General features: G+C 41.0%; 2 protein-coding genes and 2 long non-coding RNA genes across 6 annotated transcripts; 2 read left to right on the forward strand and 2 right to left on the reverse strand.

Annotated features, from left to right (window-relative positions):
• Nucleotides 1-472: 472 nt before the first annotated feature.
• On the forward strand, nucleotides 473-78,821 carry clasrp (CLK4-associating serine/arginine rich protein). 3 transcript variants are annotated; one of them, XM_034168337.1, is made up of 21 exons: nucleotides 473-601; nucleotides 16,390-16,529; nucleotides 26,855-26,952; nucleotides 27,038-27,139; nucleotides 30,624-30,703; nucleotides 44,715-44,799; nucleotides 44,900-45,036; nucleotides 48,129-48,225; nucleotides 48,583-48,661; nucleotides 48,745-48,818; nucleotides 50,742-50,783; nucleotides 50,896-51,084; nucleotides 53,031-53,315; nucleotides 55,928-56,119; nucleotides 56,784-56,823; nucleotides 68,493-68,553; nucleotides 68,659-68,717; nucleotides 68,818-68,864; nucleotides 68,944-69,029; nucleotides 70,762-70,789; nucleotides 78,086-78,821. In XM_034168337.1, exons 2-21 carry the CDS (start codon nucleotides 16,431-16,433, stop codon nucleotides 78,126-78,128), a joined length of 1,923 nt encoding a protein of 640 aa, XP_034024228.1. In that variant the 5' UTR covers nucleotides 473-601; nucleotides 16,390-16,430; the 3' UTR covers nucleotides 78,129-78,821. The 3 variants fall into 3 exon arrangements, 2 of the variants coding, with proteins under 2 accessions (XP_034024228.1, XP_034024229.1); XM_034168338.1 differs by having other exon boundaries at nucleotides 55,931-56,119; XR_004560124.1 differs by lacking the exons at nucleotides 70,762-70,789; nucleotides 78,086-78,821 and having other exon boundaries at nucleotides 56,784-56,827.
• LOC117508555 lies at nucleotides 37,672-52,966 on the reverse strand. Its single transcript, XR_004560125.1, has 3 exons — nucleotides 52,828-52,966; nucleotides 39,680-39,688; nucleotides 37,672-37,683 (listed from the first exon to the last, which is right to left on the reverse strand). It is a non-coding gene; the product is annotated as an uncharacterized LOC117508555 (long non-coding RNA).
• A 1,701-nt stretch (nucleotides 78,822-80,522) lies between the features above and the next one.
• On the forward strand, nucleotides 80,523-99,529 carry znf296 (zinc finger protein 296). The gene is made up of 3 exons (XM_034168339.1): nucleotides 80,523-80,766; nucleotides 84,976-85,323; nucleotides 97,570-99,529. Exons 1-3 carry the CDS (start codon nucleotides 80,715-80,717, stop codon nucleotides 99,303-99,305), a joined length of 2,136 nt encoding a protein of 711 aa, XP_034024230.1. The 5' UTR covers nucleotides 80,523-80,714; the 3' UTR covers nucleotides 99,306-99,529.
• On the reverse strand, nucleotides 87,794-90,505 carry LOC117508558. The gene is made up of 3 exons (XR_004560126.1): nucleotides 90,423-90,505; nucleotides 89,904-89,909; nucleotides 87,794-87,911 (listed from the first exon to the last, which is right to left on the reverse strand). It is a non-coding gene; the product is annotated as an uncharacterized LOC117508558 (long non-coding RNA).
• Nucleotides 99,530-144,179: the final 44,650 nt, after the last annotated feature.

The raw sequence follows: 144,179 nt of genomic DNA on the forward strand, positions 1-144,179 counted from the left end.
TGGCATCTGCCCTCAGTGCCAAAACTACTAGTAACTGGTTTGCCAACCACAATAGTGCTGTACTTGATTGGCCAGCCAACTGGCCTGAGCCCCAACACAAACTTTGTGAGGTATTGTCAAGAGGAACATGGGAGACACTAGACCCAACAATACAGAGGAGCTGAAGGCTAATATATAAGCAACCTGGGTTTCCAGAAACACTTCATCAGTGCCACAGGCTGACTGCCTGCATGCCACGTCACACTGATGCAGGAATTAATTCAAAAGGAGCCCCAACCAAGTATTGACTGCATAAGTGAATATACTTTTCAGAAATGTCACATTTCTACAGAAGCGTACCTTATATCTCATATTTTGAGATGCATTTTTTTTCTTTTTTAAGAGAAATTGCCTTTTTATTTGTGGAGCTGTGGGCAGTAACTTTTAAAATTAAAAAAATGGTTGAAATAGTGACAAAAAAATGTTGCAGCGCCCCCACAGGTGTTTGTAACATTGCTGCTATGCACACAAGTGAGTTCGTGCAGCACTTTCGGCAAAGAGGCGTGTGAGCACTCCACGACAAAAACTACCCATTTGTGTGTGTTGGTGCTCATTAAAACAGGTATACAGCGAAATTTAACGCTATAATGTATGTGTTGTGTAGCTATATTTCCTGCTGTGTGGGTGCAAATGTGCCCTGGTAGATGTTGTCGTTTTTGGGCGCCTGCTAGGCTAATGTAAGCTAGGCTCAGCTAAACTAAGGCCGAGGTTGCACGCTTTAACTTCTTTAGTTTGCAAATGACGCTGAGAACATTTGTTTCACCATTATTTGTGCTTGAATGCCGTCATAATGAGACAAAGTCCATTAAGTAGGTCTAGCTTGACGGTGTCAATAATTTAACTTTAGCCACTTAGCTTTAGTGGGCGTAATATTTCGAGTGCGCATGCTCAGCCCACGCACAGTACGTTTTGGATATCTAAATCGTTTATTAAAGTGCATATTAGTGCCTACGTAGGCTGTATCAATGGAAAAGTGCTTGTAAAAGTGTAAGTTTGAGTCATATGAGTGATTATTTGTTCACTGTCCTGAAAATAAACAGTAAAAGTAATAAAACGCAAAAGACTTAACTAATTCATATGGGTTAATATCATTAGCTTATGTTCTTTATGGTTCATTTAACATTTTATTATTTTTTTCAGTCGGGTATACGTCAGTTCATACTTCTGCACATGTGCGACAGGCTGCTCCGTGAAAACACTCTTGGGCCTTTTGTATTGTGTCCTGGCTCGTTTGTTGACCAGCTGAACTGTCTAGATTAACGATGAGATTTATTCACCAAGTTTGGGTTGGACACATCAATAAAGTCAGTTTAATGAACAGTGGTTCATTTCACGGCTTTGAAAAGTGACCAGATCATATGAGTTTGGCAGTGTATTCACAGAATGAAAACAACCACCAGGGGGTGTTGCCGATGACCAATCTTGAGAATAGACCTAAACCATTCAAAAAAAATTTTGTATGTTCTTTGGCTGCCCCCGTTAGGAGTAGCCACAGCAGATCAATTTTTTTTTTCCCATCTCACCCTGTCCTCTATCTTTCTCTGTCACCCCAACCACCTGCATGTCCTCTACATCCATAAACCTCCTCTTTGGCCTCCCTCTTCTCCTCCTGCCTGCTGGCTCCATCCTCAGCATCCTTCTCCCTATATACCCTGGGTCACTCCTCTGCACATCTCCAAACCATTTCAATTTCGCTTCTCTGACTTTGTCTCCATGCCGTCCCACCGGAGTTATCCCTCTATGTTCATTCCTAATCCTGTCTTATTCTCGTCACTCCCAAAGAGAATCACAACATTTTCAACTCTGCCTCCTGTCTTTTTGTTAGTGCCGCCGTATCTTAACTGTACAACATAGCTGGCTTCTTGTAAACTTTCCGTTTCACTCGTGCAAATATCCTTTTGTCACAAATCACTGTTGCCACCTCTCTCCACCCTGCCTGCACTCTCTTCTTCACCTCTCTACCACAGTCGCCATTATTTTGGACAGCTGACCCCAAGTATTTAAACTCATCTATTTTCACCATCTCGACTCCTTGTAACCACAGTATTCCACGAGGCTCCCTCTCATTCACACACATGTACTCAGTCATGCTACTACTGAGTTTCATTCCCCTTCTCCAGAGCATATCCGCCTCTCCAGGCTAGACTCAGCCTGCTCTCTCCTCTTACTACAGATCACAATGTCATCTGCAAACATCATAGTCCACGAAGATCTCATCCGTCAACCTGTCCATCACCATTGCGATCAAGAAAGGAATCAGAGCTGATTCTTGGTGTAATCGCACCTCCACCTTGAATGAATCTGTCACTCGTGTTGCACATCTCACTGCTGTCACACCATCCTTGTACATATTCTACACACCTCACATACCTCTGTCTCTTCAGACTTCCTCATACGTTGCCACAACTTGTCTCTTGGCACCCTATTATAAACTTTCTCTAAATCCACACACAGTGTAACTTCTTCTGACCTGCTCTATACGAGGTCTGTTAGAAAAGTATCAGACCTTTTTATTTTTTGCAAAAACCTGATGGATTTGAATCACGTGTGCTTGCATGAGCAAACCTTGAACCTTCGTGCGCATGCGTGAACTTTTTCACGCCTGTCGATTGCATCGTTTTCTGGTAAGCAGCCTTTGTGTGAGACGTGCAGTGTGCTCGGCGGATTTTCATTTCAAGGAAAAAGACGGAACGACTGGAGCATCGCCGCATCAAATGTTGCCAGAAACTGGGCGACAGCCAGGTGGAAACCATTTGGATGATTCAGACGGCTTTTGGTGACGATGCTTTGGGCATCACACAAATTAAGGAGCGGTACAGCCGGTTTAAAGACGTCCGCACAACGGTGGAGAGCGAGCCACGCTCCGGTCGGCCATCAACATGCTGAAATGACCAGATCATTTCCAAAATGAATGCTGTGGTGATGCGGGACCGTCGTGTGACGATCCGAGAAACTGTGGAAGAGGTGGACATAAGCACTTTTTCGGTACATTCCACTGTGACAGAAGATTTGGCCATGAAAAGAGTGGCGCTGAAATTCATGCTGCTGCTAACGGCGGAGCAAAAGCGCCTCCGTGTTGAAGTCTCACAGGACATGCTGTGACATGCCCACCTCTTCCACAATTTCTCGGATAGTCACATGACTGAAAAGTCACCGAAAGCCGCCTGAATCTTCTGAATGGTTTCCAGCTGACTGTCGCCCAGTTTCTGGCAAAATTTGATGCGACGTTGCTCCAGTCGTTCCGTGTTTTTCCAAGAAATTAAAATCCGCCGAGCGCACTGCACATGTCCTCACACAAAGGCTGCTTACCAGAAAATGATGCAATCGACAGGCGTGAAAAAGTTCACAAATGCGCACGAAGGTTCAAGGTTTGCTCATGCAAGCACACGTGATTCAAATCCACCAGGTTTTTGCAAAAAATAGAACGGTCCGATACTTTTCTAACAGACCTCGTACTTCTCTAACAGTACTGTCAGAGCAAACATTTCATCTGTGGTGCTCTTTCTCAGCATGAAACCATGCTGCTGCTCAAAGATCTGCACCTGGTTTCTAAGCCTAGCTTCTACTCTTTTGCATAACTTCATGCTGTGGCTTCAGACAACTTTATTGATCCCTAAAAGGGCAATTATGTAGCTGATTAGCTTAATGCCTCTGTAGTTACTGCAGCTCTGCAGAATCGGCACGCTTTGTCTCCACTCCTCAAGCATCCTCTCACCTTCCAAGATTTTATTAAACAATCTGGTTAGAAACTCCACTGCCATCTCTCCTAGACATTTCTGTGCCTCCACTGGAATGTCATCTGGATCAACTGCCTTTTCACTCTTAACTTCTTCATAGCTGCTCTCACTTCATCATTATTAATCTCTTGCACTTCCTGATTTACTCTCCACATCATCCAGCTTCTTCTCTCTCTCATTTTCTTCATTCATCAGCTCCTCAAAATATCCACCTTCTCAACACACTCTCTTCACTTGTCACAACCTTACCATCTGTATCTTTTATCACTCTAACCTGCTGCAGATCCTTTCCAGCCCAGTCCCTTTGTCTGGCCAATCAGTACAAGTCTTTTTCTCCTTCCTTACTGTTGAACGTCTTGTACAGCTCGCCAAAGGCCTTTTTCTTAGCTTTTGCCACTTCTCTTTTCACTTTACACTGCATCTTCTTGTACTCCTATCTACTTTCTTCATCTCTCTGATGATCCCAATTCTTTTTCACCAACTTCTTCCTCCTTATGCTTTCCTGAACATCCTCGTTCCACCACCAAGTCTCCTTGTCTTACTTCCACTGTCCAGATGTCACACCCAGTACCTTCCTAGCTGTCTCCCTCACCACATCTGCAGTACTTTTGCAGTTGTCTAAAATTGCTTCCTCTCTATCCGCTGCCTGTCTGACCTGCTTCTATCTGAGAAACTCAAGCGATGTCCAGATATCAACTGGTTCAAATATTTATACAAAGAAATGGTATTCTCCAGATATGTATTAGATGAAAGTGGTTGAGTTGTGTTGTATGAAGGTGTTATACTTGAACCTTTTCTGCTGAAATATGTAGGCGGTAACCAGCTTGTATTGGGAGCTGTTTGGAAAATATTTGTTTTCTTTTCATTGTAATTATGAGCTGCTGTTGTTCAGATTTTGTTTAGAAATTAACATTTATGAACAGGCACATATACCTAGTTTGATTTTACTTCATGGAGGGGTGTAGGCATTGATAAGCTTTGCTTCTTTCTAGGCCTTTAGGCACCGTGTACATTGTTTATTTTTTTCTTACTGTCTTTTTTTAATTTGACTACTTTGAGTTTTGTTGTTGTATATGAGTGAAATTTTGTTGCATGGGTGTCTAATAAATTCAATTCAAAATTCAATGCTCACTGAATTTCACACAAGTCTTCCTCCTTCAGGTTCCATCTTCTGATCCTTTGTTGAGCTCTGACTCTCCTCTTCACCTCGAAAGTCATCTTACAAACCACCATCCGATGCTGTCTAACAACATTCTCTCTTGAAACCACCTTACAGTCTACAATTTCTTTTAGCTTTCATTTCCTACAAAGAATATTGTCCACGTATGCACCTTCCTCCACTCTTTCACCCTGTGCTCCTCCCTTTTCTTTAAGTATTCAGCACAGCCATTTGCATCCTTTTTACAAAATCAGCTACCATTTGTCCTTCCACATTCCTGTCCTTGATAGCATATCTGCTCATTACTTCCTCATTTCTGTTCCCTTCACCAACATGTCATTGATGTCTGCGCCAATAACTACTCTTTCATGCTTGGGTACACACTCCATCACCTCATGTAACTCACTCCAGAAATCTCATAACCTACTTGTGGTGCATATGCACTAAGGGTGTAACGATACGTGTATTTGTATTGAACTGTTTCGGTACGGGACGTTCGGTTCGGTACAGGGCTGTGCACGGGTCAGTTCGCGTTGCGTGTGTTTCCATTCAGTGTTGCCAACTTGGCGACTTTCTTGCTAAATCTGGCGACTTTCCAAACCCTCTTGAGGACTTACATTGAGGAAAAAAAGTATTTGAACACTCTGCGATTTTGCAAGTTCTCCCATTTAGAAATCATGGAGGGGTCTGAAATTTTCATCTTAGGTGCATGTCCACTGTGAGAGACATAATGCTTTAGCTGCATTAGAATGTCAATTACAATGCGCCTTACTATCTTCTCGTAGTACTCTCGTCTGCGCTCCCCTCTACGCTTGTAGTCTACCATCATGCCACGAAGCTTGTGCTCATGTTTGCAGGCCTCTTGCCACATGATGGCACCGCTGGGGGTGGGGGCGCGGCGGGGCACGGCTGCTGTAGAAAGATAAAGAAGATGGTGGAGGGAAACATGTTAGGAGAGTTAAACTGCCTTCGACTCCATGCTGAGTAACCTTCTAGTCAAATAAAAAACACAGATACAGTGAGGAAACTAAGTATTCGAACACCCTGCGATTTTGCAAGTTACCCCACTTAGAAATCATGAAGGGGTCTGAAATTTTCATCTTAGGTGCATGTCCACTGTGAGAGACATAATCTAAAAAAAAATCTGGAAATCACAATGTATGATTTTTTAATAATTTATTTGTATGTTACTGCTGAAAATAAGTATTTGATCCCCTACCAACCAGCAAGAATTCTGGCTCTCACAGACCTGTTAATTTTTCTTTAAGAAGCCCTCTTATTCTGCACTCTTTACCTGTATTAATTGCACCTGTTTGAACTTGTTACCTGTATAAAAGACACCTGTTCACACACTCAGTCAATCACACTCCAACCTGTCCACCATAGCCAAGACCAAAGAGCTGTCTAAGGACACCAGGGACAAAACTGTAGACCTGCACAAGGCTGGGTCTCCCGTCTCCTATCAAATTCTGAAAAAAGTTGGAGAAAATTCCAAAATATGGTCAGGTCTGAAAAGGCAAAATACTTTTCCATTCTAATTTCTGATAACTGGGACAAACCTCGTGTTCTTTTTAAAACTATTGGATCTTTGTTAAACCCTGGCCAATCCACCACTTTGGAAGCAACTCAAGTTGTTTGTAATCGCTTTTTACATTTTTTTTTTTGTGATAAGGTCGCCAGTATTAGGGCTGGGATGACTGTCACTTCGGCCAGTTCAGTCATGGCTCACACCTGTTCTGCTGTGTTAGACCAGTTTGAATCTGTGTTATTTTCAGATTTATCAAATATTGTTAAAAATCTCAAACCTTCATTTTGTCCCTCAGACTGTATCCCCCCACGACTCTTTAAAGAGGTCTGGGGAACTATCGGCCCTGATGTTGTTGCTTTGGTCAACAGCAGCCTTGTGTCAGGAAAAGTTCCTGCGTTTTGTAAGCAGGCTGTAGTTGAGCCTCTTTTAAAGAAAGCGAGTCTTGATAACTCTATCTCTAATTATAGGCCCTTATCTAAGCTTCCTTTTATTTCAAAGATTTTGGAAAAAGCTGTTCTTGTACAACTACAAGAGTTTTTAGAAACGAACAACATTTTAGACAGTTTTCAGTCAGGTTATAAATTATTTCACGGCACGGAGTCTGCACTTTTAAAGATTTTTAATGACCTGTTTTTAATCACTGATTCTGGTGATTCTGCCGTTTTGGTGCTTTTAGACTTGACTGCTGCCTTTGACACAGTTGACCATGCAACTCTTTTATCTCTTCTTGAGAACTGTGTGGGTGTCAGGGGGACAGCCTTGGACTGGTTCCACTCTTACCTTACAGGCCGTTCATTTACTGCCAGGCTGGGGGAGTCCACCTCGTCTTCTGTTCCTCTGAACTGTGGAGTCCCCCAGGGTTCTATTCTTGGGCCTATTCTCTTCACCCTATACCTTCTCCCGTTAGGTCAGGTGTTTAGAAAACATGGCATATCTTATCATCTTTATGCAGATGATACTCAAATTTACTTGCCTATTAAGAAGAACTCTAGCAGCCCCCTGACACCCTTGCTTGTGTGCCTGGAAGACGTCAAGGCTTAGTTGGCTCAAAATTTTCTTAGCTTAAATGAGAACAAAACCGAGGTGATTGTGTTTGGGCCCAGTGTTGGTTCCACAGTTCGATTAGACCTGGGCCCTCTCAGTCAACAAATGAAGCCCACAGCCACCAACCTTGGCATCATTATGGACTCTGATCTTAAACTGGACAGGCAGGTCAAGGCGGTTGTTAAATCCAGCTTTTATCAGCTTCATCTTTTAACCAAAATTAAATCAATTTTGTCCTTTTCTGACTTGGAGCGCGTCATGCATGCTTTTATTTCTTCACGCCTGGACTACTGCAATTCACTTTTTTTTGGAATTAATCAAAATACACTTCACAGATTGCAGTTAGTTCAGAAAGCTGCTGCACGCCTCTTAACTGGGAGCAAAAAACATGAACATACTACACCCATTCTTGCGTCTTTGCACTGGCTCCCTGTTAATTTTAGAATTGATTTTAAAATTTTATTATTTGTTTTTAAAGCTTTAAATGGACTGGCCCCACAATATATTGTAGACCTCCTCCAAATTTACTCCCCAGCGCGCGCTCTGAGGTCTGAGGGCCAGTTCCAGCTTGTGGTGCCTAGGACGAGACTTAAGACCAGGGGGAACAGGGCCTTCTCTGTGGCTGGGCCCAGACTCTGGAACGTTCTGCCTCTCCACGTTCGAACAGCCCCCACAGTGGAGTGTTTTAAGTCTCGTTTGAAGACCCACTTTTATTCTCTGGCTTTTAGCTCTGCGTGACTTGTATGGTCCTCTGTTGTCTTTGGCCCAGTGTTTTATTTATTTGTTTTATTGTTTTTATGTTTATTTATTTATTAGTATCTGAGTTGGTTTATTGTTTTGTATAGTTGTATAATCATTTTTATGTGCAGCACTTTGGAAACTGTTCTGTTTTAAATGTGCTATATAAATAAAGTGGATTGGATTGGGATGGACTACAGGACAACAGGCAAGCAGCTTGGTAGAAGACAACAACTGTTATGATTATTTATTAGAAAGTGGAAGAAACACAAGATGGCTGTCAATCTCCCTCGGTCTGGGATTCCATGAGAGATCTCACTGTGTGAGGTAAGGATGATTCTGAGAAAGCTCAGAACTACACAGGAGGACCTGGTCAATGACCTAAAGAGAGCTGGGACCACAGTCACAAAGATTACATTAGTAACACATGATGCTGTCATGGTTTAAAATCCTGCAGGGCAGCAAGGTCCCCCTTCTCAAGCCAACACATGTCCAGGCCCGATTGAAGTTCACCAGTGACCATCTGGATGATCCAGGGGAGGTGTATTGAACCGAGGAGATGTTTAGAGGATGAGAACAACCACAAGAAAACCATCTCAACCGTGAAGCATGGGGGTGGAAACATCATACTCTGGGGGTGCTCTTCTGCAAAGGGGACAGGACAACTGCACCGTATTGAAGGGAGGATGGATGGGGTCATGTATTGCGAGATTTTGGCAAACAAACTCCTTCCCTCAGTAAGAGCATTGAAGATGGGTCATGGCTGGGTCTTCCAGCATGACAGTGACCCCAAACACACAGCCAGGGCAACTAAGGAGCGGCTCCGTAAGAAGCATTTGAAGGTCCTGGAGTGGCCTGGCCAGTCTCCAGACCTGAACTCAATAGAAAATCTTTGGAGGGAGCTGAAACTCCAAACCTGAAAGATTTGGAGAAGATCTGTATGGATCCCTGCTGCAGTGTGTGCAAACCTGGTGAAAAACTACAGGAAACGTTTGATCTCTGTAATTGCAAACAAAGGCAACTGCACCAAATATTAACATTGATTTTCACAGGTGTTAAAATACGTATTTGCAGCAGTAACATACAAATAAATTATTAAAAATATCATACATTGTGATTTACGGATTTTTAGATTATGTCTCTCACAGTGGACATGCACCTAAGATGAAAATTTCAGACCCCTCCATGATTTCTAAGTGGGAGAACTTGCAAAATTGCAAGGCGTTCAAATACTTATTTTCCTCGCTGTATTTTCTCAAAACCGACTAGTGACAAATCTAGCGACTTTTCCTGTCGTTACTGGAGACTTTTCTGATGTTTGGTGACTGAAAGTGAAAGTCTCTGTTGTCACTGAGCTGCAGCGGGTCTCCTCCTCCTCCGCTGCAGCAGCCTATAAAGCACTGAGCGGAGGGATGTTTACAATCCTCCTCACTCGGACTCGCTCAGCCTACTGAACTCGTTTGTCCCCAGACTTTGAGAAGCCCTGGCCTTGAGAAGTTATTTTATTAAGTGATGGCCAGTTTTAATGGCAAAATTAAATAAACAAACCAAGAATCAAGTTTGTTTGTGGTTCTAAATATTTTTAAGGTGATTTTACTGACTTTTTTGCCTCTCCCACAATGTTTTTGTTTTCAGAACTTTATTTTAAAAATATATTAAACATAAAATGAACAGTTAATAGAAGGAGATATAAAATAAATTGTACAGAAGGAAAGGGATTCATTAACATTAATTCTCTTAAAAAATTCCTTATAGGCTGTGACAGTTTTGGACAGTTTTTTTGAAACCTATATAATTAATTTTGAGTACCTGATTCTCTTACTTGTTCGACATGTATTTTTGTGCATTGGAATGATCTCATTTGCCATTCCTGCTTCTGTCCAGCAGGAGGCAGTGTTAGTTTGTCTGCTTTTGGTGGAGTTTTGTCCAGAAAGTCCTCAGAGATGCCACCATGTGAGTTGATGATCCTGATTGGCTTGTCGTGGGGTTCCTCCAATGATAAAGCAGAAGGCTTGGCTTTTTTCCTCTGCTCTTCTGGGCGAGATGGAGCTCTCAGCACAGCTGAATGATGAAATGTGAGACTGTTTACTGTGGCTTTCTGCAAATACGTGCATCAAATATGACCATAAAATTCACAGAACAAACATTGCGGAATTATTAATCAGAATTCAGGTTATAGTAGGCCTGTTAACATAATTTAAAACTTGCATAAAGTTTGAAGCGCGGCTCGCACTTTTAAAACACATTGAAACTGATTAACATCATTTTGAGCAGATGGGATGAATTCATCAATGAAATCACCTGGTGGAGTTGATGGTTACAAAGAAAGCCTGCACCCTCTTGGCCCTTTCTGGAATTAGCTTGATGCCTATGCTTTAGAATGACCCCAACACCATTTCTCTTTCTATCCACACCATAATACAACATGTTGAACCCACCACCTGTGCTCCTGCTTTTACTTCTCGTCCCCTTGATTTCTTGCACACACAATATATTTACCTTTCTCCTCTCCGTCATGTCACCCAGCTTTCTCCCTTTACCAGTTAAACTGCCAGCATTCAGAGTCCCAAGTCTCACTTCCACCCTTTAGTTTTCTTCTTCTCCCACTGTCTCTGGACATGTTTCCTCCTCTTCTTCTTTGCATAGTAGCTCAATTTCCGCCAGCACCCTTTTGTGCAACCTGTAGCAGTTATTGTTAACCTCGACCGATTCAGTTTGGAATTTCGATTTGTACTGTGCGTGGTTGGGTTGGCTTGTTTTACGCCAGATGTCCTTCCTGGTGCAGCCCTAATTATTTATCCGGGCTTGGGACTGGCAGTTAAGGCCTTTTCACACCGGGCCTGCGTCGAGCTGCATTGTGCTGCGTGTTACACAGGAATGGCTGTTATGTGCAGGGGGGAAGCTTTGGCCCTCATCTTCCTCTGCGGTTTTGGCCCGCCTCTTCTTCTTCTATGGTTTTGAAACTTCACTGCCACCACAGTTCAGCAGAGACCAGTGGGATCAATAAAATCTAGCAATGCAGGTGTATATACTGAGAAAAACCCAAAAGGATTTTTTACTGGACTGATGTAGGGTAGCTTACAATTGTAGAGGCATGGTGTGCAGTAGTGCAGTGTTATGTAGGGTTGCATACAGTAACGCAGTGTTGCATAGACTTGTGTAGAGCACTGCGTCCACTGCTTTACGCCAAATGGCTGTCAAAAAATTAAAAAATTGCGTCCGATTCGTGGACCCCTTTTCGCCCCTCAGCGGTATTGCTGCATAAGCGCGGCATAGTTCGTATGCCACATTATGCGTTGGCCCAGTGTGAAAGTGGCTTTAGAGTGTACTGGCTGCACATCCCATGTAGCTAAGATTTGACAGACTTTAAGGTTAATGGCCTGCCTTCTTCTACCCTCCTCATTTATCCAGGCTTGGTACTGGTGTCACTGACCGAATGGTCCCCCCTAAAAATTGGTCCGCCTTGCCTTCACTGTGCATGCGTCAACCGCGGCTCACCAATTATCACCTCGTTTCTGCTTAAAAATGCACTCCGGGCATCATCTATCTCAGTGACAGATATCTGAAGCTTTTGCACAACAATCATTTCCACATAAATTCAGCATTATTTCATCAGAAAAGACGGAGGAAGCAATCAGAGTGCAGCAGCCAGAGGAGCTGCTGCATTCGCTGCGCCTCTGTCATTTCAAAGAGACAGTAGTGACTCAACGATTATTGCCTCGTTTCTGCTTGAAACAGCCTTGTTTCTGCTTAAAACTGACTTCAGAATGATTTAAGAGGTTTTAATAATGGCTAATAATCACATTATTCCATTTGATCGCTTTGAGTGTAAAGACTTGTCTCAAACGAGCTGCTGTGGTCCCAAATGATGCATGCGCAGTGAAAGCAGGGTGGACCAATTTTTAGGGGGGCACCATTCGATCTGTGACACTGGCACGCAGAATGTACTGGCTGCATACCCCATGTGTATATTACATTTTAATTTTTTTTAAAAATTATTATTCTAAGGCTGAATGGCCTAGAAAACACCTAAAACCACTGAAAACTATAAATCTTGAGGGGAAAAGTGAAGCTGAAAACACTGAAATCAGCTGATCTGCTAATACTTCACTGGCTGTAAAAATGAGTAACCGGAGTGCATTCTTCTTCGTAACTTTCAGTTATCTTCAAAAATAATTTTTCTGGAATTTTCTACCGGTTTTTATGTCTTCTACAAAGCACTCCTCGTTCATGCAGACTACTTCAATGTACAAAGTTGTCTATATTGACATATCTTTGATGTGTTTTGCTGGCTGTTGGGAAGTCACACACGGAAATGCATTGCGTCAGTATTAGGGATGGGTATTGATAAGATTTTATCTATCGATGCCATTATCGATTTCGCTTATCAGTCCAATTCCTTATTAGTTTCCTTATCGATACCTCTTGTGAATTTGCTGTGTATTACAAGTAGGGATGGGACCGATCTGATCCCACATCGGTATTGGGTTCCAGTACTGACGTAATTAACGTATCGGAAAATACCGATTCAACCCGCAACATTTTCTGATACCGAAGAAGAGCCACTGTGAACTCTCAACTGCTGTTCTTTGCTCTCTGCTTGTTTGCTGCTGAGTGGGAGGAGGGCACAGGAGGTTTTCTGAAGCGGGACTGTTTGAGAGAGCTCTCTTTCGCAGTGTTCTAGCTGCAGTTAGCGCCAAATTTCTGCCCAGCTCACGGATTCACATTGTCTGTTCATCGAGCACGCATTTTCCAAAAAATTAACTGAATTGTTGCTGAAAATGTGTACTAAAAAGTTTACTTTACTGTCCCGAGGCTGTTAAACGCTATGAAAAGGCAGCTCAGTGTGCAGCCAAGGAGGAGCTGAACAGAAATTCTGTCCGCTGAAAGGGGAAAAGTCTCTATTAAAATCCTGCGCATGAGCATCGATGATGATACACTAATTTTACAGTTGAAAGGCTTTGTGTTTCCAAAAGTTCAAAGTTTGCGCAGCACGAACACACACACACACACACAAACACACACAGAGGGACGGACGAACAACTTAATTTTTACTCTTTAACACTTGCTTTGACAATGTAAACATATGTCTCCCATATCAGTAAAGCTCCATTGAAATTAAAAATTGAGATGGAGAGACAGACAGAGTGCTCTTTTTTCTTTAAATCTATAAAAAAATAAGGCTATAAAAGTACTTGATTGTTTCACCAAAACATCAAATCTAGGCTTTCATCTTAGATGCACCTTCTGGCAAATTGTAGCTGAACTTTCAGGTCTCCTTTTTAAGAAAACCCTCATAAAAACAACAATAATGATAATTATAATATTAAAGCAAACTGAGCTCTGGTATTGGATGAGAAAAGTATCGGTTATTATCATATACCTATAAATGATACGCCAATATGATTGGATAAAACACTAAAGAATAAATAGCAATACACCCTTTTCGCAGATGGGTAATATTTTACATACCACCCGAGTAATCAGCCAATCAGGTGTCACGTACAATTCTTTCCGCCTCGCTTAGAAAACAGAGCTTGGAACTTGAGGTGGATGGATGATGAAAGAAGCAAAACACCTTCTCAATTTATGTCGATATTTTGATGAATTTCTTCATTTACAGCAGCTTCATTAAACAAATGTACTCGAATGATTATCAGCACGACGGCGAGCTTACAGGCTAACCTCCGCTAACACTAGAAGACAGTTGCCAGTTATGGCTCTTAACAGACAGAATATTTTACGTCCACTAATGCTTCAGCTGAACGGTGCTGTTTCTTTTTTTTCTCCCTTGTTTCAGAGGCCATAACTGGCAACTGTCTTCTAGTGTTAGCGGAGGTTAGCCTGTAAGCTCGCCGTCGTGCTGATAATCATTCAAGTACATTTGTTTAATGAAGCTGCTGTAAATGAAGAAATCATCAAAATATCGACGTGAATTGCGAAGGTGTTTTGCTTCTTTCATCATCCATCCACCTCAAGTTCCAAGCGCTGTTTCCTAAGCAAGGCGGAAAGAATTGTACGTGACACCGGTCGGCATCACTGCGATTGCTCTCACTGCCTCCGATGCGCTTACTGAGTCTGCGGGCTCAGTAAGCGCCGCAGCGGGCCACTCACACCGCCCCCTGTCTGCTGTGCCGAGCTGCATGCAGCATCAGGTCCAGAGACTACGCTCGCTGTTTTGATGTGCAGCACCTGCTGCATGGTCTAGGTAACGCAGCCGCAGAGCTCCGTGGCCATGACTTGGATTCTTTGCGGGTCCCGCATCCGTACCCCCGGAGGCAGTGAGCGAAGGGAGAGCAGGTGCATTGTGTTCTGCGTGCATTTATCATTTATAGGCAGTGGTGGGCACAGATAACCAAAAAATTAACTTCGATAACAGATAATAAGATAACTGAAAAGTTATCTTTGATAAAGATAAACCGATAAACCACCTAAAAATGTATCGGAAGTTACAGATAATCGATAACCGATAAATTCCGGTGTTGTCTATGGGACATTTGCAGTTACTAAAGAGCTGAAATTGATTTTTAACACAATCACTTTTGAAAGCATCTAAAGCGGTAAAAGACCTAAAGATAAGCAAGAATGTTTGACCATGCTGCCCCCTGCAGGAAGCAGTACAGACAAATCCTGAGAGCAGTCACAAAATCAACTCTTTACTAATCAATCATTTTTCTTTCAACATTCTGCCCCTGTTGGAAGCTCTTGTTTACAACAGCGCTCCCACCACAGAGGCACACCGAGAGCAACCATAAGGCCAGCTCCCTATCAATTTCAACACTCCGGTCAGGCGGAGGTCTTGAAAAATAAAGTCATACTAACTTATGGTTTTTTGAAAATACTGATAGAATAACTCCATTAATGTCAATTCTGTCATTTGTACAAAGTTAAAATATAACCTATATCTTTTAATGTTGAATAAGGCACTAATTTTGAGGTTTTGTAACAAACACAGACCGCAAAGCATTCTGGGTAAAAGTGCTAAACAGTGATTGGTTCAGTAATCCATTATGTAAACCAACACGTTAATGTGACGTGTGTCGTGTGTTGGTTTAAAGATAAATGTGCTTTTGTAAAATATTCCATTTTTATTTGTAAAAACAGGCATTTTTACGGAGCCCTTGAAGTGTCATCGCAATTGCATGTTTTAAAACTTTTATGATGTTGTAAAACGTGCACTCAATATTAGTAAGTAAGTAAATTTATTTATATAGTGCCTTTCACAGACATAAGGCCATGTACACACGTCGGGTGTTTGTAAAACCGAATATCTTACCCTTTCAGTTTGGGGAAAAAACTTCATCCACACTACGTCGTTTAAAAAAAAAATCCATCCACATCGAACCGTATAAATGTGTTGTAATTAGTCTGCCAAACCTTTGGGTGGCGGTACTGATTAAAATTCTATCCAATCAGGAACCTTATTCTCTTGTCATCACTTCCACAAAAACTAAAAACATGGTGCCAACCTCGTTCGTGTGGACCGATAAGGAGTCGGAATTACTTCTAACCGTAGTTTTAGAATACAAAGTTAACATATATGCACACAAAAAGTGCCTGGACAATGGACAATACCAACACTTTGAGAGCAGCCATGTACCCAGACGTTTAATACTGCCATGAACACTCCTGGCCAGTAGATGGCAGTAGCGGCCTTGAAAAAATGTCAAACAAAATTCCAGATAACTAACATCTATAAAACCAGAGAATATATTTGCGAGAGTTTTAGGCACTAGAGTTTAATGCTGTTATCTGTGGACCCTGAACAGTGTGTCTGAAATGCATTTGTCCTGTCGTGAACGTCTGAGATTACCTTATGCTACCCATAATGCATTGCTGCCTGGCACAGCATGTGCTCACAAAACCTTAAAAATTAGCACATTACTTTAAAATGAAAACATATATCTGATATTTTCACTTTATAAACTTCAGACATGACAATAATTTTAAATAACTTGTCTAAAATAAGTGGTTAAAATTTGAACCATAAGTTTCTTTCTACTCACTCTTTCATTGATTGCATGCTCATACAGCTGAGGGTATTTTAGCATTGAGTTATATTTTTTATTGAGATCCAACGCCAATAAAGGCAGTTTAACTCTCCTAACATGTTTCCCTCCACCATCTTCTTTACCTTTCTACAGCAGCCGTGCCCCGCCGCGCCCCCACCCCCAGCGGTGCCATCATGTGGCAAGAGGCCCGCAAACATGAGCGCAAGCTTCGTGGCATGATGGTAGACTACAAGCGCAGAGGGGAGCGCAGACGAGAGTACTACGAGAAGATAGTAAGGCGCATTGTAATTGACATTCTAATGCAGCTCTGCAGTCACTGCTAAATAATGATGTTGGTATGCTAAATATTTGTTGCCGCATGTCTGTTGGGAAAAAAGTGCTATTGGTGTTCCACTTGTACTGAATATTTTAACACTAGTGGTGTATGAATACAGTCAAAAAAGCACCGACTGTTCAGTTACATGTCTCATGAATGTACAGTAAAATTGTTCACTTTCATGCCCAAGCAGGAACTAGGACAGTTTGGAAAAAAATGTGACATCTCTACATTTTTGAAGTGTTATTAGAAGTAGCAGTTCCTTGACTGACCAATTCAGTCTGGCTCCAAAAAGATTGCACATTCCTGTTTGAGCCCCTGTTAAAATGTCCAACTTTAGAGCAGCAATAAAAATATTTACAGCCTGCACCCGAAAATGCCTGCGCTCATATTTACAAAGCATTTCAGTCCTCTCAGACAGCTTGCAAATAGAAGTGACTGAGAGCAACTCTAAGCAAGGAGTAGACAGAAACTTTTATCTTTGTGAGGAGGTGGGGTTGACCCCGTTGCTGGGTATGATGCAGTCTAAGAGTTGTGATTAGATGTCACAAAAAGGAAAGAGAAAAAAAAACAAATGCACTCTGTGTTCCTGGTTATGAATGGACAGTAAAATCTACAGATCATGTAACCTGAACTGTTATAAGAAATCTGTGATCGTGAAAAAAATTTAATGTCATGATGATGAAACTCAGCAAAATTAGCTGAAATGTTTGATCGTACCTAATTGACATGCCAATTATATTGATTAGCTTAGTATTATGTTTACTCTCCATGCTGGGAATTGCGCACAGGCGAGAGTGTGAGAAGCGCTGGTACATGCTGTCAAAGTGAGAGCAGAGATTGCATATCATACAACCCCAATTCCAGTAATTCTAATGAAGTTGGGACGTTGTGTACAATGTAAATAAAAACAGAATACAATAATTTGCAAATTCTCTTCAACTTATATTCAGTTGAATACACCACAAAGACAAGATAATTCATGTTCAAACTGATAAACTTTATTGTTTTTGTGCAAATATTTTATGGCTGAAACAATTAATCAAGTAATTTGAATAATTCGATTACAAAAAATGTTCGAGGCAAATTTTTTTGCCTCGAAGCTTCGTTTAAAGCTGTAGCACATATGCCAGGCCTGTAGGTGGCACTGTAACGCTTCCACAAAAGACCGAGAAGAAGACCATAGAGCCTGCCCATAACTAATGTAAGCGCTAATCAATGTAGCAGGCGATGCTACAAGTTTATAAAGCCACATGCTGAGTAAAATAAAGCCTTTTAAGAGAAAGGGTCTGTGCTGATCATCTGAAATGGACTTATGCATTTAAAGTGAAGCAGTGCGTATGTATATATATATATATATATATATATATATATATATATATATAAACGTGGTTTGCGCCACTGGCTGCTGTCCATCTCCGCAGATGAAGCGAAAGGAAGCGCACTTTAAATTAATCATGTTTAACTATTCCAAAAAAAAAAAAATGCTTTTTTCCAATTTGATAAGAGTTTTTATCAACAGGCTGTAGAGTTAATTTATCAGTGCAGCTGTTGTGGAAATGTTGCACTCCACAGCCGTTTTTTCAAAGGCTTTGTTATTTGTCAAGTATCCACAAAAAACAAGGAATTTGACTTCGGTTTGAGCTGCTCTGTACGGCATGTAGAAATATACACTAAATACTGAAGAAATCACAGCAATAAAAAGTGCAAATGAAATGTGCAATAAGAGGAAAAAAAAAAAAGTCCTGTCTGCAGACTGAAGATTTCACAGAGCACCTGGGCTTATGGTTTGGCAAAGCTCCAAAACTCTTAATAATGTGAAAAAATAAATAATTACCTGGGAAAACAGAGAGAGGGAACATCCTAAACTTAAAAATCTGCAGGATGGCACAGCGAAATTGTGCCATTGCTTAGGGAGAGCCCTGCCACTACTGATATTGTTTAAAAATACAAAAGTACTTTTTTATCCGATTAATCGATAGAATACTCAATTCCAAAAATATTGTTTAATGTGTTTTTGTTGAGTCTAAATGTTTAATCAATCAATCAATTTTTTTATATAGCGCCAAATCACAACAAACAGTTGCCCCAAGGCGCTTTATATTGTAAGGCAAGGCCATACAATAATTATGTAAAACCCCAACGATCAAAACGACCCCCTGTGAGCAAGCACTTGGCTACAGTGGGAAGGAAAAACTCCCTTTTAACAGGAAGAAACCTCCAGCAGAACCAGACTCAGGGTGGGGCAGTCTTCTGCTGGGACTGGTTGGGGCTGAGGGAGAGAACCAGGAAAAAGACATGCTGTGGAGGGGAGCAGAGATCGATCACTAATGATTAAATGCAGAGTGGTGCATACAGAGCAAAAAGAGAAAGAAACAGTGCATCATGGGAACCCCCCAGCAGTCTACGTCTATAGCAGCATAACTAAGGGATGGTTCAGGGTCACCTGATCCAGCCCTAACTATAAGCTTTAGCAAAAAGGAAAGTTTTAAGCCTAATCTTAAAAGTAGAGAGGGTGTCTGTCTCCCTGATCTGAATTGGGAGCTGGTTCCACAGGAGAGGAGCCTGAAAGCTGAAGGCTCTGCCTCCCATTCTACTCTTACAAACCCTAGGAACTACAAGTAAGATGAGTAAGATAAGATGGGACCTGATTATTCAAAACCTTATAAGTAAGAAGAAGAATTTTAAATTCTATTCTAGAATTAACAGGAAGCCAATGAAGAGAGGCCAATATGGGTGAGATATGCTCTCTCCTTCTAGTCCCCGTCAGTACTCTAGCTGCAGCATTTTGAATTAACTGAAGGCTTTTTAGGGAACTTTTAGGACAACCTGATAATAATGAATTACAATAGTCCAGCCTAGAGGAAATAAATACATGAATTAGTTTTTCAGCATCACTCTGAGACAAGACCTTTCTGATTTTAGAGATATTGCGTAAATGCAAAAAAGCAGTCCTACATATTTGTTTAATATGCGCTTTGAATGACATATCCTGATCAAAAATGACTCCAAGATTTCTCACAGTATTACTAGAGGTCAGGGTAATGCCATCCAGAGTAAGGATCTGGTTAGACACCATGTTTCTAAGATTTGTGGGGCCAAGTACAATAACTTCAGTTTTATCTGAGTTTAAAAGCAGGAAATTAGAGGTCATCCATGTCTTTATGTCTGTAAGACAATCCTGCAGTTTAGCTAATTGGTGTGTGTCCTCTGGCTTCATGGATAGATAAAGCTGGGTATCGTCTGCGTAACAATGAAAATTTAAGCAATACCGTCTAATAATACTGCCTAAGGGAAGCATGTATAAAGTGAATAAAATTGGTCCTAGCACAGAACCTTGTGGAACTCCATAATTAACTTTAGTCTGTGAAGAAGATTCCCCATTTACATGAACAAATTGTAATCTATTAGACAAATATGATTCAAACCACCGCAGCGCAGTGCCTTTAATACCTATGGCATGCTCTAATCTCTGTAATAAAATTTTATGGTCAACAGTATCAAAAGCAGCACTGAGGTCTAACAGAACAAGCACAGAGATGAGTCCACTGTCCGAGGCCATAAGAAGATCATTTGTAACCTTCACTAATGTTGTTTCTGTACTATGATGAATTCTAAAACCTGACTGAAACTCTTCAAATAGACCATTCCTCTGCAGATGATCAGTTAGCTGTTTTACAACTACCCTTTCAAGAATTTTTGAGAGAAAAGGAAGGTTGGAGATTGGCCTATAATTAGCTAAGATAGCTGGGTCAAGTGATGGCTTTTTAAGTAATGGTTTAATTACTGCCACCTTAAAAGCCTGTGGTACATAGCCAACTAACAAAGATAGATTGATCATATTTAAGATCGAAGCATTAAATAATGGTAGGGCTTCCTTGAGCAGCCTGGTAGGAATGGGGTCTAATAAACATGTTGATGGTTTGGATGAAGTAACTAATGAAAATAACTCAGACAGAACAATCGGAGAGAAAGAGTCTAACCAAATACCGGCATCACTGAAAGCAGCCAAAGATAACGATACGTCTTTGGGATGGTTATGAGTAATTTTTTCTCTAATAGTTAAAATTTTGTTAGCAAAGAAAGTCATGAAGTCATTACTAGTTAAAGTTAATGGAATACTCAGCTCAATAGAGCTCTGACTCTTTGTCAGCCTGGCTACAGTGCTGAAAAGAAACCTGGGGTTGTTCTTATTTTCTTCAATTAGTGATGAGTAGAAAGATGTCCTAGCTTTATGGAGGGCTTTTTTATAGAGCAACAGACTCTTTTTACAGGCTAAGTGAAGATCTTCTAAATTAGTGAGACACCATTTCCACGGTGCGGAGCCGAGTCTCCAATTCGCCCAGCCTGGCCTCCAAAGCTACGAATAAGCTACACTTATTACAAGTACCATTACTGCTAAAGGAGGCCGAGGAATAACTAAACATTTCACACCCAGAGCAGAAAAGTGCGGGAGAGACAGGAGAAGCCGCCATGCTAAATCGGCTAAGAGCTAGTAGCTACGCTAACCTAGCGGATTCCTAAAAACACGCAAAGTGAATAATGTGTAAATAATTTAGAGGTGATTCAGCAGAAGGAGTGCTTTAGTTAAGGCACGTAAAGATTACACTGGGAAACAAATCGTAATCTAGATAACTAGATCAATCTAACTGCGCAGATTAAACAGCTAACAGATACAGAAAAACACCGCTGTGCTCCGGAACAGGAAGTGATACAATACCGCAGTGAGAGCCGTGTGTTATATGTGGGCTAAACCAGACTGATTAGTCACGACAACAAGCTATAAGGTGATCACCATTTTCCTCGTAATCCTATGGCTAATTTGCGATAGCTTCGCACTTCAGTTCAACACCGGCAATAGGCTACTCACCTACGGTCGAGATGAACTCCTGCTACACCGGGCCTTGCTGTGGAGCAACATCAAGCCTGCCATGGTTCTACCGCCAGTGCTTAAGCCAAGGAAAAGGGGGAGATGTGGAGGTATCCGATGCTGGGTGAGGAGATGTCCCTACAAACCCCCCCTCCCCACCATCATCATGTCCAGTGTTCACTCAGTCCGTAACAAGATGGATCTACTACAGGCAAGGTGCCGATTTTAAAGGGCCTTCAGGGACATCTGTATCATTGCTCTCTCTGAGATTTGGCTAGGAGGAGTTGGTTCCCGACTCCGAAGTCAGCCTGGACAGTTTTACCGTCATCAGGTCCGATAGGACGAGGCACTCGGGGGGGAAAATGCAAGGTGGTGGGGTCTGCTTTTACATCAATAACAGGCGGTGTAATAACATCAAAGTGCTCTGTAAAGTGTGTACCCCTAACCTGGAGCTGCTGACCCTGTCCCTCCGTCCCTTTTATCTCCCCCGGGAATTTCTCACTGTTGTTGTCAGCTGCATCTACGTAGCCCCCAGTGCTAACATCAACATGGCAGCGGAGCTAATAGCCGAGGATGCTAATGCCAAGTATCCCGATGCTCCGCTGTTCATTCTGGGAGACTTTAACAGCTGTAGACTAGACTGTGTGTTATCATCACTTCAACAATATGTGGATATTCCAACAAGAAGGGGAAACATTTTGGACTTGTGCTACTGGAACATCATCGTTGCTTTGTGGCGAGTGAACTGTCCAAAAAATGCCCTCGGACTCCAGAGGGTTAACATTAAGCGCGCTTCTAGTAGCTACGTCACTTGTTGGAAATACCCAAGTGCTCATGAGTACTTTGTGCCCGTTCATACCCACCACTTGGACTTGCCGACCATAACGTTATCTGTTTACTTCTGCTGTACAGATGGGATCTAAAACTCCACAAACCACAATGCCATAGTGCCCCCCCCCCCCCCCAAAATGGTTGGAGGATGCCATTATTCGAATACAAGGCTCCCTGGCCTGCACTGAGTGGGACATTTTTGATGGAGATCTGAATGACAGGGTTTCTGTCATTACCATGGGCGCAGTTTGGTGGGGGGGGGGGACATGTCCCCCCCATCCCCCACCCCCCACCTTTTCAACAGGGGGGACAGAATATGGTATGTCTCTCCCACCTTCTGACATATATGTGTGTACTTGAAACATGCTATGCCAGTCTTATGTGCAAAACCATGTCAGAATAGTATCTTTTTTTCTGCAAGTTTGTATTTTTAGCAGCATTGACTTGTTTACAACACCTGTTTCTTGTTTGTCACATTCTGAATTTTCTGGGACTGCATTTGCCCAGATCTGAAACCAAAAATAGTTGCCTCTAGGGACTAGTGTCTACACATAAGTATCAGTGGACCATATGCTAATTTACTAATTTCTGAAAGTTAGAAAAGGAAATCAGAAAAGCTATCTGGGACCTCAGAAAGCCCATCTGCAATTATTGCTTGATCTCCAAAATCAGTCTATGCAAGCGAAATTATGTTCAGTATGAGTGTTGTCATTAGTGCCACTTCAAAAATTAAATTCATGATAAGTAATTTGTCCTAAACTTATCCTAAACTCCCCCCCCAATTTCTACTTCTAAATTGCGCCCTTGGTCATTACAGATTACATCAAATTTTGCACAACTTCCACTATTCCAACTAAAACAATAAAAATATATCCTAATTCTAAACCATGGATCACCCCACAAATTAAGCAGAGCCTGAAAGAAAAACATAAATTCTTCAGGCACAAGGGCTGGATCGGCCTCAGGGCAATAAACAGGAACATAAGGAACAAGGGTTTTAAAGCTAAACTGGACTACAAAAACAAACTTGAATTTAGTAATATTAATACCAAGCAAGCTTTTCAGAAGGTGAAAACCTTGACAGGATGTGAACCCAAATTCACATGTACAGTCACTGACCCAGAACCCTTAATAAAGACCTGAACATATTCTACATGCATTTTGACAACCAGGACTTCTCATCTGAGTGTCAGGCCTTGCTGAGAACCCTCCTACTACCATACCCGGAAGAACCAGCCCACTTCACGGAGGAGGAGGTACGACGCCAGCGGAGTCACTGCCAGCCTGGCAAGGCTCCGGGGCCTGATGGCATTCCAGCTAGGGTGCTTAAGACCTGTGCCATGGAGTTCTCCCCAATCCTGCACTCACTTTTCTGTCAATCTTATCAGACTGTCACAATACCCACAGTATGGAAAACTGCCAGTATAATTCCAATACCAAAAATAACTAGACCTACTGAATTTAATCATTATCACCCCATAGCCTTAACATCCATAATCATGAAATGCCTGGAGAAACTGCTGCTGCACATCATTCTTCCACTTGACACCCCACACTTGGATCCCCTCCAGTTTGCCTATCAGGTAAAAAGAGGTACAGAGGATGCTGTGGCCTGCCTGTTGCACCTCCTCCTCCAGCATTTGGATTCCCCAGGCAACTTCGCTAAGATACTATTCGTAGATTTCAGTTCCGCCTTTAATTCCCTACAGAAACATTTCCTGATCCAGAAGCTTTACCATCTCAACATTCCTCCCCCATCTGATTCACTTCATCCACAACTTTCTCATAGATAGACTACAGGCAGTAAGGGTGGGCTCAACCACATCTCCTGTACTTGCCATTAACACCGGGGTACCACAGGGACCTGTACATTCTCTACGCTGACTGCCTAAGCATCTCACCAACCATAACGTACCTCAGATATTCAGATGATACAGCCATCCTCGCACTCCTCTCAGAAAATCAATCTATCCTGGATTACCATAATACACTCACGTTACCAATTGGTGCACAGACAACCATCTTCAAATAAATGTTAATAAAGCAAAGGAACTTCTGATCAGCCCCCCCCCCCCCCCCCCCCCCCCATCCCAACTCCCTACCATCATAAACACACAAATAGTTGAGGCAGTGGTCACTTTTAAATACTTAGGAATAATTCTGGACAGTGAACTTACCTTTGATCAGCGCATTAAGGACATTCAAAAAAGAAGCCAACAAAGACCGTCAGTCATCCGCAAACTCACAGGACTACACGTTGCACCCCACCTGCTGTTGTTACTTTATCAAAGTATTATTCAACCCATCATTTTGTACTGTTCCTTATGTTTCTTTACCATGCTTTCTGTTACAAATCGGGCCAAACTCGCATGTATCACAAACACAGCTGCCAAAATCATTGGACTCCCCACACCCAACCTCACAGAATTGAACAATAGATCGTATAGCAAATTCTATAGTACAAGACACTACTCACCCACTTCACCAATTCATCACTTTACTTCCTTCAGGGCGCAGATACAGAAGTATTAAGTTTAGGAGTGTTCGCCTCGGGAGGAGCCTGATCCCTGCAGCTATAGCGACCCTTAACAGCAAGCCCCACTGACCAGTCTATCTGCCATTGTATTATTTGTTATTGTTGTTATCAGTGTTATTGTAGATATTTGTGCTGCCTATTTTGTGTTGTGCTATTGTGATACTGTTGTCTGTCCTGTGATGTGTTACTGAGTTTACTGTGTTGTCTGTCTCGTTATGTACAATATATTGTACAGTTGGTGAAGACAAATTTCCCCATGGGGAACAATAAATCTAAGAGTGACTACCCCCCCCAATTTGGATGAAACGATTTGGACTTATTTGCTCTTTTAACGAAAATCAAGAAAACTGAGGGTGAGGTTATTAATTTTTACAAATGTATTATAAAAGTTTTCAAACTTTCATTTTTAAAACATTTCATTGTTACATGTGTACCTCACATATGACCGTCTGTTCAGTGACTGAAAGAAGCTGTTGACTTGCGGTTTCCACTTCTAACAAATACATTAATTAGCTCCTGATTGCTAACGCAGTGTTTGTGTTATGAATACCTAATTAATGCACCAGGTTTTCAAATGTTTAATTGTTGCATGTACATTTCACTTATGATTGTCTGTACATTGGCTTAAAGAAGCAATTTGCTGGCCTTTTGTGCCTCAACATTAATTAGCTTTTTAGCTGTGCTCCTTAACCCAGTGTGCATTATAAATAAATAATCCTATGATTAAATTTATTTTGTGTTTTCTTGCATGAAGTGGTAAATGTGATTTGTATTCTGGTGCGACTTGTATATGTCTTTTTTTTCCTCCTCTCTTTTAAAGAGGCACTTTTGGACAGGTGCAACTTATACTCTGGTGCGACTTATCCTCCGGAAAATACAGTAATTAAGTCAATCAAGTAAAAAATAAAAGGACATTATTGAAATGTAGACAGTACAACTGAGTTATCAGATCACAGCTGATTACCACACAGTAAAATATAGAACAAATCAGCATCCCAGTACTTAACACAAATAGCCGTTGGGTTGGGGGGGATGAAATAACTTCTAAGTTTGTTTTGCGATTTACAATAAAGCGTGAGGCTGTGTGGCTTACAGTGTGTAACATCCCAGCACTTAATAGGAACAGCTGTTTGTGCTTAAAAAAAAAAAAAAAATTATCAATTTAATTTTATTTAATCCACTAATTTTCTACACTGACTGATTTAGCCACGGTTTATATTAAGGACGAAGTGTCAAGCTTCCCAGCTCTTAGTGGCATCCATGATGATCACAGAGGCTTTCTTAAAATTGTTTATCTAGTAGTCACTTATGGCAACTTACACACTTATACACAGATTTTCATTTTAATGCTTTGATTTTATTATCACAGTGCAAGGTAAGAAACGAATGTATCTTACAAACTGAATGAAGTTCATGCTGCCTGTTTATTGTTGCCTGATTTCTGTTGGGAAGAGATTAATTTATCCCCTCCCGATATTTGTAGCAGTGACGTGCACTTTCGTACTGTATTAACAGTCATGGGGGGCTTGCGCCTCTGCCAGCAGTCATTGGGGGAGAGGTGGGGTACACCCTGGACAGGCTGCCTGTCTATAGCAGGGCCACATGTAGACAAATTCATTCACACTCACACCTATGGCCACTTTAGCGTGACCAATTCACCCAATCTACATGTCTTTATGAGTGAGAGGAAGACAGAACACCCAAAGGGAATCTGTACAAACACGGGGAGAACATGCAAACTCCACATGGGCAGAACCAGGACTCATTAAATGCCAGGACCTTCTCGATGTGAGGCAACAATGCTAACCACTGAGCCACTGTGCTGCCCACTGCTGACATCAGCTGGTCAAATGTTGTACAGCCCACTTGCTCTAACATTACAGCTTGAGTCGACATTTCAAAATTCCAGCAAAATTATTTGTTGGAAATTATACTCTTGGTCAGTTTGGAAAAAATAGTTTAACCAAATGTAATGTAATGTTATTAAACCTCTCTGGTGTGTGGAGGATGTGTTATTTTCTTGTTGCCTTTTTTGTCGTCACAGAAAAAAGATCCAGCTCAGTTTCTTCAGGTTCATGGTAGATCCTATAAGATCCATCTGGATCCTGCTGTGGCCCTGGCTGCAGAGAGCCCTATTAACATGTGAGGAAGAGCACATACACACATCAGGCGCAGGTGCGAACAGGATCTTGGTGATTATTTTCAGTCCACTTTTTCTTGTCATTAGGATGCCTTGGCAAGGGGATGCCAACAACATGATTGACAGGTTTGATGTCAGAGCTCACCTGGATTACATCCCCACCTACACCCCTCCATTGTTCAGCACCTCGTAAGTCCACCACAAAATATGCTACACTGGGGCTAACAATTATTTTGACAACTGATTTTTTTTTTTTTTTTTTAATGACCATTGAACTCACAGACCATGGAGAACTCACAGACATACATGTGTATATGTGTGTGTGTGTGTGTGTGTATATATATATATGTATATATATATATATATATATACACACAAACACATTGATAAGTAAAGCTAATCTAGCATTAGCTGCTGCCTTCACCATTTCAAAGCTTTAAAGGACATGTCACACCGAAATCATGATGAATTTGCCGAGTCGGATCCGTGACGACGTGGCAAATTCGTCTGCACCGCGACATGAAAAACACCTCCGTGTTGAAAACCATTTGTAAAATTCAGGCGGCTTTTGATGGCTTTCAACAAGTGAGTATCTGAGAAATTGTTTAACAGCTTGGGCATGTTCCAACTTGTCCGTTAAGGTTTCCAACGGAGGTGTTTTTCCTGTGGCAAAAAAACTTCTCTGTTCTGAAAGTTCTCTTTTATCTCATGACGTCTTGGGTCCACAGAGCCTGAAATTAGGAAGTTTTCAGCTTGAAACAACGAGACGCCGCCGCCTCAGAGCGCAGATCGCCGTCAGGCACCGTGGGCCGTCCTTACTGCGACAGTAAAACTCCAAAATGTCTTATCAGCCGTTAAAATTTTCACCGAAAACCAGCTGAATTTATCGACTGGTGTCCACTCAGTTGTGCCTTACAGGTTTTGAAAACATTTTTATCAAACAAAGCAGCAGTCTCTGAGCCATTCCTAAACAATGAAAAAATCGACGAGAGGGTGGGCCACTCCTCACTCAAAGACTGCCCACAGGCGAATGACGTAACCGACAGGCGTGAAAAAACTCTTGCATGCCCACAAGGCTTCAAGCATGTCTGATGTAATCACACGTGATTCAAATCCATATAGTTTTTGAAAAAAATAAGGTCCGTTACTTTTCTCACAGACCTCATATATGTTTTTGTTGTGTTTATAAGTGTAATAAAGGTTTACAATCAAAAATATGCAAGGAAAAAATAAAACGAAAAATAATTTTCCACAATTTATTCAAAACACACAGCAAACTATAATCAACTGTTTTGACCCTAACGACTGTACAACAAAAAGGTTCAAACAATAAACACAAATGCACATTTTGAACTATATATACAAAATGGTCTATGCATTTTGTTGTCCATTGATATGGTAAACAGTGCTTTATGCAGAGAAAGCAACAGAGTTATCCAGTAACATTCACATGCAAACTAGTGGAGCAATCCTGATAGTTACACACTCTTTGTTTGAGCACATGAGATTGTCATCAGAGGCTCTCCGTGTGCTCCTGCTTTCACTGATTTCTGTGCGTAATGGCGCAGGGTGCACTGAGTATGTACTCATTGGAGCTATTCAAATGGGTCAACTAGTAACATATCACTCCTGAAAACGATCTTTGGCTTTTCACGTGAGGTAAATCTGCCCTACGATTGGATTTTGGAAAACCATGTGACGGTGAACCAATTACGTTTGGACACTCACATTGCGCACGTCACACAGCTTCTATGAGGAGTACAAAGATGGCCGATGGCTGGCTCAAAAGTCTGCGGAGTTATCTTTTCAGCAAAAAAAGTTTTTATCTCATATCATTCAAAAGTTATTTATAACTTAGTAAAGCTTGGTCTTAGCCGTCGTATATGACGGCTTCGACCCCAGAGGTTTAGAGCACAATTTGTTGTAGTCAAAAAGTGAAGTAACATGGTTTAAGTGAAATGTTTGTAAAACAAAGCTAATGATATTGGTAGCAGTAACAGTCAAAAAGTAAGGAACAACCGATGAATAAAACATTTTCAAAGTCATCATAAAAATGTAATGGTGTCATTAAGTATTTGTATCGGTACTCGGTATCGAGGAGTACCTAAATGTAAGTACTCATACTTGTACTCAGTCTGGGAAAAAAAGTGGTATTGGTGCATCCCTAATCTCAAGGAATAAAACCGCTGCAGCACAAAGCTGCAACTGAGCCATTGCACTTCAGAATGGTAGAGTAGATCCCCGTATTAATCATCGACATCAGAGAGTAATGGTTGAGATTCTCTGTGGTAGTGCTCTTTTGCCCGAATTATGTTGGCAGTTTTAATAAGTGTGTTCATCGCCAAGCTGGACTGTCTTGGCACAGAGGGCTTCTTGATGGATGATGCAGTGCATTTTGACAGCCTTACCTCCGCTCTCCCACACCTTGGCGCATACCATAGATGCAATTCTTTTGCCCACACATCTGGCACAGCTTCAAAAATACCCTTTCCAGTTGTTGCCCTTTCTGGAGTTCTTCCTGAATGCAAAAATGATCAACTCCTCGTAAAAACATTGACAGCTGTGCAGTGTCCGTGGCATCTGCACTCTCATCACATGTAATTGAGTAAAAATTGAAAGCACAAGCTTTATCTAACTGTTTTAAGTTGTCTGACAAGTCTTCAATTCACCGCATTACTGTATTTCTGGACATGCTAACATTGTTGAAATCCTGAATTTTCTCTGGGTACCTTTTCCCCATGACTTTGAGGCACTCTTTGATGAAGTCATCACCTGAGAAAAGTTTCCTGTGTAGGGCAATGAGCTGAGCTACTTCATAACTGGCTATTGTTGCATTTTGTTGAGCTTTGTTGGCACAGGAAAAAAAAAACCTTGTCATTTGCTTCACCTTCTCTTCTCGATCGGCGGCAGCGTAGGAGGTGAAGGCCTGTTGCTTCGCCTTGTAATGCCTTCATACATTGTCCTCTTTCATCATGACAACACTTTCATTGCAAATCACACACCAACTCTGAAATTTTCTGCACTCGCTTTCAGTCTTGTGTCTGGTGTTGGTTGTGCCATTTCTGGTGACCCTGAGAATTATTTTTTTTTCTTTGTGGATTTTCTACCTTGTTCAATTGGCGACACAAAGTATTTAAACTAAAAAGTACAACACAGTTAAGCACAAATATTATGTGTGGGCTGTAGTCCATTATATTTTTAGACTTTGATACAAGCCAATTAAAAATGGATGGTGGGCTGTAGTTTGGGCACCCTTGCTGTAGGGCAATAATAATGTACCATTCTAATTACTACACCCACATACATACATACATACATACATATATATATATAATTTTGTTAAAGTGTAACTCTTTTGTTTGCTATGTTTGTAGGGGTGACATTTTTCCATTATCATTGTCTTCCCTCTGCCCCAATTATAATATTTTACAGTGCATAAGTATTAGCGGTCATTAGGCATGGTTGGCATGTGTGCATATGTTTCTCTGTACTTATGAAAGCGTGACACTAGTGTAGAGCAGAAGTGGATATTAATTTGCAATTAATCTGCTATGCTGTTTCAATGTGACATCATCCGGCCTGAACAAGCAATAAATGCCAACCTTAGCCAGAGTTTTGTATTTAGCAACACAGTAAATCTTAAAAACAGTTTGCTGTTCTTTGTACTTCACAGCACTCCAGAGCAGGAGATGGAGGAGAGGAAATGTAATTATGAGCGTTACAGAGGCTTAGTGCAAAATGACTTTGCCAACAGTAAGTATCATACACTGCACAACTGTATTTTTCACTTTTTGAAAGGTGATGCTTTATACAGCTGTGCTCATAAGTTTACATACTCGAGTAGAATTTGTAAAATGTGCATGCTTTTGAGAAAACATGAGTGATCAGATGAAACACAATTTTATGCTAAAGGGATTCAAATTCAGCTGTAAAGTGTCACAGAATTCAATTTATTTCATTTGTATAGGGCCAAATCACAACAACGTTGCCTCAAGGCGCTTCACACAAGTAAGGTCTAACCTTACCAACTGCATGATTGAGAAGTCCCCAAAGTGGCTCAATGTTATTGAGGTCAGGAGACTGTGATGTCCACTTCAGAGCATTCACTTTTTTTCTGATGTAGCCTGTGAAGGGTTGACTTGGTCTTGTTCTTTGGATTATTGTCAGGTTGAAAAATCCAGGTGCATTCTATGCGAGCTTTCTGGCTTTTAAATGCCGATTATCCTACCAGTGTTTTCTGAAAACATGCTGCGTTCATCTTTCCATCGAGTTTCACTAAATTCCCTGTTCCTTTGTAGCTCATTCCCTCAAAGCATCAGAGGCTCATCTCCATGCTTCATATTAGGGATGGTGCACTTGTTATCAACAGAACTACTAATTCTCCATTTTCAGACTTTGACCAGTACTGACCAGCATTTTCAAAACTTTGGATATCTTTTTATATCATTTCCCTTATTAATGCAGTTAGTTCACTTACCTTTTTGTTGTAGATCTTTTAGATTACATACAACTTTATTAATCCCTTAGGAAGACTCCCTCAGGGAAATTGAGGTTTCAGCAGCATTGGATAGCAGCACACAGGGTAAGAAGAACAGAGTATCCAAAGTAAAGTATAACGCAATTTTTTTTTTTAAATATAAATACCAGAAATACTGCTCACTACTGGCTACTACTGCTCCTTTCCGTCCTGTGCTCTGTCTTCCTGTTACTCCTCCTCCCCCCAAGTGAGGAGTTGTACAGTCTAATGGCCTGAGGGACAAAGGAGTTTGCCAGTCTTAGTCCTGCACTTTGGGAGGAGCAGTCTGTGGCTGAAGAGGCTCCTCTGGTTGCTGATGGTGTGCAGAGGCTGACCGACATCGTCCATAATGTCCAGTAGTTTGTCCAGTGTTCTCTTCTCTGCCACCGTCACCATAGAGTCCAGCTTCATGCCAACCACAGAACCAGCCCAACTGAGCAGTTTGTCCAGCCTGGAGATATCCTTCTTGGATGTGCTGCCCCCTCCCAGCACACCACAGTATCACGGTGTTGACCAACTGCAGCATCCTCAGGAAGTAGAGCCTGCTCTGTCCCTTCTTGTACAGGTAGTTGGTGTGCAGCTCTTTGACAGCTCTTTTGCTGTCTCAGTAGCCAGCAAAGTCAGTGCAGCCCTAGGTGAAATGTGCAGAGGTCTCACAAGAACTAAGAAACTCATTGACTCTTTATACAGAGGTAGTAATTACAGTCAGACATCTCACAAGTGTCAAAACATACCCTTAATAGCCAATTAAACCTGGGTGTTTCAGCTTGTCAGGATAAACCTTCAAAGGTATATAAACTTTTGATCAGGGCCATTTCGGTGATGTCAGTTATTTAAAAATGCCACACACAATTAAGTGATAATATGGCTCCTGACCACTATCCATAAATAAGAGGTTTTCTGCATAATAAGTCATATTTTCTAAAAACTTGACAATATTTCACAAATTTTACCATGGTATATAAACTTATAAGCACAGCTGTATCACGGTATTATTAGTTCTATACTGTTTGACTCCTTTTAATAATTACTTTATTTTCAGTAAGAGTTCCACTGACTTTCAAATTTAGTCCTTCAGAGTTAAATTATAGATGATAAACTTCACAAATCATGTTTTATATGTTTAAAAGGTAAGTGGGCAACACAAAAAGTCCACTGGTTCACACAATATGCTCACATTGTAACGATTTCCTTGGCTAAATTACATGTTCTTGTTAAAATGACTTTATAGCAAGTTATACCATATTATGAGAACATCTTGTGCCCGCATGCGGGGAACTCTGGAAGGGAATGCTGCGATTGAGGCTTCGGCTTCAGGTGTTGCTAATCCTAACAGCAATTCTAAAGGGGATGATGTCCATCCATTGTTGGAAGGTGTGGAAGGACTCTCCTCGGAGGATAGTTTTGCCACCTCTGTAGGGTGGCAGAAAAAGAAAAAATGCAGAAAGCAAAATAAAAAGAAATGGCAAGCGACTGGGGATGGCACGTCAGTGCCTGCCCCTTCGGAGGCGGGAGCTGACCATGTGCCCCTCCTTTTGTCTCGCAGGGCACCCCTGGTAAAGTTGTCATGCCCGCTAAGCGTAAGCGGGCTGTTGACTCCACGCCAGTGCTCAGCAGCCCACAAAAAAACATACAAGAGCTCTCATGTCTCTGGCGGTGGACAGAGACTTGCAGTTTATTATCTGTCCTGGTGACGATCAGCGAAGACCTCACTACTGCTAAAGCAGAGCACATTAGGGCTCGTCTGGTAAACCTGCTAGATGGTGTGCCCCCTAAGGAGGAGACACATTGGTTTAGTGAGTCTTGACTTATGCAGGGGACCTTTTGGGTAACCTGCCCAAACAAGTCCTCACTGGACTGGCTCATGAGAACTGTCTTGGAAGTTAAGGAGTGGGAGGGCCACACCTTCTTAGCTAAGAGGGTTTGAGACCTTCCAATACTCCGAAGAGTTTCTGTATTCTTTCCTGATCCCCTGCAGGAGTCCGGGATTGTTTTGCCAAGACTCCAGAGGCAGAATGCAGGCTTTCATACAGAGGTTTGGGGAGTCCTCCACACCCAACTCCAAGAGGGTGGGCAAATTCATTTTGCTTGGGGTGGACAAGGACTGGAGAATAGACTTTCAAAGACAGCAGCAAAGTTGTGAGTAGGATATAAGATGATATAAGATAACTAATGTGATTGTCTTGCCAGTCAATGTTATCCAGATTAATTTGCATCACTTAAAGCCCCTTTCACACCGGGCTCACTTCAAGTTGCGTTGTGCGGCATCATGACGATGCAGGAATGTCTGCGTCAGGTGCGCGCAGCAGGGGGGCAGAGAGGAGATGAGGACGCAGAGGAGGACCTGCAGACAGACTCAGCTGCAGCCAGTCTGTGTGCACTCTGATTTCTCTTCTAGTTTGTATGTCTTGTGCTGAGCTGCAGGTCTGTGCTCTGAGTTCTGTCATAGTTGATCTTTCTTCCTTTGACTGTGAGTTGCGCATGCGTGCAAATGAACCGCCCGTGAGTAAATATGGAGATATCTGGAGTTATACAACCCCTGGCAATAATTATGGAATCACCGGCCTCGGAGGATGTTCATTCAGTTAATTTTGTAGACAAAAAGCAGATCACAGACATGACACAAAACTAAAGTCATTTCAAATGGCAACTTTCTGGCTTTAAGAAACACTATAAGAAATCAGGAAAAATAATTGTGGCAGTCAGTAACGGTTACTTTTTTAGACCAAGCAGAGGGAAAAAAATATGGACTCACTCAATTCTGAGGAAAAAATTAATGGAATCACCCTGTAAATTTTCATCCCCAAAACTAACACCTGCATCAGATCAGATCTGCTCGTTAGTCTGCATCTAAAAAGGAGTGATCACACCTTGGAGAGCTGTTGCACCAAGTGGACTGACATGAATCATGGCTCCAACACGAGAGATGTCAATTGAAACAAAGGAGAGGATTATCAAACTCTTAAAAGAGGGTAAATCATCACGCAGTGTTGCAAAAGATGTTGGTTGTTCACAGTCAGCTGTATCTAAACTCTGGATCAAATACAAACAACATGGGAAGATTGTTAAAGGCAAACATAATGGTAGACCAAGGAAGACATCAAAGCCTCAAGACAGAAAACTTAAAGCAATATGTCTCAAAAATCGAAAATGCACAACAAAACAAATGAGGAACGAATGGGAGGAAACTGGAGTCAACGTCTGTGACCGAACTGTAAGAGACCGCCTAAAGGAAATGGGATTTACATACAGAAAAGCTAAACGAAAGCCATCATTAACACCTAAACAGAAAAAAACAAGGTTACAATGGGCTAAGGAAAAGCAATCGTGGACTGTGGATGACTGGATGAAAGTCACATTCAGTGAAGAATCTCGAATCTGCATTGGGCAAGGTGATGATGCTGGAACTTTTGTTTGGTGCCGTTCCAATGAGATTTATAAAGATGACTGCCTGAAGAGAACATGTAAATTTTCACAGTCATTGATGATATGGGGCTGCATGTCAGGTAAAGGCACTGGGGAGATGGCTGTCATTACATCATCAATAAATGCACAAGTTTACGTTGATATTTTGGACACTTTTCTTATCCCATCAATTGAAAGGATGTTTGGGGATGATGAAATCATTTTTCAAGATGATAATGCATCTTGCCATAGAGCAAAAACTGTGAAAACATTCCTTGCAAAAAGGCACATAGGGTCAATGTCATGGCCTGCAAATAGTCTGGATCTTAATCCAATTGAAAATCTTTGGTGGAAGTTGAAGAAAATGGTCCATGACAAGGCTCCAACCTGCAAAGCTGATCTGGCAACAGCAATCAGAGAAAGTTGGAGCCAGATTGATGAGTACTGTTTGTCACTCATTAAGTCCATGCCTCAGAGACTGCAAACTGTTATAAAAGCCAGAGGTGGTGCAACAAAATACTAGTGATGTGTTGGAGCGTTCTTTTGTTTTTCATGATTCCATAATTTTTTCCTCAGAATTGAGTGATTACATATTTTTTTCCCCTCTGCTTGGTCTAAAAAAAGTAACCGTTACTGCTACAATTTTTTTTCCTGATTTCTTATAGTTTCTTAAAGCCAGAAAGTTGCCATTTGAAATGACTTGAGTTTTGTGTCATGTCTGTAATCTGCTTTTTTTTTTTCTCTACAAAATTAAACAACTGAATGAACATCCTCCGAGGCCGGTGATTCCATAATTTTTGCCAGGGGTTGTACTTGATGTGGACATGTCTCTGGCAATCAGTCTGTGAGCAGGACTTATAATGTCCTTTATTTAAGACAATGATGAGAGAGTTTGAGAGGAGAACGAGGAACTGCCTGCATCCAGCCAGTTTTTTCTTTTAATTGTTCACATGTGCGCGCATGAAGGAATTGTCCGTGAGTGGACTGGAGATGTCTGGACTTTTTACTTGATGTGGACATGTCCTGTCTCTGGCAATCCGTCTGTGAGCAGGGCTGTTATGGACTTTATTTAAACACAGTTGTGAGAGAATTTAAGAGCAAGTAGCTGCAGCAGCAGTCAGGCTGCAGTCAGCATTTTTTTTCTGTGCTCTTTTTGAGCATGTAGTTTTATTGCATTGTGTACACGGTATACAACCCCAATTCCAATGAGGTTGGGATGTTGTGTAAAATGTAAATAAAAACAGAATACAATGATGTGCAAATCCTCTTCAACCTATATTCAACTGAATACACCACAAAGATGAGATATTTAATGTTCAGTCTGATAGACTTTGTTGTTTTTGTGCAAATATTTGCTCATTTTGAAATGGATGCCTGCAACTTGTTTCAAAAAAGTTGGGACGGGGGAACAAAAAACTAGAAAAGTTGATAAATGTTCATGATTGGGTATAAGGAGCATTCCCAAATGGCTCAGCTGTTCACAAGCAAAAAATGGGGCGAGGATCAACACTGTGTGAACAACTGCATGAAAAAATAGTTCAACAGTTTAAGAACAATGTTTCTCAATGTTTAACTGCAAGGAATTTAGAGATTCCATCATCTACCGTCCATAATATAATCAGAAGATTCAGAGAATCTGGAGAACTTTCTCCACGTAAGCAGCAAGGCTGAAAACCAACATTGAATGCCCGTGACCTTCGATCCCTCAGGCAGCACTTCATTAAAAACCAACATCATTGTGTAAAGGATCTTACCATGTGGGTTCAGGAACACTTCAGAAAACCATTGTCATTTAACACAGTTTGTCGCTACATCTACAAGTGCAAGTTAAAACTCTACCATGTAAAGCGAAAGCCATACATCAACAACATCCAGAAACACCGCCGCCTTCTCTGGTCCCGAGCTCATTTGTTTTTGGAAATCATGGATGTTGTGTCCTCCGGACAAAAGAGGAAAAAGACCATCCAGATTGTTACCAGTGCAAAGTTCAAAAGCCAGCATCTGTGAGGGTATGTGGGTGTGTTAGTGCCCATTGCATGGGCAACTTACACGTCTGTGATGGCACAATCAATGCTGAAAGATAAATCCAGGTTTTGGAGCAACACATCCAAGCAACGTCTTTTTCAGGGACGTCCTTACCTATTTCAGCAAGACAATGCCAAGCCACATCCTGCACGTGTTACAACACTGTGGCTTCATAGTAAAGAGTGTGGGTACTAAACTGGCTGCCTGCAGTCCAGACCTGTCACCCATTGAAAATGTGTGGCGCATTATGAAGCGCAAAATATGACCACTGAGATCCCAGACTGTTGAACAACTGAAGTCGTACATCAAGCAAGAATGGGAAAGAATTCCACCTGGAAAGCTTCACCAATTAGTGTCCTCAGTTCCCAAACGCTTATTGAGTGTTGTTAGAAGGAAAGGTGATGTAACACAGTGGTAAACATACCACTGTCCCAGCTTTTTTGAAACGTGTTGCAGGCATCCATTTCAAAATGAGCAAATATTTGCACAAAAACAAAGTTTATCAGTTTGAACATTAAATATCTTGTCTTTATGGTGTATTCAATTGAATATAGGTTGAAGAGGATTTGCACATCATTGTATTCTGTTTTTATTTACATTTTACACAACGTCCCAATTTAACTTAATTGGAATTGGGGTTATAAAAACAATCCTGTGTGATTTATACTTCGGGAACAATGGAACACAGCAGGAATCATAAATTGGCATCGGGTAACATTGTATTATGAGGGTGTGGCTTCCAGTCATGTTGAGTATTGTTGCTTTGCCCTAACTTGCATTGAAACCACTTCCTTTCTGCATCCTGTGCTTGACACAGGAAAAAATTAAACATGTTTAATTTTTGGTGTCTGACTCGCTTCATCCTTCGCGGTGTTGTGGCATTGATCTACATCGTCTCGGCACTAGGCTACATCCACATGGCGCCGTCATGACGCCGCACGACACTTATCGAAGTGGGCCCGGTGTGAAAGGGGCTTAAGGAGGCGAATGTTGTTTTGTGTGCTCGTCTCAGCAGGATGCATACAGCTGTAGCCCTAATCCAGGAACCCTGGGGTTTTTGGGATCACATAAGAGGCCTGGGTTCCCCAGGGTGTACTCTTCTGTATGATTCATGCAGTGAGAAGCCCAGATGGATTGTTGCCATGCTTCAGTGTAGAAGGGCAACGACTGCACTTGGTGTTAATACAGTGATGATGGCAATAAAACACAGGTGTTCTCAAGGAGAGGTTATCTCTCCTCTTTGCTGGTTACTTTTTATGGACAGTCTTCTCATTGAGTTAAATAATCTCAGACTGTACACCCAAGGGTATGCAGGTGATTTAGCTGTCTTTATTGGGGGATTCTGTTTGAGGACTTTTTCAGAACTCATGCAGAATGCTTTCAGGATACTAGAGAAGTGGTGTGTGTCCAACAATTTGTCTGTGAAGTCACACAAAACAATTATGGTCCTCTTCACAAATAAGAGAACTACATTTGGTCTAGTTCGACCAAAATTGGGCTATATCGAGCTAAGACTGAGTCGGTTAAGTTCCTTGGTGTCTATTTAGATAACAAACTTAACTGGAAGAGACGCATAACTGAGAAATCTCATAAGGCAATTCAAAAGTTTACAACAGTGCTGTCGTATTGTTGGACGAAGATGGAGCGTTACTCCCATTGTAATGAGATGGATCTACACTTTGGTGGTAAGACCCATACTAAGTTATGCTGCGATAGTTTGGTGCAGCATGGAGCTGCGAGGGTTATCCTGACTCATGTTCAAAGAGTAGCATACCATTGCATCACAAGTGCCCTCAAGACGTGTTGTCTCGGCGGCAGCGTTAGAAGTACTTCTGAATTTGGCCCCTCTGGACCTCTACATTGTTGGAGAGGGGTTGGTAAATGCTCGGTCCCACTTAATGATGAGCCACACAGTGGTGTGTCAGCGATTATTTAAAGAATGATCCACATTTTAAGCTATCACGTATCCTCTACTAAGGTGCATCTTTGTGCCTCTCTGTATCTCACATGTGCCAGGTATCAGCCTCAAGTGAGCCATGACCAACCTGTCATTTGAGCCCTTGTCCAGCCTCCAGTGGCTTGTTTTGCCGCATATGATCCATGTCAAGCCACATACAATCCATATCGTGGAATGTAACGTGACGTTCATGGGTTTGGTCCAAACCTCCAGCCCTCGCAGACTTGGTCCCTTTAAAGTGTGGGTTTTCAATTCGCAGCATCCATTCAAGATGTTGTCACATTTCTTTAAATGCAGTCCAAAAAAGACACTCCTGCACAGTCTGGCCAGTGTGCGCTAGGCTGCTGTTCAGCTGTGTTCCAGAGTCATTAAATGCACCAGACCAGCTAGAACCGAACCACGGGTTCCTGGACAGTCGCTTCTGCTCTTCCTCTCGCTGGCTTTATTTCTTCTGTGGCTTATACAGTCATTTTGACATCCCGATCCAACTTTTAAAATTGTGTTTGTCCACTATTGACTGCAGAATCGCTCTTTTGTGCGCCAGTGTTCTGCTTTCCTGATCAGTTGCTTCTGTGCTCCTTCTCGCTGGCTTGATTTCTTCCATGGCTTCCTGGCTTTATTTCTTCCGCGGCTTTAAACACACAGTCATTTTGACACCGTGATCCAACTTTTAATTTTGTATTCGTCCGTTATTGACTGCAAAATCACTCTTTTGTGAGGTGGCGTTTTGCTTAAATGCTCGTCTTGAGCGCGAGTCATTGCGTCAGTGCGCACACACAGCAGAGCTCATGTGATCCATTAACAAGATATTAAATCTATCATAAACATACTTTTACTGCTGCTCATAAAGAAGTAATGAACATGCAACTGTTTTACCAAGCTATTACAATAGAAACATTACAAATAATTACCTTTTAAGGTGTTCCAAATACGTTCTCCACCTCAGTGCACGAGAGAGAGAGAGAGAGAGAGACAGGAAAAAAGGCTCCATATGAAACAGTCCTCTGTGATTCCAGAAGTGATTAGAGGTGTTTTCAACTGCCAAGCTCTGACAGAAAATGATTAATCCGCTACAAAGTAATTATTTTATATACAACGTCCGGTGCACAAAGCCGGTCGAATTGTAGTGTGCAAGAGGGCTGAGCCTGTCCAAAATGGCCTGTTTGGTTCTCATAGCTGCCAGCTGCTCAGATAATGGGCTTTTAAGAGCCTCGTCCTCACCACACACGCCTCTAAAACCTCATTTGTCCTCGTGGTAACCCGTACAGAAAATGCCCCACGCTGTTGTTGCTAAATTTTGAACTTCTTGAAATTAGCGCCACGCTCAGAGATGAGTCTTGTTAGCCGAATATTCTGCGTCTGACGGCCTCTCAGAGCCACTGTTCTCCCATGATTGTTGAATACCTCCTCTCGTTCAAAAAAGAAAAACATCCTGCGTGGCTCATTATTCACTGTTCATTATTTGGTGGAACCAGGGCTTAAGGTTAGACCTTACTTGTGTGAAGCGCCTTGAGGGATTTTTGTTGTGATTTGGTGCTATATAAATTAAATAAATTGAATTGAGGCAATCTGTACATCAGTAAGGTTGCACCAGTTGGTCAAGTGGCAAAGACAAGCAGATTACACTAGAAGTCTTTCAGAAAGCGCTGTAACTAGGTTTAAGGATATGATTCCTTCTTTATGTTCTCTAACACAGTGCAGAGTAGCTGCCTAAACTCTGTAAGTGAGATAGAGTATCTCGTCAATAGTTTTACATCCTTATTGAAGACAACTTTGGATGCTGTAGCTCCTCTGAAAAAGAGAGCTTTAAATCAGAAGTGCCTGACTCCGTGGTATAACTCACAAACTCGCAGCTTAAAGCAGATAAGTTGGAGAGGAAATGGCGTCTCACTAATTTAGAAGATCTTCACTTAGCCTGGAAAAAGAGTCTGTTGCTCTATAAAAAAGCCCTCCGTAAAGCTAGGACATCTTACTACTCATCACTAATTGAAGAAAATAAGAACCCCCCCAGGTTTCTTTTCAGCGCTGTAGCCAGGCTGACAAAGAGTCAGAGCTCTATTGAGCTGAGTATTCCTTTAACTTTAACTAGTAATGACTTCATGACTTTCTTTGCTAATAAAAGTTTAACTATTAGAGAAAAAATGAGTCATAACCATCCCAAAGACGTATCGTTATCTTTGCCATAGGTATTAAAGGCACTGTGATACCGGTATTTGGTTAGACTCTTTCTCTCAGATTGTTCTGAGTTATTTTCATTAGTTACTTCATCCAAACCATCAACATGTCTATTAGACCCCATTCCTACCAGGCTGCTCAAGGAAGCCCTACCATTATTTAATGCTTCGATCTTAAATATGACCACAGGCTTTTAAGGTGGCAGTAATTAAACCATTACTTAAAAAGCCATCACTTGACCCAGCTATCTTAGCTAATTATAGGCCAATCTCCAACCTTCCTTTTCTCTCAGAAATTCTTGAAAGGGTAGTTGTAAAACAGCTAACTGATCATCTGCAGAGGAATGGTCTATTTGAAGAGTTTCAGTCAGGTTTTAGAATTCATCAGTACAGAAACAGCATTAGTGAAGGTTACAAATGATCTTCTTATGGCCTCAGACAGTGAACTCATCTCTGTGCTTGTTCTGTTAGACCTCAGTGCTGCTTTTGATACTCTTGACCATAAAATTTTATTACAGAGATTAGAGCATGCCATAGGTATTAAAGGCACTGTGCTGCGGTGGTTTGAATCATATTTATCTAATAGATTACAATTTGTTCATGTAAATGGGGAATCTTCTTCACAGACTAAAGTTAATTATGGAGTTCCACAAGGTTCTGTGCTAGGACCAATTTTATTCACTTTATACATGCTTCCCTTAGGCAGTATTATTAGACGCCATTGATTAAATTTTCATTGTTACGCAGATGATACCCAGCTTTATCTATCCATGAAGCCAGAGGACACACACCAATTAGCTAAACTGCAGGATTGTCTTACAGACATAAAGACATGGATGACCTCTAATTTCCTGCTTTTAAACTCAGATAAAACTGAAGTTATTGTACTTGGCCCCACAAATCTTAGAAACATGGTGTCTAACCAGATCCTTACTCTGGATGGCATTACCCTGACCTCTAGTAATACTGTGAGAAATCTTGGAGTCATTTTTGATCAGGATATGTCATTCAAAGTGCATATTAAACAAATACGTAGGACTGCTTTTTTGAATTTACGCAATATCTCTAAAATTAGAAAGGTCTTGTCTCAGAGTGATGCTGAAAAACTAATTCATGCATTTATTTCCTCTAGGCTGGACTATTGTAATTCATTATTATCAGGTTGTCCTAAAAGTTCCCTGAAAAGTCTTCAGTTAATTCAAAATGCTGCAGCTAGAGTACTAACGGGGACTAGAAGGAGAGAGCATATCTCACCCATATTGGCCTCTCTCCATTGGCTTCCTGTTAATTCTAGAATAGAATTTAAGATTCTTCTTCTTACTTATAAGGTTTTGAATAATCAGGTCCCATCTTATCTTAGGGACCTCATAGTACCATATCACCCCAATAGAGCGCTTCGCTCTCAGACTGCAGGCTTACTTGTAGTTCCTAGGGTTTGTAAGAGTAGAATGGGAGGCAGAGCCTTCAGCTTTCAGGCTCCTCTCCTGTGGAACCAGCTCCCAATTCGGATCAGGGAGACAGACACCCTCTCTACTTTTAAGATTAAGCTTAAAACTTTCCTTTTTGCTAAAGCTTATAGTTAGGGCTGGATCAGGTGACCCTGAACCATCCCTTAGTTATGCTGCTATAGACTTAGACTGCTGGGGGGTTCCCATGATGCACTGAGTGTTTCTTTCTTTCTTTCTCTTTTTGCTCTGTATGCACCACTCTGCATTTAATCATTAGTGATTGATCTCTGCTCCCCTCCACAGCATGTCTTTTTCCTGGTTCTCTCACTCAGCCCCAACCAGTCCCAGCAGAAGACTGCCCCTCCCTGAGCCTGGTTCTGCTGGAGGTTTCTTCCTGTTAAAAGGGAGTTTTTCCTTCCCGCTGTCGCCAAGTGCTTGCTCACAGGGGGTCGTTTTGACCGTTGGTTTTTTTTTTACGTAATTATTGTATGGCCTTGCCTTACAATATAAAGCGCCTTGGGGCAACTGTTTGTTGTGATTTTGCGCTATATAAATAAAATTGATTGATTGATTGATGTCAGTCATTCCTTAATCAGGGAAAGAATATCAGCAGGTCTTCATCTTATTACTTTCCCATGTGTTAGCATAGGAAAAAGATATTCTTTTTTGAATACATTTAGCACAGTGATAAAAGGGAGAGAGTCATAGTTAGACCAAGCACTGAACACAATTTTTGAAAATTCGTTCAATGCTAAAGGATTGAGATTTTTTTTTTTTTCCCAAGATTTTTCCTGACTTTGACCTATGACCTTCAAAATGTAATCAGTTCTTGCTCAGGATATGAATCCTCTAAAAAAAAAAAAAAAAAATCATCATGATATATGAAAAATTGTTCACAAACAGATGAAAAAAATCACTTCCTCCCAACTTCGTTGGCGGACCAGGCGGCGGTAATGATGTAATTTTAACAGCAAGTCGTTGGCACGGGCTAGGTCAGCAAGGCTGATGCCAACTTCATACAAACAAACAAACACCTCCGTGTTGGAAGTCTCACAGGACAAGTTGGAACATGCCCAGCTGTTAAACAATTCCTCGGATACTCACTCGACTGAAAAGCCACCGAAAGCCGTCTGAATCTTAGGAATGGTTTCCAACACGGAGGTGTTGTTTGTCCCGCGCCATGAGAGGCTGCGTCGCGACGTGCGAATCCGTCCGCACGTCTTTCATTACAAAATCTCCTTTAACAGTGGAATGTGCCGATAAAGTGCTGATCCCAACCTCTTCTGAAACTTCTCTGCTAGTCACACAACGTCCTGCATCAACAGAGCCTTAAATTTGAAAGTGATCTGCTCGTTCCAGCCTGTCGATGGCCGCTCGGGGCATGGTGCGCCCTCCGCCGCTGTGGGCCGTTTTTAATCCAGTTTTAATGGTCCTTAATCCATGTGATACCGATAGAATCTTCTTCGAAAGCCATCTGAATCTTCCAAATGGTTTCCATCTGGCTGCCTGGCAGAGTTTCTGAAAATATTTTCATGGAACAAAGCGGCAGTCGCTCCGCCATTCCTAAACAATAAAAATCCGACGAGGGGGGTGGACCAGTGCTCACTCAAAGCCTGCCCACAGGCGAATGACGCAACCGACAGGCGTGAAAAAACTCACGCATTGCCACGAAGGTTCAAGCTTGTCTGATGCAGGCTTTATCTCTGATGCTTTTTGAACAAGAAACTTAAAGGGGATTTCATTACTTACCTGCATTGGAGCTGGATTAAACTTGCGTCTTGTTATCCTAGATGGGCCTCAGGAACTGTATAGGTGCAAAACTACATCTTGTATTAACCTGATCTGATCAGATTTTTTTTATTTCAACAGAAAATAAGTTTGTTCAAGTCACAAGTTTCAGAGATGTGCATGTCATAACAAAGGAGCTAAATGTCAGAATTTGGATGCAAAGGCTCATTAGATTAAATGCATGAATTAATTACAATTTTAAAGGGCTGTAGTTTTAAAATTATTGCAGAAATGGACCTAATATTTGGAATTTCTCTGTGCATCTGGTATAGGTGCACCTTTGAATTTTATTTTCAGGGTAATCACTGGTTCTAGCATCTGGTTGATGTGTTGCGGAATAATTCTAGTTTTGAACTTATACAATAAATGTGTACTTCATGTGATTGTTGTAGTTAACTCTGTTTATTTTGCAACTATTTGTGGTCTTAAACTTCCTTTTGTTTTGCTGCAGTCTCCGAGGAGCAGTGTTTGTACCAGATCTACCTTGATGAGCTCTATGGCGGCCTGCAAAAACCAAATGAGGATGAAAAGAAAAAGTATGTCTCATTTGACACGTGATTGTCATTATTGGTTGATTGTTGATTTTACTGTAATTTTTTTTCATTTTTATAAATAATCCCCATTGTTTTTGCACAGGTCGTCAGACAAGAAGGCCAGCATTGGTTATACTTATGAAGACAGCACTGTAATGGAGCCCGACCCTCAGTCAGACAAAGACGATGACAACTCGGACAACAGTGAATCTGAAGAGGATGAAGGCATTCCTGATATTGGTTAGGAAATCTGATTACTGATAACATTTTCATCCCTCAGTAGACTTCCAGAGACTTGTACAATGCTATATACTGCATATATCTATATTATAGTAGCCAAGTGGCCTCTGTGTGCGTGCGTGCGTGCGTGGGTGTGTATGGCTTTGATCACGCAAAAACCAGGGAGAGCTGACATTTGCAGTTTGGTTTGCTTATGTATTTTGGGTCAAGGATGAATGCTGTGAAAACGGAAAGCTGATAGGACAAATATTTTTGGAGAAATTAGCAATTTAGCTAACCAGTAAACAATGGTAATTGTGCTGCAGTGCACCATGGGAGTTCGAGAGTTTGGGGTTTTAAATGTTATTGTGGTTCATGTTAGTTTAACAGTGTTAGTGTTATTAATTTATTGTGTTTTTGTAGTTGAACTGGTTTCGTCGGTTTAGTTAAGTCTCATGTTGCTGTTACCATGGGTGAGTTAAGTTTCATGTTGCCAGTACCATGACGAAAACTGTAGTGTGCTTGATGTCTTCCGCTATCGTCTTCATTTCTGCCCATAGAAAATTTGGAGCACCTGCTTTTGGCAGAATGCGGGAAAGACAAAACGCTGTGTATGTGTGCCTGTGTGGGGGGGGGTCATCGAGCCACTCATTAGATTTGTTCCTGTAGCAGAGCCCGTTCTGCATCCGTTAGAGAAATCAACTAATCCAGCCGCATCTCGGACAGAGAAAAAGAGAAAACAGAATGCACTGTAGGTGGGTTGGACATACTTCACTTTTGACACGAAATCAGAATGATGTGTTTCTTGTCTCACGCTGAGGTTTCTTTGCCTGATTGCTGCATCCAGACTCCCAGCATTTCTGGTTTCTGTGTACTTCTGCAAAAGACTTTTAACAGCACATCTGGAAACACTTGTCTAGCTTTACATTCTACCATGGTGTAAGGATCCATCTTTTGCCAACAATCTTGAATAGTTTAATCTTGTTAGTGAAATGTATGTTTTGTATTTGATGTTCCTCACCCAGTCTCATTTCTATGTCACAGCCGTTTGATTTAATGATTGTATTTCACTCATGTTATGTTATGTTAACTTTGACACGTCTTTGGTGTAATTGTTCAGAATATGCACTGAACTACATCCCCTTGACTGCACAATTGTACCGAGTAGAATTACTGCTGTTTTAGAGGTAGTATGTGGTAAGTAAGTCCCTTCGGCTGCTCCCTTGTTTTTGTACTTGGGGGTTGCCACAGCCACTTGGCCACCACCCCTACAGAGGTAGTATGTGGTCATTGATAAAATTATTCATGGCACTATATATATTTCTTAAAGCATCCTCAGTGATACTTTGTGTTAGATGGGCTGTGCATTGCCTTTGTGAGTCAGCATTTACACTCAACAAAAATATAAACGCAACACTTTGCTCCCATTTTGTATGAGATGAACTCAAAGATCTAAAACTTTTTCCACATACACAATATCACCATTTCCCTCAAATATTGTTGACAAACCAGTCTAAATCTGTGATAGTGAGCACTTCTCCTTTGCTGAGATAATCCATCCCACCTCACAGGTGTGCCATATCAAGATGCTGATTAGACACCATGATTAGTGCACAGGTGTGCCTTAGACTGCCCACAATAAAAGGCCACTGTGAAAGGTGCAGTTTTGTTTTATTGGGGGTGGGGGATACCAGTCAGTATCTGGTGTGACCACCATTTGCCTCATGCAGTGCAACACATCTTCGCATAGAGTTGATCAGGTTGTCAATTGTGGCCTGTGGAATGTTGGTCCACTCCTCTTCAATGGCTGTGAGAAGTTGCTGGATATTGGCAGGAACTGGTACACGCTGTCGTATACGCCGGTCCAGAGCATCCCAAACATGCTCAATGGGTGACATGTCCAGTGAGTATGCCGGCCATGCAAGAACTGGGACATTTTCAGCTTCTAAGAATTGTGTACAGATCCTTGCAACATGGGGCCGTGCATTATCCTGCTGCAACATGAGGTGATGTTCTTGGATGTATGGCACAACAATGGGCCTCAGGATCTCGTCACGGTATCTCTGTGCATTCAAAATGCCATCAATAAAATGCACCTGTGTTCTTCGTCCATAACAGACGCCTGCCCATACCATAACCCCACCGCCACCATGGGCCACTCGATCCACAACATTGACATCAGAAAACCGCTCACCCACACGACGCCACACACACTGACTGCCATCTGCCCTGAACAGTGTGAACCGGGATTCATCCGTGAAGAGAACACCTCTCCAACGTGCCAAACGCCAGCGAATGTGAGCATTTACCACGAACTGGAGTCAGGTCGAGACCCCGATGAGGACGACGAGCATGCAGATGAGCTTCCCTGATACGGTTTCTGACAGTTTGTGCAGAAATTCTTTGGTTATGCAAACCGATTGTTTCAGCAGCTGTCTGAGTGGCTGGTCTCAGACGATCTTGGAGGTGAACATGCTGGATGTGGAGGTCCTGGGCTGGTGTGGTTACACGTGGTCTGCGGTTGTGAGGCTGGTTGGATGTACTGCCAAATTCTCTGAAACGCCTTTGGAGACGGCTTATGGTAGAGAAATGAACATTCAATACACGAGCAACAGCTCTGGTTGACATTCCTGCTGTCAGCATGCCAACTGCACGCTCCCTCAAATCTTGCGACATCTGTGGCATTGTCTGTGTGATAAAACTGCACCTTTCAGAGTGGCCTTTTATTGTGGGCAGTCTAAGGCACACCTGTGCACTAATCATGGTGTCTAATCAGCATCTTGATATGGCACACCTGTGAGGTGGGATGGATTATCTCAGCAAAGGAGAAGTGCTCACTATCACAGATTTAGACTGGTTTGTGAACAATATTTGAGGGAAATGGTGATATTGTGTATGTGGAAAAAGTTTTAGATCTTTGAGTTCATCTCATACAAAATGGGAGCAAAACCAAAAGTGTTGCGTTTATATTTTTGTTGAGTGTAGTTAAACATAAGATTTTGCCTAACTATAATCAGTACATGAATGAAATCAAAGCATGGGTTCAACTTGCTTGAAAAGGATTTTGATGCATGAAATGGTTTATATGGGGTTTGTATTCTCTCTACATACAGATGTGGAGGTTGATGTTGATGAACTGAACCAAGAACAAGTATTGGACCTGAACAAAATAGCGACCTCATTTGGAATGGCTGAAGGAGACTTTGTTAGGTATCACTTCAGTAATTATACCAGATTTTTTTGTTTCACATTCCCCCTGGAGACAGGTACACCCTGCATTTTTGTAACAATGTGGGGTATTTACTTTTGTAATGCACCATCATTAGAGCGCTATCTTTTAGTAATGTCAGTTACTCCAGTATTAAATTGTGTACAGCAACAAAAAAAAAGCAGGAATCTTGGGTTTGTAAATTTGATGTACCAAATATCTGAAAAATTACATCAAGTTAATCATTCTAATTAAAACGTACAAATGTTCATGTTATTTGAGGTATTTGTCCTCCACCCCCTCCCCCAAGCCCACAGTGAATGTGGTCATTAAGTTTAAACATTTTCTTGTTTTACCAGAATGCTGAAAAAAGACAAGGAGGAAGTTGAAGCTATAAAACATGCCAAGGCCCTGGAAGCGGAGAAAGCCATGTACTCTGTAAGAGACTTTATGGAGAATTTATTTTTTCACATGGTGGTGGTCTTGATAGATTTGTTACATGATGCATCTGATAATTTCAGGGCCGCCGCTCTCGCAGACAAAGGAGAGAGTTCAGAGAGAAGAGATTGAAAGGTAGACAAATCAGTCCACCAAGGTAAATTTATCCAGTGTTTCTATTTGGCATCAGGCCTACAGAGGTGAAGGTGTTTCGGTTAGTTCTGGAATTTCATGTATGTATGTGGTGGTGGTGGTGGTGTTTTGTTTGTGTGTGTGGTGACTTGATGTATTTTTCTGGCAACTAAAGACTAGTCCTTCTCTTCTGATAGTGGTGTAAAAGTGATTAACTGCATTGATTTTGATCCAGTTGTGGTAAAATCACACTGAGTGGAGTTAAAGCAGCAGTGTGTGAACATTTAGTCATGAACGCAGCCTGTAAAAACACGAGCCCTGCTTCAGTGATGTTCCTGCGGCTGCGTGGTGCAACTTTTCCACATTGATTTTCTCAAAAGCCGCATTTTTAAATCTATTCAACAAATCCAATACATATCACCCCAATAAAGCTGTTGTTTTTTTTTGTTGTTTTTGTTTTTTGATGTCAGTTAAATTTGATTCACACAAAAGTGCATGCTTCCTCTTGCTTCATCTGCGAGGTGGAGTGAGCAGCCAGTGTTTGATTAGCACGCAGCTCTGTGTATTTAAAAAAAATAAAAAATACACGGACACACTGCTTCACTTTTAGTGTGCCATAAGTCTCTTTTAGATCATCAGTGGTGTGCATCTGTCTCTCTGTTTGATAGCATGGACTTGTGGAGCTGATAACAGTCATTGCTTTTTGGTCGACCAAATTTAATTTCACACCAAGAGCAGTCAGTGTGATATATGATTTGCTGTACTGACTTTACCTGGCGTAAAGTTGAACAGTTACATTATTAAAGAACACGATGAAGCATGTCACATCTGTTTGTTTACAACATAGATGACAATGAAAATGAGTCATTTTCTGTCGTGATTAAAGTTAATATGTAAGAGTCAACACCAACAAAAATTCTTTAAAAAATTAAGGTTAAAACATGCTTACATTCTTAGATTAAGAGATCCAGGAAATTGTAAAAATGTGACTGACGCACAGGTATATTCTCATTCACAGCTGTTAACACCCACAAGAATACAAGGAAACCGAAGTCATATTCCTTGTATTCTTGTGGATACTTGGTGACTAAAGGCTAATCTGATTCTGAATATTTATACACATCTCATAAAGAATAAGGTCATATATTTTATCAAATTGTTGTGTTCATATTTGTCACAGATGAACCATTCTGTTGTAAAAGGCAATGAGTGATGCCAGTAGAAAGATTTCAGTCAAGCTTTGACCACATTTCCTTGTTATGAATATTATGTGCTACAGAATGAAAATACCTGCATGTTTGATCAATCTATTGTTGTTAGTGAATCTGTGAGAGGTATGAATTTTAATATTTTATGAAACATTTGGTCATATTTCTCTGAGTTTTGTTTATTGATTTTGAACTGAACTTGTTCATGAATTTTGCTCCCACAGTGCATCAGAATGTATCGCAGACCATGTAGATTTTCAAAAAAATTATGCAGCTGAGATTCACTGCCCACAAATATCCATCCATTTTCTATCTTTGCTTACTCCAGGGAAGGGGTAATAGGGGACTGGAGCCTATCCCAGCAGTCATAGTGCAGGAGGCAGGGTACACTGTGAACAGGTTACCACTCTATCATGGAGCCACATACAGACAAATAACTGCATTCACACCTGCACACACAGCTACAGACAATTTAAAGTTTCCGATTCAACTTGCATGTCTTTGGAAGTGGGAGGAAGCCAGAGCACCCAGAGGGAACCTACACAAACATGATCCCATGACCTTCTTTGCTGTGAGGTAACAGTGCAAACCACTAAGCCACCATGTTACTGCCCACAAATATTGCAACAAAAAGTTAAGGTTTTTTTTTTTTTTTCTCCAGACCTCACTTTCATCACTGCACTTAACATTAGTGCACAGAAAAGTATGAAGAAATAAAAACACATTTCTCTGTTTTCCAGCTATGCCAGGAGAGACAGCCCGACCTATGATCCCTACAAACGGTGAGTTGCATTGCTTTGCTTTGTGTTTTTGGATTCCTTGTTTTTAATTCTTGGCTCTGTCGACCTTTTTGAACTTTTTCTTTGTCAGTAATGATGACTTTATTTCTCTCAGGCCACAGTCAGAATCTAGCTCTGAGTCACGATCTCGGTCTCGGTCTTTGGGTCCAGAAAAGATAACCTTCATCACAAGCTTTGGAGGCAGTGATGATGAAGCTACAGCACCAACACAAACAACTGCTCCTCATTCTGGCAGTGCTCCTTCCAACATGCAGCACCCCGCAGGTCATAGCAGGGGCTCCCGGTCGGTAACTTTCCCCCATCCTGGCTTGTTATTGGCATTTCCTCTTAGTCATTTGTCCCTTGAAATGGCTACAGCATTAAAGGCAGAAGCGATACTGAGTAGATTTTTGTGGTAGGTGAGGTGGATCACAGTATCCACTTATAGTATAGGCTTGCGATTGTTCAATTTTATCTTCAACAGTGTGGAAATGTCATTGCGAAGATCTGCTCTGTAGTTATGCAGCCCATTATGTTGTGCATGTATTATGCTGCATTCACATTGGTGTGTGGCAGAGGGAAACATAATGTTGCATTCTTTTCAATAAGAGGATAAAGGAAGAGACAATCACTAGGAACTAGGAGCCGAATAGAATCGTCTATCTGGGATCGGATCGATCCAATCCCTAATTTTGTTTGTCTAAAAACAAATGCACACTGTTCCTTATAATGTTAATCAAGAAATTATCTCAACAACAGATACGTTATTTTAATTTACAGATGAACATCAAAGGTTTCTAAAGAGTCTCTTTTTTTTTAATTGAAATGATTTTAATTAAGTTTTCTAATCTAAGAAAATTTGACCTTCAAAATGTACAGTAGTCAGAAATTAATCTTGACGTAAACACACATTTGTAAGGATTTTAAGGTGGCCAAGAATTTGAAAACGGAGATTATCAATAGCTACAAAGCTTCTGTCAAAACTAGGAAAACTCAGAAGCGAGTGAAGGTTGAACAAGTTGATTCATTAATGTGCCATAAATACTCTCAATTGTTCAATATGAATTGATACTGAGAATGATTATTTTTGAGTTCTTTGAATTGTCATTTCCTTTACTGTGTACTGGGAGACACAGTGTGTGTTTTTTGAATTAAAGACTGGTAGCACAATACAAGTTGTGTGAAAAGACTTGGGTAGGAAAACTGACCTGACCCATCAAAAAATTGCATTTTTTTTTTTTTTTTTTTTTTTAGTGGGTAAATAGAGTTGAAAATGCACCAGAATGCATCTGAGATTTCAGATTTTTTCTGGGGGAGAACCCCAGACCCCCACCAGAGGCTTCGGGCCTTCAGCCCTGGCCAAACATTTTCAGGTTCTCCCCCCCCATGACCCACTTTAATCACTGGCAAAATTGCAGGTAAAAGTGACATGGACAAGAGCAAGTTTATTTGTGCATTAAATCAGCAGAGTTGTGATTAAGTTTTAAATAGACACAAACCACTGAGACTTTCTTCATTTGATAGGTTTATCATTAGTCTTGGTCTTGATTGTTAAAACTATCATAGTTTTTATTTTAAATTTGATTTTATTTTAGTTTTTGGGCTTTGTTGTGATTTGGCATTATATAAATAAATTGAATTAAAATGACTATTTGGCAGTTTTCGAATTTCTATTGAAAAAGTTTTCCTGTGTGCGAAACAAAAGTCACACCATCTTTCAAGACCATGTTTATCGTGATTTCTTTCCATATATATGTCGCACCGGACTATTAAATTGCAGAACCTCTTACACGTGTTAAACAGCCTGTCACTTTCACTTACAAAACTTGCCAAATCAACATTTGAAATAAATATCTTGCGGGGGGGATTTGATAGAATTTTTTTTAGTCATTTCTTCCAGCCTTACCTCCTGGTCTCTGCTGGTGCAGCTGACAGTGATTTTGTCATAACTGCTATGACAACAGTGGTTTTGTCTACCATCAACATGTGAATGCAGCATTTGAGAAAATGTTTTTATTTAGTAATAATCTGTCATATGCATTTACACATTCAAGATTGTGCATGATGACTTATAGGAATACAATGAGTAGAACAATCTACGTACATGCAAATCAATGAAATGTGAAATTTTAAAATTCGGTTATTTATTCAGCCTTTAACATTTGACCATGAGCCAGTAAGATCAATTATGCTAGAATTAGGCTAGGTTTTGCGTTGTTGTTGTTACTAAAACAAGGTTTGTTTGTCCAGGAGGCGAAAGTCATCATCCAGTCGCTCTTCATCCTCCCACTCTTCGTCAAGGTCCTCCTCTCGTTCATCCCATTCACGACGTACTCGGCGTGGCCATGGGGGAAGGGATGGACGCCGCACACGGTCAAAGTCAAGGCGGCGTTCCAGATCTCACTCACGGGGAAGAGGGGGAAATGGAAAGGCTGCATCCTGGAGGAGACATGACAGGACTCGATCGCGGTCCTATGAGCGAGACAGAGACAGAGAAAGGGACAGAAGACATTATTCATCACGTAGAAGAACAAGGTATTAATCTTTGATGCCATCTGGCTGTCATAGTTGATGAGTTTACTGATGGAGTATTGAAATTTAATGGATCAGTAAAATTGTACTGTCTCCAGACCTGCCACAATTGCACTTTTTGGGTATCCAGTTGACATTTGGCACTCTATGGTTGTAATGGAGAACTGTCCCAAACATATGAAATCAGAAATGAGCACAAAATGGGCAGCTTTCTATTTCTGCGCTGCAGGAAGCACCAAGAAAAATGTCAACTCAATTTCAATTTATTTATGGAACAACAAATCATGCCATAATTCAGGAGTCTAACATTTTCCATCAAAATATCCATTTTTGTGTCATAAATTTGTCCGGCGCTGCAAAACATATTTGACCACCGGGGATGATGGTATGCATGCTCTTCAAGCTTGGGTCCTCTGCCAGAGGACTGGGAGTTTAAGGGTTCTGTGCAGTATCTTAGCTGTTCCTAGGACTGCACTCTTCTGGACAGAGATGAGATGTTTCTGCAGCTTAATTGGAGTCCACCTGGGATAAATTCAGTTGATTGGACATGATTTGGAAAGGCACACACCTGTCTACATATGAGGTCACAGTTGACAGTGCATGTCAGAGCACAAACCAAGCATGAAGTCAAAGGAATTGTCTGTACACCTCAGAGACAGGACTGTCTCGAGGCACAAATCTGGGGAAGGGTACCAAAACACTTCTGCTCCTTTGAAGGTCCCAATGAGCACAGTGGCCTCCATCATCTATATATGTAAGAAGTTCTGACCACCAGTACTCTTCCTAGAGCTGGCCACCCGTCTAGACTGAGCCATCGGGAGGGAGAAGGGTCTTCGTCAGGTAGGTGACCAAGAACCAGATGGTCACTCTGTTAGAGCTACAGCATTCCTCTGTGGAAACAGGAGAACCTTCCAGAAGGATAACCATCGTTGCAGCAATCCTCCACTCAATCCACTAGTGGACCATTTATTTTATTTATTTATTCATACTTTTTGTCTCTGCTGTGGCCACACACAAATAACTCAATGTCCACCTCACAAAACTTGATTTTCTTCTTTCTCTTAGAAAGAAACACAAGTACCAAACAGATGTTTGGGGCATTTCTGTATGTAAATTCCAACAGATGGGATTTATCAGCAGCTGATACTTACTGATATGTGTATCCGCTGGTTTGATAAATATGGATTTTTTTTGTGTGTGTGTACTTACACGCATGCTACCCCCCCCACCCCCCATGTATGTATGTTAAACCATCAAGCATATACATTGAATTGACGTTAGCGTGCTTGCTATGTTCCAGTGACATCTACGAAAACACAAGTATCAAATCAGTACTTGGTATCAACAGATGCACGATATTAAAAGACTTGGATTGGAATTAAAACAAAAAAATAAAATACTTTAGTGCATGTTTGTTGAAAGTCTGAATTTTTCAGAAAGGCAATGTGTCATCATAGCATTACTGATTACTATAACTTTGAGCAGATGGGATGAGTTTGTCAGTGAAATCACCAAATGTTTACAGCTGTTTGCAGAAAAATTAATTCGCTAAGAACTTTTGAACATGTTCAAAAGTTTCTTGAGACAAGAAATAGTGTTTGCAACTCTAAAAACTCATGGCAAACTGTTTTGCAACTTTTTACAAACCCAGATGAAACCCAAAATTCCCTATGTTCATCAGCATTCGCTGCTCTGTGAGATACAGGCTTTGTCCGATGTTTAAAGTTCCACATCTCCATATTCATAGAATTCTGAGTGTTTCACAGACATTCTTTTTTTATACATAACCCTGATAGGCGAAGTGAAAATTGATATGTCACACAGCAACACCACCTTGAGATGCTACAAAGTATATTAAAATATACTATGAAGTGCAGCAATGAGTTCTGCTTACTCAGTTCATGAGGGGGTACTTTTGCAAATTTCATAGATTATACAGTTTATTTTTGTACAATAAAATATTTCTGTAAATGTTATTGAGTGTTTTTTAATCAATGCTTTCGAGTTTGAGCACCTCAATTTCTCTGCTCTGTGCCTTGCAATTTAAAGGCTTTTTTTTTTTTTTTTAAATAATTACATTATATGCAATGAATTTAGATAATTCATCAGAAAAGCTGTAATGAATTAGATTTTAAAAATTTAATTGCCAGACAGCCCAATGATATAAAATATGATATACTCATTTTAGTTCTGTAAAGTCACCAGAAGCTGACCACATACCACTCCTGTATTTTCCCCAGCAAATGCCTTTAGCATTCGCCGCAGCCACAATTCAGTCTCAAGAAAGTATGTAGTTGTTACATTTTCATTCTTCTCCTTCCTTCCATAATGAAACCGCTGTTGATTTCGATACAAGAATTAGTAAATGTCTTAAATAATAATAACAATCTGTAGTCACTCTGTGGTGAGCCATATGTTTATATCTTTGCTTTAAAAAAAACAGTTTTGTAAGAGTACATATTTGCAGCATAATCTTGGCAAAAATTTTCTTTAGTAACCCCATACTGATGGTCACACTGCTTAAAGGTTGATCATTTTGTAATGTTGGCAGGCACGTGCCTCGTCATCTTGTACTGTCTGTATGGCAGTGACGTGAGTTCTTTCTCGATTTTTGCCAGGTCCCGTTCTAGCTCAAGGTATGGAGGCAGTTTGAGGCGAGGGGGTCGAAGCAGTGGAGGCCGCCGACGGGGAGACAGCGACAGCTGCAGTCCATCTCAGTCACCAAATCGCACCTACCACAGTCCATCCCCTGCTCACAGAGGGGCCCAACCCTCTACCACCACTGCCCTCTGTGACAAGCTAAGAAAGTAAGAAAACTCTTAAAGCTAGAACCACAACACTAACACAGAAAGAGATGGGCTTGATTTTGTTGTTTAAATTTCTCAACAGAAAAAGAACAGATACAAATATTACATTTGCATATCAGTTATGTCCTGATAATTAAGGAGGCAGTCTTGCATTTTTAATAATTACTTTTTTCTTTTTTTAAAATGAATATTTTAGTTTTTTCTTTGACCATCCTGCATTTTGAATCAGGTGATGGCTGTTGTTATGGGTGTTTGCCACATGAATTCATTTCAGTATAGTTAATATGTATAAACTAGAGATTGTATGTTTGTTTTTGTTTTGTTGTAAATTGAATTTTAAAGGAGGCTTTATTTTAACCGGTGCTGTGAGTGGAGCGGGGGCATATTTGTTTTTGGTTAACCTATTACTTGTATGATTGATCACGGAGTATGAAATACGATAGATCACTACCCAGTGCAAATTCACTGGAGACCAAAGAGATTTATCTGAATTGCCAGTTTTATCTAAGAACAGTCCATAATTCAGAATGATTCAATTGGCAGTGATGTTAAGTTAAAAATGTTGAAAAATTTTAACACATTTCAGCCCATTGATGTCATAAAACCATGTTGTTTCTTCAAAATCTTCACTTTAGCTAAATTTTTCTCTTTTTCATATCTTCAGGCCTGATACTGCGACTGGTAAAGAAACGGGAGCTGCCAAAGTCAGTAAGAATTTGATCTAGCTGGGTTTCTTGCTAAAGCCTACGCCTCCCTCATCCTTGACAGGCTGACATGGTTGTGCACCAGACTGGGATGTAGAAGCCATTGTTGTCCACAGAAAATTGCAGTTAAATCCTATCGTCTTACTTCAAAATTGGAATTGTACTATTCTTCATCTTCTCAGAGTTTTGAAAAGAAAGTGATCTTGCCAACATCAGCAAAGACTGAATTTATGCACTATCACTGGAACTCTAGTGTGGAACATTTAATAGTATGGAATGAACACTGAAGCCCCCCTACACTTATTATTGTTTTAATTGTGCTTTTAGACTAGTTGTTGCATGTGTACATGTGATTGAGAAATCTGGGGGGGATCATGAAGCAGTCTAATCTTTAGCCGACTAAACTCACTTAGTTGACTCATCTTTCGACATTAGTCGTTGCACAAAGCGCTTAGTCGGCTAAAGTTTCACTTCACCTGATTTTAGTGCTGATTTGAGTGCCTTACCTAAAAAAAAAAAAACAAAACCGCAACAAAAAAAAAAAAAGACGGCTCTCATGTACCACCACTTGATGGAGGAGGAAGGAAGGAGAGACTTGTGGCAGGAGTAGGTGTTTCGGGACAGAATAATTAATTGGAGATGTTTATGGAAGCCGAGGTCGGGAGCGCTTCTCCTCTGTTGCAGCGGAATGTGCCATATTTATAGCAGACAGACCTGGAAGTAAACAAAACTGTCATGCATTGGAGGCAGTTCTTGGCAAGGGCACTTGCAAGGCCTCTATGACCGCGAAAATCGGCAACTAACTTAAAACAGCTAATCTACAAGTGTAGCCATTGATGTGAAACAGATATTAGACTAGGGCTGGACAGTATGACCTAAAATTCATATTGTGGTATAAATTGAATCCCTTCACGGTAACAGTATATATCGCGATAGAAACTTAAGTGTGAAAATTATGTTTCTGAATGGGTCCTTATCAAAGGTAAATTGATCAAAATAAATAAATAAAATGACAACAACAAAAAACACATAGGTAATTTTGAAAACATTTATTGTGCAGATCTCAAACTACTGGTACAATTTGCCAGAAGGTACATCGAAGATGCAAGCCTAGATTTGATGTTTTGGTGAAAGAATTACAATGGAACCTCGACATACAAGCGACTCATCATATGAGGTTTTTTTTTATATTATTAAAATATTAATATAATATTAAAATATTATTTTATGTTATTCGGTAGTCTGACACGGTGGAGATTTTTAAATCAAGACTGAAGACCCACTTTTTTAGACTGTCTTATTAATTTTTTAATCTGTTTGTGTTTGCTTTGTAATTTCTTTTTATTCTACTGTGTTTTATCTTTTTACTGTGCTTTTCTTGCTTTTAATTTTGATTTTAGATTCATTTGTGTTGTTGTGAATTATGTGGGGCGACTGTCGTGATTTGGCGCTATATAAATTAATAAATTGAAATTGAGAAGCTTGAATCTTCGACTGGACTGGGTTGCTTGACGCGAGGACATTTCGCTTCAAATCGCAGAAGCTTCCTCAGCTAAAATTCTTGCTCTGGTAGTCTGACTTCTGTTTTGACTCTTGTAGAGAAGAATAAATAGAAGCCACAAAAGCTGGAGTTTTAAACCTAAGGAGAGGCAGACTGATGTGGGCTAGTGACTAAACAATAGCTCTAATTAGCACCTATTGTGCTCTAGTTAGCACCCTCCTAATGACAGGGCAGCTGTCCCTCCTGATGATGGAACGGATGGCTCTCTTGACGACTCTCCTGATGACGTGAATGACTCATTACCATGAACAAAAGACTGAAACTGTAGACTGAAGTCAGACTACCAGAGCAAGAATTTTAGCTGAGGAAGCTTCTGCGATTTGAAGCGAAACGTCCTCGCGTCAAGCAACCCAGTCCAGTCGAAGATTCAAGCTTCTCTACTATGGAAACCACCTGGACAACTGAGAGCCTACACAGAAACAAGCGGAAATCTGAGTTATGAGTCGCGCTTCAGGACACCACAGGAGCAAAAAGGAAAGTGGAGAGAAGGAGAAGCTTCTCTTGCAGACGTTAAGGCAGCGGATGAATGTCACACCTTTTGCTGCACTTGTTGCGAAGGAAGCTTATGTCCTGCAGCATGTGTTTAACTGGAACAAAACTGGATTATTTTGGGAAAAAAAATACCACGGAGGACGTATATAACAGTAGAGGAGAAGAAGCTGCTTCATTGAAAAAAAAAAACAAAAAAAAACACCTAGAGAAAGTGTCCACTGGTCGTGCTTCAACACTTTTTAATGACACTTGTCCGTCACATTTCCGCAACATTTTGAAAGGCAGGCAGAAGCAAACCTTGGATAGATTTTTATCCAAAAGACCTGCAAGTTTACAATTAGTTATGTCTGTATGATCCTTTTAAGGATCTACAGTTTAGTTTGTGTTTACAGTGTACACAAACCTTCTCCACCTCCGTTAACCGCATTTGTCTGTTTCTAAGGTAAGAACAGGTAAAGTATAAATGTCTATTTGTTAATAAAAAAAAATTTTTTTTTCATAATTTTGAGTGGTTTGGGGATGTTTTACAAGGCTGGAATGGATTAAAATTATTTTAATTATTTTCAATGGGGAAAATTTGCTTGAAATATGAGCAGATTGGTTTACGAGCTTGGTCATGGAATGAATTAAACTCATATCTCGAGGTTCCACTGTAAATAAATTTATGGTCAGCAGCTGAAGTTTCATCTCTGGAACACTAAGTGGCAGACCTGCTCTGAATACATGAAGTGCTTTCAGGACAGTCACTTCATTTACAAAACCACCAAAACATTTTATAAAAAAATACTTAATTTACTCATATTTGAAGTCAGTCTGGGTAAATTGACGTTACCTGGCTGATTTCATCTTTCTTTTTCTTTGTTTTCCAAAATCAAATTTTTCATAATTTTTCATCAAATTTTTCATTTTTTTTAAACAAAAAAAAAAACCTTGCGTTATTTATAACACGGCGCTTTCTCAAATGTTTAAGGTCACGACGGCGTCTCCGCCTTCCCTCAGTGCGTAGGCTGAAATAAATAAACAACTTTGCAAATATCAGTGACAGAAAAGGCGTCTCAAACTTGCATGAACAACAGTGAGAGTCACCTCAGCTCATAACACCCCTCTCCGCCGCAGCAGACTGGTCACACACACACACACACACACACACACACACAGCTGCTTCACAGGGGAGTTTTCCTGGAACGAAAAACTCTGCGGTTGTTATCGCGATTAGTCGGTGGAGTCCAAATCTCTACTGTCGGCCAAAATTATACCATGTACTGGATATACCGGCTAGACAGATAATGTTGGATGACTAACCTTAGTCAACTAAGTAAGCTTAGTAGAATAAAAGATTAGACTGCTTTATGAAACCGGGCCCAGGCTGTAGTGTATAGTATCTTGAATCAGTTTGCATGTTCTTGTTCCCTCCCAAAAAATGGCCGTTACATTCTGACCATAATTTGATGTTCCCAGATGATTTCTCTCTATAAACCAAGCTATTTGTCTCATACGTGTTCCATAAAGAGCCAAGAGGGAGCACGCGTTCTTGGCAAACCAAACTCCATCATCTAAATGACCCAAGACCTACAAGCCTGGTCCTTTGCCTTTTTAATCGAGATTTCAACAACTTGAGGGGAAATAACACTATTTATTATATGGCTGCGACACTATGTGAGCTCTGATTGGCTGATTTCCGATCTGATATTTTCCTATATCTGACCGGTTACCATGACAATCAGTCCGAAACGCTTATCCCATTCATTACAAACCAGATAGCTAAAAACACGATAAGATGAACCAAGTCAGACATGAACAAACTCCATAAATATCTAAACAGCATCAGAAAAACACAGATTGGAAGCTTACCAGCTAACGACCGGACCATCTGCTAGCAAGTTCTTCGTGGAGGTGAAGCAAACAGGGCTGACTTTGAGCCCAAAACTGTCAGCAGCTTTAATATGCAGGTGATACCATATAAATAGCCATACAATAAACAAATTGTTAAACTCACACTCTGTTAATAATCCTTTAATATCGCTTTTCAGTGTATCCCGTTGTGTAATGTTTGCTACTAAATAGATGGATAATCCCAGAAGGGAAATTTCAGTTGTCCCTTTGGGATTGCTATTATAGACATCTGGCGATGGTTCAACAGACAACGGTCTGAACGTAATCAATACTTATGCTGCGTTTACACATAACGACGGCATGTCACAAATGCCACGAAGTACGCATTCTTGGCCGCTGATCACGAATGTGATGATTCGGGGCAAAGACATCAAGTGTCCTCAGAAACTGCTGCAACCTGTTACCACGTGTTACGATTAATGGCACGTGTTGCTGGAGAATTATCAGGAACCATTACGCACAGTCAAAAATAATGTTCCGTGTCATTAAGTTCTGTCACGTTGTGAATGAGGCAAATTGTCTCCACACACACTCCCATATTCATCCAACCGTCAGTTGCTGAACAAAGTTTTCTCCTCAAAATCCATATTAATCCACAGCAGAACTTTGTGATTGCGTGCTTAGTTGGGCTCTGTGCCATGGAGTGGCGCAGAGAGGAGGAGGAGACTGAGAGCTAGATGTGTGGCTTCATGCGGCTCTCGTCTCGCGCGTTTTCCCAAACATCAGGCACATGCAGCAGGTGGAACACCTGCAGGAGCGCGCTGAGGAGCACTGAAATGAGACTTTTAGCCGACTTGGCGTCACTGTCCTCCTTCAGCATATTGCAGCAATGAAACTGAATGCAGTGCAGCAGGGTTTAATTGTGCGCACGCTTCTTCCTCCGCCGGACTGGAGGAGGTGCAGAGATGTCTGGCTGCACGTGAGTCTCCTCTCGCTCCTCTGGTTCCTCTGGCTCAGGCTCGTTCTCCCGCTCATCGGTCACAACAGCAGGAGGAGCTTCAGCAGGAACCTCTTCAGCTTACTCTTCAGGGTTCCTCTTCAGCGTACTGCATCACACTGTGCGCACATGACAGAAAACTGATTCGTCGTGCATGCAATGAAATGTGATACCGCGTTACAAGTCGTGCCAAAACTTGACAGTTTCCGTGTCACTTCGTAATAACACGTGACAGTTTGGGCTCAAGAACCATCACAGGAACCACTACGAACGTTGTCACGTTCTATTAAGGATCAATACTCATCAAGACAGATCAGCACCCTCAGTCGCGACCTCCACGACGTGAGACGAAATGAGGGTGGTGTGTGACATTCGTGGAAGATTTTTTGAAAGCCAAAAACATGCTCCATGAATATCAAGAATATCACGCACCAACACACACTATTAAAAAACCTATTCAAATGCGTTAAGTCACACTAAGAATGTCAGGAATGTGTCACGAATGACAGAAAAATGACATTCGTAACGCGCCTTATGTGCAAACGCTCCATTATCATTGATATACAAGTCAAATCTTCAGCTTTCTAGACACATTAAAATGCATTAGTATGGTTTGATTTGTGAATAGTAAATACTTTGTGCCTTTCTAGTGGTGATATTCATGCATATTTTACATTCCTCTGTGTGTATTTGTTGGCATAAAACTGACGAGTATTGGAAGGATAATTATTTTCTCGTAGCAAAGGTGGAAATTTGTATTATCTGCTCTTTTATCCAGAATCACAAAATACTGTATGGATTCTACACCACAAAAGTCGTAATATTTAAGAAGTTTTGTTGAAATCATACTGTTTTTGACAAAATAAAAAAAAAAAAATCCAGCAAAGCAAGCGATACGTTGACTCTCAACCTCTTTGTTGAAGGTGTGTGTGCGTGTTATAAGGCCTTTTTATGCATCTGCTCCTCCATAACCCCTTGTCCACACATTCACTTCAATGCACTTGTGAAACCTTTTGAAGTTTTGTCTGGGTTGGTGGGTGTCGCAATGCAATTCACCGCCACAACAGCATGGGGCGTAATGACTGGCCTACTATCCCATGAAAGTCGTGTGATTGTGAAACTGGTAACGTGAGATTCTGGAAATGATGTAGTTAGCGGACCAGTTGTAGCCTGTGCGGTCTCCGTCATCTCGACATGTAATTACAATTTTTTGGGAGGTACACGTCAGGCTGTGGAACGGATTCACAATGACGCAGAGGGTTCTGCATGGTTATGGAGTAGCGGATACGGGGTAGCATGAATTGGGCTATAGTCAGTGAGCTTTACACCCTTGTGCAGTATGCAGCCCCTCACCTATAAATCCTGCAACGGCCCCTGTAAAGGAGAAGGCTTCCTTAACCAGTTGGACAATGTCACTTTGAGCTTCTTATTAATTCATAGCTAGATCTATTCAGCAGCCATAGAAAGACTGCTAGTTTTTATATTCAACACAAAATTCTCAAAGACGTTTACCCAGAATATCTGCCATTGGACACAGTGTTCATCACTTCAATTTCATGACACAAACGAGCTCGGTCACAAGACTCCAACACAGTTCTCTTTAAGAAAAAGCAGGTGACACGTAAGCAGTTCTCAGTTATTACAGTGTTTCTAAGTCATATGTTAATTTCCAGTTTGGCTCAGTGGAACAGCTTCTGTTTCACAGTTACTGTGGAAGTTCTGCCTCGTGTTTGTCTGTAGGTTTCCATGAATGGAGCCAACATCAGTTTGTCCTTTCAGATTTCACACATTGTTGAATTAAAAAAAAAAATATATTACAGTTCTCAAGCACAACCTTCATTTAGTTTTTAAAAAGTGACATTTTGAAGAAATACTCAACTGACCTTCAACTTCACCTTTACACAACTTTAAATCTTAATGTTTCAGTCCAGTGGCCAAGAGACGCCACAATACTTTCAAATTAAGAACACTAGCAAATGCACTGGACACTTACAAAACCATCTGCATCAATTCAACAAGAGATGGTTATATTAAAAAAAATCTGCAAATTTATAAAATATTTGCTAATAGAGATCATAAACACATATGATCTACACCAACAATTTAATATGATAACATGTCTGCTGCAAATTCGCAAAACCCACAGAAGTTTTGCAAATAGCTGCAAAGCAACGGAAGTACAAACAACACAAAAAGAAGTTACTGCCTGGAGGACTACCGGACTGTTCAATGTATTGCGGCACTCTGCTGTTTAGCTGGTTGACAGAGCAAAGTAAATTTATTTATTTACTTACTTTGTTGATGAATTTACTCTTAAGCTGTGTTTACACATAACGACAGCAAGTCACAAATGCCACGAAGGACACATTCTTGGCCACTAATCATGAATGTGATGATTCGGGGCAGAGGCGTTAGGTGTCCTCAGGAACTGCTGCAACCTGTTACCACGCGTTACGATTAATGGCACGTATTGCTGGAGCATTATCAGGAACCATTACGCACGGTCATAGAATAATGTTCCGCGTTGTTGTGCGCTGTTGCTCGTAACTGCGCATCGTTAAGTTCTGTCACGTTGTGAATGAGGTGAATAGTCTCCACCCGCACACCCCCATATTCAGCCGACCGTCAGTTGCAATTCAGATCGCTCCAGTTTGCTCCTCAACATCGATTAATCCACAGCAGAAGAACTTTGTGACTGCATGCTTAGTTGGGCTCTGTGCCATAGAATGATGCAGAGAGTGGCCCTAACCTCTAATGTAATGAAAGCATTGGAGAAACTGTTAATTCAGGAGCTTACTGTAGAGGTGGAGCCACACTTGGATCAGTATCAGTTTGCGTACAAAAGGAAGCGGAGTACGAGTGATGCCATTTTAACTATAATGAACTTGGTTTTAAAGCATCTTGAGAGTTCCTCTGCATATGCCAAATTAGTTTTTATTGATTTTAGTTCTGCTTTTAACTGTATCCGGTCACATATCCTTCTTCAAAAAATGATTCAGTTGAATGTGAACCCTTTTTTAATTAAGTGGTATCATTCTTTTTTGACAAACAGGTCACAGCAGGTGAAGGTCAATTCTGTCTGCTCTGATATTGCATTAAGTGGCACTGGTGCCCCTCAGGGCTGTGTTAGTTCAGCTTTTTTATTTACACTGTATACCAATGACTGCATCAGCTATCAGCCAAACCAGTATGTTGTTAAATTTTCAGATGACACTGTAATACTCAGTCTGCTGAACACTAGTACTAATTCAGGTTGTCACAAATCTGGAGTGGACAGGTTTGTGAACTGGTGTGATGTCCATCAATTGCAGATTAATGTTAATAAAACAGTGGAGATGTTGGTGGACCCTCGGGCTGTTGGAGACCGTAGTGTGGTCACCATACATGGACGTAACATTGAACAGGTGGATTCATATAAATATCTGGGGGTTTATATCGATAGTAACTTAAGCTGGCACATGCAAGTGTCAAGTGTTTGTGCCCGAATCCACCAGTGTTTGCACTTTCTTCGTCGACTCCGACTGTTTGGTGTATGTAGGAATATTATGCTGATTTTCTACAGAGCAACGATTGAGTCCGTGTTACGGTATGGTATTACTAGCTGTTTTTTTTAATTTAACGGTTAAATCAAAAACTCAAATATTAAATCTGATTAAGATAGCTGGCAAAATCATGGGTATGGTGGTACCTGTAACTCCCCAAGAGTTGTTTGAACAGGCAGTTCTCAGATGTGCTGACAGTATTTTAACAGATGAGTCTCATGTTCTTAACTCAGGAAGGAGGTACAGGGTTCCTCTTTGTAAATATAATCGATATAAATATTCATTTATTCCATTATCAGTGAAGCTCATAAATCAGCAGATAGTTCAGGGAAGATAGCTTAAGGGTATGTATTGCGGAATTTGCACAAAGATGTTAATAATGTTGTGTATTTATATTTTATCCTTTGACTTACTGTGTTGTTTTTAATGTATGGGTGCTATGTACTGGATGTGTTGTTGTGTAGCAGACTCTGTCCAAGGCAAATTTCTCCTTAGGGAGACAAATAAAGACACTTTGACTTTGACTTTGAGAGAGGAGAAGGAGGAGACAGAGCCAGATGTGTGGCTTCATGCGGCTCTTGTCTCGCTCGTTTTCCCAATCATCAGGCACATGCAGCAGGTGGAACACCTGCAGGAGCGCGCTGAGGAGCATTGGAATGAAACTTTAAGCCGACTTGGCGTCACTGTCCTTCTTCAGCATACGCAGCAATGAAACTGAATGCGGTGCAGCAGGGTTTAATTGTGCGCACGTCAGAGAAGAATGCTGTCCCTCTCTATTAAGGATCACTACTAATCAAGACGGATCAACACGCTCATTTGTGACCTCCACGACATGAGACAAAATGAGGGTGGTGTGTGACATTCGTGGAAGATTTTTTGACAGCCAAAAACATGCTCCACGAAAATAACCAATATCATGCACCAACACGCACTATTAAGAAACCTATTCAAATGCATTAAGTCATGTTAAGAATGTCAGGAATGTGCCAAGAATGACACAAATATGACATTCGTAATGCGTCCTGCTTATGTGTAAATGTAGCATTCAAATAGCTATATTTTCATGTTGCATTATTTTATTTGCCATGCATTGAACAGCAGGAGTCAGTAAAATCCCTTTTTGTGTGGCAAGTACTTTAGTTGTGGTGTGGAGCTTTGCATTGTGTCCGAGTTTTGTGGTGTGTTCTCTCATTTTGCTGTGTACATGTTATGAAATTAAATTTAGATGTGCTGCAGGTTAAATTTTTGTTTTTGCTAGCATTTCCTCAATTTGCAACATGCTTCTTTTTTTTTTCCTTTTTTAAAAAATACAGCTTCCACTTGAAATGATGCAGGGTTTTGGGGTGTGCGTGTGTGTTTTAATTTGGAAGTGATGTGGTTCCTCTTGGCCACCGTAGCTCAGGCCCACCACAACAGCAGACAGAGGCTCAAAGTTGAACAAATGTCCGCTCCTCTGGGTGGTCAAAGACCACAAACACCTCGAGTGAATTCTGTGGGTTTGCCAGTTAGTTTTGTTGATAGTCTTTGGAGTTTAGTGCAGCAGATAACTGAAACAGTCCTTCAAATGGTGATACAAGCATCAAATTTGGCGGAAATGCTCCTTAGACATTACTTATTTGAAAAAAAAAAAGATGACTGGCCACTTAAATTTTCAATAGGCAGCCAGGTAGGGGTCAACTGAAGAATTACACAGGGGTCAAATTTAACATTGCTCCCTTCAAACTGAAAACTATACCACATTATTTGTCTGATCATAAAGATTCCAAAAAGGTATAGTTTGGATTATCTGTGACTGAATGTTATGGGGTAAAAAAAAACACATTAGGAATGGTGACAAAAGGTCCATTTCAGTTTGTACAGAGGTCAAAAGTTAAAGTTTCTTCAGTTTTGATTTAAAAAAAAAAAAAAAAAGTGCTGCAAATTATTGGTAATAGGATTAATAAATGGAATAGTTTTGACTGTGTTGAAAGCTTGGTCTCCAAAGTAAAGGTCAAAAAAGGTCAACGTCCATTGGATTCTATCATCCAGTGGCTTGCAAAAGTATTCGGCCCTGTATTTGTGCCGAATTTGATGGTTGTATCATCATTTGCAGGATTCCGCTCTGAATATTCTCTTATCTGCTTTACTAGTTGTTTCACGCTCCATGGTGCACCTCAGATGCAAAGTCCTGATACCAGTTTGAATCAGTGATGAATGTGAAGGCAAGGTGTGGATGAATCCAGCCTGGGTCCTGGCAGTGTAAAGGGGCCCTGTTTTTTTGGCCTTTTATTGATTGAACTTGAAACTATGATTTTAAGCCACAAATTACAAGGTTAGATGCACAGCTGGACACGTCTAGCCACCAATGTTCGTGCATTGTTTTATATATAATAAGGTTACAAAGTCGCAACATGTGATTTTTGGGGGTTTGAATTAGTCCTTTTGGAATGTGTCTTGAACGTAATGGCCCAGTGATAATTTAACACTTTAAGAAGCCATTTGGATTAGTCTTTCTGCATGTTTCTTCTGGACAGCTATATGTGGACTTGTTTTGACAAGCCTGAACAAAGTCATACTCTCTCAGTAAGAACAGTTTGATATTCCACATATACATTGAAGATTTGAGACTACAGTTAAGAGCACTTGACATGATGCTTTTCGCGTTCTTGTTGCGTTCTGTTGGAGAGATTTGAATATTCTCTGCAGACTTGTAGTCACACAAGCAAACAGACTGGCGGTTATAATTCTGCTTGTGTCTTCTTAAAGTTGCCTGCTGTGCTTTGGCCTGCTGTTTTTCTTGCCTGGCCAGGTTTGAACAGCCCAGTGATGGGTGTGTCAGTGACAAGATACCACTGGCTCACTCTAAACTTTTAACTTGCTGGACAGGAATGTGCCCACATTTCACTTTCCAACCTTCTCCCTTTCTTTATCTGTCCTTACATCTTAAATTATGACAGTATTTGTAAATATAAATAAAGTGGACACAAGGAAAGGCTAAAGTCATGTAACTGGATCCTGTCCTGCTTAAAAAACATCCTTCTTCAGCGCTCATAATTTTCTTCTGCACATAGCCTGTAGAATAAACAAACATTGTGTGTAATTAATTTCTCTGTGACCTTTTATCTCCACTCGTCTGAACAGTGCATAAAGGTGATGGTATCGTAAATGTAACACCACAATACTGCTCGATCTCGTTCACCCACGCATACACACACTTTTTATCTGGCTGTGTGATGCCGTGCTAACACATCTGTGTCTCTTGCAGCCCAAGATGACCCCACAGGAGCGACTGAAGCTCCGTATGCAGAAGGCACTAAACAAACAGTGTGAGCATCACACAGCAGAGTGGAAATGCCAGCACAGAAATTATTTCATGCGAGATGCACACAGAGCTATTTATTTATTTTCACCTGCACTACTTTTGTCTACAGCCAAGGCGGATAAGAAGGCAGCCCAGGTGAAGATACAGCAGCAGGAACACAAACGACAGGTGTGTGTGTGGGGGTGGGGGGGGGGGCTCATTTCTATGGTTATATGAAGTTTCAGCAGAAAGTGAGACGACCTTCAACTGTTTTGCATTTATTTGACAGGAGCGAGAGGGAGAACTACGAGCCATGGCACGCAAAATACGAATGAAGTAAGGTGCTCTGTATGTGTGCAAGTGGCCTCTTTGGATTTTACTGTGCAGTTTTGTCACTGAGCAGTTCTTTGCTTAGGGAGCGTGAACGACGTGAAAAAGAGAGGGATGAATGGGAACGACAGTACGGCCGACAGAGCCACTCGCCCTCCCCTTCCAAACATGGTGAGAATTTGTGCCCAATATTCAGCATAGGGTTCCTGCAGATGGGTGTCACAATAATTACTATTTTGACTTATCACTCAGTCTGTAAAGATGAACACGATCATTTTGCTAGCGTCAGTGTGTCACCTTTTACATGCGTGTTAGTTTAAATAAGTCAGCAACATTTCAGCACGTTGCAGTGCTTCTGTCTCCCGTCTCCTGCTTTCTGCAGCAGGCGGGGTCCAGCCCTGCTCTCTGTGTGGGAGGGAGGCGCTCATGCAGCGAGCCAGCCGTTTGAAAATGTGACAGGGTGTTATTCTGCCCCGAAACTTTGGAAGAATAATGTAATTGGTTAACTTGTTTTTTCTTCTGAAATATGAGCGTAAAAGCCAAAAATACTGACGCACATTTGAGTTGAATCGCTGTCCCCGTATGAGATTACACCGCTGCACGAGAGTTTAGAGGGACAAACTAATTACAAAAATTTACGTTTTATGTGAATTGATATAAGATTTCATGGATGGGATTGTTGACTAATAGCAACACTGCCTACAATGATTTTAAATCTGTACAGAGTGAGGTTTTCTGAGATTCCGTCAAAATTTACATTTACGCTTTGTCTCATGGTGCTCCAGTGCCTGATGGAGCTGAGCTCTCTGCTGCTCAAAGATGAAAACTACTGTATGTAAGTTTTGAACACGGGAGCAATTGCTATATCCATCCAATATTGTGTTTGTAAGGTTTGTAACCTTTAACATTATTTATGACCTATGCACAACATCAAATGACATGAATTGCCACTAAAAATAATGAAATATGAATTTTCCATCATATTTAACTTTAAATTAAATTGGCTTAAGTTGTGGTTCTTACGTTAGATTAAATAAACATGACAAGTCTAGAATTTTATTTTATTCCACTTTGCATACCCCCATTGTCTGAGAATGGCCCATCATATAGAGAAAGTGGCCCATTAGTTAAAGCCCTGAGAGGCCATTACCCCATACACCCTTTTGAAATAAGAAACACTGGTTTAAGATATTTGATTGATTTATGTTTATTTTTTCACATTAATTCCAGTGTTAAATGTTATTGAATGAAAAGTTCATTGCCCTTAGAAAGGATGTACTTGCATTTTTATTCAATATTATGTAAATGATATAAAATGGTTTTCAGTGACATTGATATCTTAAATCAGTCTTCCCAATGTCTTAAAAGTGCCAAGACATGGGAAGTAGGGTTTTATTCCTGTTTTCTAAGAGCGCTTCAATTGAATCGCTTGTTTGTTGCAGGAACGCTCAAAGCAAGCACACTTTCAACTAGCTAGACGTAACGTGCATCATGATATGGTGAAATGCAAATTTAATGAAATTGGCTTTTCAGAGATGATTTTGCATCATGGCTCAAATTTGTCCCTAGCCTTCAGCCATTCATATTGTTTATATTTTCCCCTCATTTTTGGTTGTTATTGCATTGATCTTAAATTTATTGCTGATTGGCATTTTAAGAAGTCTTAAATCTGTCTTGCCCTAAGCTCTAGGAACCCTGCATCAACTAATAATTGGTTCAATAATCAGCATTTACTCTATGTCCAGTCTTGAATAGTTAAGTCATCAATATATATAATCAGCCAACCCTCTGACTAGGTGTTAGGGTCCGTTTTGACAGTTGGTGGGTTTTTAAAAATTTCTTCTTTTTTTTGTGTTCTACCATGCATGTTTTTCATTGTGCTTCTGTGTCCTCTGTCCCTCAGGCCGAGATAGCAACTCATCATACAGAAGGTATGTGAGAAGGCACAATAACCTGCAGCACTCTGATAAAGCAGAATTAGTTGTGCAGTTTTTGCACAAATAGCATTATGTTCTCATTGGCTCCTGTTGTTCCTTAAATTAACCCAGTACTACATTGATGTCTACAATAATTTAGGTTATTAATAAGTGCAGACACAAGATAATCTATTTTTACAAAGTAAATCATACTGTATTTTTCAATTCATCGAAAATGAAGATACATGTCAAGTGAATAAACGTGTCGAACTACCAATATTTCTAACTGGCAGATAAAAGCTCAGAAACTTACTTCGTATTGTGCTGAAATGTGTGAAACTGACTGCACCCTAAGGGTTAGGGTTGGGGGCGGCTGGAGGGGGTGGACGGTGTTAGAGCCTAGCCTACCAGTCATTGGGCTAAAGGTGAGTTACACCCTGGACATCTGCTTTATTGTAATGGCCTGTAATGTAATGTTCAATCGGATTCAGGTCTGGGGTCTGGCTGGGCCACTCAAGGACATTCATAGAGTTGTTCTGAAGCCACTCCTTTGATATCTTGGCTGTGTGCTCAAGGTCATTGTCCTGCTGAAAGATGAACCGTCGCCCCAGTCTGAGATCAAGAGCGCTCTGGAGGAAGTTTTCATCCAGGGCCCCGTTTCATAAAGCATTCTAATCTTTTAGTCTATTAAACTTAAGAGACACTGACACTTGCATGACTTTTGAGTCATGCAGGAGAGTAAACTAGTCTTTAATGGGTGCAGACTGAACGTGAGAGGGGCACCAGCACGTGCAATTGTGCAAAAAGAATTTTGAAAATGTTCAAAAAATCCTTCACGCTTAAAAGTCGTGGTACGTGGAATCTGCTTGCCAACATGACATGCAACTTGTCAAGTGAGTAAAGCAGTGAACAGAGTGAGTGGTTGCAGCAGCGGATTGCATCATAGCGCAGCTCGTCTGAGTGATTATCACGAGATGTTAAATCTACCATAAACATACTTTTACAACTGCACACAAGAAGGAAAGAACATGCAACTGTTTTACCAAGCCATGACAATGTAAACATGACAAATAATTATCTTTTTAGACAGCTCCAGATGCTTTCTCCAGCTCGTTCAGCGTGCGCACGCGCGGGAACAGCGCTGCTGGAGTAGTCCTCTGTGAGTCAGGAAGCGATTAGAGCCGTTTTCAGCAGCCAACTTGCAGAGAAAATGGTTAATCTGCTACAAAATAATTATTTAATATACGCAGCGTCCAGCGCAGAGCGCATGGCATCCAGCTGGGAACACAGCAGGTGGGATTGTCACGGCGACGTGTGTGCATCAAAGTCATGCAAGTGTCAGCACAGCTTTACTTAGTCGACTAAGGTTAGTTGCCCAACATTATTCGTCTAATCACCGCTTCACATTGACTGCTAAACTTGTAGATTAGCCGTCTTCCATTAGTCTGCAATTTTCACAGGCATAGTGGCCTTGCGACCGCCGTTGCCAAGTAAAGCCTCTAATGCCTGAGAGTTTTGTTTACTTCCGGGTTGGCCATTGTCATGAACTCCTCAGGCTGTTTCGTTAACTGGCTTTTTTTAACATTTACAGACACATACAAACTTCAGAACAATGTGCTTAGCATAGCATTTGTTCTTCTACACTTCCATCAAGCTTTTTGTACACTCAACACTGCTCAGTGTAACAGTGATGCCCAGTGGCTAATGTGAGAACTGTCACAAACACATCAAGACAATCATCTGCTACAACCATGGCCACAGCGGAGGAAGCTCTGCTTTTGGAGGAATATGAGTGATGTAGGGGTGCTCTTGAGTGTGCCATCAAGTGGTGGTACATGATAACTGCCATTTTTGAGGTAAGACACTGAAGTTTTGTCGACTAAAATAAGATTAGCTTCCTCTGTACCAGGCTAAAAACTTTAGCCGACTAATGCGAAACTTTAACAGACTAAGCACTTTGTGCAACTCTTAACATCAAAAAATTAATCAACTAAGTGAGTTTATTTGACTAAACACGATTAGACTGCTTTATGAAACCGGGCCCAGGATGTCTCTGGACATTGCTGCATTCATCTTTCCCTCAATCCTGACTAGTCTCCCAGTTCCTGCCACTGAAATACATCCCCACGGCATGATGCTGCCACCACCATGCTTCACTGTAGGAATGGTGCCTGGTTTCCTCAAAACATGACGCTTGGCATTCTCGCCAAAGGGTTAAATCTTTGTTTCATCAGTACAGAGAATTTTATTTCCCCAGTGTCTGAGAGTCGTTCAGCTGCCTTTTGGTAAACTCCAGGCTGGCTGCCATGTGCCTTAAGTAGTGGCTTCAGTCTGGCCACTCTACCATACAGGCCTGATTGGTTAATTGCTGCAGAAATGGTTGTCCTCCTTCTCCTCTTTCCACAGAGGAATGCTGGAGCTCTGAGAGAGTGACCATCGGGTTCTTTGTCACCTCCCTGACTAAGGCCCTTCTACCCTGATTGCTCAGTTTAGATGGGTGGCCAGCTCTAGGAAGAGTCCTGATTAGGGTGGTTCAAAAAAATAAAAGTTGGAAATTCATTACTCTCACCCCTTCATTTTATGATGCTTTGGGAAAAAAGAAAGCCTGCCAAATATTTTTGTCATACATTAATATTTAGAGGTAGCACATCATAGCTGAAGGTTGTAAATATATCAATTATCGCTGCCCGAGTGCCCGTGCAATAGGTTATCCATTATCCAGTATCTAATCACATCACTTATAAATAGGATATAAGTTAACCACCTGAGTGTAACTAAAGTATAATTTTATATTCAGTTTAAAACTATACCTGGGTTTAAATATTTCTCACAAACAACATACTTTCAAAAATGTTATTTTAGGCTACAAGCTGAAAATTTTGCTTCAATTCACAGCTTCTTTTCTTTCAGGTCTTTGGTGATGGTGAATCTAACATGAGATAAATGTAAAAAGAGACACTTGCTGACTTAACATGCTTAACCATTAACTGGAAACTTCAGTAAAACATGTCAGCTACTAGAAGTAGAACATTTGCACAACCCCTGGCAAAAATTATGGAATCACCGGCCTCGGAGGATGTTCATTCAGTTGTTTAATTTTGTAGAAAAAAAGCAGATCACAGACATGACACAAAACTAAAGTCATTTCAAATGGCAACTTTCTGGCTTTAAGAAACACTATAAGAAATCAAGAAAAAAAATTGTGGCAGTCACTAACAGTTACTTTTTTAGACCAAGCAGAGAGAAAAAAATATGGACTCACTCAATTCTGAGGAATAAATTATGGAATCACCCTGTAAATTTTCATCCCCAAAACTAACACCTGCATCAAATCAGATCTGCTCGTTAGTCTGCATCTGAAAAGGAGTGATCACACTTTGGAGAGCTGTTGCACCAAGTGGACTGACATGAATCATCGCTCCAACACGAGAGATGTCAATTGAAACAAAGGAGAGGATTATCAAACTCTTAAAAGAGGGTAAATCATCACGCAATGTTGCAAAAGATGTTGGTTGTTCACAGTCAGCTGTGTCTGAACTCTGGACCAAATACAAACAACATGGGAAGGTTGTTAAAGGCAAACATACTGGTAGACCAAGGAAGACATCAAAGTGTCAAGACAGAAAACTTAAAGCAATATGTCTCAAAAATCGAAAATGCACAACAAAACAAATGAGGAACGAATGGGCGGAAACTGGAGTCAACGTCTGTGACCGAACTGTAAGAAATCGCCTAAAGGAAATGGGATTTACATACAGAAAAGCTAAATGAAAGCCATCATTAACACGTAAACAGAAAAAAACAAGGTTACAATGGGCTAAGGAAAAGCAATCATGGACTGTGGACCACTGGATGAAAGTCATATTCAGTGATGAATCTCAAATCTGCATTGGGCAACGTGATGATGCTGGAACTTTTGTTTGGTGCTGTTCCAATGAGATTTATAAAGATGATTGCCTGAAGAGAACATGTAAATTTCCACAGTCATTGATGATATGGGGCTGCATGTCAGGTAAAGGCACTGGGGAGATGGCTGTCATTACATCATCAATAAATGCACAAGTTTACGTTATTTTGGACACTTTTCTTATCCCATCAATTGAAAGGATGTTTGGGGATGATGAAATAATTTTTCAAGATGATAATGCATCTTGCCATAGAGCAAAAACTGTGAAAACATTCCTTGCAAAAAGACACATAGGGTCAATGTCATGGCCTGCAAATAGTCCGGATCTTAATCCAATTGAAAATCTTTGGTGGAAGTTGAAGAAAATGGTCCATGACAAGGCTCCAACCTGCAAAGCTGATCTGGCAGCAGCAATCAGAGAAAGTTGGAGCCAGATTGATGAAGAGTACTGTTTGTCACTCATTAAGTCCATGCCTCAGAGACTGCAAGCTGTTATAAAAGCCAGAGGTGGTGCAACAAAATACTAGTGATGTGTTGGAGCGTTCTTTTGTTTTTCATGATTCCATAATTTATTCCTCAGAATTGAGTGATTCCATATTTTTTCCCTCTGCTTTGTCTAAAAAAGTAACCGTTACTGACTGCCACAATTTTTTTTTCCTGATTTCTTGTAGTGTTTCTTAAAGCCAGAAAGTTGCCATTTGAAATGACTTTAGTTTTGTGTCATGTCTGTGATCTGCTTTTTTTCTACAAAATTAAACAACTGAATGAACAACCTCTGAGGCCGGTGATTCCATAATTTTTGCCAGGGGTTGTATACCTTATTGGTTCCACCGACTGAAATAAAGGGAAACAAATTGCCCTCAAATGGGCAAATACTCAAGGTATTTTTCTTCAAACACACTGATTTGAAGAAAACTGTCCATGATGCTGCTGTGACCTCTATAGACATGGCAATTCCTTTTTGGGAGAGCTAGAATCCCACTGAGGGCAAAGCAGCATCTGATCACAACGTTAGAAAAGGTGTTCGGAAATTGGAAAACATTGAAAAAGACCAAGAATCGCAATACAGACAAGCAGAAGAAAGATGAAACAGTGTTTTGTAAATCTTTGGAGGACTTGTTTGACATGGCACATCAGGATGTCCTAACAATGATAAAGTTTGAAGATGACAGACAGTTCCTACTTGCTCAGCGAGAGAAAGGTAGAGGATGCATGACAGGCATAGATAAAATACAAACTGCCAAAGAACAAAGAGCAGAAAAAAGGAAAGCTGCAGAAGCAAAATACAAAGAGAAACTGGAGGAGCCTGGACCATCTAATGTCTCACTACCTGACACTGTCTCCAGCCAGAGTGACGAGAACACAGAAAGTCCAGATGAAGAATTTGTTATGCCAGTTCCACAAAAAGCCAGTAAAATTAAAGCTGTTGTAACACCAGGACTTGCAGCAGCATTGGATAGGACCAAAACAACAGACAGAAGTGCCACCTATATTCTGACTGAAACAGCAGCAAGTCTTGGTCATGATGCAAGCAACTTAAATATTATCATGTAAAGGATGTTCTCTTATGTTACACAGCTGTATAATTGGTTCTTGTGCTGATTCATACATTTTTGAATATTAAGTACTGCAAGGCATAAAGAATATTATTGTTTGGAGCTAGATCAAAATATATGTGGAAATATATAAAGCATAGACTTATTTAAATTTATCAATAATGAAACAGTATTTCATCAATAAAATGAAAATGCAACGTTTGATTGTTACAAAATCTTCGCTACCCCAGTATGTAGGTATTGTAGGAGCATGATACATGTACAAGAAGAACTGCATCTCACAATTCATGTTTTAGTGTTAACTGTTTTATGGGATATGAAAAGATTTGATTTTCCAATGTATTGCCATAATTTCTGTCCTGACATATCAATATTAAACTGACAGAAATAATTTGGAAATATCTGGAAATGACCATACTATATGACAAAGTTATTGTGAGCAAAATCTTTAAGGGCTGTGTGCTACCAGTAAAAATTATTAGTTTTATGAAATTGTACATGTGTTTTTATGTTAGGTACAACAAATTTAGAGGGTGAGACTTGAAGTTTTTTTTTTTTTTTAAATTTTTGACCATTTTTATGGACTACCCTAGTCCTGATGGATCCAAACTTCTTCCATTTATGGATGATGGAGGCCACTGTGCTCATTGGGACCTTCAAAGCAGCATAATTGTTTCTGTACCCTTCCCCAGATTTGTGCCTCAAGACAATCCTGTCTGAGGTCTACAAACAATTCCTTTGACTTCATGCTTGGTTTGTGCTCTGACATGCACTGTCAACTGTGGAACCTTATATGTAGACAGGTGTGTGTCTTTCCAAATCATGTCCAATCAACTGAATTTACCCCAGGTGGACTCCAATTAAGCTGTAGAAACATCTCAAGGATGATCAGTGGAAACAGGAGACACCTGAGCTCAAGGTTGAGCTTCATGACAAAGGCTGTGAATACTTATGTAAATGTGATTTCTTAGTTTTTTGTTTGTTTTTTAAATTCTTATTATTATTGATCAATTTGCAAAAATCTAAAAAAAAAATAATAATAAATCTTGGATGTGATTCCAGTCCATCACAGGTTACTTACTGCCTGAGTCGGGACTGATCCCCAGTTACAGCTGGGTGGATTGAGGTAGTGCAGATAAGTGTCCTGTCCAAGGACAGTCACGCAGTGTGGAGCACACACCTGGGATTGAACCCCATTTGATTCATTAGAAGCCCAATGCCTGTGCCGCATCCACAGCATCCATGTACGCCCCTCTCCCGCACTTGTCTGCCATATGCTTTCTGGCAAACTCTAACTAAAAAGAAAATCCTGTGCCATTCATTGCGAAGCTGTGACTGGTGGTGCAACAAGCAATGATGAACAGTTTCTCCAGCCACAGAAGCCTTTCAGTCCTTCTGAGTTGTCCTGTGTGTGTTTTTGGCTTCTCTCAATGGAGGTCATGGTTGTTGCAGTCATTTTTGTAAATTAAAATGTTATTCTGTATCCAGAGTTGCCTGAAAGTTAAATCAGCGCTCCTTGAATCACAGCATACCCTTCCATGAGACGCACAGCAGATAAGCTGGCACAAGTTTTAAGTTGGATGCCCGTCCTGATGCACGAGGACAATGGACCATGATGTCTGTTGGCAAGGAAAGTTAGTGTGGATGTAACTTTTACAGCTGAAAAATTATTTCACAATCCCAATTTGAAAGTGATTTCCAAATCTCAAGAGTCATGGGTTTATTTATTGAATAATGGTGATTTTCTAGTTGTCCAAAGTATAAAATGAAGTAAATCCATACATAAAACATCATGATTGTTGATGACCTGTCAGCCTAAATGTTACTTTTTTGTTTTTGTTCCCCCAGGAGGTCACGATCCAGATCACGGAGCCCGTACTATCGATACTGAGGTTGTTCAGTTCGAATGTCTACACACCCAGGCGCTTGGTGGTCATATGTGGTAGAATGAAATAAAGTTGTTAAATAAAAACGAAGATTGTCCATTGATTGAGAAATGTATAAATCTATACCTGAGAATTGTATGTTGTACTGTAGTATATGTACACAGGGTGTAAACTTTGATTGACAGCTCAGTTAAACAGGTTACACGACTAATCACTTCCACCGAGCTGAATTTGAGCTATGCTTCTCGTTTGTGCTTCATCTTGTAAAAATACTGGAGTTTGTGAAGTTGTTTTCTGGCTTCCTCTGGTTCATCTTTTTTTATATATATGCTGCTTGACAACACTTGTCAGTGTTGCCCCATCTGGAGACCTTAATTAGTATTTAAGGTTGTATGATATGAAGCAATACCTTTGGCCTTGAATCATTCTTATGCCATGAAATCAGCCCGACTTGACTTTCCCCAGCGATACGCAGCAGTGAAAATGCGCCCTCATGAACTAACGCTCATCTTTCTACACATGAAAACGTTATCATAGAGTTATCATATTTATGATAACTCTGATTTTATCCAACTTCACGTTTTCATGTGTAGAAACTGCTTTTTATAGACTTTTGGCCGGAGCCCAACTGTAAATATTTTTCCCTGATAATGTAGAATTTTCAGTTTGGAATTCGAATAAAACTGACTTTGAAATGATTTGTTCATGGTGCCTTTTTCACTCCTCCACTTGAACTGCATTTACGGACAGCCAAGAAAATATGTAGCCTTATTCAAGAAACAGGTTCAAAATTGAATATTGATTAAAAATTGGCCCACAAAGTGATGGGTATGAGGCTTATATCACTCTTTTAATAGTAAACAGCTTGTGTATTCATAGCCATCATTCCCTCCTGCAAGGAAAAGCTGTTTTTGGAAAGGAGATAGGACTCATCCTGTCAATCTGCAGCTCCAAAACTACTTAATGGATATCAGTTAAAATTTCCAGGGTGGTGGTATGCCATATGAAGATGTTCATAATGGAATAAAATCCTGGTCAGCTGTCTTTAACGGGATATGCTGTAATTGAAATTTTGTGTTTAATTAATGCAATACATATTTTATGTCATAAGTGCAACTCAAATAGTTTGGTGGATTTCAGCAGAACCTCTCCCAATAAATGGCATGCCATATGAAAATGTGAATGAAGGTTAATTCTGTTTGGATGTCTCTTCAACAAAAGATGACTGCAGTTTTGTTTGTCATACTGTAGGATATTGTCACTTAGGGCTTTCAGTGAAATGTCACACAATGATGGCACAATATACGAAGATGTTTATGAAGGAATATAATTACATTTCACCATCTTCAAGCAGAGATAGAAACTGTTTAATGCATCATGCTGCATTATGTTGACAGTGCAACTCCTAAACCGCTTGATGGATTTCAAAGAAACTTCACACAATGGAAGCACACTGTGGAACTATGCATGAAGGAAAATCTGATCAGTCTCATGTAGACGTTGAGGAGTTAATTCAGATGTTTCATTGCAAATGATTCACTACCAACATAATGCAAATAGAATGTGCATAGCGAAAAGTGCCGTTTTATGAACTTAAAAAAAAAGCTCGTAGCTGCTCAGAAAACTTGAACTTGTGCAGCCGTTTCAGAGGGTTCATTCATATGTGTGGCCAGTAGATGGAGTAAAAGATGCTCACAGGTACCTTTCTATTGAATGACATTTAAATGAACTTGATAAGCTTATTTTTTCCTCACGTGATCAAATTACTGTTACAAGTCGTTTTTGACTAATATGTTGTTCCCCCTTCAATTTATTTCCAACATGCAAAACATTTCCATTCTCAATTACATTGGTAGAAGTTGAAACATAAATATTCAGCTGTTCTTTACATTTTGTCACATTGATTTATTTGGTGCAAGAATATTACTTTTGCAATGATAGATCATTTATTTGGGGTCAAAGGTCAAATGGGAATTTTGGGACAAAAATGGGGATTTTGGGGTCAAAATGACTGAAAGTTCTCATTTTTCAAATTATTGATCCCCCAAATGTGAGCTTGGTCCAATATGGATCAAACTGAAACTTGTGATCTGAGCATTTTAAGTACAAGATGTATAAGATCAGAGTAGTTGGTTGATTGTGGTGGTTTTGCCCATTACCAATTACCATGGTAACACTTCAGTTTGTGACAACTGCATGCTGGACCTAGGCAGGAGGGTGCGCGTTTTTCATGTCTTAAAGCTTTGCATGAACTGGCTTTGTCGTTTTAAACGAAACACCTGTAGAAAGCGGCTACCTGCAGGAAGTGTGGAGGTGTGAAACAGAAAGAGGAAAGCGACCATGTGACAGTCACCCAGAGGTGGGCGGGGTCAGGTTCACTCGGCCATGCCCCCTTTAACCCTGCGTGCTGCCGCGGCGAGAAGCGTGAACTTGAACGCAGCCGACACTTGGAATCCAGACAAACGGACTGATCGGGATCACCGCCGCTCTGCTTTCGGACAGTTTTACCGGAGAAGCAGCAGCTGGACGGATTCGGTTCGGGAGCTGCTGTTTGGGGCCATAAAGGTGCCAAACGCTGAACGCTTGACGCAATGTCCAGACGCAAACTTGGAAGCCGGCCGCAGCACCTGAGTGCACTTCAAGGTAAAAAAAAAAAAACAAACAAACAACAAACAAAAAGCTGGTATGTGAGAAATACTGCTCACTTTTCTTTTATTGGCGCAAGCTGTGCGTAATGTTTGCATGCGACATTGTTTTTGTTTTGGCTAAATGATGGTCATTTGGTCAATTAAGTATTAAGGTGCACTAATTTTAAAGCATGAAAACGAATATTCTGAGGAGTATTGAAGCTGACTGTTGTATTCTCACCCCTGTGGCCAAACCTCTGTGTTTGTGTTTGTTTACAGGTAAATAGTAATATGAATGTTTTGTGGCTGCACTTGATTTGACGCAGGAGGGAGCGGTTTTTATGCAAGCTTTCCCCCCTCAGATTGCAAGTTCTGACACGACAATTAATAGTTGCCAGGTTAGATGTTGATCAGGTTTCACAGTGGGGACAGTGTTCTCCCCACAGATCACCTGTTCGCGCACACACACACACACCCACGGGGCCAGTCTTAATTCCTGACTTCTTCATAGCAGATCTCATGCACGGTCAAATCAAAGCGTAAAATACATTTAGTCTTGAATGCTTTCGTCTCATCTAAAGGTTAAGAAAAAAGGTGCAGTTGTGCAGACCAGTGGTGCGTACTTGCTGTGACCACAAGGCCTGACTCTCTCACACACACACACACACACACACACACACACACTCTGCTCCTTGCAAGTCTGCACAAACAGTGCAGGCCTAAAACAGGAAAGGTGACATTTTTGAGCAACTGGTGAGATCCAACTACAGACTGTACTGTCTGTACCTGTCCTGTACCTTAGCCCGGGCAGGTGAACTAGGCCAGACATCAAGGTGTGCCCATGACCGTTGAGCAACAGTCTGTCCTGACCCCTCCTCCTACCAGGACTTGATCTGGAAACAAAGTTTTAAGGAGCTGCTTTCAGTTTGAGATCTGTGTGTCCATGAGCTGTCCGTTGTAAACTGTAAGGGATGATCTTATCTTCAGAGCTGATTATTTCCCACTCTTTAATTGTAGTCCACTTCCGCTTGAGAAACTGCTGCTGCTCAGGATTGGTAGGTCTGGTTATGTTTTTGACAGCTGGAAGCCATGGTTGCATCGTTGCTGTCAGGAATTGGAGACCAAGGTTCCTGTTCAGGTGGACTTTGAGGCTCCCCGGCTTCACAGTGAATATGGGTTAGTCAAAGGAAGTGGTCACTGTTAGCTGATCTTGATGGCCCCATAATTTACAAATGAAACTGGCACTCTTGATAGCCACGCCTCTTTGTGGTGTTTGACTGAGCTCTAACAGTCCTCATTTCCTTTAGTCACTTGTTTTACTAAACAAGCAGCAGTGGCCGCCAGGGCCCTGTTTTTATGAAGCACTACTGACAGGGAGGTAGACTGATACTAAGGCTTCGTACTCAAACTTCAGTCAAAGTCTAAAAGTGGTGGTGTCCTGTGGGGACAGACGAGGCAAGTTTGGCCCATGTCACTGGTAGTTCAAGGTCTAAAATTTAGACTACCCAGTTGAAGTGCTTTAAGCCTGTTAGTTCTGGTTTAAGGCTGAGATGGTAACTATTGTTGTGCTTCAAGATGTAGACGAGAGGAGACACTTGGATGCTGTTGCGATTGTCAGTTGTTTGGCAGTCTGATCCCATATCTGAAAAAACTGATTGGATTATATTTGTACCACTGGACAACCAGTCATGCCTTTTTATAAGATGAAATATAATGAATACTACCTCCTGTATGGGCAGGTGTGGTGGCCAGGTGGTTACTGCGCTTGTTCCTAGATCAGTATGTTCTTGGTTCAAGATCGCCATTATAGAATTGCATCAGGAAGAGTGCCTGACATAAAACAATTGCGTCAAATCAAACTGCAGATCCATTTCAGATCTGCTGTGGCAACCCTCGATGGGGAGAAAATGAAAGAAGCTGAAGGGACTTAACCAAGTGCTGTATATAAAATACCAGGGATGATATCATTTTCAGAGGAACACATGAAGTAAAATGGAGATGTTAACTATATATTAAAAATCCCTTTGACCATGAAGAACCGCATGTAAATATTTCAAATTTCTTTTTTTTTTTTTTTCTTTTTTTTATTGCTTCAGAGGAGACACTACAAGACTCAAGTTTCAAAACATTTCATTCATTGGTTCACTGTCTGCAAATTTTTATTTATTTATTTTACAGATCTGTATTTGCGTTCACCTAAGACCTCTAATCTGTGATGTGATGTGTGATTTTCAACTGATTTTGATTGAACAAAAATCTTGCAAGTATTAAGCCTGCTTGGGCTAAAAAATGTGTTTGAATGAAAAATGAACCCACATAACTTCCCGTTATGCTTGTGCTTGCTATGCTAACTGAAAAATTAATGTAAGTAAATAAATACACACACACTACTATAAGCAAAAGGTTGATTATTGTCATGTGCCTGGGTTCTTGAAATGGAGCAATATCTCCACCTGGTGGACATTTACCATTAATATAGGTACAATAGAATTTCGCCAAGAGCTCTAGTGTGTGTGTGTGTGTGTGTGTGTGTGTATGTATGTATGTGTATATATATATATATATATATATATATATATATATATATGTATATGTATATATATATATAATCACATTGGACTTGGGGCTGATACGGATACATTGGGGCATGATGCAGGGCGTGATACATAAACAGACACGTGATGAGATATTTATCACATATCACAACAAAATAAAAAACAAGAACCATATAATTATCGTCAACTCCATTTAATAACAACTCATTCACATATTACAACAAGAGTAAAGAAGAAGAACCATATATCATACATATGAATAATGACTTTGAGCGATAGCTAGCCACAGACTCAAATTTAACAATATTTTCTGCAGAGGTGTAAAACTCCAGCTTCAGAAAGTAAAAACCCTCCCATGTGTTGCTTCTACCTGTGCGCCAAAAACAGGTGATCTCAATAATTAGCTCGTCAACCTGCCTGAAGAGCTGAACTAATTACAATCAGCTTGTGGATGATTTATCAGCCCTATTTTTTTTCTTGTATCTCATGAGGGCTGAGTTACTAGTATAGGGCAGATGTTTGTTGTAATATGTGATAAATATATATAATGAATCAGCTCTACCCTAAGTTGAGGACCATGCCCTCCACAAAAAAGGGTAATCCAAATGCATTAATTGCCTTTTGAGTATGCTGCCTACAATAAAGCAAACATAACTTGGTGGAAATAATCCTATGATCGGGGATACGGAGCCCTCTCTGGATTTATCTGGCCAGTGGCCACCCAAAAATATATTCAAACGCTACTGCAGCTGACTGATGAAGGAGGTTGGAGTTTGTGGGGGGGGGGTTTTTCATCTGTTTTTAAATCTCTTTATTTTTTTGGTGAACATTACATTATAGTTCATTTTTTCTTTTGTTTCTTGAAGGTATTAGAATAAACATTATATGGAGAGCAGGGGGAGCTTCTGAAAATTTTTGATCAAAATGGGGCATTCTGAGGTTTCTTGAAGGACCAGTATAGTGACTCTAAGTAAGGGCAAGTAACTCAAATGGGAACGTTATCACAGACACAGAAGATTACAGAAGTCTGTAACACGTGAGACTGCATGTTTAACAATCAAAACGGCAACGAGACATAGCGAGGCAGATCGAACAACAGAGTGTGAGAGCCTCGTGAAATTGCACATGTGTATGTATTCTTATTGCCTTTTTGCACATTTTTAGTATTTTGGAAAAAAAAAAATGCTGTTGATTACAAACAGGCTTTCTATTTCCTGGCATCATTGTTATGTATTTATAGAAGAATCGATCAGCGAGGGGAAGGCTGTATGCTAGGAATAACACTTAAAAATAAAAAAACAAACTAAAAAATTAGGCATTTTGACAAGAGGGTGTGGAGCCCATATTTCCCGGTTTAGTAAAACCCCTGGAGAGGTGATCCCTGGCCCAAGAAAGATGGACACCTTTTGGTTTTTGCTTGTCCTGTGATGTCATAAAGATGTGATGGTGATAAGCAATTCAGAATTAACTACCTTCCATGAGAGTTGCTTGATTAGTTTTTGAATAATCCTGCCAACAAGTCGGCAAATGTGTTTGATAACATGTCCTCATGCCCCCCCCCCCCCCCCCCCCCCCACTCAATACCATGGACAAATTTGTGGACATGCTCCTGTCAGTAATTGTGTTTTTGACATATCGCCTCTTGTTGCTGTTCCTCGACATGTTTTCAGATGCTGTTGATACGACGGATGGTACCTCCCTGTCTGAGGAGCCGCCTTCCGCTCCACAGGTCAGAGTGTGTGATGAGGGTCACGACCTCCTGACCTGTGGCCAGTGCAGCCAGGCCTTCCCACTCGCCCACATCCTGGCATTCATCCAACACAAACAGGGAGATTGTCGTCCCCAAAACCCACCTCCTGATGCCAGCACGCCTCCTTCACCTGCCACCCAAGCACAACACCGTGCTGCCAACGCCGAGTTAGTGGCAGGTTTCATCGAGCTGAGGCGAACGGGAGCCAGAGAGAGGGCTTGGGGGGAGGAGCATTGTGTGAAGGTGAAGGCGGAGCCAAGCAAAACAGGTGAGTGCTGAGGAAGGCAGCTTGATAATTAGTGACAATTTTTTTTTTTTTTTTTTTTTTCCACCCTTCTTTTAAAGACTGCTCCCCTCACTGCGGTCCAGCTCATTAGCTAGCTGTTGCCATTAGCAGCGCTCCATGAGTTAGTGACGCTAATTGTGCGGGAAGGTTAGGCGTCAGGAGTGTTGAGAGGACACAGGGCATCCCTGGGGGCCCCACAGCGAGCACCTGAGCTCCTCCTCATCTCCCTGAATGTGAGTCTCTGAGGTGGACTGGCCAGGTAAACATGTTTCTCCCTCTGTGTCCTGTGTGGACAACAGAGCAGTGGCCTGTTGTCTAAAAATGATCTCTGAACTTGAGGACGGGAGGTCACATCCACACAGGCAGTTTGTTTTATATAGTGGGTTTACTTTTTCAGTGTGACACAGTCAGAGGAATGTAGATGGGAAGCGGTTGGTGTGGCGTTCCTCACTGACCTGACGTTGCAGTGGAGGAAGTTGCATCATCCGCCGCCCCTCCCGCGCGCTCTGCTCCGGGCAGAGCCACCTGAGTTCTTGAGATTCTCTTTACCATCATGTTTTAAAATGTTTCCTGAGCTGACTGAAATAGATTCAAGAGTTTTATTGTCATATGTACAGCAGAAACAAGCAGTTACACTATACAATGAAATTCTTACTTTGCTATTCCTCCATTCACCAATATAATCTTAAAAAGAAAGAGAGAGAGAGGAAAAGGCGAAATGTTTAAAAAAAAAAAAAACACACACTTAAGTTATTGTGCAAATATGTGGAGCAGCGATTCAGAGAGTGCAAGTCTCGAGTAACGGATGTGGACAGTAGCATTCAGAACAAATATGATGAAATCCTCAATTGAAAAGTGTTTTCCTGAGCATCTGTGTGTCACATCTCAGGAATCATTGGTTGGTATCAAATTATTTCAATGATACAAGTTTGTATTGGCTCTAATAGAACATTGTCAGCTGTTGCCAAACTGACATTTCACCTTCATCCACCAGCTTTAAAAAGAAAAAAGAAATTGTACATAAATAGGCCACACTTGTTTATACACCGCGGGTCTCCACGTTGTAACATGAGATATTTACACAGAAAGATGTTTTGACTTTTAATTAAATGCTTCTTTTCTGACAAGCACATCATTCAGCGTGCACACAATGCTGCGCGGTGCCTCTGCTCTACATGGAGAACCGAGTAAATTTTAACTTTTTTTTCTTCTTTGTGGATCATGAGATAATTTCATCGCGTGCAGCCAGGATTGCCTGGTGTCTGTGGTAAATGATACGTTAATGAGGTGCTGTGACTTTTCAACTTGTGGCGCAAAGGCGAGACCTGGTAGGGGGAGGGAGAGAGGAGGCTCTGCTGACTGATCTGACAGAGGCGCAACTGTAGCGTAAAGTGCCAGAGGGATTTTTCTTCAGGCACGACAAGGAATTAAAGTATTTTCAGACGTTGTTTTCTTCAGGACGTGTTGATGAATCCACTAAAACTAACAGGCAAGACTTTATATTTATTGTGTGTGTGTGAATTTACACCACATGAGGACCGCAGTTTTCAGCCAATTTATGGACAGCATCAATTGATGTATTTTGACTTATGAGAAAGCCTGAAAAAAAATCCATAAATTAGCTGCATCATTGTTTAAGACACAGTTTTCAAAGTGTGTGAAAAAAGTAGCTGTTTTTATAGTCCGGAAATTACAGTAAATACCCCAAACTTTTATTTGATCAGGGCCTGGTGTCATAAAGCAGTCCAATCTTTTACTCTCTCAGCTTACTTAGTCGACTAAGGTTAGTCACCCAACATTATTTGTCTAATCACCATTTCACATCGATGGCTACACTTGTAAATTAGCTGTCTCGCGTAAGTCAACAATTTTCATGGGCATAGCGGGCTCGCGAGTACTGTTGCCAAGAAACGCCTCCAGTGTGTGACACTTTTGTTTACTTCCGGGTTGATCCGTCTAGTACAAACATGGCTGAGTCCGCTGCAGTGCTGTCAACCACGGCATCTGTAAACTTCCCCAATGGATTATTCTGTCCCATAACACCCCCTCTCATCACAAGTCTCTCCTTCCATCCTCCTCCATCAAGTGGTGGTACATGATTGCCACCTTTTTTGAGGTAAGACACTGAAGTTTTGTAGACTAAAATAAGATTAGCCTCCTCTGTACCAGGCTAAAAACTTTAATCAGGGTAACTGGAACGACTAACGTCAAAAGTGGATTGGACTGAGTTTAGTCCACTAAACAAGATTAGACTGCTTTATGAAACCAGGGCCAGGGGCAACTTGTTTATGAAGGCGAGTTCGGCGACACACTGCAAAATGGGAAAAGGAGGGATTTTTTTATTTTTATTTTTCTGTCTGAGTCTACTCCTATTGCAGTGGTTATCAGTGGTCCAGACCGTTGGATCTGCCTCTGTGTCATTGTCCAGTCAGGCCACGCTCATTCTGGTGCAATTTCAGTCAAGTTGAAAATCACTCCACACATCTCTTCTAGACTCTCATGTAAAATCAATATTTTTCAGAAAACAGAGCTTTCAATACAATCTATGTGGGTTCCGGGTGTGCACAGCACTCAAAGCTTTCAAATTCATTTGAAAGCTTGTCTCTTAGTCTTGTCCATCCAAATTGGAAGTCCCAAAAACCAGTTTTATTTGTTATTATCTATCGTCCACCTGGTCGTTACTGTGAGTTTCTCTGTGAATTTTCAGACCTTTTGTCTGACTTAGTGCTTAGCTCAGATAAGATAATTATAGTGGGCGATTTTAACATCCACACAGATGCTGAGAATGACAGCCTCAACACTGCATTTAATCTATTATTAGACTCTATTGGCTTTGCTCAAAAAGTAAATGAGTCCACCCACCACTTTAATCATATCTTAGATCTTGTTCTGACTTATGGTATGGAAATAGAAGACTTAACAGTATTCCCTGAAAACTCCCTTCTGTCTGATCATTTCTTAATAACATTTACATTTACTCTGATGGACTACCCAGCAGTGGGGAATAAGTTTCATTACACTAGAAGTCTTTCAGAAAGCGCTGTAACTAGGTTTAAGGATATGATTCCTTCTTTATGTTCTCTAATGCCATATACCAACACAGTGCAGAGTAGCTACCTAAACTCTGTAAGGGAGATAGAGTATCTCGTCAATAGTTTTACATCCTCATTGAAGACAACTTTGGATGCTGTAGCTCCTCTGAAAAAGAGAGCTTTAAATCAGAAGTGTCTGACTCTGTGGTATAACTCACAAACTCGTAGCTTAAAGCAGATAACCCGTAAGTTGGAGAGGAAATGGCATCTCACTAATTTAGAAGATCTTCACTTAGCCTGGAAAAAGAGTCTGTTGCTCTATAAAAAAGCCCTCCGTAAAGCTAGGACATCTTTCTACTCATCACTAATTGAAGAAAATAAGAACAACCCCAGGTTTCTTTTCAGCACTGTAGCCAGGCTGACAAAGAGTCAGAGCTCTATTGAGCTGAGTATTCCATTAACTTTAACTAGTAATGACTTCATGACTTTCTTTGCTAACAAAATTTTAACTATTAGAGAAAAAATTACTCATAACCATCCCAAAGACGTATCGTTATCTTTGGCTGCTTTCAGTGATGCCTGTATTTGGTTAGACTCTTTCTCTCCGATTGTTCTGTCTGAGTTATTTTCATTAGTTACTTCATCCAAACCATCAACATGTTTATTAGACCCCATTCCTACCAGGCTGCTCAAGGAAGCCCTACCATTATTTAATGCTTCGATCTTAAATATGATCAATCTATCTTTGTTAGTTGGCTATGTACCACAGGCTTTTAAGGTGGCAGTAATTAAACCATTACTTAAAAAGCCATCACTTGACCCAGCTATCTTAGCTAATTATAGGCCAATCTCCAACCTTCCTTTTCTCTCAAAAATTCTTGAAAGGGTAGTTGTAAAACAGCTAACTGATCATCTGCAGAGGAATGGTCTATTTGAAGAGTTTCAGTCAGGTTTTAGAATTCATCATAGTACAGAAACAGCATTAGTGAAGGTTACAAATGATCTTCTTATGGCCTCGGACAGTGGACTCATCTCTGTGCTTGTTCTGTTAGACCTCAGTGCTGCTTTTGATACTGTTGACCATAAAATTTTATTACAGAGATTAGAGCATGCCATAGGTATTAAAGGCACTGCGCTGCGGTGGTTTGAATCATATTTGTCTAATAGATTACAATTTGTTCATGTAAATGGGGAATCTTCTTCACAGACTAAGGTTAATTATGGAGTTCCACAAGGTTCTGTGCTAGGACCAATTTTATTCACTTTATACATGCTTCCCTTAGGCAGTATTATTAGACGGTATTGCTTAAATTTTCATTGTTACGCAGATGATACCCAGCTTTATCTATCCATGAAGCCAGAGGACACACACCAATTAGCTAAACTGCAGGATTGTCTTACAGACATAAAGACATGGATGACCTCTAATTTCCTGCTTTTAAACTCGGATAAAACTGAAGTTATTGTACTTGGCCCCACAAATCTTAGAAACATGGTGTCTAACCAGATCCTTACTCTGGATGGCATTACCCTGACCTCTAGTAATACTGTGAGAAATCTTGGAGTCATTTTTGATCAGGATATGTCATTCAAAGCGCATATTAAACAAATATGTAGGACTGCTTTTTTGCATTTACGCAATATCTCTAAAATCAGAAAGGTCTTGTCTCAGAGTGATGCTGAAAAACTAATTCATGCATTTATTTCCTCTAGGCTGGACTATTGTAATTCATTATTATCAGGTTGTCCTAAAAGTTCCCTAAAAAGCCTTCAGTTAATTCAAAATGCTGCAGCTAGAGTACTGACAGGGACTAGAAGGAGAGAGCATATCTCACCCATATTGGCCTCTCTTCATTGGCTTCCTGTTAATTCTAGAATAGAATTTAAAATTCTTAAGTGCTTGCTCACAGGGGGTCGTTTTGACCGTTGGGGTTTTACGTAATTATTGTATGGCCTTGCCTTACAATAAAAAAGCGCCTTGGGGCAACTGTTTGTTGTGATTTGGCGCTATATAAAAAAATTGATTGATTGAATTGATTGATTGATTACGTGTTTACATCATCCACAACTGTGAAAAGCGCGGCCTGTGGCATCCATCAATGCTGTGTTCAAAAACCCCTGAGAAGATCAGAGCCTCAGATTCTGAGCTCAATAAGTAGAGTTACCAATGAGTCGGGGGGTGGGGGGGTCACTCTGCTGGATGTTTCTGCTGGTGAGTGCATGACCGCCATGCATTCACCAGCAATATATATATATATATATATATATTTATATACATAAATAAAACTAAGAAATCGATCCATCAGGATGACTGTACATTGGCACATTTCCTTCAATCCTGACTAGTCTCCCAGTTATTGCTGCTGAAAAACATCCCACAGCATGATGCTGCCACCACCATGCTTCACTGTAGGGATGGTGCCTGGTTTCTTCCAAACATGATGCCTGGCATTCACACCAAAGAGTTCAATCTTTGTCTCATCAGACCAGAGAATTTTGTTTTTCATGGTCTGAGAGTCCTTAAGCTGCCTTTTGGCAAACGCCAGGTGGGCTGCCATGTGCCTTTTACTAAGGAGTGGCTTCTGTCTGTCCACTCTACCAGACAGGCCTGATTGATGGATTGCTGCAGAGATGGTTGTCCTTCTGGAAGGTTCTCCTCTCTCCACAGAGGAATGCTGGAGCTCTGACAGAGTGACCATCAGGCTCTTAGTCACCTCTCTGATCAGAAGTTCTTCCATTTATGGATGATGGAGGCCACTGTGCTCATTGGGACCTTCAAAGCAGCAGAAATGTTTCTTTATCCTTCCCCAGATTTATGCCTCAAGAGTATCCTGTCTCAGAGGTCTACAGATAATTCCTTTGACTTCATGCTTGGTTTGTGTTCTGACATACACTGTCAACTGTGGGGCCTTATATGTAGACAGGTGTGTGCCTTTTCAAATCATGTCAAACCAACGGAGTTGACCCCAGGTGGATTCCAGTTAAGCTGTAGAAACATCTAGTGGAAACAGGATGCGCCTGAGCTCAATTTTGAGCTTTATCACAAAGGTTGTGAATACTTATGTACATGTGATTTCTTAGTTTTTTAATACATTTGCAGAAAATCTCAAGACCTTTTTTTTTCACATTGTCATTATGGGGTATTGTATGTAGAATTCTGAGGAAAAAATTAATTTCATCTATTTTGGAAAAAGGCTGTAACATAAAATGTGGAAAAAGTGAAGTGCTGTGAATACTTTCCAAATGCACTGCAAGTACTACTCTTACTTGTCTTGTCATCCATTGGTTCAAAAGCATCACTTGATAAAAAGACACTCTGATTGACTATTGACTTGGCCCAGCTCCGGTCAAAAGAAAATACAGTGTTTATCACTTTATATATTTGGATTTCATCTTGGAGTTTATTAATGCTGTAAAATATGGTCTGCATCACCCAGCTGCATATGACTGGAATTCACTGTGTTTTTCCATCAAAGTGATGTTTTAAAGATGAGTTTTGCATGTCCAGGTACATCTCTGGTGTGCCACGGTCAAGTTGATTTTAGGTGGGGTTATTCAACAGACATTCACTAAGTGAATGTTACTTAGGTCGAGTCAGGTCAACTGGACTTATTTAGTTTCTTGATAATGTTTCAGTCTTCATTCAGAAAAGCTTCGTCAGTTCTAAGTTCGAGTCGTGAGGGACACAAATACGTATTTATCCTCTGTTTCACTGATTTTACAGTGATGCAAACAAAGGCATTAAGGTCACACTGTGATGGATAGAGCAAATGCATTAGTTATGTATTTAAATCATTTTGCAAATTTGCATAATCCATCAGTGTCCTGTGGATTTGGGGTTTTGGACAGATGAACTCCCATTTCCACTGGTAACACAAAGCACTGCATTCACCAAAAGGTTTTTCCCAGTCATATGTGCCCTGAGGAAGCCAGATTTGACGGGGATTCGCTGAGGTCTGAATGCAAATGTAGATTCAATCCGGCTTGCTCAGGGATCATGACATCATACTTCCACACTATGTTCATACACCAATAGCATCTTCTCCCTGTGCCAAAGTGGGGTTGCAGCAGTGAGAACGGCAGACAGCCTTCTTTCTCTGCTGTGCCTTCTCACCAGGAGAATCCGCTGGGTGCGCACTGATGTCCAGATAAAATTGCACAGAGCTGAGCTGTCTTTTTCTTCAGTTAACTCTTGCCTTTGCTTAAATGAACAGCTGCGCTCAGTGTTGCTGCATGGGGATCTGTCCTTTCTTCCACTTGTGCTGAATTCACACCCTGCACCAGATCTTTGGCCAATCAGAAGCCCAGTCTGGAGCATTGGACAGCAACAGGATATAAATGCGTGGTTATCGTAAAAGTAAAAAACAAGTAGCGGATAAAACTGTAAACCGAACGTGCAGGCACTGGGAATGCTCTCCGCCTGATGTCTACTCAAAGTTTTGAGCACACACAAAACTTTCCAATGTACTATGCCGACATCAGCTGACATGGAACGCACTTAGCAAAAGGGAAAATGACTGTTGCAGGATATTAATGGATATCCATATTTAATATCAGCTTCTCATGAGCTTCCTTGATTGGACAGGAGCTTGATGAGTTGTTTGTCACTGGAGGTCACTTGAGTTGAGATGTTGTATACCATGAAAATAGCAAAATTTTAATGTTTTTGAGCTACCTCTAAAAATTAATTTGTACAACAACATTTTACACAGCATGTTTTCTCATCAATTGGAACCTATTCAGGGAGTCAGAGTATTAAATTTAAAAACTTTGCAAAATAAGGACCACCCTAGGCTTCCTGCAAAAATCCACTTTTCACATCTGCATCTGTGTGCGTCCAATGCTTTCTTTTGTTGAGACTGCATCAAGTAACATTCAATATGTTGTCCATTACACTATGCACTATTTCTCTAATCACAGCCACAGAAGCTTGTAACTCCTTCAGAGTTGTTTGGGTGTCTTGGTGGCTTCTCTCACTAGTAATATTATTGTATGGTCACTTAGTTTTTGAGAACTGCTAGCTCCAGACAGATTTACTGTACAATACCATACTGTTAATTTGTTAATGAAAAATTCATATGTCTTTCTTCTGACCTATGTAAGGGCCCCTTCACACATAACATGATTGAAGCCAACTAACACACAAAGGAGGAATTGCGTGCCATTCGTGAAAAATTGGAGCCACCTCTAAAGCCTCGTACACCTGTCGCTACAACTATTTGTGCACACAAGCAGCCAAAATACAGAGTACCCTGTGAGAACCCATTCAATCCCTCTCGCGGCAGGTGTCAGTCAAATTCCAGGTGTCACACACACAAAGAACCAACACCGCTCGCTGGACACTTAGAAAATATGTGGCCATTCATGCTGTTAGCACAAAAATAATGAGCAGATGACCACTTTCAAGCTGGATGTGAAATTTGTCTAAATGCTCCCACAACTGTGGCATTGCAAAGCAACACACATGGTGTGCTACAGTATTGGCTTCCCCCAACACATGTGCCATGCGTGTGTATTGCACGTGTTGCGCCTCCCGCTCCCCCCCACAACACGTGGCGTGCATGTGTTTCGCCCCCCCTCCCCAACATGCCATGTGTTGCGGGGGGGTGGGGGGAGCACACTTGGATGGAATGCTGATATGTATGTACAGATGGGGACTGGTCAGCCATGTCTGAGTGCACACAGCACAGTGAGACGCCTCCCAGCTGATCGCTAGCCAGAGACTCACTGACAGCTGTAAATGTCGGCTCAGTGCACACGACGTGTCACATTAAGAATACAAAGACCACTGCCAGGACAGGTATAAAAATAAGTACTACAATAACTACATACACAATTACATAACAAAATAACTAAAAAATGATCACATAACACAGAAAGAGTGAGACATTAGTGTGTGGGGTGAACGGACAGGGGGCGTGGCCACAAACAACAGCAGCTGTTGAGATCTCTGGTTCTGGACATCCCAGCTGGGGAACACGTATTGTTTTGATGGACATGACCTTACAACTGTCCACTGTGACGCGCGTGTGTCTGCTTGCTGTCCTCACGTGGACATAAATAAAAACATATATTGCTTTTGTGACAGGCTACAGAGAGCAAGCACACGGCACGCACATTGCCAGGCTGTCCCAGGTGAAACGGACCATCAGGTCTTGTAAACACGCAGCGGGTGATCTGAATGTCACATCACCCACGTGAGCGCTGTCCCACATGACGCAGTGTCTGTCCCGTGGCACGCCGCCCACAGGGCATACATGTCAGGCCGACTGGACACACCGGGCCAGCAGATGTGGACATGATACGAGTGCACTGCTTCAGTCATGTCATGACTGTACGTCTATGACCATGGGCCATCTACAGAGGAACAGATGGTTCATACTTGTACTGTATAGTTTGCTCGAAAAGAGGGATTCAATAAAATGCAGCCTTTTTTCATGGCGTGTGGTTTTTATTTTTTCTCCACAGCAGAGGCGCGATGTGGTGCAACATGTTCCAGCTGCTCGCAGTGTGTTCACACACGAGCGTGCACAAAACCATCGCCAGTGTGTCGTGCACTCCTGTGTGACTGTGCGTCCCTCACGACCGCAGATGGAATGTTTCGTGGTTCCCCATTTCATGTTTGGTTCACGGATTTTCTTCTGGTTTCTGCATATTTCGTGTTATTTTTGAAGGGGTCCTAAAGAAAACTGGCTATAAAACTGCTGATTTATATTAAAAATCATTTTTAATATTTTTATTTATTTTGACCAATGACTTGGGGCCTCTGTAAATGAAAGGACTGTGTATACAAATGGCTGTAATACCTCAACGGTTAATGTGATAGTTTTGTTAAATCTCTTGAATTAAGGGTAAAAAGTCTACACTGCAGGTGCAACGACTGTTTGTTTCATTTCATCTCCATTGTGGTGGTGTACAGAGGCAAAATTACAAAAAGTAGTAGTCCCATCTAAATACGTATGGACCAGACTATATGACCATTGGCCCACAGCCACTATTTATTTATTTTTCTTCATCCCCATAATTCTTTTGCATTTTTCCCAGAATAGTGGTGGAAAAAGTTCTGCAAACACCAGAACAAGAATGTTACATGTAATGTCACAGACGGGGATCGCGACGATCAAAACCCTGTCATAAATGAATGAATTTAGAAAAAAAAATGTTTTTGATAAAGTCAGCGTGCGTTGTCTGGTGTGTCAAGTAGTGAATTGAGTGTGTGTGTGCGCAGCCTGCAAAGGTCAGAAGTGTGTGACTGTGGCACTGAAGTGAAAAGGAAGTTGCGTAGTTGTGCAGATGGACAAAGATTCTTGCAGTAGGTACGTTCTGCTCCCTCATACGTTTTGAAAATCAAACGTTGGCAGTTCCTTCCTTTGTGTAACTGACGCTCGAAGGCCTGGTGCACACACCGTCTCTGGCCACAGTCTCATTTCACTCCTTTATTCCCCTCCCCATCACACCCCTAAGGGAGGACAAAAGTGTCTGGAGAAATGCAACAGTAAATAAGTTTTGATTTAAACTTTTGTAGTTGTTGGTAATTTTCTTCTTTTTTGTTCATGGAAGTGTGTTTATTTTGATTGCATGTGATGAGTGGAGTGTAATTTGTCTTCCGCTGTGTTTGTCTGTCGCACGTTGTGTGTGAAAGTGTGATTGACACTTGTGACATGAGTTTGAGTGTTTCACTCCTGACAGGTGCACACCTCACCACCATCAACTAATAAGTTGTGTTTTCAGTGAGCCGGGCGTGTTTGGTGTTGTGATTGTGTGCGGGTGAAACCGAACATCTGAAGCTTGTGAGATGACTGAAAGTGAAAAAAGCAGTTATCCCACAACATGCATCCCCCCCCCCCCCCACTCTATTTTGTGTGTGCACTTGGGAGCAGCAGAGAGGATGAACGAAAAAGGACTCTGGAGTGGGATGGATTACCAACGAGCCGCATGCATCTGTCTAATTATTTATTCTCTCCCCCCACTTTTTTTTTTTTTTAATCTGTGGTGTCACCCCACCCCACACCGTTTCTTCTCCCATTTTCAACACACTTTCACTTTGCCCTCTTTCAGTTTTACCCCCAGGCTCCCAGGGGAGCAGAGATCCTGCCTGCTGCTCGTTAGCGCTCCCAGCCAATCTGCATTTTTAATTAGTAGTTATTGCTTCTGCTTAATATTCAAGTGCTACCCTGGGCCAAATGGGAATCCTTACCAAAAAAAAAAAAAAAAGCAAGTGAGAGGAAAGGAACGAGCTAAAAGAGAAAGCGGCTGGGTATTGTGTTTCACTCCAGGACCCTGAGACAAAAGCCCCCCTCCTCGGGGTAAGATTTGGGAGGACTGGGGGAGGAGGGTTGAGGAGCACTGGGGTTGGAGGATGGGTCTCAAGTATAATCCAAAGGGGTGACATATTTTCAGTGTGCCACTTGGTTTGCTGTACTACATTATAATCTTTTTATCTCCTCCCGAGTCCTGACCTACCTATCTTTTCTTCTTCATTCTGTCTCTCTCCACCCCCCATCCCCCCCACCCCCACCGTATTTTCTCAAAGAAGTATTCCAGCTCTTCAGGTTAGTCCTCAGGCTAGGTTAAAGGACACAGCGGCTTCTCCCGTCTCCAGACAGAGCGAGGGCGGCAGAGGCAAAAGCAAAAGAAACAGTTCCTCCCTTTTTTAGCCCCCCACCCCCGGTAAGATACATAAGGATTTGACTTGAAGAAACATGAAAGAGGCTTATAGCAGACTCTGCTTTGAACCTCTCCAAAAAAAAAAATGGGGATCTTCTTTCTAATTTTGATTCATGCAGAAAGCCCCCATTTGTCAAGCAGGTTGAGTCAGTGCCCAATTTGCATAAAGCGTTCGTTTTCTACGTTCTGCTAATTAGCAATTTGCAGCTTAATTGGTGAGTGGCTCTCAGTTCGGGGACAAAACTGTCCACATATAAAACATATCTCCAGATCTAGTTCTTCACACAGCTTTGCTTTCTTCTGGCCTTTGAGTTTCTGTGTTCTATCCCCCCTCATTATTCTGTTCTCTTCCAACTTATTGCCATCTTACTGTGCTCCTTTGAAGCGCAACGTCATATGGCCTGTCTGTAATATACTCCTGCTCATGGTGCCCTTTGTTGAGCTTTTCTAAACTTGACTTTGTTGAGATATATACTGTATAAATTTTAACTTTGTTGCTCAGTCTGGTTTGTCTGAATGTGTGTTCCAGTGAGTGAGGAACCCTCCTGTTTCACCTGCCAGCAGTGTGAAGGTGTGTTTCCAACTGCGTGGTCTCTCCTGCAACACGCCCAGCACATGCACTCCTTCAGCATCTACCAGGAGGATGAGGAGGAGACGGCGGATATGAGAGGAGGTGGAAGAGGATGTTTTACAGAACACAAACCTGCCACTGCCACTCTGGACCCACGCCACCTGAGCCAAGCACTCACCTCTGCTTTTAAGCCATCCGCTCTTCGCATCGCTCGCTTGCGCCAGGAACCCTCTGCCGCAACCTCCTCTGGCCACACACAGGCTCTGAACTTCTCGGTACCACTCCACGAGCTCACCGTAGGGAGTAATGCCGCCTCCACCTCCCCTCTAGGACTGGTGCTGTCTCCGTCGTCTTCTCCACCAGCTGCTTCCCCATTTCCTCAGGTTGGGTCCCTCCAGTTCCTCTGTGAGTTGTGTGACCAGAGCTTCCAGTCGTTGCGTGCCCTCTCTGCCCATCGCAGGACTCACGCTTGCGAGAGGCCATTTCACTGCGGCATGTGCGGGGAAGCCTTTGCCCAGAGTGGCCAACTGGCCCGGCACATACGGAGCCATCACAGGGAGGCTGGAGGAGGAAGCGCATGCGATTCGGTGGAAATGGCTATGGTTGTGATGGAGGAAGGGGCAGGGAGGCAGGGGGTGAGAGGGAGGTTTCCACTGCAGCAAGGTGGAATCATGGGAAAAGGAAGGGTTGGTCCTGGAATAGAATTGAGGACCCAAGGACCTTCAGAGATAGACCTAAGCTCATCCACACACCTGTCTGTAGGCTCAGACCTGCTGCTGTTGAACTCACAGGGCAGACAGTCAGACAGGGAGCTGCTCAGACTGTACCAGCACCAGAGAGAGGGAGGAGAGGAGGAGGCAGAAGGACAAGGGGAGCCCCGGCACTCCTCTCCCTGTGCCAGTCCATCTGAAGGCTCGCTGGAGAGCGGAGAGACGGGGGGAAGCGGTGAGAGCGGCATCGCTAGCGGCAACTGCACACCCAAACGTCCAGAGACTGGAGAGAGAGCGCGAGGAGCGGCGGAATGGGAGAGTGAGCGTGGAGAGATTATAGAGAGGGAGACCGAATGGAGCTCAGCCAAAGTTAGCGAGGTTGTGCAGGAGTGGCAGAGAGAGAATGAGCGGAGGAGTGTCGGAGGAGGCGGGAGCAGTGGAGGAAATGGTCACAGCGCTGCTCCGGTTTCATCAGGGAAAAAGAAGAAAGATGAGGCCTGTGAGTTCTGTGGCAAACAATTCCGTAACAGCAGTAACCTGACTGTGCACCGCCGCAGCCACACCGGCGAGCGGCCTTACAGGTGTGGTCTGTGCAGCTACGCCTGCGCTCAGAGCTCCAAGCTAACACGGCACATGAAGACCCACGGCACACAAGGATCCAAACCTCCCTTTGTGTGCCAGTTGTGTGCAGTGCCCTTCACAGTCTATGCCACACTGGAGAAGCACCTAAAGAAAGTTCACAGCCTGAGCCACGCCAGTGTTGGCGCCTACACACAGAGCAGCACGGCCGCCATCAAGGCTGAAGAGGAGACGGTAACGGTGAAGATGGAGGAGGAGGAAGCCTGCGTGGATCAGCTCGACGTGCGGAGAGATGAGGGGAGCCAAGCAGACATCGGAGGGAACGCCGGGCGGGTAGCCGTAGTGGCTCATCTCCCACCAGGGGGTGGTATAGAAGCGGACTTAAGTTTGTCTTCTACTCTATAGTGACCTGCACTCCTTCACCGATCAATAATGTGGTCTCATCGGTCAGGTCGTTTTGAATTTAACACTCTATAACACAGCGCACAGTCTGCAGATAGCAACTGTCAGTCACTTACTCAGCACGGAGGCGCGCGCTCTGCAGCAGACAGCCGTGGTGTTTGTGATTACACGCAAAACTGCCTGTTGAATCAAAGTGCCTACAGACTTTAGACCACAGAAATAAAAAATAAACAAGGCCATGACATTAGACAGGGAGATTACCAGAACTCATGAACAGGAAGTGACCCGCCACAGTCCACGCCAACGCAGAAAACTGATCACCATGTTGCAGTACCGGAAGCAGCAGTCAAGCGTGTTATTGCTGCAGCGACCGGCCGGACAGGTGATGTGAGCAGATAATGTAGAAAAGTGGATCATATTAAACAAAGCTAGCGGAGTGACGTTAATATATTAATCTTGCTAATCAGTAGCATTGGCATGGGGGTTATGTTGTGCTACCTCGCTGCGAACTGCTTCTCTATGGGGAAGGCCTTTTAAAGATAAAGTCGCTGGGACAGACTGTGGCCTGCTTGGGGTGGGGGGGGTGAATCCAAACACAGCCTGTCTGCAGTTTGTCACGCTCTTCTTTTTAAAGGCGCTCGGTTGTCACAACACTTGTCACTTAATGTTTACAGGGATGACGGGGCTTTGCTGGGTTGTGCTCCTGACTTTGTGACATGTATGGATCAATTTTTTTTTCTCCTCTCCTAATTTTATAAATGTGAGTAAAGAGACTTAGTCTCCTCTGCTACCCCCCCCCCCCCCCCCATCATCACATTTTGTCCCCCTATGCATAAAAACCCTGCAGAAACCTTCTATCCATGTGAAACGGGTGAGTAATACTTGTCTGTGTTCTTATTAGATATTATTGTGATGGTGATTTTTTCCATGTTTACGTTTGTAAAGTGCTGAAAAATTTAAATGCTTGTGCATGGTTTTTCAGCCATTATAATCATTCAGTACTTTTTTGTCTGCTTGAATTATTCTTAATTTATAGATGCTGTATGTTGGCGATTATGCAACTGAAAAGTCTTTCTTTGTAGAATGACAGGGTTAAGAGGTAAAATATCTGTGGAAGCTGTAACATGAGCACTTGGGGTGAGTGAGGGATATGTGTGCATTTTTTTTTTTTTAATGTGGCGGCACTTTTGTTTGACTCCTCTGTCCTGTGATCTTGTGTCCAAAGCATGACTTGGCTGGTCATAATTACTGCGCTGTACTGTGTCAGATGATGGAAGTCCACAAACACAAGATAGACTCGGGTAACCGAACTCATCAGAAATCAGTCTCACCAATAACAGGATGGGGTTGTCAAGTAAAGTGCTGCTCACGCTGATGTGACTACTGTGATTAGTTTGTGCTACTGTATTATTATTTTGTTAGGGAGTGCTCTCTCACAGTGTCTGTGTATTCTCCACCATCTGTTTTTGACATGTTTTATTGTTTTGGGAACATCAAACTGAGAAAAATTTCATGTTGTTTTTTTTTTTTAACATAACATGCTCCAAATTAAGTGAAAATATGAAACAAAATTATGGGTTGCATAAGGACAAATTTCAATCAATTTTACACCCAGTTGGCTTTTGATAAGTCAGGATGGTCCAAAGTATATGTCTCAATACAACCTGTGTGGTAAATGTATCTACAGCATGATGCCCCCAAAAACTGAGCAAACCACGTACCTGAAGGAGACTCGTGAGGGAAGCCACCAAGAGATGTATGACAACTATGAGGAAGTTACCAATGTCAGTGGCTGTGATTGTGCATACGTTATATTTTACTTGTTCCTTCACCAGTCACACCTTGATGGGTTACTGGGATGTTTTGGACTACTTCTGGAACAAGTTGATTCTGCCAACCAGATGTGTCCCCTTGTGCTGTCTAGACTTTATCTTCTTTGTGTCACTCTAACCTGAAGCTGTGATGAGTGAATTAAACTATCATGTCTGCTCAGGTTCTCCAATCACAGCCACTGAAGTTTGTTGGGGTCACTCAGTTAGTGAGGAATTTGTGCAACATGCAGCAACAGCCAACTGGCTTTTTCAACTGAGATTAAAGAGCATAATTTCATGAAGTAGGAGAAGCCTTTTTTTTTAAATAAATTCCTTACTGATGTAATAAAACATGTACAGTAGTGTTCAGAATAATAGTAGTGCTATGTGACTAAAAAGATTAATCCAGGTTTTGAGTATATTTCTTATTGTTACATGGGAAACAAGGTACCAGGAGATTCAGTAGATTCTCACAAATCCAACAAGACCAAGCATTCATGATATGCACATTCTTAAGGCTATGAAATTGGGCTATTAGTAAAAAAAAGTAGAAAAGGGGGTGTTCACAATAATAGTAGCATCTGCTGTTGACCCTACAAACTCAAAACTATTATGTTCAAACTGCTTTTTTAGCAATCCTGTGAATCACTAAACTAGTATTTACTTGTATAACCACAGTTTTTCATGATTTCTTCACATCTGCGAGGCATTAATTTTGTTGGTTTGGAACCAAGATTTTGCTCGTTTACTAGTGTGCTTGGGGTCATTGTCTTGTTGAAACACCCATTTCAAGGGCATGACCTCTTCAAGTATTTTGACATATCCAAACTGATCCATGATACCTGGTATGCGATATATAGGCCCAACACCATAGTAGGAGAAACATGCCCATATCATGATGCTTGCACCACCATGCTTCACTGTCTTCACTGTGAACTGTGCGACACTACTATTATTGTGAACACCCCCTATTCTACTTTTTTTTTACTAATAGCCCAATTTCATAGCCTTAAGAGTGTGCATATCATGAATGCTTGGTCTTGTTGGATTTGTGAGAATCTACTGAATCTACTGGTACCTTGTTTCCCATGTAACAATAAGAAATATACTCAAAACCTGGATTAAGCTTTTTAGTCACATAGCAATACTATTATTCTGAACACTATTGTAAAAGCCCAAGGATGTGAGTTCAGTACTTTTACAGATTATTTTATTTTTTGTTACCATTGTTTTGTGTCAAGTTAGGAATGAATGTGTGATTTTTGGAGCGAGTTGTTTGAAACTGTTCAGGGATATTATGTTGTACATAGACTTTCTCTCCTCTCAGTTATTACCGTTACTTTCCTGTGGCTGTTCTGGTCGACTCTGATCTCTTTATGCACTGGCTGTTGTGAAACTATACTCCTCTTTGTAAATGTGACGCTGTTTTGTAATCACCCTTGTTGTGAAGCACCTCAATAAACAGTTGAGGCGACACATCCTCCTACTTCTCAGTTCTGTGTCTGTTTTTTTTTTTTTTTTGCTTTCATGTGCAGTTTGACTTGTTATAGGTACTATCCTGTACATTGAGACACACAACAAAGACTCTGGAACTATTTTGAACCACATCGTGCTTGAGCGTGTCATCTCCATCGTCGTGGGTCATTCCTGGGAGAACCACAGCCGCTGCTGTGTGCTAAATTTTTAATGGGCATGTTTGGATTAGGGACCCTCACTCCTTGTTTACATACTTGTGATGTTGTGCTTTTGTCCTGAAACGCTCTTCAGAATTCCAGTGGGGTGTGTAAGTGTTTCTCTGCACATAAAGAGACGCATATTCCAACCTTTTTTGGAGCACAGACAGAACTACAGTGTCATAACCCACATTACTCCAACCCAGGAAGTCCAAACCAACATCACATGCCTTCGTGACCTGCATTTAGATGACCATGGGCGATGTCTTGCTGATAGCGGTGAGGACTGTAGGGTGTGAGCAACACAACAAAGGGCACTCTGAGACAAGAGAAGACATCGGTTTGCTTTAGGGGCTACTGTGCTGTGTTCACTGTGTATCACCTTACCGTGCATCATTGGGTCGACACGAGCACCAAATGGCGTTTTCAGTGGTGCCCAACACACGGAAGGCATAGCCCCTCCAGAGGGAGTGAGGAGGAGGTTACCTGTCACACATGCGGTCCTCCCTCCCTCTTTGTGGAGCAAAGCCAATAAATGGACTCATGTGCATCCAACAGACTGAGTAAAGACGTCGGTCTTCACTTCCTTCTTTTTTGTGCAGAACAACGGTAGGAGTGGGCGTGAGTGCATCTGGTACGATAACCAACCCACTCCATCCTTGGTCTTCATCTGCCCAGCCCCCACCCTCCTGAAAGCTCATTAAGACCTGCTGTTAATGAGCTAAAGCGACTGTGGAACTTAATTTTCATTAGAGGGGGTGGGGCCAAAGCCAGGGATACTGGTGCAGAGGGTTTTCCCCCCCTCACTCTTAAAATGGAGTCTGTAATTATCCCAACCCCTTGACACTCCACACCCACCCTGCTCTGTCTCCTAACATGCCCACAAACAATAACCACGCTAACACCCCCCCCCCCCCCCCCCCCCGCATAATATCCTGAGAAATCCTAGTCGCCTGTGTCCCATCACAGCGTTCTGCAAAATGACACATGCGACTCTGAGTGAGGGACACCAGCTCAAGTCGCTCAGTCTTTTGAGATGCTGGGGTTGTCCATAAAGGTGTCCTATTATCCAAAATTACTTTTTGTCTACTCTTAACAGTTAGCAGACCAGGGCCCATATCCACGAAGCATCCTAAGGCTAAAAGTAGCTCCTAGTGATATTATTCTAAGAAAAAATTCCACAAATTCTTAGACATTTCTTAGAATTTTCCATTGTGGTTGATTTCATCAGGGATGAGCTTACTTTTCCACCCAGTTTAGTAACACAGTAACACCTGAGATGAAGGTCATCACCACATTGCGATACTTGGTTATGGAAAAAATGTAAATACATATTTGTATTTATATATGGATAAGATATAGATAGGAGTTTCTGTCTCCTCCTTGCTCATAGTTGCTCTCAGACACCTCCTGGATCACTCTTAGGGTAAAATTCCTTGCCAGGACTTTTTAGGCTAACTTAGGGGCTCTTTGAGAGGGATTTGTGTTACTTCCTAGATACAGGCCAGAAACCTCTCTGCCCCCCTGATGAAACATCTGATCTGCATTGTCTCTGTCCACCCAGGTATAAATGGGTACCAACCTTGGCTGGGGAAGTGCCGTACTTGCTTGTTGAAACACCCAGGGCATTCTGGTTGTAAATGACTGAAAAGGGGGTGGACAGGATGCTTGGGGGTGGGGGCCTTTCTGATGCACTGATGTGCAAATGCTTTTTCCCTGCTTACACTTTGACTTCACTGCAGCTGTATGAATATTTAGATACTTTAAAAACATTATCCAAGGTACATATGTGTGCCAAACCGTGGTGGCGATCCATACGGATCAACTATGATATGCTGCACCTTTAGAATCTGGGGATAAACACCTGCCTGGTGGGCCTCAGGGTCGATATAAGACTTAGTTGTGGTTGGAAGTATACACACTCTCGTCATCTATATTATAATAGCCAAGTGGCCTCTCTGTGCATGTGTCTGTATGGCTTAGATCACAGAGAATCTGGGGAGAGCTGACTTTTGCTATTTGATTATGCTTATGTAGTTTGCGTCAAGGATGAACGCTGCAAAACCGGAAAGATGATAGGACTAAAATTTCTGGAGAAATTAGTGATATTAGCTAACAACAATGGACAATGGATGTTGTGCTGCAATGCAACATGGGAGTTCGGGGTTTTGGGGTTTTAAATGTTATTGTGGTTCATGCTAGTTTAGCAGTGTTGTTGGTGTTATTGATTTATTGTGTTTTTGTAGTTCAACTGGCTTAGTCAGTTTAGTTAAGTGTCATGTTGCCGTTACCATGATTGAAAACTGTACTGTGTGATTTCTTCCGCCACCGTCTCTGTGGGTGTGTAAAATTAACTATCATATCACACGGCATGTCATGATTCAGAATCATGAAGTACGTTAATCTATTGCTTCGTGATATTGTCAAGAAAAGTGCAAAAGTTTCACAAATTTATTGTAATAAATTCCTGGAGGGGTGCATGAAATTAAAAGTGCTGGGAGGGGGGTTATGGTTATGGGAAGGGGTAGGGTTAGGTTATTGTTATGGTTAGGGTTACGGGGAGGGGTAGGGTTAGTAATAGTAAGATAAAACAACCATCATGAAAATTTGACTCATTTTGTGACGGGAGCACGAAAAAAAACGTGACTGGGTTGAAAATTAACAGCACCTGCTTGCAGCAGAATGTAGAAAAGATTTATTTTTTAAAAGCTCTGCATGCGTGCTTGCATATTACTTAGATCATAGAGAAACTGTGGACAACTGACATTTGCTGTTTGGTATGCTTATGTATTTTGGTTCAAAGATGAACGCCGCCAAAACGGAAAATTGATAGGACTAATATATTTGGAGAAACTACCGATATAACAACACTAAACAATGTGATAATTACATTCTGCACTCACACGCCATTCCAGCAGGGGATTGTAGATCATCTATATTTTATAAGCATGCATGTGTGATTTTATTTATTAAGTTCAAGTACATAATTTAATTGTAAATATGTTAAAAATACATGGATGACACAAGAAAGTGAAAATACCTATTTCCATTGCGGTCCATTTAAAAATCAAATGACAAAATAGAAGTAATAATAAAATATTATTACTAATAATGATGATAATAGTAATAGTGTGTATATAATAAGATCATAAACAATTTATGAATACATTAAGACAGTCAATTAACATTAAAATGTACATAATTGGCAGGAAATAAAAGGGTTGAGTTCTTCAAAAAAACATTGTTGAAGTCTAAGGGTCTAAAAGCATTCTGGGCTGACACGCCATTCCAACTCATTGTATAATTTATTATCACCCTTGAAAATATGTCAGCTCCCGATTTTATAAACACTACCCAATCTGGAGCCCGTGGATCCCCATGGGCAACATGCTAGTGAGTGTACGCAAACCTGTATGTATAATTTTGACCCTGTGGGAATTAGAAAAGATCCAAAATAAATTAAATCTTGTACACCCATTCTTGTTTATAAAAGTCATTAATGCTGTATGCTGTACAATCATTCCACCCTGACAAAAGAACAGTTCAAAGACATCACTAAAAGCCCAAAATTACCATGACGTTCATACCCACAATGAGTGCATATAAACTTCCAAACACAGCTGTACCTCTTCAGTTAAATATTATTAATATTTTATGTTTAAAAACAAGCAGCTTTGGTTTTGGTGGTCTCCAGACCAAGGTTTTGGAATGCAAAGAGACTGACATACTCATTTCAAGCTGCATGTACAGTAACTTCAAAAACCACACGTGACCACAGTATTGCACAACTCTGTCCAATTTATCACACCCAGAAAAAAATAATTAGCGATATTAAGAGTTACCCTGCATGAAGATTCATGGAGATGTACCGGGGCTCTACCATGGGTGGAGGTGGGGGGGAGCAACTTTTCCTGACCTTTGCAAAATGGTGAAGAGTACTGAGGTGTTCGAATGCAGCTAGATGATGACTGCGTGTGAGTAGAGGTGAGCTGTTACTCTGCCCAAACACTTTATTCACTCTTCAAGTTCCTTATATCAGATCTCCACATCAGTCACAATTTGATATTACTGGTATTAATTTACCTCCTTGCAAGAATGGCACTCATTTCTCCCATTAGACCACCTCCACCCCTCCACCAGATCAGGATGCTGGTTTGGGTGCTGGGCCAGATGTTCCAAACTCATCCTAGAGTCACCAAGACACAGTTACCTTTGGTAACTACATTGTTACTGTGTTGTTGTACTATAAAACCTATTATTATTATTATTATTATTATTGATGGAACTATTGATTGTTATAAAAGGAAGAACCTGTTCGGTTCCATATTTAGATCCAGGAGGTAATTATCATGTTAATGACACCCGTCCACAGTAGTGCATGCAGGTGCACTGTTTTGGGCTGCGTGTGTCCGTCTCTGTGTGAACAAAATAAACAAAAAATTGATCTAAAAAAGGGGAAATAAATGATGGTCACGACTTGATTTTTAGAAAACATGGCAAAAAGTCAAGGTCACAGGCCAAGGTCAAACTTTTGACCCAATGTATATGTCTAGGGCATATATTTAGAATGACTATTTTGAAAGACAAAGATACACCAATAGTTACTATTTAATGCTGAAGTCATATGCCACTTTTCTATTGGCACATAACCTTTGACCTTTAGCGACCTTGAAAGGTCCATCTTAAAGTCATAAGTGTTAATGCCTGTATATCAAATGTCATACAGAACCATATTATATCACTGAACATCACAGAATTAATTAGCATAAATGAATAAAATAAAACAATGCACATATCTTCATTAGTTAGACTCTGTGTTGCCGGACTTATTATCCATGATAAGTTGGACTGGGATGATACACTTATTTCCCAATAAGATGTATATCAATCTAATTGGGTGCCAAGGTGATACATATCACCATACATAAGAAATGAGAAATTGTACAAGTACTTCAATGTGATAGTACTGCAATTTGACGTTGCTGAGGTAGAACTCAGCCACATGGGGTGTGAAGCCAGTACATTCTCAGTGACTGGCCCAAGTCCGGATAATGAGTAGGGTTGCATCAGGAAGGGCATCCGACATTAAACAAGCCAACAAAACCATACAGAGTACAAATCAAATTTCCATACCGGATCCGTTAAGGCCCAGGTTTACAGGGTGTCGGTGGAAATTTCCTCACTCTTCTCCTTCTTGTACAGTCACTCAGTTTTTGAGAACTGTCTACTCCACACAGATTTACCATAGAGTGCCATACTGTTTGTATTTCTTCATAACTGATGTAAATAAAGTTCAATATGTCTATAGACATATTGAACTTTATTTACATCAGTTAATATATATATATATATAACGTAATAAAGACATATTCTGTGACTTGGATATGTTCATGTATCCATCCCCTGACTTGTCTGAAGAAAACTGGCAATTAAACTGATTATTTACATGTATTATACCAAAGGGGCTGATTACTTATGCAAAACATCATCTTGGCTTTTGTATTTTTAATTAATCTATATCAAGTTGTAGAGATTTGCTTTCAGTTTGAGTTTAAAGAAGATAATTTTAGAAATTTTTGTTTTTTGTATTTTTTGTAGATTTCGTGTTTGGAATGGCATAAACAGATTAAAATGTGTGAAATGCTGAGTGTTCCAATACTTTTGGAGGGCATTATATATAAGGGCAGATTCTGGTCTTAATTTTTACTTGCTTCAGTTACATGCTTTTCCTGAAAATAACCACATATTCCTTTTTCAACCTACAACCTTGGAAATGTGATCTGCTGAAAAGATCAATTTAACTGAAAGGTGACCTTTTTTTCCTGTAGGTTTTCAGCATGTGTCCTGTAAAATGCAGTGACTGAATGAATAATGTTCATCACCTCCAGTCAAAAACCTGCCACACTAAAAGGGCATATAATGACAAAATGACTACACTTTGGTTAACATTGATGCACCAGATAAATCCAAAAAGCAACTTTGTCTTTGTAATATCCCATAGATTTGTCTGCCACCTGCTGGATGTTAGTGGATGCTGGAGTGGTGATGTATTTTAGCAGGTACGGCTGTCATTGAGAGATTCAGACTGTTTTCACACAGTTTTAAATCAGAGAAGTAAACTGTTACTTTTGCATTGTTTCACAGCTGTCTGGCGCTAAAGCTTAAATAACACATCAGTTCTCTGCACAACCCTGCTGAAAGGATTTTGTTTAAATGCATCTGCTGCAGATAGTTGTTCCACCTCTCTGTCCCTCTCACCATCTCACCATACACAGTAGTAGGGTAGATATGTGCAGAATATCACTACATTGTTGTTTATATATATAATAAAATAAAAACATTTCAATATTATGCCAAGCTTAATGGGTTTTTTTCTGTTCAGTCTAATTGTGGTTGCAATGCATTCAAAGTGTTTTCTATGTTTTCTTATGTGCCAAATCCATGCACAATTGCATTGATTTCAAAAATATATGTAAAATAATTGAGCTTGGCATGTATATTTTTTATTATGTACAGGGTAACCCCCCCCCCAAAAAAACCCCCAAACAACCAAACAAAAAAACCCCAGAACCCATAAAAATTCTAATACATCTTACAAAGGTCCAGCAAATTCCTTGAAATTTGCTGGACTTGAACTTCAGTCTGTGTGCGATCATTCCTCAAAGTTTCAATTATTTTGGTTGCTTTGCATAAAACTCATGTTCTTCTATGACATAACAGGCCTCCAGGTGTATTTCGCTAACAAATCATACCAACTGGAGCATATTTTGGAAAGAACATGACTTCTATGAAAGGGACCAAGATAACTGAAACTTTGGGGAATGATCGCACACAGACTGAAGTTTAAGTCCAGCAAATTTCAAGGAACTTGCTGGACCTTTGTTTTGTTGTTTTTTTTGCGTCACCCTGTATCAAACAATGTTAGTACAAAATTTGGTGCCTTTACCAGGAGACACACACAGTACTAAGAATATGCCTGGATTTTGTTATGAGTGCCAAAGAATAAATTGTCAGCGATCAGAGATGAGCTGTATGAGTTTTCTTGAGGGCTAAGCCTGTGGCTTGAGGACATTATCTTAAAAAAATCCTATTAACAATTTGTCATAGTTGTCTCCATTCTGCCATCACTCACTGTCCTGTTGTCTCATGGTGAGGAAAGAGACCTGCATCTCTAAAGACATGCAGGTTGGGTGAATTGAAAACTTTATAAACAAGATGAAACAAGATGGTGCTGGTGATGCAGCTGCCTGTTACTTCAGCTCTGCCCCCCCCCCCCCCCCCCTTTCCTACTTTCGCTATTTTTAATACTTTTTAATGGTGCTTATTTGTCTTTACTTGCAGTGGGTGGTACCCTGTGCAAGTATGCACATGGGAAACCCACTTTTGTCACTCTTGTGATTATTTTCATGCTGCTTTCGGCACTTTTTGAGACAGCGCGGGGAAATCCCTTTGTTTCCAGCTCCGGACATCCCATTGTTTATAGCCGGGATCAGCTGCTTGGACTAAGAGACTCAATGTACAGTGGGCCGGATCCCTGCCATGCTGAGCACCTGGACATACCTGCAGACATACGGAAGAAACGGAGAGGCTGCAGAGGTGGACGGACGAAGCGGAGAAGGACTTATATTCCATCTGTGGTCATGGGGAATGTAAGATCTCTCCACAACAAGACCAAGGAGCTAGCAGCGCTAACCCATTTCCAGAGGCTGTATAAGGGCTGCAGTCTCGTGCTTCACGGAGACGTGGTTGGATGAACATGTACCGGACTCGGTCATTAACGTGGACGGCTTCACACTCATCCGCGCAGACAGGACGCTGGCGGAGAGGGGAAAAAGAGAGGAGGGGGGGCTCGCCGTTTATGTGAATGAGAGATGGTGCAGTGCAGCTCATGTTCACGTCAAAGACCAGATCTGCTCCTCGGACGTGCAGCTACTCACGGTGAGCATGAGGCCGCTCCTCGGACGTGGAGCTACTCACGGTGAGCATGAGGCCGTACTATCTCCCACGTAAGTTTGGAAGTGTGATTACGCTCTGCGCGTATATTCCTCCCTCTGCAGACGCCACCGCTGCCTGTGAGCAGATTCACAGTACAGTCATGCAGCTGCAGACGCACCGTCCTCTTGCCTTTCCTCTTCACTCTCTACACCTCGGACTTCACCTACAACATAGACAGCTGCCACCTCCAGAAGTTCTCTGACGACTCCGCCATTGTGGGTCATGTGTCTGAGGTGAACGAGCTGGAGTACCGGTCGGTCATCACATACTTCATGGACTGGTGTGAGAGCAACCACTTGTGTCTCAACACCAGTAAGACGAAGGAGATGGTGATCGACTTCAGGAGGAAACCACCACCTCACCCACCGGTGAACATCCAGGGGGAGGACATAGAGACTGTGGACAGTTTCAAATACCTGGGTGTTCACCTCAACAGCAAACTGGACTGGACTCACAACACTGACGCCCTGTACAAAAAAGGCCAGAGTCGCCTCCACCTCCTGAGGAGACTGAGATCCTTTGGAGTGAGCAGGCCTCTGCTTAACCTTCTACAACTCTGTTGTAGCCTCTGCTCTCCTCTATGCTGTCATCTGTTGGGCCCTGGGCAGCACAGAGCGGGAGAGAAAGAGACTGAACAAGCTGGTCAGGAAGTCCAGCTCTGTCCTGGGCTGTCCTCTGGACTCTCTGGAGGAGGTGGCTGAGAGGAGGGTGTTAACAAAGTTCAAATCCATCATGAACAACTCCTCTCACCTTCTGCACCGGACTGTAGTGGAGCTGATCAGCTCGCTCAGTGACAGACTGAGGCACCCTCAGTGCAAGAAGGAACGATACCGCAGGTCGTTCCTCCCTGCTGCTGTCAGACTGTACAATAACACTGTGAAATAACCACATGCAGTAATATGTCCACAATCACGTGCAATATTAATATGTCCACAAATCATGTGCAATAACAACTCGTTTACAAATCGCTGCACTAATGTCACCTTACCACATCTAAACTCCATTTCACATATTGTAAGTAAGATGCTCCTATCTCCTTTTCAATCCCAATCACATTTATATATATATGCATATGTACAGTGAGGAAAATAAGTATTTGAACACCCTGTGATTTTGCAAGTTCTCCCACTTTGAAATCATGGAGGGGTCTGAAATTTTCATCTTAGGTGCATGTCCACTGTGAGAGACATAATCTAAAAAAAAAAAAAAAAAATCCGGAAATCACAATGTATGATTTTTTTAATCATTTATTTGTATGTTACTGCTGCAAATAAGTATTTGAACACCTGTGAAAATCAATGTTAATATTTGGTACAGTAGCTTTTGTTTGCAATTACAGAGGTCAAACGTTTCCTGTAGTTTTTCACCAGGTTTGCACACACTGCAGCAGGGATTTTGGTCCACTCCTCCATACAGATCTTCTCCAAATCTTTCAGGTTTGGAGTTTCAGCTCCCTCCATAGATTTTCTATTGAGTTCAGGTCTGGAGACTGACCAGGCCACTCCAGGACCTTGAAATGCTTTTTACGGAGCCCCTCCTTAGTTGCCCTGGCTGTGTGTTTGGGGTCATTGTCATGCTGGAAGACCCAGCCATGACCCATCTTCAATGCTCTTACTGAGGGAAGGAGGTTGTTTGCCAAAATCTCGCAATACATGAACCCATCCATCCTCCCTTCAATATGATGCAGTCGTCCTGTCCCCTTTGCAGAAGAGCACCCCCAGAGTATGATGTTTCCACCCCCATGCTTCACGATTGGGATGGTTTTCTTGTGGTTGTTCTCATCCTCTAAACATGGTAAGTGGAGTTGATTCCAAAAAGCTCTATTCTGGTCTCATCTGACCACATGACCTTCTCCCATGCCTCCTCTGGATCATCCAGATGGTCACTGGTGAACTTCAAATGGGCCTGGACATGTGCTGGCTTGAGCAGGGGACCTTGCTGCCCTGCAGGATTTTAAACCATGACAGCATCATGTGTTACTAATGTAATCTTTGTGACTGTGGTCCCAGCTCTCTTCAGGTCATTGACCAGGTCCTCCTGTGTAGTTCTGAGCTTTCTCAGAATCATCTTTACCCCACAAAGTGAGATCTTGCATGGAATCCCAGACCAAGGGAGATTGACAGTCATCTTGTGTTTCTTCCACTTTCTAATAAATAATCATAAGTTGTTGTCTTCTACCAAGCTGCTTGCCTGTTGTCCTGTAGTCCATCCCAGCCTTGTGCAGGTCTACAGTTTTGTCTCTGGTGTCCTTAGACAGCTCTTTGGTCTTGGCTATGGTGGACAAGTTCGAGTGTGATTGATTGTGTGAAAAGGTGTCTTTTATACAGGTAACAAGTTCAAACAGGTGCAGTTAATACAGGTAAAGAGTGCAGAATAAGAGGGCTTCTTAAAGAAAAATGAACAGGTCTGTGAGAGACAGAATTCTTGCTGGTTGGTAGGGGATCAAATACTTATTTGTAGCAGTAATGTTGGGAAGGTGTCGTAGCACGGACCCACAACAGGGGGCGCAAATGAATGGACAATGAGTAAGCCAAAAGGTAACAATTTACTGTTGTGACAATACACAACTAAATACACAGAAATTGCAAAGTCAATTAACACCAGGTGACGTGTGGGCAGGCTCGAAGATAGAAGACCCCGACGAGAGAGAGGCCGCGTCCCACACGGCCTCCACCACCAACGGTCTGAAGAACACCGGAGCCGCCAAGTCCCGAATCCCCAGGTGACCTCTGTCTTCGGCTGTCGACCCTGGTACTGCTGGCAAAAAGCAGAGACAAGATGAATGAGTGTAAATCCGTACACTCAGTGGTCTACAGTCTGTACACAGTTAGGAGGGAGCACCTCCACCTCCAAATCACACACACTCGTGCAGCTCCTGATCTACCACTTATCTGGGATGGGGTGCGAGGTGAAGCCGTCACTCTCACACCAAACGCCAATCCTCCAGACAAGGCAACACTTCAGGAAAACGGCTGCAACAGAAGTTCAGTTGGTTACACAATGTGTCAGTCAGCAGAGAAATTACCTCTCGGTAGTTGATTTCTCGGCGAGGAGGTGGAGTTGCAGTCCGGCTTTTATGATGGTGATGATGATGATGAACGAGTGACAGCTGGTGCAGGGGATGAATGACAGCTGTCACTTCTTCTGGGTCTGGCGCCCTCTCGTGCTTGGAGCCCGCACTCCAAGCAGGGCGCCCTCTGGTGGTAGTGGGCCAGCAGTACCTCCTCTTCAGCGGCCCACATAAGTAACATACAAATAAATTATTTAAAAAAAATCATATATTGTGATTTCCGTATTTTTTTTTTTAGATTATGTCTCTTACAGTGGACATGTACCTAAGATGAAAATTTCAGACCCCTTCATGATTTCTACGTGGGAGAACTTGCAAAATCGCAGGGTGTTCAAATACTTATTTTCCTCACTGTATATGTGTGTGTGTGTGTGTGTATGTACATATGTATATGTATGTATATGTATATATATGCGTGTGTGTATATATACATACATATTCTATTTCTACCTCATTTCTTATGTCTCGTACTGTTACAAGTATTATTATTGCTTATCCTTGCACACGCTGTTGGATGAACATTTTCCTCTACTTGCACCCATCTTGTGTGTTTTTTAAGAGCTGACGTAACATGTGAATTTCTCCTCTGTGAGATCAATAAAGTTTATCATTATCTTTATCTTTATAATTGCCCAGGTCTCCCTTGTAAAAGAGATCTTGATCTCAATGGAACTAACCTGGTTAATAAATAAAGGTTAAATTAAATGGTGGAGGGGCAGTGAGCCTGGTACCATGCAGAGGAGGAGCAGGATTAAATAATCAGAAGGGCCAGCAGAGATAACAAGAAAGGAAATGGTGCATTTGGGGGTGATCAAATATACCACAGGGCTCCCTCTCTCCTCTTTATCCTCAGACACTTCCCACAATCTCCACCTTCTCTTGTTGGCCCGACTCCCACAACCACCACAGAGTGAAATCTGAACCCTGGAATCACACTCACCTCACCTCTGCTGCTCCTTCTCCCACCTTCCTCACCTCTAACTGTGAGAGTGTTGGAGGACTGGGTGAGAGCCGGGCAGCCATCCATGAGGCACCTCTTTTCTATCATTCAACACCACCACAGAAGGAGCAGAGGTAAAGAGAAGGCATGGTTACTATTCGAGAAGGTTATACGATGTCAGTAATCAGCATTCAAACGAGTCTGGATGCAAAAATACCATAGCTTTATGGTTCAAGGTCAGACGAGTGATTTTAAACAAAAACAGTAACAGGAATTCATTGATTTCTCTTTAAAAAAGCTACAGAAAACAGTTTTTGAAACATGCACACACACACACACATGCGGTAACATTGATAATTACAGTAGGCATACCTCTGTCTCAGTCACGTTAATGACATCAGCAGGTCATCATAGGTCTGAATCGATAGAGTGCAAGGACAGATCCAACACACCATGGAACCATCTTGGATCCTGGATGGCAACCGTTCAGACAGACATCTAATTCATCCCCACGTCTTGAAAGTAACAGCCAGGTGAAATGTGGGCCTTCTCCAGCCACTGAGGTACTCAGTACTTAGGCACCCGAGTGCTGGATCATGTACAGAGAAACTGTCGATGCTGACATGCCCTCACAGTGCAAATAATACTCCTCATCTGAGTCTCCAAGTAACAGTTTGACACAAAGTCATTCCAGCGGTACCACAGCGGTTCAGACACCACATCATGTGTCCAACCCAGTGTCACGGCAAGTCGTGATTCAGCAGCATGAAATATACATTAATCTATTGGTTCATGATATTGTAATGAAACGCGCCTCATTTTTGTCACGGTAGCACAAATTCATTCTAATTCATTTCGTGCTGACTGCACGAAATTAAAAGTGCAGCGGGGGGGGGGGGGGTATGGTTAGGGTGGGGGGAAGGATTAAGATTAGGTTATGATTAAGGTTAGGGTTGGCGGTAGGAGTAGGGTTAGTCAGGTTAGTGAGTTAAAAACCCTGTCACGAAAATTTGACTCATTTTGTCACAGGAGCACGAAAAAAAAACATGGGACTGGGGTGCATGTGGCACGCTGCAGATCTTACCTGGATCACATATATGTGAACACTAAGAAGGGGTATGAAGTCGTGTGATGCTATGAACCAAGAATATTCAAGAACGAGACTAGAAGAAGAATTCAGAGTGCAAAGCCCGCAACTTGAATGTTCACGTGTGGCTTTGACATTCAATCAATTCTGTCCAAAATTCTACCACTCCATCTTTGAGTAACCCTAACCCTTCCACCTTTAATTCATAGTGCCCATGTGACCAATAGAAAGGTGATGTATGACTTCGTATTGGTGAGCATGTCACCTCCCAAGGCCAAGGTCACAGGTTCAAAACCTCCCATGGACCATTCTCCTTGTGTGTCTGGAGCTGTGTCTGGAAGAGCATCTGGTTTAAAACTTATGTTTGGGGCTTGTGGGGTTCATTGTTGTATTATTTTTCTGTTGTTTTATTCTTGCTTGGGTTTTGTGTTAGGGAGTTTTCTTGTCTGGGTCAGCCCCTGTGCTTCTCCTCCCTGACCCTGGTCATAAGTTTGTAGTTGAAGTGGACGCCTCGGATATCGGCGTGGGGGCCGTATTGTCTCAAGTTGGTCCTTCTGATGGTAAGTTGCACCCCTGTGCTTTTCTGTCGGCTTCTATCTTCAGCCAAATGTAATTATAACATAGGTGACCGCAAACTGCTGGCCGATAAGGTGGCCTTGGAGGAGTGACGTCACTGACTACAGGGGGCACAGTTGCTGTTTATTGTATGGACAGATCACAAGAACTTGGAGTATTTGCGCACTGCTAAAAGACTCAATGCCAGACAGGCCGCGATGGTCAGTCTTTTTCGGCGATTTCAATTTTGCACTGTCCTATGGACTTGGCTCCACAAATAGGGAATCAGATTCACTGTCACGTAAATTCGTGATCGTGGTCCCACATCATAGTAGACTTTATAACTGGCCTCCTGGTGTTGCAGGGATCCACAGTGCTCTTATCCATAGTGGCTAGATTTTCAAAAATGTGTCATTTTGTATCACTAACTAAGCTGCCCTCGCCCAAAATAAATGGTCGAGGTTCTTCTTACTAATGTATTTAAGACACATGGATTTCCACAGGACGTTATTTCAGACTGAAGACCACAATTTGTCTCCCACTTTTTAGCAGAATTCTGCAAGCTCCTGGGTGCTAGAGACAGCATCACATCAGGTTATCACCCTCAAGCCAACGGTCAGGCCGAACGTATTAATCAAGAATTGGAAAAAAGGGCTTTGCATTATGGCTTCTCAAAATCTATAGCCTCATGGGTCACACAGCTGCATTGGGTTGAACTGACACACAACACTTTACCTTACATCTTCCACCCGATTCTCTCCGTTTCACATTGTACTCAGTTTTCAACCTTCTCTTATTATGTCCACAGACTCGGACTCACCTGTTCCGTCCACCTTGGCTGTGATTCAGAGGTGTAGGAGGATGTGGGTGTGAGCCTGCCAGATTCTTCAGAAGGTATCCCTCATCTTACAAGACCGCAACCGTACTCCTGCCCTGGCATACGCTCTAGGACAAAGAGTGTGGCTATCGACACAGTCTGCAAGCTCACTCCCAGGTTCATTGGTCCCTTCCCCATCTACAAGGTGATCAACCCTGTGGCAGTTTATTTCTGGGTGTCCAGAGCCCTGTGGGTCCACCGGTCATTCCACATGAGTCAAGTCAAGCCTGTAAAGACCAGCCTGCTTTGTTCTGTGGCCAGGCCCCCTTCACCCACCGTTTTGTGGATGGCGGCCCTGTATTCCCTGTTCACCGACTTCTGTCTTCTCGTTGGCGGGGCTGTGGGGTGCAGTATCTGGTGGACTGGGAGGGTTATGGTCCAACGGAATGGTCCTTGGTGCTGTCCTGATTTATTCTGGACCCTGATCGGATTCAGGACTTTCATGCCTGGCACCCCAGGGCTCCTGGGCCTTACTCAAACTGTCATTCAACCCTGTTAAACTTACGTTTGAATCCAGAGGTGTCAAGTAACGATACTTAAGTACACTTTTTAGGTATCTGTACTTTACTCCTTTACTTATTTTTCTGCCTACTTCTGACTTCTACTCATTACATTTTCACACAAGTATCTGTACTTTCTATTCCTTACATTTTTAAAACAGCCTCGTTACTCTTGGCTTCGGTTTAATGTTTATATATATATATATATATATTTCACGTCATGTGCGCCTGTAATCAACTTTTCTGCAGCACGGCTTTGCTTTGAACCGTGAACCAATCGAAGCAGTGGTTCGCAGATTGAATGCTTCGACCTATATTGCTTCGTTTATTCTTTCTTTCTTTCGCTTAATTTTCCCCCGCTAAAATCCTAAAGAGCATACTTCTGTGAGTATTATTTACCTTTTCTATGTTAAACCGACCTGTTATGGTCTTCTGAAACAGCTGATAGATGTATTTTATAACTTAAAAACGGGAGCGACGCTAACGCGTTAGCATGTCTATGGCGTTTTCAATGTTAAAAGTTAGCATTAAGCAATTGCAGCTCTCATCACGTTCGGGTGCATTTGTTTTCAAATTGTAATATTTCTTAAATTTATTTTTGTTTATATATCAATAATCTAATGATTATTATATACAATTTTAGAGAAAGAGGCAAAAAGAACCTGAATAGAAACACAACAGAAAATATAAAAGCAACTAACAATGAACATACATAAATAAATACATACATAAATAAATAAATGTTTCCTGTGAACACCTAGTGACTCTTACACCTCCACTTCATCCCTGTCTTATTTAATGACAGTTTGTTTCAGTCAAACCATATTTTCAATGTGTTAATTTCTTCAGTGATTTCCTCCAGAACTATCTGCCAAACTAGAAAACAGCTGCATCCTTGTAAGAGCAGAATACTACTGGAATGAATTTGAATAAGGAAAAGTTGTTTTTTGTTTGTTTGTTTGTTTTTTTCCTTCACTAAATGGATGCTGCACTCACTGCAGTTTATTGTCTGGAATAGTCCCAGATTGCATTTCAGAGCTTCTAGAATTGAAACATTTTCGTGCAGGTGGTGTTTGGGGGTAATTTTGGGTTTTGGGTCTTGGGCCACATGTAGAACGAATCAGTTTTTAAATTAAGCTTTCAATTCATATAGTGGCATCTACCTTTTTAAAAGGTTACTTTATACTTTTATACTTTAAGTAGGTTTTGGAGCACATACTTTTTCACTTTTACTTGAGTAAAGAGGTCAAGTTGATACTTCAACTTTTACCAGAGTGTTTTTAAACTGCAGTATCTATACTTCTACTTAAGTAACAAATGTGTGTACTTTTGACACCACTGTTTGAATCCTGCAGTTGTATCCTAACACTTTACACCACTGAGTCTGACACTTGTCATATGTATGTATGCAGCATGATTTGTGTTTGGAGTGAACTTCCACACACTAGATTAAAGCGTCACACACATTAAAGTAATAATGATTGAAGTTGAATTCTGTAATAGATAAATAGATAAAGAGAACAGATTAAAGCATTAAATTACTGGTTGCCCAGTAAACAAAGAATTAAAGTGAAAGTTCTTTTTGTCTAAGATCTTTAGCAGTAATGATTAAAGCTGAATTCTGTAATAGATCTATAGATTATTTCTAGCAGTAATGATTAAAGATGAATTCTGTAATAGATAAATAGATAAAGAGAATAGCTTAAAGCATAAAATTATTGGTTGCCCAGTAACCATAAAGAATTAAAGTGAAAGTTCTTTTTGTCTAAGATTAAAGCACATAAGTGACATCAAATCATAAAAGCACAGGAGTGACATCAAATCATTACAGTACAAAAGTGACAGTAACACACACACACACACACACACACACACACACACACACACACACACACACACACACACACACACACACACACACACACACACACACACACACACACACACACACACACACACACACACAGTCTGCCTTGGAATCTGGTTAAGAATTCTAGCCATAATAATTAAAGCTGAATTCTGTAATGGATAAATAGATAAAGAGAACAGATTTAAAGCATTAAATTACAAGAATAGAATAAAGCTTTAAATTATTGGAATTATTGGAATCTGTTTAAGAATTCTAGCAATAATAATTAAAGCTGAATTATGTAATAGATAAAGAGAATAGAGTCAAGCATTAAATTATAAAGAGAATAAATTATAAAGAGAATAGATTAAAACTTTAAATTATTGGAATCTATATACAACCCCTGGCAAAAATTATGGAATCACCGGCCTCGGAGGATGTTCATTCAGAAAAAAGCAGATCACAGACATGACACAAAACTAAAGTCATTTCAAATGGCAACTTTCTGGCTTTAAGAAACACTATAAGAAATCAGGAAAAAAAATTGTGGCAGTCAGTAACGGTTACTTTTTTAGACCAAGCAGAGGGAAAAAAAAAAAATGGAATCACTCAATTCTGAGGAAAAAAATATGGAATCATGAAAAACAAAAGAACGCTCCAACACATCACTAGTATTTTGTTGCACCACCTCTGGCTTTTATAATACCTTGCAGTCTCTGAGGCATGGACTGAATGAGTGACAAACAGTACTCTTCATCAATCTGGCTCCAACTTTCTCTGATTGCTGTTGCCAGATCAGCTTTGCAGGTTGGAGCCTTGTCATGGACCATTTTCTTCAACTTCCACCAAAGATTTTCAATTGGATTAAGATCCGGATTATTTGCAGGCCATGACATTGACCCTGTGTGCCTTTGCAAGGAATGTTTTCACAGTTTTTGCTCTATGGCAAGATGCATTATCATCTTGAAAAATGATTTCATCATCCCCAAACATCCTTTCAATTGATGGGATAAGAAAAGTGTCCAAAATATCAATGTAAACTTGTGCATTTATTGATGATGTAATGACAGCCATCTCCCCAGTGCCTTTACCTGACATGCAGCCCCATATCATCAATGACTGTGGAAATTTACATGTTCTCTTCAGGCAGTCAGCTTTATAAATCTCATTGGAACAGCACCAAACAAAAGTTCCAGCATCATCACCTTGCCCAGTGCAGATTCGAGATTCATCGCTGAATATGACTTTCATCCAGTCATCCACAGTCCACGATTGCTTTTCCTTAGCCCATTGTAACCTTGTTTTTTTCTGTTTAGGTGTTAATGATGGCTTTCGTTTAGCTTTCCTGTATGTAAATCCAATTTCCTTTAGGCGGTTTCTTACAGTTCGGTCACAGTTGTTGACTCCAGTTTCCTCCCATTCGTTCCTCATTTGTTTTGTTGTGCATTTTCGATTTTTGAGACATATTGCTTTAAGTTTTCTGTCTTGATGCTTTGATGTCTTCCTTGGTCTACCAGTATGTTTGCCTTTAACAACCTTCCCATGTTGTTTGTATTTGGTCCAGAGTTTAGACACAGCTGACTGTGAACAACCAACATCTTTTGCAACATTGCGTGATGATTTACCCTCTTTTAAGAGTTTGATAATCCTCTCCTTTGTTTCAATTGACATCTCTCGTGTTGGAGCCATGATTCATGTCAGTCCACTTGGTGCAACAGCTCTCCAAGGTGTTATCACTCCTTTTTAGATGCAGACTAATGAGCAGATCTGATATGATGCAGGTGTTAGTTTTGGGGATGAAAATTGAGTGATTCCATAATTTATTCCTTAGAATTGAGTGAGTCCATATTTTTTCCCTCTGCTTGGTCTAAAAAAGTAACCGTTACTGACTGCCACAATTTTTTTTCCCTGATTTCTTATAGTGTTTCTTAAAGCCATAAAGTTGCCATTTGAAATGACTTTAGTTTTGTGTCATGTCTGTGATCTGCTTTTTTTCTACAAAATTAAACAACTGAATGAACATCCTCCGAGGCCGGTGATTCCATAATTTTTGCCAGGGGTTGTATATATGTATATACAGATGGTGTCTTTTCAACCAGTTCTGATAATCCCCATATGCAATCGGCCAACATTTTGACCACACACACACACACACACACACACACACACACACACACACACACACACACACACACACACACACACACACACACACACACCACCCCCGATCCTCAGTCAATCCACCAGGTTTGGTCCAAAATGGATCCAAACTTTTGGAGTTATTTTATACACATGAATGAAAACAATACCTCATGCACTGTGCACAGGTATAATAAAAAGAGAGTGAGAGTTTTTATTTACAGATTACCACCATTACCACCAAAATTTTATTGTCTTCTCTTTGACCCAAAAGCCATTTCCCTACAAAATTTCTATAGAAATCTGTCTGCATCTTGTTGTGTTACAAAACAACAAACACACAGACTGATAGGAACATAATAGGTGCCACGCTCTTTGTTGACTAATGCCTCTAGATGCAACCAGGAAACACGTAAATGCTGATGTTTTAAACTGCAGTCTGTTACAGACATCCAGAAAGTATTCACTGGGCTTCACTTTTTCTACATTTTGTGAATTAAATTGTTTTCCTTAAAATTCTACTCACAACACCCCATAAAGACACAATGAATTTTTTTTTTTGCAAATTTATTAAAAACAGGAAAAAACCTAAGAAATCACATGTACATAAGTATTCAGACCCTTTGCTCAATACTTTGTTGATGCACCTTTGGCAGCAATTACAGCCTCAAGTCATCTTGAATATGATGTCACAAGCTTGGTGCATCTATCTTTGGGCAGTTTTGTTCATTCCTCTTTGCAGCACCTCTCAAGCTCCATCAGGTTGGATGGGAAGCGTTGGTGCACAGCCATTTTCAGATCTCTCCAGAGGAGTTCAATCGGATTCAGGTCTGGGCTCTGGCTGGGCTACTCAGGGACATTCACAGAGTTGTCCTGAAGCCACTCCTTTGATATCTTGGCTGTGTGCTCAGAGTCATTCTCCTGCTGAAAGATGAACTGTCGCCCCAGCCTGAGGTCAAGAGGCAGATTTTCATCCAGGATGTCTCTGTATTCATCTTTCCCTCAATCCTGACTTGTCTCCCAGTTCCCGCTGAAGAAAAACATCCCCACAGCATGATGCTGCCACCACCATGCTTCACTGTAGGGATGGTGCCTGGTTTCCTCAAAATGATGCCTGGCATTCACACAAAAGAGTTCAATCTTTGTCTCATCAGATTAGAGAATTTAGTTTTTCATGGTCTAATAGTCCTTTAGGTGCCTTTTGGAAAACATCAGGTGGGCTGCCATGTGCCTTTTACTAAGCAGTGGCTTCCCTCTGGCCACTCTACAATACAGGCCTGATTGGTTTATTGCTGCAGAGAAGGTTTTCGTTCTGGAAGGTCCGCCTCTCTCCACAGCCTGAGCAAGCAGGTGAGCAAGCAAGCAAGTGAATACTTTCCGGATGCACCGTATCTAGCTTTTGATGTCAAACCCAAATGTCTTCAGCGTGAAGCAAAAACAGGTACTGATTTTGTTGTTCTGCTACTTTTAGAATGGGCTGTGTTTACATCACTGTGTGTTCAGTTGTGTCATATTGTGCTGCTTTTATATTTCTGCAGGTCGTCTTACATCATTCTTCTGTAGTCTCATCTGTTCCTCTGATACATTTTTCCTTGAACTGTGATAACAATGATTTTCACTTCAGTTATGGTTGTTTCATAAATAACACAAGCGCAAAGAGATGTAAAGGAATGACAGAGAACTGATCAACATGTATCCGCTCCACGTTTAATGTGTGTTTGTCTGTGTTCAGCAGACACCCTAGTCTGATCTCTCTGCACATGCTAGCTTTGGCAAACCAAATGCAAATATGCAGTTTTTCTGTTACTCAGGTCGACACATGCAAACATCCAACGGCACACACATACCGGGTCAGTTTTCTGACTTTCCCAGGACTGTAAAAAAACTGCCAGAAAAACTGGGTTTGACCTTTCACCTTCTCTCTCTCTCTCTCTCTCTTTCTCACTCTCACACACACACAGACACACACACACACACTTGTGCTGGGATCAGAGGGGTTGCACGAGTAACGTATATTAATGACAAAAGTGTGAGTTGAGCTCTGTGGCAGGTGAAAATGCTTTCATGTGTTAGTTCCCCCGCAGGCACGTGATCAGGTGAACTCCAACCTCGAACCACCTCAACCAGTTTCCACATGCAACAACTGGAGCAGCAGTCATTTAAGAGCAGACGCACACATCTCCAGCCTAATGTGAACCAAAGTTGTGTTTTTAACATTTTGTAAATCAGTGCAGCGTGCATTAGTTTATGTGAGGTGTTGCCAAAAAAACATACGTAACACACTAACTTGCAGGGTAGTGGTTAGTAATAATGCCTCACAACAAGTAGGTCATGGGATCGCTTTCCACCTTTCTGTGTGGAGTTTGCATGTTCTCATTTGGGCACTCTGGTTTCCTCCCACAGTTTAAAAAAAAAAGCGTATTTAGCGTATACTCCTTTCTCAGCCCCCGACCAAGGCAGCATCTGTACATTTGGAGTTGGTCCCTAGATGCTGTACTGACTGTCCACCGCTACTAGTGGTTGGATTGTGTCTAACTGTAATTATGATGGTTAAATGCAGAGGACAAATTTTGATGTATCTATCTATCTATCTATCTATCTATCTACAGTGCATCCATAAAGTATTAACAGCGCTCCACTTTTTCCACATTTTGTTGTTACAGCCTTATTACAAAATGGAGTGAATTCATAATGACAACATGAAAAAAGTTTTTTGAACTTTTTTGCAAATTAGTAAAACAAAACAAAAAATGAACAAATGTACATACGTATTTACAGCCTTTGCTCAATACTTTGTTGATGCAGCTTTGGCAGAAAATACAGCCTCAAGTCTTCTTTGATGCCACAAGCTTGGCACACCTATCTTTGGGCAGTTTTGTTCCTTCCTCTTTGCAGCACCTCAAGCTCCGTCATATTGGATGGGGAGCATTGGTGCACAGCCATTTTCAGATCTCTCCAGAGATGTTCAATCAGATTCAGGTCTGAGCTTTGTCCTTTCACTGGCGATCTGTCTGTGAGGAGTTAGTGGACGTGGAAGCTTGCCTCCCCTCTTCTTCTTCTGTGGTTTTGAAGCTTCACTGCCAGCAAAGTCCAGTGAGATGAATAAAATCTAACAATGCAGGTATGTCCTGATAAAAAGCCTAAAAGGAATTTTTGCCCTGGTGTAGGGTGGCTTGGTGTATTGCAGCACAGTGTTGCATAGACAGTAGCAGAGTAGCAGAGTGTTGTGTAGACTTGTGTGGAACACTGTGTCCAGTGCTCTGCGCTGAAAGTCTGTGGAAAAATTAAACGTTTAATTTTTTGCATCCATTTCGCGGACCCCTCTGCCACGTAGGGCTGCATAAAGTTGGCATAGGGCTGCATAAGCTGTGCATAGTTGGTAGGCCACATTAGGCGACTCTATGTTGGCTTGGTGTGAAAGGGGCTTAAGGAGTGGCTCCGTCTGGTCACTCTACCATACAGGCCTGATTGGGGGATTGGTGCAGAGATTGTCCTTCTGAAGATTCTCCTTTCTCCACAGAGGAATGCTGGAGCTCTGACAAAGTGATCATCAGGTTCTTGGTCACCTCCCTGACTAGCCCCTTCTCCCCCGTTCACTCAGTTTAGACGGGCAACCAGCTCTAGGAAGAGTCCTAGTGGATCACCTCAAAGTGTTATGTACAGTGTTCCCCCAACACTTTATTTCATGACACATTGTATTGGATATGTGTGATCATTAATTAGTTAATTAATGCAAATAAGAACTTTATTGCTTTTGGTGTTCACTTATGTATGTTATGTGTCGACGCGGGTTGAGGAGCGGACCTGCGTCAGACGGAACCCAGCGCTAGAAATAACCAGAAAGCGGTTCCAATAACAAAAACAATTTCTTTATTTCACCCGCTGGTGCATAATAAAGTGTAAAAACGAAAATAGCGTCCTTCTGGTGGAGTGAAGGCTGGCACGCTCTCCAGCGCCCAAAAGGATCGAAGCCCGGCGCTCCTGGACTCACCGCTACCGCCAAACACCCCCCAGGTGGACACGACAAACCGACTCTCTGCGAAGGATAGAAGGGGTGAGGTAAGTCAGCAGTTACAACTAATATCCTTCAAAAGACACACACTATCAGCAACACATTCAGGTCTGTATTTTAAGCTTTATGCAAATGAGCAGCTTCACAAAACAGGTGGAGGATCACTTGTCCGCACGCCACAGCAGTGAGAAGCAAGCTGCACAATTCTCATCACAATTCAAATATACTGCGTAACAAAATACAAGTTACTATCAACAATTAGTCAAATACTTAATCACCTTTGATGTGTGCTGACAGCATGTGTCCCTCACCCTTCCTCCTTCACGGGCTCGATGTGTCAAACCCAGGCGCGGTCCTCAGCGTCTCACAAACGAACATCACAAGGTCGAGTTCCCGGCAGTTCTGCTTGAATCACACATGACTTAAATGCAGAACGCCATCCAATTATCTGCTTCAGCTGAAAGTCTTTAAGGCTGCACGTGAGCACCATTCACAGGTGCTGCACATGATGTTGATGAGGGTGAAGGACTCTTCAGCCAGCACCTTTTCCACAGACAAATCAGTTTTCATGCCACCTGGAGAGCAAAGAAAAGAAAAGAACACCAAAATGTCCAGCCACACCCCCCAACACACAACAATGTATGTGTTGTTACACTTTAAACAATCATACAAAAGCACTTTTACAGCCAAAATTTACAAAAAAAAAAAAAAAAAAATCATAAAAACCTGAATAAAAAATAATACTTATACATTACACTCAAAGATAACTATATAGATTTGACCCCAAACTAATAACCATGTTTTTTGGCTCCAAAATGTGCGTGTTAAACAGTTATGACCTGGAATTTGACCTTTCAAGGTCACCCAAGATCAAAGAACATATAGTAACCATCAAAGTATGTGGACAATGTGTGATCAGCATCACCGTGTGTGCGGCTTTATCAGAAGGTGGTGTGGTGGGAGGCAGACCTTGTATCAGACTATGAAGCGCTCCCTGCAGGAGTCCTTGATGAGCTGATGCTGGTCTGTGGAGCTGATGGTGTGACCTGTGTTGTTATTGGGAACAATGTCAACTTTCTCCAGGCTCAGCTGGCGCAGCCATGGTTTTCTGCCTATTCACAGTTCACCACCATGTTCTTGTCCTCCGGTTCTTGTCCTCCACCTCTCTGTGAGCTCTTTACTCACACAGAGGTGGAACATATACGATAGGCGCCCGCATCTCCATCCCCATGCTGTGGTTTGGACATGCAACGACATCACAGCAGACCAGCATCAGGCCTGGATTTAAATTAGTCAGGCTTGTGAACCTCCATGTGAACATCAGATGCTGTATGACTCAACGTTAGCAGCCACAACTATATGTGTATTTTTCAAACTTAAACATCTATTTGGATAGACGTCACACGTTTTATCTAAAGCATTAAAAATGATCAGCTTCAGAACAACTGAAAGTGAAGATTACACAGGTATATAATGACCATTCATAAATAGCAATGTGCTTTAAAACAGGCAGATGGCTAACTAGAAGAGTGTTGGTCCTCATGTTTTGGGTCACTTAAACTCCCCTCGACCATTTCAGTGTGCTGTGAGTGATGCAGCATAAAACTGGCCGGGACAAAGCTGGTTAACCAGCAGGGAGAGTGAGAGGGGCCCAGGGACCATGGGATCAGAGGAGGTCACAGAGGTGTGGGAGTGTCTGCTCAGCCCTCTGACCTTTGTCACTGAGGCCTCTTGGAATCCCTGCCTCAAAGACCGTACAGACATAATGGAGAGCCGGTGAATGGAGTTCAATGTGACCATTAGGCAGATCTGTGTCCCTTTGCTTCCTGTTTGTTTAGTGCAGGGCTTCAAATTTTCAGTGTAATCAAGCCCAGTGATGCAGGAACAGTTGGAGATGCACTGAAGAGGCCTGGAACGAGCACTATGGGACAACTCCGGGGGCTTCTTCTTTAGAGACCAATATCCACCTGAGCGCAGGAGATGAATGACACCAGTTAACAGAAGAGGAAATGTTAATTGGATGGCAATTCAGATTATTTGTGTATCTGCAAGGGTTCACAAATAGAGACTAGGGAATGTAACCCCCCCCCCCCCCCCCCACACACACACACACACACGCATGTCCCTACAAAAAAAGGGAATCTCACAGAAGCAAACTCTTTTTCTTGCAAACATTTGACCCATTTGGTGTTCAAAACAGAGAACAACTACAATCAAAAAGCTGATTTGTTTTGTACCTTAAATTTTGTAAATAAGTAGAATCCTAAAGATGACAATTATCCCTCTAGAGTGTTTATGGGCCTCCAGCTGGGTCTATTTCACTTTTATTATATTTCAGTAAACACATTTAAGTATGTGAAACTAGAATGTTTACAGTACATGACCCCACTGTACATGTACAGTACATGTAACACTGCACAACCCCCTTCCCCAATCTGAGTGACTCCCCCCCACCCAAATGAACTTAAATACATATATAAATACAGTTGTAGTCTATCTCCCTTTTCCTCTGTGGTTTATCCTTCTCCTCTGATTTAATTCATTGTGCAGTAACTGTGTTATTATGACTTCATTTAACACTTCTAAGTTTGACAACCTTAGAACCTCACAGCAGACACTTCTCTGCTGCCTGAGGTCTTTGGCATCTCCTTGTTTGGGGCTCAGACCCAAGGTTGTGAACTTGGGCATTAAACTAATGTTCTCAATCAAATACTCAAACCTGTTTCTAACTATGACCCCAAATCAGGAAAAGGTGGGACAGTATGAAAATTGCACTTTAAGAGATTCTTACATTTACTTGGACTTTTATTTCATTACAGACACTATGAACCCAAGGTGTACAGTGCATCCAGAAAGTATTTACAGTACTGTATTTTCACATTTTTTAATGTTGCATCTAAAATGAATGAAATGAATTTTTTTTTAATTTTTGCAAATTTATTAAAAAAATAAAAACTCAGAAATCTTGTGTACATAAGTATTCACATCCTTTGCCATGAAGCTCAAAATTGAGCTCAGGTGTTTCCTGTTTAAACTGATCATCCTTGAGATGTTTCTACATCTTAACTGGAGACCACCTGGGGTAAATTCAGTTGATTGGACATGATGTGGGAAGATACACACCTGTCTATATATAAGGTTGCACAGTTGACAGTGCATGTCAGAGCACAAACCAAGCATGAAGTCAAAGGAATTGTCTGTAGATCTCTGAAACAGGATTGTCTTGAGGCACAAATCTGGGGAAGGATACAGAAACATTTCTGATGCTTTGAAGGACCCAGTGAGCACAGGCCTCCATCATCCATAAATGGAATAAGCTCAGATCCACAAGGACTCTTCCTAGAGCTGGCTGCCCATCTAAACTGAGCAATTGGGGGACAAGGGCCTTAGTCAGGGAGATGACCAAAAACCCGATGGTCACTCTGTTAGAGCTCCAGCATTCCTTTGTGGAGAGAGGAGAATCTTCCAGGACAATCATCTCTGCAGCAATCTACCAATCAGGCCTGTATGGTAGAGTGGACAGACGGAAGCCACTCCTTAGTAAAAGGCATGTGGCAGCCTGCCTGGAGTTTGCCAAAAGCCACTTGGAGGACGCCCAGACCATGAGAAACAAAATTCTCTGGTCTGATGAGACAAAGATTGAACTCTTTGGAGTGAATGTCAGGCATCATGTTTGGAGGAACTCAGGCACCATCCTTACAGTGAAGCAAAGCATGATGGAGGCAGCATCATGCTGTGGGGATGTTTTTCAGTGGCAGGAACTGGGAGACTAGTCAGGATTGTGGGAAAGATGAATGCAGCAATGTCCAGAGACATCCTGGATGAAAACCTGCTCCAGAGCGCTCTTGAACTCAGACTGTGGTGACGGTTCATCTTTCAGCAGCACAATGACCCTAAGCACACAGCCACAATATCAAAGAAGCGGCTTCAGGACAACTCTGTGAATGTCTTTGAGTGGCCTAGCCAGACCCCAGACCTGAATCTGATTGAACATCTCTGGAGAGATCTGAAAATGGCTGTGCACCGACACTCCACATCCAACCTGATGGAGCTTGAGAGGTGGTGCAAAGAGGAATTGGCAAAACTGCCCAAAGATAGGTGCACCAAGCTTGTGGCATCATATTCAAGAAGACGTGAGGCTGTAATTGCTGCCAAAGGTGCATCAACAAAGTATTGAGCAAAGGGTGTGAATACTTATGCCCACGTGGTTTCTTAGCTTTTTATTTTTTAATAAATTTGCAAAAAAAAAAAAACTTATTTCATGCTGTCATTATGGGGTGTTGTGAGTAGACATTTGAAGGAAAAACATGGATTTACTCCATTTTGGAATAAGGCTGTAATATAACAAAATGTGGAAAAAGTGAAGTGCTGTGAATATTTTCTGGATGCACTGTATCACATTTTTTTTTCTATTCAGCTTCATTTCATTTGTTAACATACATCCCTTCCTGCATTTAAGACCTGCAACACATTCCCCACCCCTACAAAAATTGGGACACTGAAGCCTTTAACCACGTTGCAATATTGACATTCCTTCTCACAACACTTATTCTGACTGAAACAGGTCCCTCTTGAGAATGAGACTTGTGTCTGAGTGAGACGACCTGTATTAATAACGGATAAATAAAAGTATTTTTTGTCCTAGTCTTCCTGCAAACACGTGTTAAGGTGTGCAACTGTACGGGACGGGTCATTGTTGTTGTATTGTACTTTTCAAAATTCACACATTCTGTGTTGGGGACAGGTCAGGACTGCAGGCAGACCAGTCCAGTACCCATAACCACTTCTTAATCAGTCATGCATTTGCACTGTGTTCAGAATGTGGGTTTGCATTGTCTTGTTGAAAAACACACAATCACTTTTTTTAAAAATTATCATTCATTTCAGTCTCATGAATGTCACAAATTGCTCTATGAAAATGAATGAAGACAACATACACACAATACAATGACATGGTTAAAATTCTTCTCTGTTATCTGTGTGTAGAATGGGAACTTGGCTAGTATTTCAATCATTTTCTCATGCATTTGTTGACAAACTGGAGATCATCAGCCTGTCTTTTCTTCTCAAAGACTCAGCCTTTCATAGACTCTGCTTTTGTACCAAATCACGCACAATCACCTGTTTGAAATAACATTATTTATTTATTTACCTCATTACTACTAGGTCCTGGGACCTTAGATCACATACGGCATATTATATGCTCATAGATTTCTCTAGCAAATGCCTCCTCGTCTACTCTGAGGCAAATCCCTGGCAGCTTTCAGGGTCTGATTGTCTGTGTCCATGGTTGGAAACCCTAAAACAAGATTATGTGCAAATTCTTCCAAGACAGTCAGTCTGATCTTGAAATCTTGTCAGATTAAGCCATGCAGAGACACTAAACAGACCCCAGCTCCAGTTTCAACCCAGTGTCATGGCAGTTCGTGGCAACATTACGAAAGTACATAAATCTATGGCTTTGTGTCGGGGGCACAAAAATGAGATGCTTTTCATGACGGGGCACGGAAAAAAAAACAACAAAAAAACGTGAGACTGGGCTGCCAGTTTGCAAGCTAGGGACTTTTATAGACCTGACAAATCTCCAGGAATCTCCTGCATCCTCTCACGTGAAGAGGATCCATTTAATCAGTTACACCTCCAGTACTGGGTTGTCATGTCTAGTGGTGCAGCTATCGATGTCGGATCCAGTATCTAGCAAATGATAGCTCTGAATTTTTTTAAATACAAAGTCCATGAGCTCTCAATCAGTTTCATCATGGTTGCTAGATCTACAGAGACAAATACAGTCCTTGTCCTTAGTACCACCTCTGAGGCAGCCATTCATCACCAAATTGCAGATGTGAGGAAAATTTCTCCCACACTACACTATCTCTCATGGCAGTCGGAACATACAACAAATTAAACACCCAATAGTATCTAAGTCTGGCCCTCATATTATAGTACACTCTTTCACAGGGGTGATATCTAACCTCGGAAAGGTGCAGGTCTACCACTGCAGCTGTCAGTCCCTCAGTGTGCTGACTGCGTGCAGACCAAATGTAGGTGAATCTACACATGGTATATTGACAATGTAATAGGCTATCATAAACAATGTCATTTTTAGAGAAAATATGTACAGTGAGGAAAATAAGTATTTGAACACCCTGCGATTTTGCAAGTTCTCCCACTTAGAAATCATGGAGGGGTCTGAAATTTTCATCTTAGGTGCATGTCCACTGTGAGAAACATAATCTAAAAAAAAAAACAAATCCAGAAATCAAAATGTATCACAATGTATGATTTTTAAAAATAATTTATTTGTATGTTACTACTGCAAATAAGTATTTGACCCCCTACCAACCAGGTCAATGACCTGAAGAGAGCTGGGACCACAGTCACAAAGATTACATTAGTAACACATGATGCTGTCAAGGTTTAAAATCCTGCAGGGCAGCAAGGTCCCCTTGCTCAAGCCAGCACATGTCCAGGCCCGTTTGAAGTTCACCAGTGACCATCTGGATGATCCAGAGGAGGCATGGGAGAAGGTCATGTGGTCAGATGAGACCAGAATAGAGCTTTTTGGAGTCAACTGCACTTACCATGTTTAGAGGATGAGAACAACCCCAAGAAAACCATCCCAACCGTGAAGCATGGGGGTGGAAACATCACACTCTGGGGGTGCACTTCTGCAAAGGGGACAGGACGACTGCACCGTATTGAAGGGAGGATGGATGGGGTCATGTATTGCGAGATTTTGGCAAACAACCTCCTTCCCTCAGTAAGAGCACTGAAGATGGGTCATGGCTGGGTCTTCCAGCATGGCAATGACCCCAAACATACAGCCAGGACAACTAAGGAGGGGCTCCGTAAGAAGCATTTCAAGGTCCTGGAGTGGCCTGGCCAGTCTCCAGACCTGAACTCAATAGAAAATCTTTGGAGGGAGCTGAAACTCCAAACCTGAAAGATCTAGACAAGATCTGTATGGAGGAGTGGACCAAAATCCCTTCTGCTGTTTGACCTCTGTAATTGCAAACAAAGGCTACTGTACCAAATATTAACATTGATTTTCACAGGTGTCTTCTTTGCATTGGCTCCCCATTCAGTTCAGACTGCAGTTTAAAATATTGGTGATGACTTTTAGAGCTGTACACAGTTGTGCCTCTCTACATCAGTGAACTCTTGCACTCTTATATAACAAGCAGGTCTCTGAGGTCCTCAGACCAGAACCTGTTGATTTTCAATATTTATTTCATTCATTTAAAAGAAAAAAAAAAAAACAGAAAAGCAGAAGTAAAGCATCTCAATTACCAGAATGAAAAGGAGCAGAGAGAAGAACAAGTCTTATATTTTCTGCCCCTTTTTACAATACAATCTTTCAATATCCAGCGTCATTATTCAACATTATTTAACAAATTGTATTTCTTTAACTTGTCACATACCACTGACTTATTTCATAATTATGACCATTATTTAATAGATTACATCTCTGACAGGTTACATTTTTAAACTTAAAACATTTTAAACATTATTAACAAATTACCTTTTTGACTTCCTTACAGCCCACTGACTTATTTCATAGTTTCATACTTACTTAATACATCTAGTTTAATACATTTTTTAAATAATTTAAGCGACCTTAATTCTTTAATTTCTTTGTTGAGATTGTTCCATAATTTTACACCATTTACTGCAATACGCCGTTCCTTTACTTTGGTTCTAAATCTTGGTTTTCTAAAGACTTCTCTTCCTTTCAGTTTAACTACATATTTTGAATGTTTGTTGGTAAAGCATTTTTATTAGCTTGGTACATTGTAATATTTTCAAATCGACCAAATCACGAAATTTAAGTACCCTATACTTAATGAACAATGGATTAGATGGATCTCTAAAACCACTGTTGCTAATCACCCTTAAAGCCCTTTTCTGCAGAATAAACAAAGGTTGTATATAAGTTGTATATGTTGATCCCCAGATTTCTACACAATAAGTTAAATATGGGAAAATCAATGAATTGTACAATGTTAATAAACCATAACTATTTAATGAATATTTTACTTTATGCAAAACAGCAATGGCTTTCGCTATTTTTCCTTTTATGTAATTTATGTGTGACTTCCATGTAAGATCTTCATCATTCATGACTCCTAAAAATTTTGTTTCTTTTACCCTTTGTATATCCATTCCATCTATTTGTAATGACACGTTATTTTATTTTTTTGCTCTGTCATTAAACAATATGAAATTTGTCTTATTAATATTTAGTGACAGTCTGTTTATATCAAACCAATGTTTAACCTTTTCCAATTCTGTATTTATCACTTGTGCTACTTCCTGTATATCTGATCCAGAGTAAAACAGCGTTGTATCATCAGCAAATAAAATGCTACCAAGCACATTAGATACATTCACAAAATCATTGATATACAAGATAAACAGTTTGGGTCCAAGTACCGATCCTTGTGGTACTCCATAAGTAATATTACACAATTCTGATTTGGTATTATTTATCTGAACAAACTGTTTTCTGTTTTCTAAGTAGCTTTTTACCCACTGATGTGCAATACCTCTTATTCCATATCAATCAATCAATCAATCAATTTTTTTTTATATAGCGCCAAATCACAACAAACAGTTGCCCCAAGGCGCTTTATATTGTAAGGCAAGGCCATACAATAATTATGTAAAACCCCAACGGTCAAAACGACCCCCTGTGAGCAAGCACTTGGCTACAGTGTGAAGGAAAAACTCCCTTTTAACAGGAAGAAACCTCCAGCAGAACCAGGCTCAGGGAGGGGCAGTCTTCTGCTGGGACTGGTTGGGGCTGAGGGAGAGAACCGGAAAAAGACATGCTGTGGAGGGGAGCAGAGATCGATCACTAATGATTAAATGCAGAGTGGTGCATACAGAGCAAAAAGAGAAAGAAACAGTGCATCATGGGAACCCCCCAGCAGTCTACGTCTATAGCAGCATAACTAAGGGATGGTTCAGGGTCACCTGATCCAGCCCTAACTATAAGCTTTAGCAAAAAGGAAAGTTTTAAGCCTAATCTTAAAAGTAGAGAGGGTGTCTGTCTCCCTGATCTGAATTGGGAGCTGGTTCCACAGGAGAGGAGCCTGAAAGCTGAAGGCTCTGCCTCCCATTCTACTCTTACAAACCCTAGGAACTACAAGTAAGCCTGCAGTCTGAGAGCGAAGCGCTCTATTGGGGTGATATGGTACTACGAGGTCCCTAAGATAAGATGGGACCTGATTATTCAAATCCTTATAAGTAAGAAGAAGAATTTTAAATTCTATTCTAGAATTAACAGGAAGCCAATGAAGAGAGGCCAATATGGGTGAGATATGCTCTCTCCTTCTAGTCCCCGTCAGTACTCTAGCTGCAGCATTTTGAATTAACTGAAGGCTTTTTAGGGAACTTTTAGGACAACCTGATAATAATGAATTACAATAGTCCAGCCTAGAGGAAATAAATGCATGAATTAGTTTTTCAGCATCACTCTGAGACAAGACCTTTCTGATTTTAGAGATATTGCGTAAATGCAAAAAAGCAGTCCTACATATTTGTTTAATATGCGCTTTGAATGACATATCCTGATCAAAAATGACTCCAAGATTTCTCACAGTATTACTAGAGGTCAGGGTAATGCCATCCAGAGTAAGAATCTGGTTAGACACCATGTTTCTAAGATTTGTGGGGCCAAGTACAATAACTTCAGTTTTATCTGAGTTTAAAAGCAGGAAATTAGAGGTCATCCATGTCTTTATGTCTGTAAGACAATCCTGCAGTTTAGCTAATTGGTGTGTGTCCTCTGGCTTCATGGATAGATAAAGCTGGGTATCATCTGCGTAACAATGAAAATTTAAGCAATACCGTCTAATAATACTGCCTAAGGGAAGCATGTATAAAGTGAATAAAATTGGTCCTAGCACAGAACCTTGTGGAACTCCATAATTAACTTTAGTCTGTGAAGAAGATTCCCCATTTACATGAACAAACTGTAATCTATTAGACAAATATGATTCAAACCACCGCAGCGCAGTGCCTTTAATACCTATGGCATGCTCTAATCTCTGTAATAAAATTTTATGGTCAACAGTATCAAAAGCAGCACTGAGGTCTAACAGAACAAGCACAGAGATGAGTCCACTGTCCGAGGCCATAAGAAGATCATTTGTAACCTTCACTAATGCTGTTTCTGTACTATGATGAATTCTAAAACCTGACTGAAACTCTTCAAATAGACCATTCCTCTGCAGATGATCAGTTAGCTGTTTCACAACTACCCTTTCAAGAATTTTTGAGAGAAAAGGAAGGTTGGAGATTGGCCTATAATTAGCTAAGATAGCTGGGTCAAGTGATGGCTTTTTAAGTAATGGTTTAATTACTGCCACCTTAAAAGCCTGTGGTACATAGCCAACTAACAAAGATAGATTGATCATATTTAAGATCAAAGCATTAAATAATGGTAGGGCTTCCTTGAGCAGCCTGGTAGGAATGGGGTCTAATAAACATGTTGATGGTTTGGATGAAGTAACTAATGAAAATAACTCAGACAGAACAATCGGAGAGAAAGAGTCTAACCAAATACAGGCATCACTGAAAGCAGCCAAAGATAACGATACGTCTTTGGGATGGTTATGAGTAATTTTTTCTCTAATAGTTAAAATTTTGTTAGCAAAGAAAGTCATGAAGTCATTACTAGTTAAAGTTAATGGAATACTCAGCTCAATAGAGCTCTGACTCTTTGTCAGCCTGGCTACAGTGCTGAAAAGAAACCTGGGGTTGTTCTTATTTTCTTCAATTAGTGATGAGTAGAAAGATGTCCTAGCTTTACGGAGGGCTTTTTTATAGAGCAACAGACTCTTTTTCCAGGCTAAGTGAAGATCTTCTAAATTAGTGAGACGCCATTTCCTCTCCAACTTACGGGTTATCTGCTTTAAGCTACAAGTTTGTGAGTTATACCACGGAGTCAGACACTTCTGATTTAAAGCTCTCTTTTTCAGAGGAGCTACAGCATCCAAAGTTGTCTTCAATGAGGATGTAAAACTATTGACGAGATACTCTATCTCCCTTACAGAGTTTAGGTAGCTACTCTGCACTGTGTTGGTATATGGCATTAGAGAACATAAAGAAGGAATCATATCCTTAAACCTAGTTACAGCGCTTTCTGAAAGACTTCTAGTGTAATGAAACTTATTCCCCACTGCTGGGTAGTCCATCAGAGTAAATGTAAATGTTATTAAGAAATGATCAGACAGAAGGGAGTTTTCAGGGAATACTGTTAAGTCTTCTATTTCCATACCATAAGTCAGAACAAGATCTAAGATATGATTAAAATGGTGGGTGGACTCATTTACTTTTTGAGCAAAGCCAATAGAGTCTAATAATAGATTAAATGCAGTGTTGAGGCTGTCATTCTCAGCATCTGTGTGGATGTTAAAATCGCCCACTATAATTATCTTATCTGAGCTAAGCACTAAGTCAGACAAAAGGTCTGAAAATTCACAGAGAAACTCACAGTAACGACCAGGTGGACGATAGATAATAACAAATAAAACTGGTTTTTGGGACTTCCAATTTGGATGGACAAGACTAAGAGACAAGCTTTCAAATGAATTAAAGCTCTGTCTGGGTTTTTGATTAATTAATAAGCTGGAATGGAAGATTGCTGCTAATCCTCCGCCCCGGCCCGTGCTACGAGCATTCTGACAGTTAGTGTGACTCGGGGGTGTTGACTCATTTAAACTAACATATTCATCCTGCTGTAACCAGGTTTCTGTTAGGCAGAATAAATCAATATGTTGATCAATTATTATATCATTTACCAACAGGGACTTAGAAGAGAGAGACCTAATGTTTAATAGACCACATTTAACTGTTTTAGTCTGTGGTGCAGTTGAAGGTGCTATATTATTTTTTCTTTTTGAATTTTTATGCTTAAACAGATTTTTGCTGGTTATTGGTGGTCTGGGAGCAGGCACCGTCTCTACGGGGATGGGGTAATGAGGGGATGGCAGGGGGAGAGAAGCTGCAGAGAGGTGTGTAAGACTACAACTCTGCTTCCTGGTCCCAACCCTGGATAGTCACGGTTTGGAAGATTTAAGAAAATTGGCCAGATTTCTAGAAATGAGAGCTGCTCCATCCAAAGTGGGATGGATGCCGTCTCTCCTAACAAGACCATGTTTTCCCCAGAAGCTTTGCCAATTATCTATGAAGCCCACCTCATTTTTTGGACACCACTCAGACAGCCAGCAATTCAAGGAGAACATGCGGCTAAACATGTCACTCCCGGTCCGATTGGGGAGGGGCCCAGAGAAAACTACAGAGTCCGACATTGTTTTTGCAAAGTTACACACCGATTTAATGTTAATTTTAGTGACCTCCGATTGGCGTAACCGGGTGTCATTACTGCCGACGTGAATTACAATCTTACCAAATTTACGCTTAGCCTTAGCCAGCAGTTTCAAATTTCCTTCAGTGTCGCCTGCTCTGGCCCCCGGAAGACAATTGACTATGGTTGCTGGTTTCGCTAACTTCACATTTCTCAAAACAGAGTCGCCAATAACCAGAGTTTGATCCTCGGCGGGTGTGTCGTCGAGTGGGGAAAAACGGTTAGAGATGTGAACGGGTTGGCGGTGTACACGGGGCTTCTGTTTAGGGCTACGCTTCCTCCTCACAGTCACCCAGTCAGCCTGCTTTCCCGGCTGCTCGGGATCTGCCAGGGGGTAACTAACGGCAGCTAAGCTACCTTGGTCCGCACCGACTACAGGGGCCTGGCTAGCTGTAGAATTTTCCACGGTGCGGAGCCGAGTCTCCAATTCGCCCAGCCTGGCCTCCAAAGCTACGAATAAGCTACACTTATTACAAGTACCATTACTGCTAAAGGAGGCCGAGGAATAACTAAACATTTCACACCCAGAGCAGAAAAGTGCGGGAGAGACAGGAGAAGCCGCCATGCTAAATCGGCTAAGAGCTAGTAGCTATGCTAACCTAGCGGATTCCTAAAAACACGCAAAGTGAATAATGTGTAAATAATTTAGAGGTGATTCAGCAGAAGGAGTGCTTTAGTTAAGGCACGTAAAGATTACACTGGGAAACAAATCGTAATCTAGATAACTAGATTAATCTAACTGCGCAGATTAAACAGCTAACAGATACAGAAAAACACCGCTGTGCTCCGGAACAGGAAGTGATACAATACCGCAGTGAGAGTTGTAACTTGTGAAGCAGTCTTGAGTGGTCAATAACATCAAAAGCCTTTTTCAAGTCAATAAAAATACTTACAAAATAATCCTTATTTTCTACTGTTGTTGATATTTTCTCTATTAATTCCATAATTGCCATAGCTGTCAAATGTCTTGTTCTGAATCCATACTGAGCATTATTTAAAATATGTTTCTCAATGAATTTATCCAACCTTGTCACAAAAACTTTTTCCATAATTTTAGAAAACTGTGGAAGCAATGATACTGGCCTGTAATTAGAGAAATTATGTTTGTCTCCATTTTTATATAATGGGACTACCTTGGCAATTTTCATTTCATCTGGAAAAATCCCTGTTGACAGAGACAGATTGCAAATATAAGTGAATGGTTCAATAACAGTTTCTATTATACTTTTTACAGTCATCATGTCTAAATCTTCATGGTCAGTTGATCTTTTGCTTACACAGTTTTTTTTTTACAATATTTCTTATTTCATCTTTTTCCACATTGTCCAGGAAAATACTATTGACCGTATTTACAAGTGTATGTAATGTATCTTCTACTATTGGTTTATTTCCCAAGAGACTTGATCCTACATTTGAGAAATAATCATTAAACCCATTTGCCACTTCTTTTATGTCATATATCTCTTTATTTTCTTTGACAAAGTAATTTGGAAAAGTTGCTTTCGCTCCATCACTTTCAATCACACTTTTTATAATTCCCCATGTTGCCCTCATATTATCTTTTATTTAATTGTTCACTATAATAATCTTTTTTTTTGTTTCCTAATTATTGTCAATAGTTTATTTTTATATTTTTTGTATGTGTTCTGTTTCCTTTGTTTGCATTTTTAAAAAGCACCTGTATAAATAGTTTTTCTTTGCACAAGCATTTTTTATTCCCTTTGTCAGCCATGGTTTATTTACTCTTTTCTTACTAATTTCTATTAATTTACAGTTTTTATTATATGATTTCATCAATATTTCAGACCCATCTAGCAACAATGTGCTTCTGTTTTTTTAATAGTCTTGCTTCCCTAGCAATATCTGCATTTTTTTTTGTTAGATGCTCATTTATGTAGACACTCGTTCCTTTCAAATTCTTTGCCTGTCTTAATAATTAATTTTTATATTTTCTGCTTGTAAATCGTATAACAATGTTAGACAGTTTAGTTTTTTCTATCTTTAGTTGGAACAGTATAGCAGTCTGATATCGTGTCTTGATGGATGTCAACACCTTTCTGATATAAAAAGTTTGTAACTTGCTGTTCCAATGATTGTCGTTTTCCCTAGGTCAAGGCTGAAGACCAAAGAAGACTGCGCATTTGGCATTGTGGCTCCTAAACTGTGGAATGCACTGCCACTGCATCTACGTTCTGTGGACTCTGTTGGAACTTTTAAAGAAAAGCTCAAGACCCACTTGCACAGGCTTACTTTTAACTAGTTTTATATTACTGCTCTTGTTATGTGTGTTTTTCTATTTTATTTTTCACTGTTAAACACTCTGTGATTTTATCTTGAAAGGTGCTACACAAATACACTTTACTTGCTTCCTTGCTGTGATTAGTTTGTCATAAAATGCTGTCTAATAGGTTCATTTTGTTTTTTAGCCTACTTCTGGCTGAGAATGAGACAACTGCCTGTTGGCCCTGAACTTATCCTGTACAGTTTGGGTGACTGTTAACAAAAAAACTTTGGACAGAAAATTCATTATGTCAGTTTAAACATGTCAGCACCCCAATATTCATTAAAGCATATCTTAAATTGTTTGACAGCTTCTGCCTGGACCATCTCTTCTGGCATCGAGCATCCCTGAAATCAAAGCGGATTGGCGCCTCGAATGCTTCGAGACTTGTGGATCAAACAGTCTCACCTTGAACATCTTCTCTTGGTCCACATTATTAATAATCATAATTTTGAACAGTTATCCCCTCTTTTCCTTCTATAGTATAGGCTTATTACTCCTAGGCATTGCATTCGTTCTTCGTCAGGGACATCAATAATTGTTGGAACTAGCTTCATAGCTCTTCTCTGTACACATTCCACAGCCTTTTGGAATTATGTATAAAAATGCTTTTAATTCCTAAGTGGTTAATGTGATATTTTTGTTGTGACATTTCCATATTTTAGTTAAACATGTTGTCAGTGATTTTGATGTTAAGTTTAATTCTTTTTTTAGGAGATTTTAACACTGCTACCTCAAAAGTCAAAAATTCTTTATTCAAACTATATTGTTGCAGTTTTTACAGTTTTCAAAATTGTGCCTTCTATACAAAGGAATGTGATAGATTATACGTTGCTGTTAGAAAAGCTCAGCATAAGTTATGGGATCTCCCCAATATGTGTCAAAGTACTTACCTATTATTACAGGTTTGCTACCGCCTCATGTTATGTTACATAAGAGATTTCTTAAGTTCTTTGCAACAGGTCTCAGACATGAGAATGATACAATAAGTCATATATTTAGAAACAGTATCAATATCAACTCAAGAATGGGCCATAATTTTAGATTTGTTATTCAAAAGTATAAAATACCTCATAGGGTTGTTAAAACAAACACTTTAGGCAATTTATTGTCAGTTTTTTATAGATACAATACACCAAGTGAGGAAGATGTACAAGTCTGTGGTCAGATTGTAGAACTGGTTGAGATGAGAGATCATTTTTTAAATGATGGATTTTTTAACAAACAAGAATTGCAATGGATTATTAATGATCTATCTTGCTCGCGAGGTTCTTTCTTTATTTATTTTTTATCTGTTTGGTTTTACTGTTTCTGCTTTATTTTTACATTCTATTTGTGTGAAATATTTCACCAATAAAGTTGTTGTTAATAATAACAACAATAATAATAATATTAACATTCCAGTTTCTGACAAAGTGTTCCATTTGTGTATATAGAAATTCGTATTTTGCAAATTGTTTGACGTGGCAGAAAATAGTAGACTCTTGCATCTTTTAGTTGCTCCAGTTCTCTCAGGGTTGCTTTTGGAAAACCCCATGTTGATGTAGCACAGGTTTTATGCACAATGCTCTTTCTGACACAACTCCAGAACTACAAGAACAACAGTAATGGGTGAGATTTTGACCGAGGACTAAGGAAGAGGTAACCGTTGTGGACATTATTTTATTTTATTGTCATTTTAATTAGCCAAGTCAAAATTAGGAAGATTTACACTATCACAAATGAGGGCTAAGTTGCTCATAGATTGCAGCAGTGATCAGTGGCCCATGCAGTTGAGTTAAAGTAGTTTTTAGTTTTCATTTATTTAAATTTGTATTTCAATGAAAATCCTTTTGTGATTTTTTTCACAGACCCCGGCCTTATACAGTGGACACTAATCTACTAATCTAGTTTTAAATTAAATTAGGCTGCCACCTACTGTTCACTTAAAAATCAAGCAGTCTCCCAAGTCTTGGCAGCAGAATATTAAGAATGTTATAAAAGCTTTTCTTATACAACCCATTTCTGACCCAGAGATTTTTGTACTAGATTTTTGTAGCACTTATTGTATGTTGTACACAACTACAAATTGTGCACTACACATCATTTTTTCCCTTTGGTTGCATGTATGCCCTGCAGTTGGAAAAAACGGGGAAAATAAAAGACTCAGAAATTGATACGTACTTTCTTGACAGAGTATTTCCTGAATAAAAGGTGTGATTATTGCTGCTGCCCGGGAGTGATGAAGAAATACTGACAACTGAACACAAAAAATCTACAAGAAAAAGAAGCTGAAACAGTAAGATGTTTAGGAAAAGGCACAAAGACATAAAGAAAGAAGAAAAGAAAGAAAAGATGACTTTAGGATGAATGACACGCGCCCTAAATTTAACCTTTTAACCTCAAAAACAGTCACTTTAAAATGTTGTAGATGAGTTTTGGCTGGGTGGTTTGGTTGTATCACTGTGTTTACTGTGGGGGCAAAATGTACTACGCATTTTTAAATCATCAATTTGAAGGTTAAAAAAAATGTATAGTTTGGGGTCATAACAAGGCGACCCCATGCTGCTGGTTCTGTACTGATACATCACAGTGGATGACTGTTTTTTCTTAAATTTGAATTTTGACTTCAAATAAACTCTTCCAGTACCTTTTAATTTTCAGTTAAGACCTGCAAAATTTGCACTGTGCACAATTTCTCCAATCACAGCCACAGAAGCCTGTAACTTCTTCTTCTGGGTGTCTTGGTGGCTTTCCTCACTCTTCTCCTTCTTGCACAGTCACTCAGTTTTTGAGAACTGTCTCCATGCAGATTTACCATAAAGTGCCATACTGTTTGTATTTCTTTGCAATTGATGTAAATAAAGTCCAAGACATATTCAGTGGCAGCTTAACCATCAGAGAGCCTCATCCATAACTACCACAAAAGACTCCAAGCTGTCATTGATGTTAAAGGGGGCAACACACAGTATTAAGGACATGGGGTATGTAAACTTTTGATCAGGGTCATTTGGGTAGTTTCTGTTGTCATTATGATTTAAAAAGAGTAAACACAGTTAATGCTTCAGCCATCCACTAACCATGAGTGAAAAAAAAGGTTTTGTGTAATCATTCATAAATGGTAAATGGACTGAATTTATATAGCGCTTTTCCATCTGCATCAGATGCTCAAAGCACTTTACAATAATGCCTCACATTCACCCCAATGTCAGGCTGCTGCCATACAAGGCGCTCACTACACACCAGGAGCAACTAGGGGATTAAGGACCTTTCCCAAAGGCCCTTAATGATTTTTTGGTCAGGCTGGGATTTAAACTGGGGATCCTCTGGTCTCATTCTCAGCACATAACCACTAGACCATCACCTCTTTATTCATATTCTGTGAAAAATAAGCAAAAAAAAAAAAAAAAAAAAATCAGTATGAAGTTGGTATCAGCCCGGCTGACCTAGCCCATGCCAACAATTTGCCATCAAAATGACATCATTACCTCCGCCTGGTCCGCCAACGATGTTGGGAGGAAGTGATTTTTTCATCTGTTTGTGAACAATTTTTCATATATCATGTTGAAATTTTTACAGAGGATTCATATCCTGATAAGCACGAACTGATTACATTTTGAAGGTCATAGGTCAAAGTCAGGAAAAATCTTGGAAAATTTAAAAAAAATCCCAATCCTTTAGCATTGAATGAATTTTCAAAAATTAATAACTAATAATAAAAAAGATCAAATTTCTT

The sequence above is a fragment of the Thalassophryne amazonica genome, chromosome 4 (genome assembly GCF_902500255.1).
Source record: "Thalassophryne amazonica chromosome 4, fThaAma1.1, whole genome shotgun sequence".
NCBI classification, from domain to species: domain Eukaryota; kingdom Metazoa; phylum Chordata; class Actinopteri; order Batrachoidiformes; family Batrachoididae; genus Thalassophryne; species Thalassophryne amazonica.

Coding starts and splice junctions, on each gene's coding strand:
- clasrp (XM_034168337.1), top strand. CDS start 16,431: ATGTGGCAAGAGGCCCGCAAACATGAGCGCAAGCTTCGTGGCATGATG. Junction 48,819..50,741: donor AGACAAATCAGTCCACCAAG/GTAAATTTATCC, acceptor TCTGTTTTCCAG/CTATGCCAGGAGAGACAGCC. Junction 56,120..56,783: donor CTCTGTGACAAGCTAAGAAA/GTAAGAAAACTC, acceptor TCATATCTTCAG/GCCTGATACTGCGACTGGTA.
- znf296 (XM_034168339.1), top strand. CDS start 80,715: ATGTCCAGACGCAAACTTGGAAGCCGGCCGCAGCACCTGAGTGCACTT. Junction 80,767..84,975: donor GCACCTGAGTGCACTTCAAG/GTAAAAAAAAAA, acceptor ACATGTTTTCAG/ATGCTGTTGATACGACGGAT. Junction 85,324..97,569: donor GGCGGAGCCAAGCAAAACAG/GTGAGTGCTGAG, acceptor TGTGTGTTCCAG/TGAGTGAGGAACCCTCCTGT.